This window comes from Podarcis muralis, chromosome 4 (assembly GCF_964188315.1).
Source record: "Podarcis muralis chromosome 4, rPodMur119.hap1.1, whole genome shotgun sequence".
Classification (NCBI taxonomy): Eukaryota; Metazoa; Chordata; class Lepidosauria; order Squamata; family Lacertidae; genus Podarcis; species Podarcis muralis.
The window spans coordinates 42,613,820-42,728,576 of record NC_135658.1 but is presented as its reverse complement, the minus strand read 5'-3'; the positions used below and the strand labels follow the sequence as shown (position 1 = coordinate 42,728,576).

Genomic DNA, 114,757 nt, shown 5'->3' with positions numbered 1-114,757 from the left:
GTTCACTCTCGCGGAGCAAAAGAAAGAGCTGGACCTTCTTTCTGCTTCCCTGCTTCCAGCCACTTACTGAAGACTGGATAAGGAACCCACATAATAATATTACTGCGGAGAGAGCATAGCATGGCTTTGTTTTTTATGGAGAATGAAGATTAAGGGCCACCTTAAACCTTCTTAAATCTTTTATTAGGAGCAACTTGGAGTTGGCTGTTTGGTTTGTGGGCTGAATTGGGGATCCTGCCCATGGATTTTCCTATGCTCCTAATGTGGAATGCCACCCCACTCTGAACTATTGTAGCACTGATTCTAAAGCTGTCTGATGATCAGCTGTTGAGACCCAAATGCCATTGCTGAGCCTGAGCTATGCAAGTACGGAATTCAGAATTAAGCCAAGAACTTCAAAGAGAAACAGAAATGATTTGAGAGAGAGGAGGGGGATGCACACTCATCATAAACCCCTGAAATCAATGGTAACTACACAGGCGCAGGGTCTCAGGCAGGTTCTGGCAAACAGCAATGTTGCTCCCGCAATGTTGTTCTGAAAAAAAGAAGTCAAAATGAGAAGAAAGAAAAATTTTTGGAAAAAATAAAAGAAGGGGAAAGGAAACTAAGATCGAAACCGAAATCGCAAGAGATTCTAAAAGAAATTAAATTATATCAAACACAGTTTATGGAAATGATGAATCAAGAAGTAGAATGGAAAATTAAACAAATGAGACAAAAGATTTTTGAATCTGCAGACAAATGTGGTAAGTTATTGGCTTGGCAAATAAAGAAAAGACAAAAACTCAACACGGTTACAAGTTTAGAAGTGAATGGAAAGAATATTTGTAACCCAGTGGAAATTAGAAACTGTTTTCAGAGCTACTTTAGACAACTTTATTCACAAGGGCCGCAGAAAGAAACTGAAATAGAGCAATTCCTTGAGAAAAATGGACTGAAAAAGATCTCTCAGGAAAGTAAGAGAATGTTGAATCAGGATATATCGGAACAAGAAATAGAAGATGCCATTCAAAATATGACGCTGGGCAAATCTCCAGGACTGGACGGATTGACTTCCAAGTATTATAAAGTTTTGAAGGAATGCTTAATAAAACCTTTGAAGGAAGTTTGTAATGAAATCATGGAAGGGAAAAAGGCACCTGATACGTGGAGAGAGGCTTATATCACACTTATACCAAAGACAGAGACTGAAAAGACCCAACTTAAGAACTACCGTCCCATCTCATTATTGAATGTGGATTACAAAATTTTTGCGGACATTTTAGCAAAGAGATTGAAAAGAGTGTTGATGGAGGAGATTCATGGGGACCAAGCAGGCTTTCTCCCAAAAAGACATTTGTCGAATAATGTAAGGAATATAATTGACATTTTAGAAAAGTTGGAGGTGAATATAAACACCAAAGCAGTGTTGATATTTGTAGACGCTGAGAAAGCCTTCGACAACATTTCTTGGAGTTTTATGATGAAGAACCTCCGGGGGATGGGGGTAGGCCAAGGGTTTGAAAATGGTATAGGTGCCATATACTCGGAGCAGAAAGCGAAAATATTGTAAATAACGTTGTTACAGAAGAGTTCAAGATAGAAAAAGGGACACGTCAGGGGTGCCCAATCTCTCCATTACTTTTTATTTCAGTCCTGGAGGTTCTGCTAAATATGATCAGAGGAGACCTGTTGGTTAAAGGGATTCAGGTCGGAGCAAAACAATATAAATTGAGAGCATTTGCAGATGACTTGGTACTTACACTGCAGGAGCCAGAAGCTAGTACGAAAAGGGTTTTGGAATTAATTCAAGAGTTTGGTCAACTGGCGGGATTTAAATTGAATAATTTTTACTAAGTTTTTACTAAGGTATTGGGGGAAAATATGACATTGTTTGAAAAAGAAAGGTTTCAGAATGTGACAGGGTTAACTGTGGTTAAGAAAGTGAAGTATTTGGGGATAAATATGACAACGAAGAATGTGAACATATTTAAGGACAATTATGAAAAAATTTGGACAGAAGTAAAAAGAGATCTAGAGACTTGGTCAAATTTGAAGCTTTCCTTGTTGGGTCGAATTGCAGTTATAAAAATGAATGTATTGCCAAGAATGTTGTTTTTGTTCCAAGCATTGCAAATACTAGACAAGATGGACTGTTTTAAGAAGTGGCAGAAAGATATATCTAAATTTGTCTGGCAGGGCAAGAAGCCCAGAATAAAATTTAAGATCTTAACAGATACAAAGGAAAGGGGGGGACTTGCCCTGCCAGACTTTAAACTTTACTATGAAGCGGCAGCGTTTTGCTGGCTAAGGGATTGGCTACTTCTTGAGAATACAGATGTCTTGGATTTGGAAGGTTTCAATAATACGTTTGGGTGGCATGCATATTTATGGTACGACAAGGTCAAAGCGCATAAAGGATTTAAAAACCATATTGTCAGAAAAGCACTATTTAATGTATGGACCAGATATAAAGATTTGTTGGAAAATAAAACAATAAAATAAAACCCCAAGGTGGTTGTCACCAATGGAAGCTAAGGCAGTTAAAAAGTTAAACATGGAGCCTAAGTGGCCAAAATATTGGGAAATCTTGGAGAAGGAAGGGGATAAACTGAAATTGCAGAGTTTTTAGAAATTAAAAGAGAAAGTGAGAGATTGGCTTCATTATCATCAAATAAACGAGGCCTTTAAGATGGATAGTAAGATTGGCTTCCAGGTGGAAAAATCAAAATTAGAAACTGAATTGTTAGAACCCAGTAAGAAAAATCTGTCAAAAATGTACATCTTGCTGTTGAAATGGAATACACAGGATGAAACGGTCAAATCAAGTATGATTAAATGGGCTCAGGACATAGGGCATAACATTATGTTTGCTGACTGGGAAAAGTTGTGGACCACCGGGATGAAGTTCACGGCGTGTAACGCCCTAAGAGAAAATATTATGAAAATGATCTATAGGTGGTACATGACCCCAGTCAAGCTTGCAAAGATTTACCATTTGCCTGACAATAAATGTTGGAAATGTAAAGAAAATGAAGGTACGTTCTTTCATCTCTGGTGGACGTGCCCGAAGATTAAGGCATTCTGGGAAATGATATATAACGAACTGAAAAAGGTATTTAAATATACCTTCCCAAAGAAACCAGAGGCCTTTCTCTTGGGCATAGTCGGCCAGGGGGTGTTAAAGAAGGATATGACTTTTTTTATGTACGCTACAACAGCAGCAAGAATACTCATCGCTAAGTACTGGAAGACACAAGATCTACCCACCTTGGAAGAATGGCAGATGAAGGTGATAGACTACATGGTCCTAGCAGAGATGACGAGCAGAATCCGAAACCAGGGAAGAGAAGCAGCGGAGGAGGAGTGGAGAAAATTTAAGGACTATTTAAAGAAATATTGCAAAATTTATGAAGTTTAGAAGGATGATGGATTAGTGAAATAAATGGTTGATAGCGGTAATGGTTAAGACAAGGAGAAAAATGAGTAAATTAAGTTAAAATACGAGAAGATTTGCTGAGTAATTGATTAGAAATTGGAACACAGAAAGGGGAAGCATGAGGAAGTCAGGGAAGTAAGGTTTAAGAAAATAAGATTTGAAAGTATACTTGTTATTATTTGTTTGTTATGTTTTAATGTATTGTCATGTTTTGTTTTATCTTTGTAACCATAAGAAAAATCTCTAATAAAAAATTATAAAAAAAAAAAATTGTTGCTCCCGCAACCTGGGGCGGGGTCCAACAGCCTTTTATCTTTGACGGGGTAACGGCTGGTCCTGATCCCCCAGTGACTCACCTCCCTGTCTCTCCCAAAGGCGAGCACTCCTCCTGCAAGTACTCAGGTCTCTCCTTCTCTCAGACCTTAGTCTCTGCAGCTCGGGAGATGTTGGTTGGTTACTAGACCCAGAGGCCACCTCAGCCTCTCCTGACCCAACTGGTAGTGGAGCAGCTGTAAGTGATGGCCCAGCTGAAGGGAAATAGGTAATTCCCGCATCTGGAGCCAGGGCAGGCTCAGGGCCCTGACTTGGCCCTGCTGGTGCTTGTTGCAGGGGAACCTGTGCAGACTGGGTCTCTTCAGAATCAGGCCCCAGACTTGGTCCAGATGCCGCCTGAGGCAAAGGATCTGGTGCGGACTGAGACTCCTCTGGTTCTAAGTCTGAGTCCAAGTCCCAGGCCATTACACCAGCATCCTGTTCTCACAGTAGTCAATGAGATGCCCAAGGGACACCTGCCATCAGAACCTGAGCACCACAACACTTTCCCCACCACCAGTTCTCAGCAAGTGGTATTCAGAAGCACACTTCCTCTGACAGTAAGACATAAGCAGTCATGTCTAGTAGCTGTGGATAGCCTCATGAATTTGTCTAATCCTCTTCTAAAGCCATCCTATCTGGTGGTTATCACTGCCTCTTGTGCAAATGAGCTCCATAGTTCAACTGTATGATTTAGTTCAAATTTGTATAGGTACCTGGAAAGTACTAAATAGAGGGGAGGGAAGAAATTGATTAGAACTGAAGAAGGTGGGTTGGACTGGGGAGAGAAAGGGGGGGAAGGGGACTTTCTGGAACTCAGAAACTGGACATTTAAAGGTCTCCTTCCTGTGGAGGGGGGGCATTGGGGGCACCCCCTTCTTTGTGCCACTTCCTCCTGAAGAAGGAAGACGTCTGTCTCTCTGAGGCAGAGACACCTTCAGGAAAATGAAGCTCATAATACCTTCTACTGCTAGTTCTGGGGTGCTTGCCTAACCAAGCCTTTACCTGCCTCCTGACCAGGGTGCTTTCAGGGTTACCTAAGAACAGGGTCATTTGGGCGCATTTCGTTTCATCATTTGGGACTTCTGCCACCTGAGGCATGGGCTTCACCGCACCTAATGGCTGGGGAGACCAACCTGCTGCCAATTGCAGTCTGCTTGGCAGAAAAGCACACTTGACATTGTCTGGTGGCCATGTATTGTAAAGGTGGCGACATCTAAACAATTCCTGATAACTTCAGAAAACCCTATTTCAAGCCTAACTGATAACCATCAGTGGGCAGGAACGCAGCAAGAGAAAGAGAGAGGGAAAGAAGTTAAGAGGGTATTTGTGAGCTACAAATAGAACGAGAAGTTATAAACCTTTCAAAAAAAGGAGATTTATAATGGAAACTTTGACAAACATAACTATTCTGGCTGTCTTGGCCAGGCACCGTTATAATCTGCAGCATCTTTCAAATCAGCCGGAGCCATATCTGCTAAAAATATGTTCAGAAGTAGGGAAATAGATATTGTTAAGAGAGAGACAGGTGCTGTTGGGAAACAAAACTCAAAATGGGTCACACCCTTGGTTTAATTTAAGGCATTCTCATGGCCATTCATAAATCCAGTGTATTCCTACAGCCCTTTGGAAGGAACCTACGCATTCCAGTGGTGATTTGCACTGTCTATATTCAGAAGTCTCACTGAGTTGAATGGGACATTCTCCCAGGAAAGTATTATAGGATTGCAACCTCTTTTTTCTTCTTCATCATCTTGCCTTCAAAAAGTCATGCCTACTCTTACCCAATCTTTTGCTCTTTTCTTCAAGATTCTGCTAGGCTGCAAATTGATATCATCTCTTTGAAATGCTCTTGCCTTAGGGACTCCCAGAGCCTCTGCACCTCAGCTACCCGGCATATTCACACAATTCCACCCATGACCCCCCCAGGGATTACTGAGCTTCTGAAAATAACACACATGCAACAGCTGGGAAGACCAGCAATGTCTTGAATGTGCATACCATGATCCCTAAGACAAGGCTAAAGCCCTCTCTATCCATTGCTGGATCCCCACTCATGTCCAGTAGTTGGATGGCAATGGAAACAGAAAGCAGTTCAGAAGGGGATGAGAAACATGGTCCACATAGGAGTACCAAACTTTATTTACATCAATTGCTTATCGGGTGTAGCAGCAGCGGGAGTCTACTACCTTTCAAACCTTTAAAATGGCTGAAGGCTTTTCAACCCCATTACACATTAGAACAAACTTATGACAGCAAATAAATGCTTAAGATTGAACATACAGGCATGGGGTTACGTTCTTGGGTACCAGGCATATATGTGAAATCGCATATAGTGGGGAACACCACAGAAAAAGCCTGTAAAACCTTTTAAAAAACCAGCAGCATTCGCCAGACTATCAAGAATGGTGGCTCTGTCTTCCTCGTCACTGAAGGACAATGTGTAAGCAACAACAAACGGGGTAGATCGCTACCTCAAAGTGCCTGGCTGTGATTCAGAAGTAGACAAGTAGACTGGTACCCCAAAATGTTTTGGATTACTAGATGTTTCCCCACTCTTTTCAGGCCATTTTTTTTCTTCAGTTTTCTCACTCTTTTCAAGCCATTTCCCCACAGTCCTCACCTTTTTGCAGTTTAAATTGATTTATTTAATTATTTCCCGGTGCCACATGTATACGGCGCCATGCGCAAGTCACACGAGTGTAAGTGGGGAGACACCTATATTGTTATGTAATCTTCCCCAGCTACCTGAGAAATGGATGAGAAACAATGGAATTTTGAGGTGTCTTTGTAATAGTTCATTCACTTACAAATTTCCCAGGTCTGAAGGTACATGAGGCCAACACTCTTGCTGAAGAAGGCCTGGCTCTGGTCAGTGCCTGGATGGGTAACCATTGAAGAAGTACCAAGGACCCCTTCTGGGCACCCTTGTTATTGGACATTCATGATGATTTGTGATCCCACTTTCAATACTGTCTGAATCTGCCAAAGTTTCGGGATGGTCACATTGCTACGTTTCTGATCAGTCCATATTCATTTAACTTGCTGCTGAAATCTGTAAGTTTTTATATCACAACTACCCCATTTCATTTTTGTCTCACTTTTGTTGCACTATATCCCCTCCAGGTAGAAATAATGTAGCAGCACTGGGGAAGCATTGCAGAACAACCTAAAGAAGACTAAATCCACCACTAATACAGTATTATTGTGTCAAGAACATGTTGCAGAAACATCCGCGATAAAAGAACGGTCTGGAGGGCTCCCCAGTTACTTTCCTTTTGGCATAATACCTTTGGCAGGCACCTGAAGGCAACTGCCTATAGAACAGCTTCTTAATGGAGCCGAGCAGGTGGAAATGCTCAGCCTTTACTGAAGTCACAATAAAACGGTTCACAATTAAAGTGCCATAGGGCTTATAAATGTTTTTTTACCAATTATACTGACCCATTCAAGGCAATATTTGTGAAACTGTGCGCCTCTTCCGATTAAATGCTGGATCTTCTCCACATACACACACTATCTGAGAAACATGCCTTGTTCAGAATGTGTGCACACACTCTCTGCACTGTTTTCCCATCATCAACTAGATCAATTTCTCTCTCTCTCTCTCTCTCTCTCTCTCTCTCTCTCTCACACACACACACACACACACACACACACACACACTTTTCATACTTGGTCCCCATATGCACCTCTGACTGCTTATAGGTCTATTGCCACTACAATGTGCCAAATTATTAGCACCCTCCCACTGCCTGCTAGCTATCTAAAGGTAAAGGTAAAGGTACCCCTGCCCGTACGGGCCAGTCTTGCCAGACTCTAGGGTTGTGCGCCCATCTCACTCAAGTGCTGTCCGCAGACACTTCCGGGTCACGTGGCCAGCCTGACATTGCTGCTCTGGCGAGCCAGAGCCGCACACGGAAACACTGTTTACCTTCCCGCCAGTAAGCGGTCCCTATTTATCTACTTGCACATTTATCTACTGGGTGCTTTCGAACTGCTAGGTTGGCAGGCGCTGGGACCGAACAACGGGAGCGCACCCCACCGCGGGGATTCGAACCACCGACCTTTCGATCGGCAAGCCCTAGGCGCTGAGGCTTTTACCCACAGCGCCACCCGTGTCCCGGTAGCTATCTACCATCACTCATTTCCCCTCATTCTCATGTACAGGTTTTGAAGGGAACCCGGGAGTGGAACTGCTTTGCATTGATAAAATATTATTTACAAGGAACTGTGAGCTGTTAAATATTTTTTATGATTGCCTGTTGTCAAGAAGGAAGATTACTTTCCTTATCTACTTCTTTCCCAATGACACCCTCTTCCCCCACCCCTCTCTCTGGGGCATTCGGTTTAAACCCAGGAACATTTTGTTACAGTGCAGAGTTTGCCTACTGCTTAAATGAAGAGACCTTGAAATACCCAGCTTGGTTGGATGGGAAATCTTGCTTTGTTTTCTACCACTTAAAAGGAGAAGGAACTGCTTTCCACTCTTGGTTTCTACCCAACAGAAGGGTTTTTATTGAGCAGTACAATCCATTTCCAAATCCCACTATTGCTCTCTAGTGGACAAAAAGATTTTGAACACTTTATGCAAACCCACATTATAATTTCATATTAGATACTACTGCTTCTCTTACCTCCTCCTTTCCTCGACACCAGCAGCAGGGCTTTGGGGGGAAGGCGAGAGAATGGATAAAGGCACAGAATGCATAAAGTGAAAATACATCCCAAAAGCCTCTGGTTTGCGGGGAATGTCCTCTGCACAGTGACAGGACCAGCTAAGTTAAAAGCTTTCTGCAGTGTGGTTTAGTGGTTAGAGTGTTGGATTTGGATCTGGAATATCAGAGTTCAAATCCCCGCTTGGCCATGGAGTTCACTGGATGACCTTGGGCCAACCACTCACTCTCAACCAAATCCACTGCACAGGAATTTTGTGAGGGTAAAATGGGGAAGAGAACTATGAACATATCCTTGAGCTCCTTGGAGGAAAACTGAGATATATAAATGCAATAAATAAATAAAGCCAGGCAGCAGCTTTCAACTTGGGTTAGTGTGCTGGGCCTGGGGGTAACCCGAGCAACATGGTCCAGGTCCGGTCCCGTATCCAAGGGTTCTGCAAGGAGTCAGTCCGACAGGCCCAAGGCAGGAAACCAGGCAAGGTCAGGCAAAGGGTTTAAGGCAGGTTCTGGCAAACAGCTATGTTGCTCCTGCAACCTGGGGCGGGGTCCAACAGCCTTTTATCTTTGTCAGGGTAACGGCCGGTCCTGATCCCCCAGTGACTCACCTCCCTGTCTCGCCTGAAGGCGAGCACTCCTCCTGCAAGTACTCAGGTCTCTCCTTCTCTCAGACCTTAGTCTCTGCAGCTCGGGAGATGTTGGTGGGTTACTAGACCCAGAGGCCGCCTCAGCCTCTCTTGACCCAACTGGTAGTGAAGCAGCTGTAAGTGATTGCCCGGCTGAAGGCAATGAGGTAATCTGGAGCCAGGGCAGGCTCAGGCCCCTGACTCGGCCCAGCTGATGTTTGTTGCGGGGGAACCTGTGCAGACTGGGGCTCTTCAGAATCAGGCCCCAGACTTGGTTCAGATGCTGCCTGAGGCAAAGGATCCAGTGCGGACTGAGACTCCTCTGGTTCCAAGTCCGAGCCCAAGTCCCCCTGCCATCACAGTTAGTTCCTATCCTCTGTCCCTTCCAAAAAGGACTGAGAGGAGAGCAGTAGTCTGGTTTGGTAAGTCCCCACTCAGAGCCTTGCCCGCCCCATGAGGCAGCTGCCTCAGGCAGCATCCCTCAAAGCATGACACCCCAGTTCCGTGACCCAGATTTACCACTGGTCTCCCTGGCCTCTAAGAAGAGAGAGGGACTGGCAGCAAAGCTCTGCGGAACACTTCCGCTCCTGCCAAGATTACTTTCTTCTTGACAATCCTTACTGAGTTTGCTGACTGCAGCGCAGGGGAGTGGAGCATTTTTGCCCTAGGTGGCAAAATGCCTTGGGCCACCCTGCCCACACCCATGCCATGCCACTCACCCAGTGATTCGTGAAAAGCCCCTGGCAAGTCAGAGTGTCATGGAGCAATATATATGGTGTGTGAGTATGAATGGTTGTACCGACACATTCCTCTGACTTGACAAGAGCTTAGATCATGCTGAATGCATGCAGAAGAACAGAAGAAGAGGCCTTCTGGATCAGGCCAACCAGATGCCTATGGGAAGCCCACAAGCAGGATCTGAGCACAGCAGCACTCTCATCTCCTGTGGTTTCCAGCAACTGGTATTCAGAAGTATACTGTATCCGCCAGGTGTGTGTGCCTATGCCAGTATAATCAAATGAGAAGCCAGCATTGTTCCTTTATGGGTGAAATGCTCATATTATGATGGGCAGGCATGTATATTGCAGAAACTCTTGCCTCTGGTGATTCCAGCATCTGGAATAGGTCCTACGACTCACCACCCTCTCAGTGGCATCCCATACAGGTTGACCCATACATCTCAGTTGGAGCCACTGAGAACAAGTCAGTTTGGATCTGCACAATAACCTTAAGAATGGAAAACAGGGACTTTGGAAGTTGCTCATCAACAGTTAGCACCTGCACAGCTGGTTGATCATAGTCTTCCACACTGTGGTGAAATGTCCTGTTTTCCTATTTAAAGAAATTCTTTATAAATCTATATTTATGAAAAGCACGTACAAATGTTTTGCATTTCCTCACCCTCCCCATCATTGGGAAAAGGTTTATGCAAGTAAATTCCACTGAAGAAATTTGGACTTACATACGTGGGATTCGGCTGAAAGTGTTCAGAACTTCCCAGAGACAAGGAATGGCAGCTAACTGGACAAAGCAGAATAAAGTGCCCTACGCATTCACTAATAATTTGAAAACTGGACACACTGCAAAACCCAGCAAGATGGGAGGGCATAAATAAGACGAGTACAGCAAGATCTTCCATATGGGTTCATTGAATGGTCCTGGGGAGAGAAGCGAGACATCTCTCAGATCCCACTGCCTCTCCTGTTTGCTGCAGAGACCAACCAGAGGGCGGATTAAGCCCGCAGGCAAAGCTGTCCTCCCACTTCGCCGGCTGAAACATGCTCACAAGCCCGGCCGTGGGAACTCCCACGCCATACACGTGACCGGCTGGGAAAGAGCGCCCCGACGCCCGCTGGGAGATGTAGTCTTCTGGTGGCTCCTGGTCGGGGCAGGCGCCCGGCTGAAGAAACCGCATTTCCCAGGGTCCTCCTGGGGGTGGCGCCGAATCTCCTGCCGGCGAGCAGCTGCACCCGGGCGGCGTTGCTGAAAAGGGGGAGGAGGGAGGAGGTCTCTGTTCCGCGAGCCTCGGCGTTTCCTCGCGCCAGCGCTGGAAGAGGAAGGCGGGTTTCCCGTGAGGCAACAGCAGCAGCAGCAACTTTTGCTTTCGCAACTCTGCCGGCAGCTGCGCAAGCGGCGAGCTGCTCCGCTCTCGGACTCGCTGCGAGGGTCCCGCGCCACCTGCCTCGCCCCGTCAGCATGAGTTTGTGGGCTCGCGTGGGCATCTTGGGCACCCTGGCGTACTGCGTAGCGAGCAAGAGGAGAGCCCTGGCCGAGCCCAGGAGGAGCAAAGCGCCGCGCGGAAGCGACGACGGCGACGACCACCCGCTGGAGCTCAAGCTGGTGCAGGTTCTTTTCCGGCACGGCGCCCGCACTCCGCTGAGACCCATCCCCGATGTGGAGCAGGTGAGGGGGCGCGCCGCCCGGGGTGGAAGGAGAGGGACGGAGCTGGCAGAGCAGGGCTCGCCGTCCCGCTCGGCCACCAGCGGGTCACCTTGGGCCAGGCAGTGTCTGCCGTCCAGCCGAACCTGCCTCCCAGTGTCCTCGTCGGGATGAAATGGGGAGAGGGGAAACCATCTATGCCGCCTTGAACCCCAGGCAGAAACGATGCAGTCAATGCATACATGCCTCTTCCCTTTCCCTCTGGCCATTCCCAAAAACAAGGGCCATGGGGGAAGCATCAGCTTGTGGGGGGGGGGCGACATTCAGCAATATACCCCTCCCTGGGTTGGTTCGACCCCTCTTGGCTTCTTGCCCCCCACCATAGGTGCCAACTCCTAGGTAAGTAAAATATTATTTGACCCCCCCAATAAAATATTTGAGGTGGCTGCCCCCCAAGTTGATGGGCATTGTGATTCAAATAGTATGTGTGCCTGCAGTGCCTTGTGATCAATTATATGGGGTTGGGGGTCACCTGCCCCCCATATTTTATTCAAGACAGCAGCCCAGCACACACACACACATCCACACAACCACCCAAGTGGGAAGCACAAGGTGAGGGTCCCTTTTGCTCTCCTCGCTGTTTGCTGGCTAGGAAGATCAACAGAGTCAGACCGCTGATCCGTTGTCCACACTGGCTATGCTTCAGGCAGGAGCTTTCCCCAGTCCTACCTGGAAACGCCCAGGGTTGAACTTGGGACTTCCTGCATGCACAGCTGATGCTTTGCAACTTTCCTGTTCCTAAGAGGGCAGGTGGGCAATGACAAAAGGAGGTCCAGCAGGGCCAGGAGGCTCAGCAAGTGGGGGCTTTGAGTGGAGCCCCCTGGTACCGCCCCCTCTGATGCTGCCCCTGGATCTGGGCAACACAGGCAAGCCTCAGCCAAGATCAAACTGGGGGGAAACAGCTAGTTAGGGGTGCCTGGTTGTGATAGTGGTAAAAAAAGGGGGGGTTAAAAGAACATGTTAATATTGTGTCCTTAAGTGTTAAAAGTATCTCTGCTACATTGTCTCACTAATCTTTGTAACAACCCTACCAGGTATTATGCACCCGTGATTTTAAAAAATGTATTTATAACCCAGTGCTGTAAATTGGCATGAAAAGCAGCAGCTTGCCAAATAATTATCAGGCATGTTCATGCAGAAATACTAGTGGAGCCGATGATGCCCTGGGCTTGGAAATTCCTGGTGCTAACAGCAATCAATTCCTAAAGAAGGTGCTGCATTTTTTTCCCAGCTGACCTAAAAAGCCATTTGGCACATCAGGAGCAGGTTGCAGGAAGCGGAAGTGGTCCGAGGAGCAGCAGAGGTTGCTGAGCTTACTAGTTCAGGGCTGTCAGTGTGGGCATTTTCACGAGGCAGCAGGTGAAGGAAGCATAGGTGGAAAATTTGGCTTTGCTCAGTGCCAGTAGCCACCAAGCAGAACGCAGGCCAAAGTACAGAAGGTACAGCAATAAGACACCTTTATACCGCCAACCCACAATCTGATAAAGTGGATATTTGTCCCAGAGTGCCTTGGCATAGAGAACATGGAAACAAACGTGGGAATTATGTTAAAATGTGGGCTGCCGCAGAGCTAAGGGAGTGAGCTCCATGTGAGGTCAACTCTATTGTGGTCACTTGCTTAATGCCTGCCATTCATACTGGTGGGGTGTGCTAGCTTGGGCTGCTCTGCTGCCTGTCAACAATGAGATGCTTCCTTCATTACCAGCTGGGTGCTGCAGCCCCAAATTGTGAGCGCTGCAAGGTGTAAATGCAACTGTATGCCAGAGATGGGGAGTGTGCAGTCCTGCAGAAATTGCTGGACAACAATTCCCATCATCATCCCTGACCACTGGCCATGTATGTTATGTGCCTATTGATGAGTAAGAATAGTGACTCATTTATAGTGCTAATTCTCTAGCCTTGTTTTGTGCATCTCCTCCTATCTTGAATGTTACTAACCCATAGGCTAACTAACCAAGTACTATAAATAATTTGATTGGGGTGCTTGCCTCTTGCCCTTTTAACTTCAGGAGATGCATGCATAAACATGCATTTGCATTAGTGCAGGATAGCAGTGAACATCAATCAGCCTGTAATAATAATAATAGTAATAATAATAATAATTTATATCCCGCCCGCCCTCCCCAGCCAAAGCCAGGCTCAGAGCGGCTGTATAGTCAGATTTGGAAATTTTTCACTCTGCTTCAACCAGATCAAAGTTTGTGTCACTGTCTTTCATAAACAGGTGATGAGAGAAGGCATTGCAACTTCTACTTACCCAGTTTATGAACTACTTACCCAACACCTGCATTTCCTCTTGATTTTGTAGCAGGAATAGAATTAATGGTTGTGTTTATTTTTCCTTATGCATCATGTTCCTCTCTTGGCTCTACCTAGCAACTTGTGATAACTTCTGGTGATGAACAGATTTGGCAGATTTACCACCTAGATCAGTAGGAAGTGCAGTTGTGAAGAAATTGAGATTGCTCTTTTTAAAGTTCCTAAACTCATACACTTCAAAGTGGAATTTCTGGGGAAGTGGCCAAGAACTATGGATGGCAAGATATGCTTCTTAGGATGAATACAGAGAAACCCTGATATTTTAAACATTCCAGATATGTGCAAGCCTCATATGTATTTTCTGTGTTGCAGTGTTTCCAAAGGCAAGTGTTTGGAATAGGGCAAGGATTGGGAGCCTCCCACCCAGCCTACCAGCTTTTCCTCTAAGGACCAGCTGTTTAATAACTTAAGAGCCCTGCTGGATGAAGCCCATCTAGTCTAGCACTCTGTTCTCACAGTGGCCAGCCAGATGTGCATGGGAGTACCATAAGCAGAACCTGAGTACAACAGTGCTCTCATCACACATAACTGGTCTTCAGAGGTATTTTGTTTCGGACAGTGGAGGTAGAACATAGCCTCCATAGCTGGTGGCCATTGATAGCCTTGTCCTCCACAAATCAGCTGAGCAGGGTGGGAACACCTGCCATAGGTGATGCTATAATTGAGGCACTGAGCAAAGGACCATGGCTTGGTTCTCTGTATTTGTAACCCTGACTAAAAGAGTTGCAAGCAATCCTCTGTTGACTTTTTAACCAGCAAAAGAGTTGAATATAGTATTTTAGCCTGGCAGTTCTGCAGAGATCCATTTTCGCAAGACTTCCTGATGTTGGTGTCCATAAGGCATGTGCAGCACATTTCATTAAGGGTGTGCTTACCCAGTAAATTAAATTGAAACACAGTTCTTATGAAGCCGAACAAAGGGAGAGCGAAGTGGGAGGGGGTAAAAAGAAGGGATGGAGACACAGGTGAGCACACAGACTCCAGTCCATAAGCCCATCTGTGCCCCTCCCCGTCCCATAGTCACTACTTTGCATTATGGCTTCTGAGTCATCCCCAAAGCAAACCCAAAACTCCTCCCAGGCTGACCCCACTCCTGCTCCTCCATGAAGTCTAAGAATGACACACAGGAACAAGCTTTCGCTGCTGCTGCTCCTCCTCCTCCTCTTGTTACACACACGAAGCAGAGCCAGCCAAGAAGGCCTTGCCATGCTCTGACTGCTTCTCCAAACACGGGAGTAGGAATGCTGCCTGCTGCCATTGTAAAACATTGCTGAGGCTGCAGCCACTTTTTCTTTTTCAAGACATTAGAGTATGCATGGGCACACCCAGAAAGTATGCCTACATTGATGTTTTTGTATATTTCAAAATTCTGGAGTAAGAAGATTGTGAAATGTGTCACTGCCTGCTCCTCTTGCAGCAGCACAGCCTGAGCGTTGAATGAGATGTTTTAGCACCAAGCTTGCAGAGTTTGCAATCCCTCTAAGCCCACTGAAATAAATTTGATTTTCCACAGTAGTGGGTTGTCAACCTCTTCTAGCTACTTGAAGGTCCAAGTTGCCTACTCAAATGCCTTTTCTTTTCCTTCATCCTTGTTTTTGGAACAGGTGGCATGGGACCCTGCTCTTTTGGAGACCCCTGCCGAAACAAAGTTTGACTACACAGTAACGAACCTGGCTGGTGGGCCAAGACCTTATTCTCCTTTCGAAGAAAGCTACAAAAAAACAGTGCTGAAGGTGACCCAACATGTATTCCTTTGGAAATGTTGCATCTCCATTTATTTTTTTCAGCCATTCAACAGAGCTTTTCTCTTCCCAGGGCGGAGTGAATGCAGGCCAGCTGACGAAAGTAGGAATGCAGCAGACGTTTGCACTGGGGAAACGGCTAAGGAGACGTTACATTGAGGAGACCCATTTCCTCTCGCCAGCATTCAAACCTTCTGAGGTCTTGTGAGTCTCTGAACACTCCAGTTTCCTTCCTAACAGCTTTCTTGCTCTTCCTGCTGACTGTTCCGCTCCCTCCCAGCCCACATGGCATCATAAGCCTTAGCAAAGTTTCATCCAAAGTCCTCGCTTGCTTTCTCCCTCACACCACTGTGTTCAGTTTGATGTTAAGAATCTCCAGCTAGAACAGATAGCAGCGCTTGGTACTGCCATATTGGTGGCTCAGAGTGCTGAAACCCCTCAAGTCCCACCCCGTGTCAGTTTGTACAGGGAGCAGCCCACTGTGCTCCCATTTCATTGGCTGCCTTCTGTCTTTCAGTGTCCGTTCCACTAACATTGTTCGGAATCTGGAGTCCACGCGGTGTTTGCTAGCTGGGCTGTTCCAACAGCAGAAAGAAGGTCAGCAATGAAGGGGAGCTCCTTGCTCCTCTGTTCGCAGTCCTGCCTTGGAGTTTCTCTCCTAACAGAGATCATTGCCCTTTACACCACTGTTCTCTTTCTGGCTCTTCTGTTTATCACTGTCTATTATGCCATACCCTAGTGCAGTGTTTCTCAGGCTTGGGTCCACAGCTGTTGTTGGACTACAACTCCCATCATCCCTATCTAGCAGGACCAATGGCCAGGAATGATGGGAGTTGTAGTCTAACAACAGCTGGGGACCTGAGCTTGAGAAACACAGCCCTAGTGGATTCTGATAGGCTACACTTGCACTCTAAATGAGGAATTTCACGTTTAGAAGGAACTGGTGACTACTCAGAAAAGGAGTGCTATGTTGGCTCCCTTGCTGCAACTCCTAGGGTAGAGGATGTAGTTTGCAAGGTTCGTGGTGTTGGTGTGCTTTTATTTGTATAGTCATGCAATTGGGTGCAGCTCATGCACTGCATCATTTTGGGAACGTTTTCAGTAGGTGAGCTCACCGTGGCAACTGCATCTGGCCCAGGAGCTAGTAGCATGTTGCAGAGCTGGCCTCAGAAGGCCCCAGACCCCTGCTGCTCCCACAAGTATACTTCTTGCTGCATGCCTGCTTCACAGACCTTTGTGAATGCATGCAGGTATCCTCTACATGCCTCCCTTTATCCAGGCAGGGCAAACATCAGTCATGAGTTTCTGATACAGCAGAGAGCTTGACCCCTGTAGTCAGCACACCTTGCATCATGCCCATTGCACCATTGACACCCTACTACCCTTGAGAACTGAAGGAGATGGAAAATTCAGCGGCCAGGTTGCTCACTAGAGCAAGACCGTCTGAGCATATTACACCAATCTTGGTCTGACTGCACTGGCTACCAATTAGTTTCCGGGCCTAATACAAAGTGCCTTAAAACGGCTCAGGACCACAATACCTCAAGGACCGCCTCTTTCCATATGAACCCACCTAGTCTCATTCTATGCCCTTTTAAAATGTGTTGTTGTTTTTTTTGAGGGGAGGGGGTATTGGGTTGTTCTTTATTTTGATTATGTATTTTTTGGTTATATATTTTGACTTTATTCTGTGAACCACCCTGAGACCTCTGGGTATAGGGCGGTATACTACTACTACTACTACTACTACTACTACTATTAAAATAAATAAATAAATAAATTAAATAAAATAAATGCAAAATTTACACAACAAAAAAAGAGGCAAAGCAGACAGAAAGAATGAGAAGGAAAAGGGGGGCAGAAAGGGAAATTGGCTAGTTCCATCTTCCTCCCAACTCCCATGATCAGAGTTGTGGTTCAAAACATGAGGGGGGGGGACCACATTGGGGAAGGCTGACCCAGCTATTAGTCCCATTTGCTTGGAATCGCAGGTGGTCAGAGCACTGTTGCACTCAGGTCCTGCCTGAGGGTTTCCCATAGGCAACTGGTCAGCCGTTGTGGACTAGGTGGGCCCTTAGCTAATCCAGCAGGCTCTTCTTATGTTCCTAATCAGAAGGTTCGAAATGATGCTACTAACTGGCAGCCAGAACAAAACTTAAATGGGAAGGCAATGGCCATACTGCTTGTGCCATGCACCTTGAGGGTTGGGAATGAGCCTCTATTCAGAACCTTTAGTTGCCCAGCTTTAGAGAAAGATGGGTAACTTGGGTCCTCTTGATGTTGCTGGACTAAAACTCCCACTGTCCCTGGCCATTGCCCATGCTGGCTGGAGCGGATGCATGCTAGAGTTCCCAACCACATCCAGAGGGCCACAGATAACCGACCCGGCTCTCAAAGATTCCATATGCTTCTCTGAGCAGGCACCAAACTCTGTGTGGAGCTGCACAGAGACCAGGAAGAAGAATGGAACAAAGAAGTTAAATCTCAAAAGTTTTGATACTAGGATTAAGTCAACTGCAAAGTTCTGCTACCAAAACATTTGTGCATAAACCACTATTTCTTGCAGAAACTCTTATTGTGTTAAACCTGATTGTGTTAAACCGGAAATGATTAGGAAGGGAAGAACGCTGCGCTTACTTCTGGTTTTGTAAACCCCAATGTTTACAACGGTGGCTGTTACAAACTGCTTTGATTAAGATAATGGCATGCTGTGGTGTAAATTAATTTACAAGTAAGAGAATCATGTGGTGTAAGTCGTTCTGTGTAAGAGCAGAATATATCACCAACAAGTATCTGAAGGCATGTGTTAATAAGTGTGCTTTGCTGAGCATTTAGCACAGTGGGCTCTTGCCTTATTAGTTTGCAGGCATGATTTAATGTTTGCTTGAAGCACAAATGTAATTGGGAGCATAGACTTGTATGCTCCCAAGTGCAGGGGAAGTTCCCTAATGAGCTTTGCACAAATGAGGGTCGAGATGGGTAAGAGATTGTCCTAGGATTATAAACTATTTTAAATCAGTACAAGATGTGTTTGAATTAATTCTCAACAGCCCAAAACTTTAAACCATGAATTGCAAGTGCATTCAATGTTTTTTTGTCTTGTACAGGGCCCATTACCATAGTTACAGATGAAGCAGACTCTGAAATCCTTTATCCCAACCCAGTGAACTGCCATGGACTGAAAGTCATGAACAGGTATCTTGCCACAAACATTCTGTCTGGTGCCACTGTGCAGACAGAAGGTACAATAGTTATTGCAGCAAGGCCTTTCAGAAGAACTTGACCTAAATTATATGCATGACATCAGTTGATTGCCAAAAGCAATGTGCTCCCCTAAACCCTGTGAACAGTTCCGGACCTGTTCAAGCATTTAAAAGAACATGTGAGAAGTGTTCAAACTGGGCAGAGGGGCATAGCCTAGCCACCCCTGCTCCTCCTTTTGCAAGGAGGATTGAGCTGCATTCAGAATCATCTTTATCAGGAACTTGTGCAGTCAACATGCAAAGGTTTGCTGGGCTGGGGAGCTGCACATTTTCACATGCTCCAGTTTGAGCCTTCATACACGCTTGAACCTGAAAGACACCTTCTGACTTCCTGGGGGCGGTTGGCTTGTTGCATCCCTCACAGAACAGTTCCAGTGTTCATCTGTGAAGCAAGTCCAGGCTTGCCATTCTTACCTTGCCTCTTTCCCTGCACCTTTTATGCCATTGCAAAAGTCTCCTTAGGGAATGACTGCATCAGATCTTGCCATAGCCTAAAAGCTGCTGACGTGTAAGTCTGTGAGACAAGGACAAAATAGCCAAAGTAAATCATGCTCTTATTGTATGTTAGAGCAGTTGTCCAACTATGTTGTGAATAAACTATTTTCAAACATTTTTTTTTAAAAAAAAGCAGTTGGAATGAAAACTTAGGAAGTAGCCTACCATACTTCTGTGTCTCACAGCTTGACTATTTAAACGGCTCAGATGATAGCATTTGTTTCCCCAAACTTATACTGTAGCGACCGGTTGCATTTTGTGGAGCGGCTAATGTGCTTGCTGTGGGCTCCTCTGGGATTGTGATGGGAAAGGGCTCTCTAATATGCTGCTTGACAATTCTAGTGATTCGGTGAACTGCATAACTGGTGCCCAGTCAGCTCAAATAAAAGCAAGTATGATCACGCTTGTGTCAAAAGCCCATGGGACAGAGAGTGAACGCCAATTTCCTAACTCCTAGCAGAGCCAATACGATGCTATTATAATCACTATATTCTAAGACAACCCCATATGCAATTCTGCTTCTCTTTTAAGAACTGCATCGGTAACAGTTCCCTTTTCAGGGAAGCTGTGGCAAAATTAGGAATTTTCAAAGGTGGCTGTAGGCAAGCATGTCACCTTGTCCCTGCAATTGAAGGGGCCTGGGGCCATGCAACATCAGTGTGGCATGCACACATGATGTAAGCATGCCCCGTGGCCCTGCCCCCCCCTACTTGGTGCCCCTGGCCATAGGCTACTCTTGCACAATGTTGCAGCTAACCTGTGGTCCCTTCCAGATATTGCTGGGCTCTCAAATTCCATCACTCTTGGCCATGCTGGCTGATGGGAGGTGGGATCCAGCAACATCTGGGGCGCCATTGGTCATTAAGATCTGCCCTAGTGAGGCAAGAGCTATTTAGTTATTTGCCCTGAAGATCTGAGTCAACTAAGGAAAAATTACTTTCACATGGTTAAGACCAGTTGCTTTTTTGTAACAAATTCTGATGCATTTAGTTGTCTATTGCTCAAGCAATCATTTTAAGCCAAACAGCCCTGCACTCCTTTCTCCCTTCTAACAAGCAGGGGGATCCAAGCACAGTAGCTTGTGCAGATTACCATTTATGCATTATTCTGAAGCTTTCGTTTTCCTTGACAGAGAGAGGCTGGCCAATGTGCTGCTTCTGCAGCCAGGAATTGCGGAGGATCTGAAGACCATTAAAGAGAAGATGGGCCTTGACAGCAAGAATGGGGCGGACTTCTTTCTCCTTTTTGACAACATTTTTGCGGAACAGGTATGCTGTGCCTTTGTAGGAACAAGCCTGTTTTCTTTAGCCATCCAAGTTGATTCATGCAGGTCTGTGGGAGAAGCTGTGCTGAAGTAGAGCAGTGTGGCCCCCCAGGTGCTGACGGGCTCCAGCTCCCATTAGCCCAAGCCAGAATACCCCATGCCCAGGGATGATGGGAGTTGTAGTCAAGCAATGTATGGAAGGCCACGTGTTCACCATTTCTGTGCTAGCAACTATTCAGCAGAGTAGCTCTTGTTGCAAATCGGAAAATAGCCAAGACAGTTCTGGCAAGAGAGGAAACTATGTGTCTTTCTTCAACTCCCTCCTCAAACGTCACATTTTTTGTCTTTCGGCTTAATTGTTTAACATTTCCTTTTTATCTTTCTCTCCATCCAAAAAAAATTTGTTGCCTTTTACACCGGCAAAATAGATAAGCTCTTTCTTGCTGTTGTTGCTTATGAAAATCTCCAAAGTAGATTGTGTAATTATTTAATCGACTGAATTTCTGTTAATAGATCTTACCTAGGACCTATTGACACAGAAGTAGGTTACATGAAGCAGTTAGCATATCAGGGGTTGGGCCCAATTCTGTAATTCCCTCCTTAGGGTGTATCTGTGCTCCCAATATTAGATTGATCCTCAGTTCATCATATGAACAGATAACACATCCCTGGTTGGACCTAGCCAGACTCTAAGTAGTCCAAGGTGGGATATTGGCAAAGGCCTGCTACTCCACTTTATCTCAGGTTTGGCACTAAAGATTAAACTGGATGTGGGAAAAGTTTGCATGCCGAGACATTTTAAGGGGTTACATCAGTGGGAATACTGAATACTGTATGCTGAACGTGACTATTACGGATGCTTAGGCTTTTAAGTGACCAAGGATTGTTTTGTTGTTAAAGCTTATCCTGAGATCAATAGATATAGAGTAGGCTAGAAATGTTGTAATAGGAAAAATAATGCTCTAGCTGGGTAAACCAGTATAATTACCAATCAGTAAAAGCAAAGCATTTAACAGGAATAAAAATGTGTGCTTTCAACGTTCAGGGCTCCCTTTCTTTATGGATTTGTCTAAAAAAGCCGTGCACAGTCGTTATGGAACTTCTTTCTCCAAGATGCTTCTAACCACCCCAGGGCTTCCTGCAGCAGAGTTTGAAAGCCATTTTTGTACAATACGCCTCACTGAACTGAATACTTAAAACTTGTAGGAAATGGAACGATATGAAACCCAGGTTCCTCATTGTAAACTTTCCCCTCTCCTGCTGTTGTCCTTCTGATCCAGTCTCATAGAATTCTATGGTTGGAATGGGTCCTGGGGGGTCATCAGGTCCAACCCCTGCAACGCAGGAACCCCGCCCACCAACCTTCTGGTTCACAGCCAGATGCACTGACCCATTATGCAATTGTTTTAAAATTACTGGTTTTATATTTTAATTTTTTAATGTACCATATGTACTCAAGTATAAGCCCACCCAAATATAAGCCGAGGCACCTAATTTTACCACAAAAAAACTGGGAAAACTTATTGGCTCCAGTATAAGCCAGTTCACCACACCACAAACCTCCTGGTGGGCCAGAGTGCGTGTGCATGTAGATGGCGACTAACAGGCAAACAAGCAGAAAACCGACAGTGGCAAAGACGGAGGAGGGAGGAGCAGCCAGAAAGGGCTGCTTTCAGGCTGCTCATTCCTCCGCCGCCGCCGTCTCTGCCAGTGGCAAAGGGGACCCTCACTCGAGTATAAGCCAAGGAGAGCTTTTTCAGCATAAAAAATGTGCTGCAAAGGTCGGCTTATACACGAGTATATATAGTAACTTGCTGTTTGGTTTTTATATTGCTTTTGAAAACTGCTTGGGTGTTTCTTTTTGAAGTAAGCAGTATATAAATTTGTTAAATAAACAAACAAAATGAATATTGTGCCACTTCAGGTAATTACGTTGCCTGACTGTGGCAGCCAGCATTGTAGTAGGTAACATAAGACATGGGAGGAAATGGTAATCAAGACATATGAATGGGACCATTCATATCTCTTGAACTGAAATCTGTCCACTACATGAAGATGTTTTCAGGTTGTCCAAGTTAAAACTAAAGGCTTGTTGTTGTTTTTAAAGGGAATCACTCACTTGCTTATTGTAACAGTAATATAACTATTCATATATCTATCTGTTCACATTGTTCTTCGTCTTTAGACTTAGAGGAATGGCCAACTTGTTCAAGTGCATGTCCATGTTATGATATCTAACGATAAGCACATGTGTGTCCATGCCTGATCTAAAGTAGTGGTGCCATTTGTCACTGCAGCCTTAGAGTTGTTATTTTAATTCACACTATGCTGTCTTTTAGGCACACGATCTGCCTAGTTGCCCTATTCTGAAGAGTTTCATGGAACTGATCGAGCAGAGGGCTATAGACTCACTCCTTTATGTCACAAAATTGAACTTAAGGTGAGCAGTCCCAGGGATGGTATGGGTGGTAAGCCTGGGGATATCTGCAAGACAAAACACAGGAGCACTCTTCTGTTTTAAAACATGGACTTCTTGTACAGACAAGTCATGTGTGTCCCTGCTAGCCAGGAACCTTTACTTTTAAACCTGCTCCTGTTCCAATTAAGTTCTGCCAGTTATCTAGAACTGTTAAAAGATGTTGCAACTCTTGTTAGAAACATTTTTTTAAAAATTGATCTGTTTTGTTATATTTCTGACTAGAGAGACTCTCAAGATGTCAGTTGGTCCTCTACTCAATATAATAGAGAAGAACATTAAGGCGGCAATGAACCCTTCCTCTCCTGAAATCAAGGCCAGGTATGTAGATTATTGGTATTTACGGTCTTGGCAGAACATCCCATTGAGCAGCATCTACAAGCTAAAAACATTAAAAGGGGAAATTGGACAAATCAAGGGCAGCAGGAGTTGATGGAACAGTGACAATTGCACCATTTAAGATTTGTGTATATATTTTTAACTGGGTAAAGGTGACTTGTAAATATCCTAACTTTAAACGGGAGTTATGTAGAACTTGGCTCACAAAAGTTTCATATAAACAAATACAAACTAGGTGCTCGCATGTGGAAGACAGAACAAAAAGCAGAGGAAGGAATGCTATTACCCTGATAATTCTCAATTTAGCTTATTACATCTACCAACTGACTTGCGATTCAGTGTAAATGGAAAATGCAGCTGCAATGGCTGCTATACACAATGTATGTCATCAGCAAGACTGAATTATTGGTCACTACTTCTTTTATTTTAGAAAGCTTGCTCTGTATGCTATTCATGATGTTACCCTCTTCCCACTGCTACTGGCTCTGGGGGTCTTTGATTCCAAGTGGCCTCCATACGCAGCAGACATGACAATAGAACTTTACCAGCGTTCCAAGGACTGGTTTATACGGCTGCTCTACAATGGAGAGGTAGGAGACTCCATGGTGATGTATGTTACACATATAAATGGGACCTCAAGTGAGATTTGGGCAGGAGGCAAATTCCATACTCTGGCTTGCACAACATCTAAATACAAAGGCTGTTAACAGATAAATCACTGAATCTGGAATGCGGGGATCGTATACCTGTTTCAAGCTAACTTTTGGTAACTTTTAAAGCAACTCTCTTCTCTCTGCAAGGCAGGCAGTAGTGGTGCTGTATGTCAGGATATCAGGACTCTGGCCCTCTTGTTGTTACTTGACTACAAATCCCATCATCTCTGACCACTGACTGGTACTATTAGGAGTCTAATAGAATCTGGAGGACCACAAAGTGCACAAGATATTTTTGTTTGCCCAAGGGCCTCTTGTAATGGCAGCTTTTTTGTGACGTAAATGTTGATTTGTCTTGTCTTTCTGCAGGAGCTGGTTCCAAGAGGATGCAGAGCTGGTCTCTGTCCGCTGGAGGATTTTCTAAATGCCCTTTCAACTTACAGTGCTAATCCAGAGGAATATAAAATGCTTTGCTCTCAGTGAGAAGAGGTGTAGAACAGATAAATGATTAGTAATACTAAAACATTATTCACAACATTTGTCTTTTCAAACGCCATAAAGAAAAGTGTCATTCACTTGTGGTTTAACTCTGGTAACAGGACAGTTCAAGTAATGTAAAGTATAACAGGGATGAATGCTGCTGCTACATTTTGGAAATTGGGTCCCTGGCTGCGGTAAGAGTTGGTGGTGGCTTAATATCCAAAAAGTTGTTACTGTAACCCAGTTTTTCAAATTAATGGAATCTTGCAGATGGCAGCCAAGTGATGGCCCTCTGCTGACAGAAGGCATACACCAGTGAAAAGGGGAGGCAAGGCAATTTTAAATAATCCCTGCCCCTAGCCAAAGCTGCTCCAAAAGATCCCAACCCGGAAACGGGGGGTTGCTGAAAATTGCCTTTCAGTAAGAGAACATTAATTGGACACCAACCACTCTGCACCTACTGCTACATTTGCTTTTGAGCTCCACTAAGACATTCAATGTGCTAAAGCTAGTGCTACTCTTTGTTTTAAGTTCCCTGTGGTCCTTTAGCAGCTAAACTGAACCACTAAACTAGTCTTTCAAAATTCTCAATTAAGGCGTTTTACTGGAGCTTAACTTTCATTCCAGGACACCTATATATAGCCTTGCTGCTGTCAGAAGCTACAGCCATTAGCAGGGCAAAGTCTCTTTCCTTGGAACCTTCAACCAACCACTTTATTATAATTATTGCCATATTCACTTTATAACCGAAGTGTTGCTTGATACGGCTAGGTAGGCCAGAGGTGAACTGTTGTGGAAATGCTAGAGTTGGCTAAAATGCAAAAACATGGAAGTGGGCCGATAGAAGCCTGGAAAGATGTAATTGGATACAAGCACTTTGTCAGACTGAATGCTAAAAGCAGGCAGCAATGTTAATATAACCAACCCAAAGACAAGACAGGTGGATAGTCACTGGGTATTCAAAATGGCTGTTACTTGTTGTAACAGAAGCATGTTGAATCAGATTGGTGTTGTGCCCTGTGGGTTATAGGGAATACAAATTGACGACCCGAAGCAGTGCGAATGCTACAGCAACCTCTGTACCTGAAACATAGGGTTAGTAATAGTTTGCTCCCTGTAGTAAAAGGGAAATGAAACCTGGAAGAACCTGTTTTGTGTAGCTGGAGAAAACTTGACACATCACAAATATGGATCTTCCAAAGGAATACTGGGGTGGGTGAGGTTAGTTGTTGAAACAGACTTGAAAATAAAGAGGTAAGAAGTCTCAAGGTTTTTATATACAAAGGTGCTAGCTCACTGGCCCTTTCCTAATGAATGTAAACAGATACCAAACTCATGGCTGTTCAAATATTCAGTTGATACTATGATTGTATTACAACTGATTCCAAGGAAATGGGAGTTACTACCTACAGCTTGATCAGTACTCAGGCTTTGGAGTTGGAGATCTTCATCTGAAACTTATTTTGGATTACTGAAGGTAAACATTTTACAACTTAATTCATTTTCTGGTTGCCTGACTAGAGTGGATATCTCTGTTCCTGAGCAGCTGCTCACTGCTAGGGGATCTTCACCTGTGTGCCCATGTTAAGGCTAACCTGCCCCCATGACAAAGGTGAGACCGGTAGCACAGCCATGCCCTTCTACACCAAGATAGAGGGTGAAAGGGGTTTAAGAAGCGGCCTACCTGGTGTGCAACATAAAAACCTTATCAGGAGGATGCGATCTGAAACGCACATATACGCAGGCACTTTAAACCCGATACAAACAGGCATATTTAGAAGCAAGCTAGACTGTAGCAAAGGAGGAAAGAATAGCTTTTGTAAGAAACAATATATTTTATTTTTCTGACACCACAGCCCTGGCAAGTGGTTTTGTACCAAATTTAATGGAGGTTACACAGAGAACGTTTTACGCTGGGGAACAAAAAAAAAGATAGCCACAAAAAAGGTCAGGATAACTTTTAGTGTCTGTTCCACTCCCACATTAATAAAGTCACCGGGGGGGGGGGGGGTTCCTAAGAAAAGGAGAACGAACAGTAAGACTACTGTAGAATGTAACAGTGTCAAAGTCCAGCCTCCTCCTGAAAGTAGCAACACTCTCAGAATGAGAAGGGGCTCTCCTACATTTACTCCCCAAAAATAATACAATGTATTGCAGCTGCCAGAGGAGGAGACAGTAAAGGGAGGGGGGGCAAGATGCCTTTTTTTTTTTTAAGAGTGGGAGGGAGAGACAAAGGTGCTCGACAGCACTCCATAATTTGAAAAATATGTCCTTAACTTATTTTTTTTTTAAGATTCCCCCTCACTGAACTTAAGTTCCTTTTGTGCTTTTCATTAATACTCTGCTCTGAGGTCGTAGTTTGGTTTTTCTATACATTGGAGTTGAAGGAAAATAGTCCAAAGTTCTGAAGATGGATTTTCCACCTAAAAGTAAACAGCCTCTCACCCCAAAGACTAAAGTCTCTGCTAAAATCCCTTTTACAATATAGTACAGTACACAAAAATAACCCCCCCAAAATAACCAAGAGTCCTGGGAGAAGCCAGTCCAAAGGACGTAAACATACAGAGAGAATGGTGCAACTTGTGACAAATGGCAATTCTCAAAATACAGCTACAGATTCTCAAAGCAGGTGCCATCACAGGATATCCAAGTACACAAAAATAATTTTTAAAAAATAAATTTTAAAAAAACAACCTGTTAAAATGAATTCATTTGTTTTCAGGTAATTCCATACATTCGAGATTTCCCAAAGCATCCTCTGGTCTGTTTTTTTACCTATTGCATGGCCAAACTGTGCTCCTGGAGCTCTCAGGCAGCCCTCAGGACCTGGAATCTCATCTCAACAAGGATCGAACCATCCAGTCTTATGTAGCAGCTTAAAACATCATGTTCCCTGGATTTCCAGGGCCTTGGCTAAATCCTCCCATTCCTACATCAGCAGCCATTCCCCGGGGTCTCATCTGTGGAGGAATCATGATGTTCTGTTGGGGTCCTATCATGCCCTGCATTGACATCATCATACCAGGTGAACCCACAGGTCCCGGATGGCTGTAGAGCCCAGTAGGAGCGCGGTCCTTGCCTGGAATCATGCCTACTGGGTTGCTCATTAGAGTGGGCTGGCCAGGCATGGTTGGTTGTGCTGGTGACATCATCCGATGGTGAGGTCCCATCATGCCTTGTTGCAGGAAGGCAGGAGGTCTCATTGGGTTGTGACCTGGCATGGATGACGCTCCTCCAAGAGAAATATCAGGTGCCCCCATGCCAGCTAACGCCAGCCCCATTCTCGGATTCTGTTCTGCCATCATTCCCTGCATGTGAGAAAACCCAGGCCCAACACCCTGTGGCTGCTTGCGGCCTGGTACTTCCCCACGAGGGAAATACTGTAGTGTCTGGCTAGGCTTCTCTGATGGAATAATCCTGGACAGGTCGAATTCTGGTATTCCAGTAGCTCCAGGGCGAATCACTTCCTGCAGCTCCGGATCGGTAAAAACTGAAGGCATGTTGTTTCCTAGGACAGTGAAAGAATCGGGTCCTCCGGGACCTCCAGACTTGCAAAGTGCGGGATCCGTTGAACTTTGGGGCATGCTGGTGGGACGTCCCAGAGGTCCCTCACCGTGGAAGCTCATTCCAGCTGGGAAGTTGCCTTGTCCTCCACTCGGTCCATTATGTGGAAATGGCACCTGCTGGGGAGGGGACTGTACTGGAGGAAAGCCCTGTGGGAAGCCCAGGCGTCCTTGAGGTACCATTGGGGGATCCTGGGAACCATGACCCATCATTGGATTGTGTGACATCAGGCCAGGGACCCCATGAGGAGGTATACTGGGTCCCATAGCATTTGGAGAGGGCATCTGGTTACTGTGAGTTAGAGGCTGCGTCATTCCCATTGGGCTAAGAGTTGGCATCGGGCCCACCTGGTTGGGACCTGAACTGCGAGGATTCTGGGGGTTAATGCCCATTCCTAGAGAGAATGGGAGGGGGAAAAGGTTAAGATTAGAGCAAGTAGGTGATAATACAAAAAGCTTTCAGGAATGGCAAGTACTGCATACGTGACTTCTAATGTGGAAATGAGTAATCTATGGATAGCTAAATATCTCCTTGCTATACTACAGCCTCGCATAAAATAAGGACCACGTCAAAAGCACACCAGCACAAAGAGGTTGTCCCAAATGCTGACATATTTTCGATCAGAGACCGTTGCACATACTGGAATCTCTCAATACAAAGACAAATGTCAAAGGGGAGGTTTCATGCTGGTGAAGGTAACAACAATTGCTGAAATGAGGGAACCCTTTCCATTGTTGACTTCTCTGCCAAGGCAACCCGGTCACACTGTAATAAGGCATGATTAAGGGTTCACAGAGGACAAGGGAAGCCCCAAGTATGCCCTAGAAAACATCCACCATTTTCACCAGGGTGAATCAGAAGTATTACGCAAGCTTAAAAAGAATGGGGGTGGTAACAATTTGGTCTTTTCCTTGAGGTATTCCATAGGTGACTGATACAACAGCAGAACAATGGAATTTAACCCTTCTCTAGAAGGGAAAATGATGCAAGTTTACTCCAAATCCTTCTTCAAGAAGCCACTAAAGGAGAAGGCAGTTATAGGAAAGGTCTCCAGGAATAACATTGCCTACAAAAAGAGGGGGTCCAGAACAGAGGCAGAGTGTGTCATTCTGGAGTTGCTTGGCACAGCTAAGCTCCAAATCTTCCACAACCATCTCACTACATTTTACTGTTGTAGGATTCTATTCACTTGAACCGATTTATCTCACTATTTCCATCAGGTTGGTTAAAAGAGCAAAGGTGTGCCTTTTCAAAATAGAAGTACTACCACCTAAAGTCTAACCATCCTGGAACCTGAATCAAGAACCTGGACACACTTAATCTAAGACTCAGCGCCTTTCTGTGACGAAGAGAAGTTGTCACTCTTCTAAGTCAGCTTGACATAAACTCAACAGCTTTTAAAACTCCTCTTAATCCAATTGGAGTCAAACAAAATCTGACATCATTTCTCACTTCCTTGGGTAGAACTTGTTTCTGGGTTCTAAGAAAGACCCAACTGAAACAGCCACAAGCAAATCACAGAACACACTACATCAATATCAGAATGATTCTTAGACTGGTAAGTAGCTCTCATGTAAGCTATGATAAAACGTGATCACTTGAGACACACAGAGACATAATCCCTAGTCTTTTTTCACAAATTACACTTGGTGTAATAGTTTGTGCTATACTTGCAAGTCAAAATGCTCCATTTTCAATGTGGATAACTACTGTTGGAAAGTTAAAACTGAAAAAAGAGAGAAGGGTGTGATAATTTATGTAACCGCCTACATCAGCAGCCTCCTGCCAAACACTTCGGTTAAGTTACACAGGCTGTTTGCTGCCCCCACCTTAAGCTGTCCATCCTAGGTGAGTAGTTCCTGACAACTCAATTTCAGTGAGGCTATTTCAGTGTGTCACTGTTTTGCCACATGCAAGTTGCAATTTCATTAGCTTCTCCCTATGATATTCTCCAAACCACATGCTACCAGCCACAGCACACCTATACAGCATTTGTTTCTTACCCGAAAGATTGTTCATAGGTGGCAGGTTTGGGGAACGTGCTGGAGGAGAGTCATCATCTGAGGAAGCTACAGTCTTGATAGCATCATGGTAGAGTGGAGTAGAACTGGGCATTGCAAACTTGGACATCCGGGACATCATGATGGAGAGAGGATTTTGAGACAGAGTAGGCTCTGGGGGCATTGTGTATGGACTGCTAGAAGGAAGATTTCCAGGAAGAGTCACAGGAGCAGCCTGGCTAACCGTTGGAGGGGGTGCACCACCTAAATAAATAAATACAAGTTAGCCTTTAACAATTCGTTACCTTGCCTAGAATACTTTTGAAGTTTCACTCAACAGCTTCCTGTTGGGTCTGGGTTAAATGCCAATTTGACCATATGAAACTTATTTATATCAAATAATACCACTGGTTAATCTGGCCCTGTACTACTGTCTACTCTGATTGGCAGCAGCTGTCCTCAGGCAGAGTGCTTTCCCCCAGCCCTGAAAAAGGGAACTGTGCCCCTCCTTCGCTCCCTCACCCCTCTCTCATGCATACCACAGTACATCAATATACCACAAGGCAACTGCTCCATAATCAGGCTGTCTGCAGTTTATTTAGTGTTTCATTCTCTATGACACAAACGTTACCCTACACTATATGCAACAGGAAGTTCATTTTCAGCCACACACAAGGACAACACTTGTGTACCACAAAGTCCAGGTATCTGAGGACAACCAAGCCTTCAAGATGCTGTGACACTCTTACATTGGACCAAGAGGGTTCTGACTTAAGAGGCATCAATCATAATCCCACAAGTTCACCCCGACTCGCTTCTCTGCCAATATACCAAATGCTCAGAGAAAAGCACACATCCCTAGAAGGAGTGGACTCTGGTTCCCTCTTGAATCCACTAAAACAACTGTATTGCAATGAAGTTGTTGTCAGCTGTCCCGTGTGGTAGGCACTAAAAGTGTAGGATATAAAATTTTAAATAAATAAATCTTTGGGACAATAGCAAGCCATAACAGCAATAGCAACTACACAGCCCTATCCATCAATGGTCTTTCTGCATAAATGAAGCTTGAGTGTGTGTACATCAGGGACTAGATCTACTTTCACCTGCTAACACTAGTCCCATAAGTACTTACAAGGATGGTACTATAATCTGCAGTTATGCACGAAATACACACTGTATTACCATAAACTGAATTTCAGACCTTGTTACAAAATAATTATATGAATCAGGGTATTCAGACAAATCAACCAAGAGGAAGAACTAATGAAATAACTGCAGGAAAGGGAAGAGGAGAGGCTATTTTCATACTGGATCCTTCAAGCCATTTGCTTTTTGAGAGCCCAGGTGTCAGAATCTCAACAAAATGCTACTTTCCCTCCTAAATCCCAGTTTCTCAGCAATCTGGACAGTTCATTATCATCACAACTGCTAGAAAAAACTATTTTACACCCAGCAAATGCAACTACTATGCCTGGTTTTTTGTGTGCAGCACACCAGAATCTCTCAAGACTAGAATGACAGGCACTAACTGGATAATGCCCCTTGACATCCCTACCAGCCATAGTAGCTCCAAACATCCATGCATGCTTCATGCCATTCAGCAATGCCTGCTGCTGAGACAAAGGAGGGAGGACCTGGCTCACAGAGAGACCAGGAAGAGAGCAAGTGCCTTTAAAAAAAAGGGGGGGGCTCAATTTCATAAATACAACTAATAGTGGAGAGAACAAACTTGCCTGTGCAAAAATGTACACCCTCCAGCTACCTAATGGTTGGAATCCCAACAAACAGAACAGTTACCCTGTGATGCATATATGAAGCAAAGCTGAACAGCTTGGGTGAGTTCAGAAGTTTAAACGCTATTATTAAATGTGCTGTTTCACATAAGAGCACTAACCAGCTTACTAAAAGTTCCATTTCTTATTCAACAATGCACCATGAGCTATCACTGCGTATTTTTAACACATGTCAGACAAGGTCAACGTTTTCCACTGTCAACCCAAGTCTCTCAAGCAAGATTTCATTCCAACTGTGATGGAATGAAATCAGGAGTGTCTGGATTTGTCTGCAGACAGAAGAAATGGCAGTGACTACGCATTGGCTGCAAATCCAGCTACCATCAACCAAAGCATCAAGTTGACAGAGGGGAGACGGAGAGAAACTTGTTCCAAATCTAGTGTTTTTCAATGCGGTCTCAAATGCTATTCTATAGTTTCGGAGTTATTTCTAACTCTTACTGAGTTTTATCAAAATGTAACTTAGATAATGTGTACTATTTGTCTAGAATAAAGTGTATATAGGTCCTAATAAACCTAAAAATGTTTTATCACAGTAAAATCCATTGGAGAGCTGGGCCTCAGAGCTACAGGAGAACTCCAAAAAAGGGGTGGGGGAAAGCATGGCATTGCAGTGATTACTCTGAAACAGTAGAGGGCAATGCAGTCAAAGTGTTGTCTTGGTTGCCTTCCTAATTCCTGGAATAATGTGATTTCACAGACTGAAGAGCTCCCAAGGCTGGCTCCATCAAACAACTGCATGCAAACATTGCGCACCTGGGGACTTCCTTTATTAGAACCTTGCAGGATGAGAACAGCCAGTTGACTTTAAGCTATAAATCTGAAAGATTCAACGAGACTTGCAATTCTGTAGGGCAAACAGGACCATGTGAAGCAAGAGAGGGGCTTATATTTTGTGTAAAGGCAAAAACCACTGCAGAAATCAGCTGGCATCTGCCTAAAAACCATTCACAGCCAAATCTGTGATCTAATGTTAAACCAACTTCCTCCCAGGAGGGATCTGTGAAGCCAAGCAAGACACAAAGTTTACCAAATGCTGTTTACCATCTGAATTGTTCGGTGAGGACAACCCTTCACAAAATGTCATTGTTTCAGGAATTTATATGCAATAATCCTTACAATACAAAAATACTACAGGAACCAGCTTGTGATATGCAAGGGAGCTGGTTCTAAGTTTCCATGGGAGGAACTCTCAAATCTGCAACAAATTTGCTTCAGAACAAGGCAAAGGAGTTTATTTTCCCCGCTTCTCACATCTATCCCACTTTGGCATACGAGGTTGGATCCAGACATGCATGCCTTTCTGAGAAACATCTCAGATCCAGCAGAGGTTCCTGCTGGAGGAAAGGAGAGCAATTTTTGAAGTTACCCCCCCCCCCTGAGGCCTCCAACAACACTTCCCATGGTGTTCCAGAAGGTCCCTCAACTCCCTAGTAGCTACAGAAGGAACTGCCTCTAGCAGAGTGCTCTGCAAATAGAACTCAATTTACCCAACACACAATACACTAGTAATCGCTCCAAGTCTACCCTGTTTCAACCTAGCCTGTATACAAAAGACTATGTTTCTAAGCTAGTGAGAGTAATCAGTTTGTGCATCCATCTCTTCACAGTTCAATTATGTCCATACATCAACTAGTACTATGACAATATCTTTACGGACCCTGATCTTGTGCCCAACACAAAGCAGTTTAGGAGCAGAAAGGTAACAAGCTAGCCTGCCAAGTCTGGTGCATCAGGTTGTAATTAAAAGGAATCAGAGCAGAGTTTGTTTAAAAGGAATCAGAGCAGAATTTGTTTAAAAGAAAGGTAGCACCTTAGTGATTATATAGTGAAGAAAAAGTATGGTAGGGAAAGTGAGCACAACTGACCTGATTCAACATTTCCCATCATGGCTGGTGAAGACATGGCAAGAGACGCTTTGTGGTTGGGGGGTATTCCAGGACTCTGCAGTGGGGGCTTTGGAGATGAAGTCCATCCAGGAGAAGGTGCAGGGAGGGACGGAGACTTGAGATGGACAGGAGAAGCGGCAGCAGAGCCCATAACAGGAGGAGATTTGATTGAAGCAGCAGCTGCTGCAGTCGGCCCTGCGAGTATCCCTGCCAGCTGGGATGGAGTCTGGGGGGACTTGAGGTTCCCGGAGGGCGAACCCAGCATGGGAGACTGGACCTGGCGCATGGTGGGGGACTTCAGTGGATTTATGCCTGGAGAATGAACCTGGCTGGCACCAACGGAAACATCCAAGGGCTTGCGTCCGAGGTTGCGTTGAACAGGAGGAGCTGTGTTGAGGCTGTTTGGGTTGCTGGAGGGATTCAGAGGTAGTGGTGGCATGTGGCTAAGCCGGTTGTTAGTCCTTTGGTCAGGCCCCATTTGTTCTCTGTGATTCCGGAGACCAACACCTGGGCCCTGAGACATAGGATGGAAAGGTCTCGGGCCCATTCCATAGTCCTGCTGGGGATGCTCACCAAATGGCATGGGCACCATTTTCTGCTGCGAGGGGAGTATCTCCGAGACACCTGGGCGCATTTTCATCATTTCCTCCGGGCCCACTCCAGCTTCCCTCATCTTCTGAGGTATCATTGGTGGATTGGAACTCATGTTGACATTCAGATTCACATCCCCCTTCATGCTACCAGGGCCCATCCCAAATTCCAAGTCCCTACCAGCTGCCATCTGAGGTGGCATCCCTTTGGGGAAATCTCCCCTGGAGGGGCTCATGGACCCTTCAACCGGCATACGTGGGAAGATGGGGTTATTGCCGGGCTCCATGTGTCTTTGAGAGGGAATCATCCGGTTCATTTCCATGCCAGGCCTGATGCCTTCAATACTCATGCCAGGGGGAAGTCCGAGCTGTTTTTCTGCCAGCTGCTGTTGAAAGATCTCCTCAGGCAGGCCCTGAGGATTGGGGAACCTCTCCCCTCGCCCAGGCCCACTGAACACACCTTGCCCAGGAGGGAAGTTTCGGCCATCTGGCATTTTTGGCACATCTTCCGGCCAAGGGACACCTGAAAGCCCGGGTCTAGAAGTGGCGTTTGGGACATTGGGACCCTCTATGTCAGGGTTTATCATTCCAGCAAACCCAGGCAGCCGCATCTGACCACCAGGCACATTGGGATGGGGGGCCATGCCCCTTGGGGGCAGTGAATGGGACATAGTCATACTTTCAGGAAAGGGCTCTGGGCCCCCAGGACCCCAGCCCTCACCTGGGGTCATCTGGTATGGAGGTGGGGGGCCTCTGACCAATCCTCGAGGCCCATGCTGGTGAACCATCATGTCTTGTAAAGAACACTGCTGTACAACCTGCTCCTGCTTCCTCCTCTTTTCTTCGTAGAACTCCTGTTGCAACTTCAGCCAGGCCACCTGCTCGGGGGTCATGTGATCCAGGTGCTCTGGTCCTATAGGACCAGACTGAGAGTTTAAGGATGGTGGCCCAACTTCATCTGGTGAGAAGGGCATGTCTCGGTGCCCTGGAGGGCCAAAGGGAGCCCCTCCTTCTGTCCGGGGTCCTGGCCCTTTACCTAAACTTTGGGATTGAGCCATCAAGGCCTGTATTGGCCCTTCAGGCTTCTTTTGGGGACCATCCAGCACTCCAGAATTGGGCGGGGGAGGCCCAGCTTGGCCTCCAGTGAACTCCTTCTCATCTGGGAAAAGCATACGCTGAATATCTCGCAGAGTCTGCAGGGAACGTTCTCTATGCTCCAGCTGCTCCTGGGACAGTCCATCTGGATTTTCACCCATATTTGGTGGGTCCCCACCAGATACCTGCTGGTTGGGACCTTTAGGGTCCGCAGTGGAACTGTTACTTCCTTGGGAAACTGGACTAACGGCTCTATTACTGGGGGTTGAAGTTTGCCCAAATCCTTCAGTTTGTAGAGGGGTGGAGTTTGCAGGACTTCCTGCTGACATCACTTTACTTTCTAATCCAGGATTGTCCTGCTCAATAGGACACGGAGGGCCAGTAGGTTTGGGTGCTGGTGCCGGCACTGGAATGGGTGGAGTCTGCTGCATTTTGGCATTCTGGGGAGGAGTCTGCTCTTGAGAAGCAGGCAGCTGCGATGGAGCTTGGGGCTTTGTATCATTTCGAAGTGGTGGAATCTGAGTGTTCTGAAGAAAAAGGAAGACAAGTAAGTAATTTCACATGGCTCAAATGAAGCCTACTTCTAGGGCAATGAGGAAGTCCAAGCTCTGAGTTCACCTTTTGCCAATCATGCTTTAACCATTCTGTCAAGCCACTGGCAGCCTCACCCCTCCTGCCCACACAGTCTCCTCCATCTGTTAAGTTACTTACCAAAGGTGCAGTGTTTCGTTCCACCTTGTTAGAGATGTTCTGAATGTGAAAAGATACAATGGTTTCCACTTGTCCTTTCAGCACAGCTTCTGCAGCCCTGAAGACAAACACAAGCAGCTGAAACATCACAGGGCATGTCAGTCCCTGTCAACAAAAGTCTGCACCTCTTTCTGTAATTGATAACATGCTAGCTGTCGTTTTTCTTAATCACTCTTCATAGAAAGATTCCAGGACAGTGTACAAAACTAAGTAAAATTCGCACAATCAAACAAGATACAAAACAATATAAAATCTTAAGAACTAACACCAGGATAAAGTACAATTAAAAAGAAAATAATCTAAAATCTATAAAACCTTGGCAAATGGAAAGGTCTTCCCCTGGTGCAAAAAGCTTGCTGGTGCCAGGCACACCCCATTAAAAATGGCATTCCAAAGTCCGTTGGTTACCATTCAGTAGGCCCTATTCCTGTAAACGTAATATACCTCTACTAAAGAGGGTAACATCTAACGAACATCTAATTGGTTTCTATACCACCCTCTATCTGAAGTCCTCAGGGTGCTTTACAAATGCACAATTAAGTGCCAACTTGTCCACAAGGCAAAACACAGTTTTTCATTTTCCTAGAAGGATTCTCTTTCAACGTATAACATACATTCATGCCCTTCCTCGTGTGATGTTGTGATGGAGATACAGGTAGATATGGTTGCAAGTGGAAGCCATGAATGGATATAACTTGTCATCGTGTATAAGCAGCAAACAAAACTAAACCAGAGGCTGTGGCTACTACATTCAGTGTAAACTAAAGTGTCACTTACTTATTAGCCATCTCTGTTGAAAAGACATAGACCACTTTGGATGGAGTCTTCTGCATACTACCTGGCTCTGAAGGGGCCGCCTGACCATGAGAAGGCGTGGAAGATCTTGGGGCTGAGGCATTTGAAGGAGCCAAGGAGTGTGCAGTATGCTGGGACTCTTGCGATTTTGCATGGTCAGCAGAGCCAAGATCTGAAACGGAAGTAGTGGAGAGGTCTCAGTCTCAAAAAAGATATCAAAATTCCATTCCCATCTTTCAGTAGCTCCCTTAGTAGCACTTTCATTTTAGATACAGTACAATCACCCAACATAAGATTTATTTGTTCTGGCATTTATATAAGACATTTCTTATGAATGCCCATCCTAATATTGATAGCTGGCATTTACAACTTCAAACTTTTTCTCCCATTTGCACCACAGCTTCTACTATTACACTTCGTGTGATTTAAAATCCAGTCATTCATAGTATACTCTTGTACATTTGTCAATTTCGACACATCCACAAGGAAAACTCTTAAAGAGTATTTTGGCCTGAGGGCCACATTCATCTTTGGCCAATCCTCCAGGGTCTGCATGCCAGCAGCGGGTATAGCAAACCTATACACTTTTAATGAAAACTTCCATATGTGTGCGCACACAAAGGACGTGGTTTCACCCCTCCTCAGCTGATCCATGAAGATTCCCCCCCCCCCCCCCCGAAACAGGAAAGGAGTGATTCTCCATCCTCATCAGGGTACCCTGCTTCACCCACCAAAATATTGTGCATGGTCCCCCCCCCCATCACCATTGATGCCAAAAGTCATTGGGATCGCGGGGGCAGAGCAAGGATCAGTCACAGATGTTGTAAAAAAATGTGACTGGTTTCAAATGAGGAGTGTGTGTGGAATCCTCCACTGGCAAAGCTACTGAACCTTCCACATTGTTCAGCTAGATAACACTTTCCCACAGTTTGCCTCAAACTGAGATGGCCTGCCCATAGTTGTTTAGATGTTTTAGTTTAAGACATACTGTAAATTCTACCAAGGTAAGGCTAACCTAGGACAATTGCTCCCACCTTGACACACCAACAATGACAACAGCACACAGGAGATTGTTCTTAGAAGCTTTACACCACTTCATTGCCTTTCCCAAAAAATACACAAGAGTCAAATCCTAGAGTCTATTCAAAATCAGTACAAAGCTGATGTGTAAGCAATGTGCCAGCTGATGTATGCATAGGCCAGAGCATTTTGGCTGCATAGATTTTCTCAGTATATTTAGTGTAATATTTTCACATTTAAATTGCTCTTACCCAACACATGAGACATGGGGGTTGGTTCAGAGGCTAAGTGAGATTCAAATGGTTTCCGAAACTTTAAGAAGTCCACACCACACAGTAATCAAGTAATAAAGTTTCAAGATCCACATATGGCGATACAAAACATTTTTATTTTATTTTCTTTGCAAAACATCATAAGCCAAGTAAAATGAGAAACAAGTCATGTGTTGAAAAATGTGCCGATGGGACAAAAAATGCCCTAATCCTCAGCTATGAACCCGTAATGATCAAAGCGCCCCAAACTCGAAGGTGCTGCGCAAAAATTAAATACACAACATAATTTCACCTGTAGGCTTGCAATCAAATAACAGAAGGGAAAGCAAAAAGTAAAATAAAAGAGAAGAAGAGGAATTGGGGGGGGGCAGATATAATTGCATGCTTCAGCTCACTTGAATTCAGCTAGTGGCCCCTGTGAATATCTTGAGCCCAGCAGCCTCAGGACTGAGTAGAATTCAAGCAAAGCTTGACACATTTGGGCTTATGTGGAGAACACTGGCCACTATCACACGAATTATGTTAGCCACTGAAGACAGTCCCAAGCACATGTGATTTACATAAACAGCATTTCCACAAGTGCAACAACACTCGTAAGACTAACATGAACAGTCCCTATGATATTCCAAGCAGAACAGGACTTCTGAGATTGACAGATTAGAGCTGCATTCCTGTAGTCTAAGATACCATACAGCAACAACAGAAAGACTTTCCCTACCCCAATCAAAGCTATATTTCAAGTGGGTGGAAATGATGGTCATCAATTATAAGCTGTGAAAATATCTGACTGCTCAGAGACCAGCCTTACTGAGCTGGGATATACAGGAACAAGCGCTACTCTAGAGCAAAAGTTCCTCTCTGGGGGCTAAGCTCCTCTTACTACTTCCATCATATCCTGAAGAGGGCAAGGATGCACAGCATTAATCTAGTTCTTTCCAACCTGTGAAACACAGACTATTTATCATCTGTCCTACTCCAAATTTTGTTTCACAAGCTATTGCTTTCCTTATAGGCCTTCTCCAAGGGGACTAATGTTCCTCTATTGAGGTTTTTAACCCTCTCTATCCCAAGAGGGTCTCAGTGGATTAACATATCTATGAACTGAACATGTCAACACAATGAAAAAACAAAAATACCCACTTAAATATCCTGCACACAAACAACAGATTGTGTCATTTTTGAGAAGCAAAGCAAAACCCATTCTTTTAACACTTACAGAAATACAGGCTCAGATTTTGATGGCTGCTCCTTATGCGACATTACATAATTCACTAGAGATACCCAAGCACAGAATACACTCAGATCATGTCAATTACGAATGGCACTCGGGCCTTTTTATAGTGTGGTGTTTGCATTTAAACCTATGGAAAAGACACCCTCTTCCTGAGAAAATGAGACCTTTGCCTGCAGCGGAAGAAAGGTCCACCGCTAGGCACATATCAAAACTGACCACAGCTTGCTGTGGGGTTCGTGGGACCTGCCTTCTTATCAAGCAAATCAAACGAAACACTCTTGAAAAGACAAATTGTTTGCCTCTTTTTACACTTGAGGAACTATTAGTTTAAAAGGGGGTCACTGTGACAAGTTTCAGAACATGTGCTTTGGCAGGAAGCTGCTTTTTCCAAGTCTTCCAATCCAATTGTCAAAAATCTTCCTTCATGCCGATATACAGAACTGACTCATTTTGGCTGGTACAATATCTAGGGTTCAGAGCAAGTTAAAAAAAATCACAGAGGCTCTCAGTAAAAGCTGACACCCACTCATTTTTCTGCCCCTTCACATGTAGACATACCTTTGATTTCAGATTCATCACTGGGAGTCCCAGCATCTCTTTGTTCAAATGAGTCCGCTGAAATGCTCCTCTCTCTCTTCCCTTTCCCTTTTGAACCATTGCCAGCCCCGTTCTTCAACCCCATGCTTCCTCCTTGTCCTGGGAGCACTTTTGGTGTGTGGCCCCCACTCTTGGGGTCGCAGGGAGAGGGCTGGGATTGGCCAGTTGAGCCCCCCTGTTTACCCTGGTTGGAGAATTTAGAGTCCAGCTGGGGGTTGCCAGATGGGGACATCACTGTAGGGGGACGGACCATCACCTCCTGCTTTGATTTGGGACTACTGGAAAATAAAGGTGGGGAAGAAGAGTAATTTGTAATAAAAGATATAAGAATGCCAATTTACACAGCAGTAGCCACCAGCTCAGCTTATTTTACAGAGTGTGGCCAGCACCAGTAAGTTAAATTCATCCACATGCATATTGTCCAGCAGCTATCTAAAAAAATGCCTTATTATCCAGCTTGAGGTATTACTACTTAAGCAAACAGAGAAAGGCAGCAACTACCCAGATCCTAGGAACCAGTCAGTCACATGGGGATGTACCTCTGTCACTTCTGTCAATAAAGACAATGGTTTCTATGTACAAAGACATGCCTCACACTAAGACCAGCACAAAGCAAATAAGCAGGGCACCATAAAGTTCACAATGCCACCCATCTGGATTCAAACAACACAGCTCAACTGTTGGGGGGGGGATGTTTTTCCATGAAAGTTCAACTGAATTTATACACAACTCTGAATTTCTATCCATTACCTGCCAGCGGAATGTAAGTTTTAAAAATGCTCGTTTCAGTTACTTTCAACTGTTAGAGGCAAAAATTGCATCTTTCTGAAAACAAGTGCAAAAGAATATTGTAAAATAGCACTGAACTAGATTTCATCAGCACAGTAGATGTGGGGAAAATATATCGAATAAAAAGAGCTGAGCCTCAGAACTGATCCATAATTATAGTCAGCAGCCACAATGTATATGTAGCCAACTTGCATGAAGAGGAACACACCAGATCAGGGGTAGACCTCCCTGATAATGGAAGCTGGTCTGTAAGATCACTCAATTTCTTTGAGTCGTAGATTACTTGAAAGAGCTGTAAGATGCACATGAGTGGCAGAAGATATGAATCAGCTCTCAGATACAATGTAATAAAAAAAACCAGCAATAAAGATGAGAAGGAACCCACCTACCCCTTCCCCAATCCAATAATATACACAGGGTACAAATGTGCTTCTGGGCACAATTATTTTGAAACGGATTAGGTCCAGGATACTTCAAGGATCCCCTCCACTCATACCATTCCTAAGATCATAAGGAGAGACCCTTCTCTGTGTCCCATCAAAGGTAGAAGTATGGCTGGATGAGATATGAGAGAGGACTTGCTCCATGTCAACAACCAGACTACCATATTCATTTGGCCCATGGTTGGTCACTTCCTACACAGCTTTTCCCCCCAGTTACTGAATAACTGTTTTTTCCCCAGAAGGCTTTTATAATATGAGGCAGATAATGCTTTTTTATGATTTTTTAAACTGCTAACTCTGCCTCTTTTGCAATTGTTTTCAACCATTTTCATGTAACTGGTTTTTCTATATTGTAAGTTATCCTAAGTGGCATGAAGTTTGGGGTATTAATGCTCTGATAAACTAATAATAATAATAATAATAATTAAGAGATCTGGTTACCTCAGGCAAAATAGCTACAATTTCCATTCAATTTTGTGTTCTAAGGATGTTTCTTTCCACTTCTACTTATTTGGGGAGGGGGAATGTTTTTGTTCCATCTATACGAAGAATATGCTTCCCCCCTGAACACCAAGACAGAAGTGACATGGGAACACTTCCTCTATGTGCCAATATTTACCTTCCCCGTAAAATGGAAGTGGAAGCACTGTGTGCTATCAAGTGGAATGGTCAAAACTGTCACCCTCTCAAAGGCTGTTTTGTCAAATTAGAGGATTGTGCCAGAGATACTCAATGGGGGCAAAAAACAACAAGAAAACACAAGCGACTACAAAATCAAGAACCTCAAAAGAGATTGCAAAAAACTTGTAATTTCTTATGAAATATCATATAAAGGCAGAGAGAACCAGCACATGAAGAGAATTCTCCATATCTGAATAAACTTGAATAGCACTCAGCAGATGAAACTCACATGACAGGGGGTTCCAATTAAAGTACAGAAGGCAAATAGCGATTCATGTCATAATGCCACCAGAGAGACACAGAGAGAGGGGAAGAATATATATATATAAATGTATGCTATTTACCTCTGGGCATTTCCTGATGGGGAATTTCTCACTTTGGGGTTACTGGAATGCATTGACAGAAATCCTAAGCACACAGCCACACGCACTGAGGGGGGCTTCTTGTCAAGTTCCTCTGTTGCTGCTGGCAGTTCTGAAGCACTTTCTGTCCCTTGCTTTCCTCAGTGCTGTCGGTCTGCTTGTCTTTTTCCTTTTTGCTTCTCTCTGTTGTTGCACTGGGCCTTTCCCTCTCGCAGCTCCAGCATTCTCCAAATGTGTGACTCCTGCTGTTGTGAGGAAGTCTCGCATCTCCAGGGCAAACTGAACCAAACCCAGTCAAAGAACAAAAAAAGACTATTAAAAAGGGGAGGAAACTAGAACTAAATGAGATCAGTATATGGCCTTTTTTCTCCACCTTTTTAACTGGAAGGGCAAGATGAGAAAGCTCAACCAGATGGAAGCTGAATGTACATTCCGATTATAAAATAAATGCTTTTCCGGTATTAGCTACGTAAGCAACAACCAGGTGTGCTAGATCTAACAGATGAGAGGGAGGAAGTTTCTCTGTACTCCAATCCAAGATCATGTACAAACACATTTATGTGTAGAGAAGCAAGTTGCTCGTATCAATCAGTTCAAGCTTTCTAAAAGTACTATGCAGGCCACATCACTGCAAAAAGATATAGCAACATTTTTAGAAGATCGCACAATTATTAGCACATCTTAAAAACAGGTAACAATTACCCTAGTGAAACACAAGATGGTAATGGGAGGAGGGATCATTTCATGACTTCTGAATAATCAATATCCACCATCAAAATTACTGCATCGAAGTGCTAAGTATCCTATGTCAAAGTTGCTAGGCCCAATTTTCTAGACTACTGTCCATAAATACTATGTCTCAATCTACATTTAAATGAAAAGTTAGAAACATTGAACATTATGGTGTTTGAGCAGATTTTAACACAGGGCTTATTCATCACTACTATTACTAAAGGAATCTAAAATGTTTTTCTTCTTCATGCTGAAGAGTTTTGGAACAATTTTCTATCAGATTCAATTTATTATCACAGTTTTTATATGAGAACAATTTTTGTATCTGAATGAAAACTAGATTACCAACCTCTAACACTGGATGATAATATTCAAATTAAGTATTTTTTCATAATTCCTAAGTTTATAAGCTATGAAGAAAGTAAAAGTATAAGAAAGTAGTATTTACTGGTCAGATTTCTTTGAAACACAGCAGTATATTTTGAAAGCAAAAAAAAAAAAAACCTTTTGTGCTGCTGAAACATACTGCAAGCTTTTTCATATGACAATGTCATAATACTGAATTTTGTCATTCTATGACACAGCATCAACATATCTTAATATCAGAAGATAGCAACGGGACATTTAAGTTCTTTTCCTCCTTCTACCATTCCTTTCTCAAATGCTTCCAAGTCTGAAGGAAGGAAGTCCTACAAATTTGGCAAAGGATCCCCATACTCGAAGTATGTAAGGCAACAGAGATTTTAAAAAGATTTATTATTTTTGGTCATTGCAAGGAGAGGAATGTGCCAATTAAATTTCAGATAAGGTCACAGGGCAGCTATTACTAATGTTGATGCTTAAGAACCTACAAGAAATATCCAATCTGCATTACCGGACTGTATTTTACATAAGCCATATACAGAGTTATTGTGAGATCTTGTTCTCACAAGCACAGGACTCATTCTGCCTGAGAGCATATGCTAATGCCCACAAATTAGACTTGGTGGTTTTGAGAAACTGAGACTTCCAGAAGCATTTTTAGTAGAAGTGGACAGGCATGCTTATTTAAACATTTTGGATGTGCTACATCTGAATCTGCTGTAAGCCAGGCTGTATTTCTACCCCTTCACCCGTAAAACACTCAAACACAAGATGGTAGGCATGCTTTCAGTGAGGACAAAAGACCATAGCAGACTACACAGAATATGAAGCAGGAGATGAATTCAAACGCTCCTGTCTACTACAAATCATCCCAATATAATGGGCACTAATTTCACTTATCAATCCCAAAAGGCAAATTTTATTATTATTTTCTAGGTTAATGAAGCTAAAATGCGAGTCATCTTTTGGGACATGTTGGACAGGGCACATGTCTTATAGAAAACCAAGCTTTGCCAGCCTCGTTTCTGTTAATGCCACTGTCTCGGAAGAAACAATCCACAAAAGTTACTTTCAACCCAAAGTGCAGAGTTCACTGCAATCAGGACTTCAATGGTCCATTCGTTCTTTTTGTAATATGTTTATTATAAGCAGCCATTTGACTTCATCCCTGGAGGCACACTCCATTGTCTCTCGAGACAGACGGATGCCAACAATATTATGCTGTCAAATGTTACAGCCAAGCAGACCATTATTAAAACCAATTTCAGTAGCTCATTCTTCAATATAATGTAGGGAACCCTGTATTTCTGCAAGCCTTTTGGCCTGTTCCCTTTGCTTCTAAAGGCAGCTTACCAGAACTCCAGTGTCACGACATTGTACTGATCATCCTGAAAATGGGTTCAGAAGCCCTTTGTAGACAAAAAGATCACCTGAAATAAGACAAAGCTTCATCAAGCAAAATCCACAGCAAAATGAGTTTTGCCCAAAGCAAAAGAAGATACACCCACCCAGTTTTGGAAATACAGGGCCAAATTAAACTAACCAGTTCCACTACAGGAAGCCTGAACAAAGTCTCCTGTAGCGCAACAGGCCCCCCCCCACCCCTCAATGGCATTAGGTGTGTGTGTTGGGAGACCCCCCTCCCACAACAGAGCACAAGGGGAAGAAAGGGGAGATTGTTCCATCATGCAAGCAGAAAGCCTGCGCTGACAAAACATTGTTAACAGCATGACATTGTGTTCCTCCCACCGCATCTGGAAGCATACAGTACTTGACAGCTTATCTGCCCTGATGTTTAAGGATTGGTAGACAAGGTGTATTACAAAAGACCTGCTAAGGAGGCAATTGCTCAACAAGTTGCACTGAAACAGAAGAACTGTCTCATCCAAATGATGGAGAGATGGATGGAAAGAGGGACACAATCCTCATCCCAAAATTAAAGATGTAGTGGTACGTAAAGAATGCTTGAGGGGCACAGAAGTCTACTGCCTTGAACAGAATACTTGTTCCAGCAGTTACAATCCTCTTTTAGCCATTTAATATCTATTCTGCCCAACAGTTAATGGGAACAACATTCAACTCTGAATTGTTATGTTCTTTTCATAGATCCGTTGAAATACAAACTAGATACTCTGAGCTGTGTCTGAGGTACAAAACATACAGAGAAAAACAGGATAGATCCTTCATGCTGCTGCTATTGAAAGGGTGATCACAAATGTGTCATCCCTGGATCTGTAGCTGATTAAGCAAAAATATTACAGCCTACTGCACGAGCCAAGTTTCAGTGACTGATATGTAATTTCTGAAGAGATCTAAAACTTGATTATGTCCTAGACCTCCTGCTGTGGCATTTTCCAACTGGGGTACAATTCTAGAGAAAGCTTGGCTCAATATTATTTTTAAATATTGGATGTATTTTCAGCATTTTTGTATTATGTTCCAATTCCATCACTGTCTTCTCCACCTACTATAAGATACAGAGAGTTGCTGTTATCTGTAAGATATGCTATGGAAATGATTCTACAGTGCTAGAAGGCAACTCATAGCCAAGCTATTGAACAATAGCTGGAATACCCTTTGAAACCAAGAGGCGAAGAAAAATAGAGCTCAACTGATGCAAAAACCCAAAGTCTTTCACAAAGTATTGTTAGCTTCCTTGAGTCATGAAAACTGATGGCTCTGCTGCCTATCTTCCTTTTTGTCCTTCCTCTCTCATTTTTTTCCCTTTGTCTTGTTCTCTTTTGTGCGGTGACTGTGTGCATTGTGTGTCTGTCTACAAAACAAAACTTTATCAAAACAGATCCTAGACAGAGGAGGAGTCTAGAGATGGCACACTGATGAATCTAAGATGGAAATGCACAGAGTTCACACCTTAGAAGAGGCACTTCCACATTCCAAATAGGAATGCAGTGCATCTGCACAAATATGACAACCCACTTCTATTTCAGCAGCGATACCCCAACAGATGGTAGCGCAGCTCATGCTGAAGCTGGAAACCTTACTGGAATCAAAGCAGAATGCAACCCAACAGTATATTCAATCCCAGCAATAAACCATCACACACAATTCAAGTGAGCAAGATCTACATGGCAAAGTGCAATATCTACTGAGGGCTCCTAGAAAAGACCATTAGTAGCAGTAGTGGTAGTAGTAGTTAGAGGATTCTGATTTAGAAAATACAAATTGGAGACCCGTGAGCAGTTGTGGATAGAGTAGTAAGCTGAAAAGCACAAAATGGTTAAACTGCCTGTTCAACTAGACCTGAACCTCGGCAAATTAGAAATTGCTAGATTGGGATTAGGCTCATCTAGCCCTGAACCTAAACAAGATGTGTACTTACCTCTCCCACCCTGCTCTGTACAGGAGTGTTTGGGTGGAGAATTGGAGTCAGGGTAAATGTGCGGACACACATGTAGTCCAGATCCAGCACAGCAAACTGCAGAAGTTGCCCACCAACTCCTTTGACCTTAGCACTGGAGTAATGAGTGGCTAGTGAAACCCAGCCAGATGGACGGGGTATGAATAATAAATTATTATATTATTATGAGAGCAGAAGTAGTCAGATAAAGGACTCTGCTTGCTATTTAAGAGACTGATCTCTGAAGCACTTTATCTCCCCCTCTCAGTGCTGTGGAGCTCTGCCTTGGAAATAGGGGAAAGGGCTGTGTGCATGCTAGCATGTCTAAGAGTGTGCTCGGTGCCTGTATGTTGGGTGAGTGCGCACACATGCACATTTAGTATGCAGAGGGCATTACCACGGCTGGCATGTGGCCCTCAAGATGGGTGGCTAACCAACAATGCAGCCCTCAGGTGAAAAATATATTGGCCACTGGATGTGCTATTTTCATTCAAAATCTTGGAGAAGATGCAGCTATATTAAGCCACTCTCTCTTACGAATCAAAATCCCTGGTTCGCGACAGGTTAAAATTACATCATGCAAACTTTGGAAGTTGCAGGTTTCCTTTATGGCAGACAAAGAATAAAGGTTCCACAGCACACAAAGAGAGGAAATATTCTCTCCCACTCAGTGTAACTCTTTTCTCAGATGATTAATAGAGTTTGAGTTGGGCAGAAGCAACTGTTAAGAATACTGGATGGTGAATGGCCAAGGGTTGATATCTCTGACATACAATGTCCTATGATAAAGATCTATAAGAAGAGACTTCTGTCAATAGTTCAATAGAAAATACATTATGACAGACAGACACACACACACACACACCCTGGTCTGCAAATGCTCAAAGCCCATGTTACACAGTTCCCATACAGTTCTTTAGCATCCACAAAATATACCAATGAGGTACGTAGACTTGGAAGTGTAGTCTATATGATCTGTGTTTTCCAAGTATGTGGCAGTTTAATTGCTTCTGCAACACAGTCTCCTTCAGAGGACATTAATACACATCTCCAATGGAGACCTTCCATGCCATGTCTACCTAATACTGACTTTTCAAGAATAAAGGGCTTTTAGAAGACCTATAAAAGAAAAATGATAGCAGAGGAGTGTTTTAATCTCACTTCAGCATGTAAAGGTGGCAGCACACAGGGAAGAATGCAACAGGTTTCTCTCCATCTCACTCAGCTCACTAAGTTTCAAAGCAAAAGGTGTACACAACAGGTACTTTAAATCTAAAGCTGTAATTTTGTCTGCTCCCACAAGATAGATAATACTACATGCCAGGAAAAGGGTATTCCATTTTAAAAAAAAGAATATGCAAGTTTTCAAGTTACAGAATTTGTCGCACCATGTGATCATAGCTTGTATGCAGTAGAGATGTTAGCTTGGTGAAAAATGCAAGTAATGTAGGAATCTGTGTGTTTCTTAACCGTGCAACTGTGTGCTCCAGTTTGCCTGGTTGGCAGGAGGGTGCAGAGAAGAGAAAGCTGGAACCTTAAGATCCTAATGGCACAATGAAACCAAGTCTACACAAAAATCTGACTGAATCCAGTGGGGCTTATTCCCAGTTAAGTAGGACTAGGATTACAGCCTAAATCCCCTATGTTGAGAGATATTGAAGAAATGTGCATATCAGGAATGCTTTGATTTCATTTCCTTACAGTTCCCCCACCAAAAACCAGTCTCTCCCAAGGTTCAGGAATTGTGGGTGGGGGTCCTGAGGAGGAAGGAAAATCCCTGAAAATCAAGAGGAGGCACCTTCTCCAAAGTAGAAAGATACCTTCACTCTTATTATGGGGCATGCCTTCCTCCTCAGCCTCCTCATCCCACAGCTTATTGCATTCAGCAGGGTAGGAAAGCCTGTTTCCTCTAAACCTGTTCCACAGGCTTTTCTCTGGATTCATCCCACCACCCCTTTTCAATTTCTGTGCATTAACCTCAATGCTCCCCTTTAACTGGGAAACTGGAATGAACATCAGATGTGATGTAAGCAATGGCCATTACAGAATCAAGACTACTGGCTTGCACTGCTGTAGCTAGCATGTGATCCAATGCCCGAGAGTTAGAGCAGAGATAAATGAAGACCATGGTCAGGATTAAAATCATGGAGAAGATTCATTCATTTGTTTTAAAAATATCTATCTTGTGCCAATTACCATAACTTAAGGCTTTTGTTAACACTTGGCAACGATCTCAACATTGCTCCGATACTTTGCACATATTTTCTTTATGATTTAAAATTTATAGAATTGATTTCTGAAGCACAATTGTCTGTATGTTGATGCAATGTAACTTCAAAAATTGAACAGTAAACAATATGCACAGACAATTCCATCATTCACATTTAAAAATCACTAAAAATAATTAAAGAGTACCTTGAGCTTAAAAAAATAATTCAAGCGAAGATGTTTTTGCCTGTTGAAGGATAAATGCAAACAGGTTTTCAAAGCTAGTGGTTAGAACACCAATATAAGTAAGATCAGTTGTCTGAACAGGTGGATAACCTTGACAGTTTCAGCCATGGTCTGCTTCAAACTGCCTGCCCTAGAGATAGATAAAATTTTGATTCTTTGACATACTTGAGGCACTAGCCAACACTTACTGTCCAATAGACTGAGAATAGATGGGTAGATTCAACACCACCTACAAAAGGAAGTCCTTGGACATTCAACTAATGCCTGTGACTACAGTATTTAAAACAATTGCAATATCAAAAGAGGTAAATTATCTAATTAACAGATGTAGTCCCTTGCCCTAGCTTTAAACATTGAAGTTTCAAGTTGATGGTGAACAGGCTCCCTCCCCCCCCCCCCCAGTTTTCACAGTTGTTTCTGCTGCTTGGATAGCCAGTCACTTATCTTACTGTAATGTACAGATGCTATGGTTGTGTTCAACAGCTTCCCACAACTGCTGCTGATTTAGTGCTAAAGATAAACAAAGGATACATATTTTCAAGCTGGCTTCTGCAAGCATCCTGGGGGACTCTGTGGTTTGGACTTTACTATCTCTGCCAACCCCACCAATTTCCCAGTCTGCCATTTGAACTGATAGGGACCTGCAATTCCTTCTGTGATTTGTGGGATCTGGGTGCGATGAACCAGCATATCCAACACCCAAAAAACCCCCAACTGGAAGGGAGCCAACTTTTAGCCTGAGGGGTGTGTGATACTACACACCAGTTGTGCCTTGTATCATTGTTCTGCTTGTACACAGTTTAGAGCACTGATGAAAGATGGGGAAAACAAAAGAGCCACACAAATCTTATTGTGCACATTGTAGGACTGTCAGTCTGAATTCTCATCTACTTCCATATTCAGATGTTACATTCAATGACCAGGCTAAGATAATTCTTTTAGTCCAGATGGATAATTTGCTATAAGGCACTTTAACATGGATATTTAAGCAAATAAATTTGTGTGATAAAGGTTCAGAGGCCCCAAACTTCAAAATAACCAAGGAGTTCCTTATGCAAGGATATTTGACTTTCCTAAGAAGATATGGATATGAGACCCATACCAAAGATTAAGCCATATGGTAGGGACATGTACCCTCAAGGTAAATATTAACTAGCCTAACATCTGCTAAAGAAAATACTGTCTTGAGAGCTACTGCTGAAGTTCTTCATCAAATCTTAAAACTCAATTATAAAACATTTTCAAATAACTAGCAGAATAAGCTATGTTAAGACAACATTTGCACTGTTCCCTTTGTCAAAGGGTTCCAGTTTCTTCAGTAAGGAAACCTAACAGCAGAATGTTATCTTTGCAACCAGTAAGTGGACTACAGCTTCTTTAAATGCCATCCTACCCTCAAATACATTTACAATATATTTGGGGGAAAGAGGACTCAATATCCATCCCTTGTTTATTAGTGCTTTAAATGTTGAGAATAGCAGGATCAATTTCATATGGGGGTGGGGGAGAAAGGAGAATGATCCCCCCCAAGCTTAGAGTGGCTCATTAAAAGATCCTACAAAGTATTTTGAATAAACACCCTGAATTATACATTAATGAAGAGGTACAAAAATTAGCTGAAGTTCAGTGAAATCACATTCTCCAGAGACTGAAAATTTGTCCATCAACAGTCAACCTCCTAAAATTCTGTATCAAAAGTGTGCTGTGATAACTATTACTCATTATGTTGAAATCTCCTCACTGCTATAGCTGGAAGATGTTACACTCAAATTCTTGGCCAAGAATAAGAAATTGCAATCCATACAAAACAGACGTGACAATAGCTCCAACTTGGTAACAAGACATATAAATACCTTGTGGTCTAGTGTGCCTGTTTAAATTACAGGTGAACAGCAGTAAAAGGGCAGTGTAAGAATGTATGAAAATCTGTAAGTAGAATTTGAAATCAGAAAGTTCACAATATGCTTCCTTCATACCTATAGCTGATATGTTAATTATAAGAAGTACCATAAATATCCTCTTTTGGATTATGTGAGAACTGACTTCTTAAACTGGCCTAATAGTGGGCTTTCCTGTAACCGTAAGAACAAGCTATATTCTAAAACTGGGATGGGGAACCTATTGCTCTTCAGATGCTGCTGGCATGGCCAATGGTCATGGCTGTCCAACAAGAGTTTTGGAGGGCCACAGGTTGCCCATCCCTGATTAAAATTAAAAGAGCAAGTATGTAACACTGGACGGGTTTGCATGCCACTGTAATCTGAAATATGGCTTAGCAGGGGCCATGCAAACATGCAGACTCCCAGATGGGATCTTGCAGGCACTTTACTGCTCCCCAGTCTCATGGCATGTTGAGCTAAGCCAAAGTTTGGCTTAGTGTGTCACCTGAACCCAGGCTCATGGTTATGTTTTCTCCTCATTATCAAAGGATTTCTGCTTAACTCAGTGTGGCACAGGAGCAAAAAGGACCAGGGAACAGCAAATTGGCTGTGAGCTCCTATACGTTCACACAGTTCCAGTACACCATAGTTTGGCTTACCAGATTGTTGTGCAAACCAGGCCACTGTCTCACATAAGAACATCCAAAGCTGCTTTATATCAATTCAGACTACTGGTTCACTGGGCAGTGCCATCTATTACAACTGACAGACACACTAGATCCTCAAGGAGAAGGTCTTTCCCTGGTTATTTTAAATCTGGATATGCTACAGACAGAACCTGGGGTCTTCTACATGTACCACCGGGTACAATGCAAGCTTTGGTAACAGAAAAACCAGCCAAATGTGCACCCCCCATTTGTAGTACTAACTCCACAGACACTAGTGAGCGACACATTAGAGCACACCATGTTTCTCAGCAAATATCAATGTTATCCTAAAACATAACAACTGAAGACAAAACACAGTGCATTTCTAACAGATTAGCATGCAAATGAAGGTTCTTTGGAAACAGGGAACTACAAGTCAAGATATAAAATTCTATAAGGAAGAAAAGTGTGATCTTACCATGATCGGAATTTTAAACAAAGTACAGCATCAGTTCTGGGTATCTTTGAGCAGTTCGTCTCACGAACACATCCAGCATTTAGTTGTCTAGGAGAAAAAGATACAGGAATGTAGTAGGTATCTCTACTGAACGTAAAAGCCATGGATCACTACAGATGTTTAGAGCTGTATAAACAGTGGACTCAAAGTTTCTTTTCAAAGCAGCTGAATCCTGAAGTATCAATATTCTGCTTATGGTTCTGTGATCAAGAAAACTGATTTCTTAACTGGGACTAACTTGTGCACATTAACCAACAAAGCCTAGGTTAACTTTGTCATACTCATGTAGGAAAGATCAAGAATATGGACGTTTACTTTTATTTTTTGGTAAGGAATTTAAGGGAAGTGGTGATTTCAGATTCCTAGACAACAGCACTAAGTTTCAGCTGCCAAGCCCTGGGCTACACTGTATAAAAAGCCCCACCTTCAGCTACTAGATGTTCTGCCATTATCATCTCCCATTTCTAAGCTTTTTGTACATAAGTTTTATTCACAACCACAGGAAAACTTGCTTTGGCTAAAATAAAATGCAAGCACTCTCACCGTAAAGGGAAGCAATGTAATCTAAGCAATATTTCATGCTGTAATCTTGGCCACACGGGTATCTAAGCCTCACATATGGCCTGGTTCTGATAGTATGGCTAAACCATGGTTTGGCTCTTAGGGCTCTGCCCTGGGTTCACAGACTCTCCTCTCTCTGGGGCTCCAATTATCTCCTCCACTTTCCAGTTTATGGAAACCACAAAAGAAGAATATTGCTTAAGGTGGGGAGAGGAGAAAACATCCATGTGCAACCCGAAGTCTAGAAATCTTAGCTGGTCTTGCTAGCCAACTTGGTCACAAAGACTTTTCTCCTCTTCTCTATGCAAGGTCAAGAAAAATCCCCTGCTCTTCAGACCTGCAAATATAAATGAAGCTCAGGTGCGGGGCTGTTCCTGCACTTTGGCCTTCAGCCCCAGCCCAGATTTGCAGAAATCAGAGATGATTCCTACAGATGAAGAAGCCCAAGGTGCACACAGCACCATCAGTAGTCCGGCCTAACTTCTAGAATGATCCCGCTTCCCCCCGATAGCCACTGTGGAGAAGTTGTTTGATTCAGAGTAGGATTGCGACTCTGTTCAACAACCCACCTCAATCAGCCAATAACTGTTTCTCCACTTAACTATATCTGTGAAACCATGTAGGGTTAGGGAAATAAAGTGGGATATAAATACAAAATAGATATCTAGAGCTTGTTCGTGCACTAAGAGCACTTTGGAAGCCAAGGAACAAAGAGACAAACCCAAATAATCCTTTCTAGATATAGAGAAGGGTGCAATAATGTTCCCTTTGCCTTACTCTGCTCCATGTAATTCTAAAGTCCAGCATAACTGTGGAGACATATCCATGTTTCACCAGTAGGGCCAAGAGATTTATCATCCTCCGCAGAGGATGATGGACCATTCAACATGAGCAGTGATGTTATGGCTCCCTATAGGCAGTTTCTTTGAAGAGATCTCAAGATACGGTAGTTTCAATCAGGACCCCCCCCCCCCAAAAAAATAAACCCATAAAAGACTAGTAACTTCTGCTAGGAAAAAATAATTCAGCTCCTGGAAAGAAGCTTTCTCAAAACATTTTCACAAAAGGAACATGCCTTCAAAGGGAGTGATCCTGGAGCTATCATAGAATAGGTCCTCCCCAGCAGTCTCTTAAAAGAGGGCCTGTTCAACAGGTCAACTATCATCCAGAAAACCTTAAACTACCACAAAATAATTATGAAGGAGGCTTCAACTGTACTTCCCTCACCCAAGCAAGCCAACACTCCTCTACATCTTTCAATCATCTTCACTGAAAGGAATATTTATTTTATTTAACTTTATAGTCCACTTAATAAAAAAAATACCTAAGAGGTCCACACAGCAGAAATTCAACTCCTCTCATGAGGGACACACAAGTAAATGAAAGGGAAACTGGCCTCTCACTGACCATCCCTTTAAAATAGATAAAATAATATAAAATAATACCCTCTACTTTTCAAAATCCTGACAGCTTCAAACAAGCCCATATCAAAAAATCATGGGTAGACCCACTCTGAGCACCATCACCTCCAGCAGGCAAACATCAGCTTTCACCAAAAGGTCTCTTACACAGACCAGAAAACAAACCCCTTCTCTTCAAACACATAGGTAAGATTGGCACATTACTTAACTAGTCAACAGTCAATTGACTATGTATTATTTGACCATGGTCAAATATTTTCAATATTCCACAAAACGATGATGCTTGAAAATTTGGCCAGCTGCTTATTTAGCACAGCTGTCTTTTTTTTAAAAAAAAAAGTTTTTTGTTTAATAGTTGCTACTATATAGTTTTATTTCTGTCTTCATTTTTTTTTGAAGTACTGCAACTGCAGGTTGGCTGTTCCAGGATAAAAGCCCAAGAGAACTTTTCCGTGAATTGCACGCAATTGTAAAAGCGTTGCCTAATACCACTGAGTTATACTTTACATGAACAGGTCGTTACTAAAGCTGGCATAAAAAGTGGCAGCCAAGATCCATTTCACACAGCACACCAGAATGACACCTATTCCCACACCAACCTGCCAGTGCCTTGAGAATTCTGCTGAAGCCCTTCTCCCAGTGGTGAAGGCATGTTAGGGGTCAGTGGGAAAGGGATTGAAAAGAAAGCTGCCAATACTGTGGTGCCTTTCCAGAAATCTATGGTGTGACCACATTTGGCAAACTCTGTACAACTCTTGTCGCTGCATCTCAAGGAAGATATTGTAGAGTTGGGCAAGGTGAAGAAAAGAGCCACAAAAATTACCAGAGCACTACAGCAAGACACCTGTAAGGAACAGCTACAACATTTGAATCCAATTGGTAGTGGAGTGGTGGAAGAGTAAGGCAGGCATGATAAAAGTGTAATAAAATTAAGCACCAAGTAGAGGAAGTGAAAGGGACGCAGGTGGCGCTGTGGGTAAAAGCCTCAGCGCCTAGGGCTTGCCGATCGAAAGGTCGGCGGTTCGAATCCCTGCGGCGGGGTGCGCTCCCATCGTTTGGTCCCAGCGCCTGCCAACCTAGCAGTTCGAAAGCACCCCCGGGTGCAAGTAGATAAATAGGGACCGCTTACAAGCGGGAAGGTAAACGGCGTTTCCGTGTGCGGCTCTGGCTCGCCAGAGCAGCTTCGTCATGCTGGTCACGTGACCCGGAAGTGTCTGCGGACAGCGCTGGCCCCCGGCCTCTTGAGTGAGATGGGCACACAACCCTAGAGTCTGTCAAGACTGGCCCGTACGGGCAGGGGTACCTTTACCTTTTAGAGGAAGTGAATAGAGAGAAGTTTTTCCTTCTTCTCTCATAATACTAAAAGCAAGGGTCATCCAATGAAGCTGAGAGCTGGGAGATTCAGGACAAACAAAAAAAAAGACTTCTTCACAAAGCAGAGTTAAACTTTGGAATTCACTGCAACAAGATGTATTAATAACTACCAATTTAGAGTTTTAATTAGTTTTATCTGCCATGAATTTGTCTCCCAAGGGTTACTAATCACGACGGCTACTTATGAGCTCCAGGATCAGAGGCAGCAAGCCAATGAATACCAGTATCAGAAGAGCAGAGAGTGCTTTTCTGTTCATATCCTACTTTTGGGACTCTGGGAGGCATTTAGTTGACCACTGTGAGAAATCAGATGCTGGATTAGACAGGCCTTTGAACTGATGCTAAAGGGCTCTTCTTCTTTTCTTACACAATCACAAAGGAGTTTGCTTTTTCAGCATTGGCACCCCATTTATGGAATGTCGTCCCTAAAGTGGTTTGGCATGGCACCTATGCTGCACTCTTTTCAGCACCAGGCAAAAGTTTTACTCATCCAGGCATTTAAATTGGCTTTCTTTGTAGTTCTGCTTTTAGGGGTTCTATTTGATATCATCTTCTAGTTGTTTCTCATACTACAATATAATTTGATTATACACTGCCTTAATATACAACCAGGATAAAGGATGGTATTTAAATGTGTGCATGCGTACGTATGTATACTTCTCTTAAATAGATTAATATTCAGTTATGTATTATCCACATGCTTGTCCTATAGTTCAGACTGCAATACTATGGTCTCTTGGAGGGCATCTGAGGGGCTTTAGGAAAGATCAGATCTACCTCTCCAACATGAGAGTGAGAGATCCAATGTTGAGGCCTTCTTATTTAACTGCAATGAGTCTTCCAGCACCCTGGCCCAACCAACATCCAACACTGGATGGTCCAAGAAGGAATACGGAAGGAAGGAGCTGGGATCCTGAGTCCTCCCAGTCTCCTGTCACACACCCAAACCAGGTTTGTTTATTTATTTAAGTAACACTTCTGAACATGTTTAAATCTCTTCTTCCACTCCCTCTAGTAAAAATGGAAAGGGAAATGTCAAAACAGAAAAACACAGCAGGAAATGGACGGAAGAACCCAAAGGCCTTCCACCACTCTCACTTTCATCCTGCTAGCTCAACTCGCAGGATTTTCAATTAAGGCAGTTGAATCTCCTTTGGATTTTGCTCCTCCCCTAACATTAGGATTGCAGTCTTAATCACTAAAGCAAATCAATGTATCTTCCAGATACAGCAAGTTAAAGGATTCTTCTCTATGTAAATGAAGAAATGATTTGCTCCTTTATCAGATATGAATACTTGCACAAAACACAAGCTTATGTTCACCTGGTGAAAATAAGTTTCCCTTGTCTGTCCAGTTACTATCAAATCTTGTATTTTTTTGTTTTTAGGAGGGTGGAGCTAGCCCAAGGCAGAATGAAACAGAAAGGAGCAATACTGGGAAAAAGAAGAAAAGAAAAAAATGCCCAGTGTGCAGATTCCCACACTTAGGCTGCAATCCTAGACTCAGCTGCTGGGGAGTAAATGCCTTTGAATGCAATGGTATTTACTTCTGAGTAAATATTACAAGACTGCACTGTCTTGTGCAAGACTCAAACTGTTATAGGAGTTGGTTGTAAGACACAACCTATATTGAATGGTCTCTGTATAGATGAAAAACAAACTAAAGCATGCAAAATTTACACAATGTGACAAAGTCAATGAAAGGAGGCCTGGTTGTAATAATGAACCACTGTAGATAATATTCTTGTTGTAAATCAACAAGGTATACTCATCAGATTTAGGAAATATATGAAGTTGTATAGGCCTTGTTCCTTACTAATTTAACTCAATTCACTCTGTTACTATGTCAGGAAATTAACTGGAAGCTATTGTGGCTCACATGGCTTCCAATTAGTAACCTGGCACAATTTAAGGTTGTTAGTAACCTGGCACAATTACCTATGAAGCTCAAAATAGTTTGCAGCCAGGTTATTTAATGGAACACATCCACCCACACAAGTCTTCCCAACATTTAGGATAATCATCAGATCCCCTGCTCCATGTCCTTTCCATTCAGAGCCATGGATGGTGGGATGATTGGTGGGGATAGGACAGGGCCTTTTCAGAAGTGGCGTCAAGGCTACCTTCCCCAGGAAAACTAGTTGGCTCACACTCTCATAATCTTTAGATAGATGATCAATATCTTATTTTAACCTGGTTTTTGGAATCTTTTAACTTTGCATCCTGCTGCTACAAATGATTTATTGCTGGGTTTTAATACTATTTTATTACAATACTTTATGTTTTTAATATATTGTAAGCTCTTCGGGGGGCTCTTTTAACCCAAAACATGAGATATAAATATTCAAAAATAAACAACTTGCACACAAAAATCAAATGCAAAGAACACAAATCCAATTCTCAAGCTTGGAGCTTATGAAGAAGTGGGAGATTTGTCTCAGCAGCTGCAGAGTGCTTTGGAGATGTTCTCAGGCCGCTTCCACGAATCCTTAAGGCCTCTCCTTAGCTCTAAGCAAGGGACCCCATCACTTGAAGCAAGGGCATGGTGATAATGTTTGGAAGCCACAACTTTTTGGGTGGCCACACAAAATTCGTATGCCCTTGACAAACTGAACTCCTTTGTTTTTGAAATTAGAAGCCTCAAACTTGTTGATTACTGAAGTATCTTTTTTGTTCTAAAAAGATTAATGCTTACACATACTTGTAAACTATTTAACCAATCGCTTTTTAAAGGTCAAGGGCACAACTATAATAATTAGATAGCCTATATAGAATGCTGTCAGATGAAAGCACAGTAGGCTGTGGTAAAGGTAAAGAGACCACTGACCATTAGGTCCAGTCGTGGACGACTCTGGGGTTGTGGCGCTCATCTCGCTTTACTGGCCAAGGGAGCCAGCATACAGCTTCCGGGTCATGTGGCCAGCATGACTAAGCCGCTTCTGGCGAACCAGAGCAGCGCACGGAAACGCCATTTACCTTCCCGCCGGAGCGGTACCTATTTATCTACTTGCCATTTGTGCTTTCGAACTGCTAGGCTGTGGAGCACCCATTAAGGGTAACACCATGCCTCAATTCAGCTGCTCACTGTTACCTGGAGGGATTGGAAAGTGCAGAAACAAAGAAGTTTTTACTTCCTCTAGTCAAAATGAGATGCTACTGCTCAGCTAAGAAAGCAACATGACTAGTATTAGTCTGGCAACTCCCTCTTATCAGCAACCATTTCACTTCACACACACACACACACACACACACACACACAGAGAGAGAGAGAGAGAGAGAGAGAGAGAAGAGGTCCCAGGTCACTCTTATTTGGCTTAAAACTATAAGTGAGAACAACAAAAATCCTGAGCATCATTATTTAAAAGTGCAACATCTTCCAAGTTCAATAAAGATAGTTCATGTTCACCATATTTTAATGTACATGACTCATAAATGCACCATCTAACTTGATACCAAAAGAATATGTCAAGTAACACGCTTTAGATAAATGTAAATCAGTGTAAACTAGCTGCAGCTCTTCTGCTGGATCCCCCCCCCCCAGCACACATTGACCAGGTTGCTGAGCACTACCTCAAGCTAAGCAAAATCAAGTAGATAAAGAGGAAATAAATGTACAGTATGTTGAATTAGTTTTACATTCCAAATTTGGTTTATGGACCAGAAATTTACCAGGTAGTTTTGAGCAAAACTAGTTCACATTCATCACACTATTCCAACCAACTGGCTAAATTTCATTTCATCTGTAAGCTGAATGGAAGAGCCATAATAATGAGAACATACATGCCATTTAAAAGCATTACTTAACACACCACACAACAGAATTCAACGTGATATATAAATGAAGTTCTTAGCTTCAAGTGGAAGTGCCCTCAGTTCCCCTCAGATAGAAAGTACTGAGGAACTACCCCTCCAGGAATCGCTGCAATGACTACAGACTGTGTACACTTGAATATATGAATTAAAAATAAAGCTGAATGGAAGCAAGTGATATTTGTGGATGATATGATGTGCCCACGCTGCTATACTCCAATGTGCTTTTCTTTTAACTACTTTTACACAAATGTTTTCTACCTCGCCACCATTTTACAACACATTAAAATAACTCAAGTTTCAGTGCGAACCAAAATAGACATTTTTCCTCTCCTCTTAACACAAGTTGATGGACTGCATTTTAGTCAGCCTACTCTGTTGTTTATTTAAATGGAGCATTAGTTTAGTAAGAAAAAAGTAGCAAACAGGGAGGTAGAATAAACTGAACGCAAAGACTGACAATCTGAAGTTAAGATAGCACACCAGCGTATTTAGCATTTCAGAAAAAACCCAAGTTCTCTTTGTATACTACCCCTTCAATGCTACATCAACATTCAAGTGACCTAAAGACCAGACTCAAGAAAGGCTAGGAGAAAAAGGCCCTACTGAATTGTGTGGCCTCTCCTACCCAATTCAGCTTTGAAACTCTGTACTAATTCTACATATCACAGGTCAAAACTTAGGAGCATGTCTGTCTCCCCATTTACAAAAATGGTTTTGGAATGTAAGAGCAATTAGTCTATTACTTTAAGACCAATGCATAGTATGATCTAATCTGTATGTGGTTCTAACTACAGAACTAAAAAATGACTGAATGTGTAAATTTCCAGGGTGGAGATAACCTCAACAGATTTGCACCATCTACCTACGCAAGCAATTAAGCAAACAGGGACTGACCAATATTCACAGCACTTCAGGAGAAATTATCAAGCCCCTGATTTTTATCCCCCCCCCCCAAAGATCTACAGCTCCCTTTAACTAGCAATGTGGAATAGTACTCCTTGCAGACTGGGCATCTAGTTCACAATCCCTCTGACCAGCATTGTTGGGAGGGGGAGACTATGCTCTCTGGTCATGTACAGAAAGACCTCTTAAACAGCTCTGCACACCTTACTTTCTTAACAGCCTTGCGGAGGGTCGCCTACGGCCACCCCATTTCCATGCACTGGATCCACAAACCGTTTTCTTACCCCCTTGCACTTTTATTCTTCTGAACTGCCCCCTAAGGCCCATGGCGACTGCCTAGGCAGCCCAGAAGACACAAACACACACTCCGTCCCTCTTACCCCCCCCCCCCACCTCAAAGCCTAAAGCAGCTCCTCACCTCCAGAAGCATCTGCAAAATCCTCCCCCTTTCAGCGGCGACCCACAATAGCAAATCCCCTTATTTAACTGGAACGGGGAGAAGGAAAACGGGGGAGTGTGAAGCGTTCCTTACCCCCAAATTCCCAGGCTCACTCCGTTCCTTCCACCCTGTTTTCCTAACCCAGGCTGCCTTCCTCCGTTACCCACAGAGACGCACGAGCCCCCCCCCCCCGCCCCAAAAGGGCTGGCATCTCCTGCCCAGACACCCGCCTTGCCACAACACGCACACCATCCACACACACACCCAAGCGCATCCACATACTACTCCGTGTACACAGATAGCCCACCCGCCCCCCTTTTCCCAGACTCAAGGTTTCTCTCCCCCCCCCCCCAGGCCGTTTGTTCTTCCCCTCATGCGATGGACACGCCTCCTCCCTCCGGCCTCCTCCACGGCTCTCCTTCCAACCCGCCCCCCCCCCGCCCGCCTCGGGCGACTAATCGGAGCCGCCCCCACCCCCGCCTTGCTTTGCCAAGCGCCGACCCCTCCCGCCTCTTTCCCTCCCGCCCGCGCCCCCACCTCACGCTCCCCGCGCCCGCCCGCGCCAGGTTTTTCGACCAGCCCCCAAACTCCGAAACTTTCCCCCGAACAGGCAGGCGGGAGGGCGGTTACCCGGCGGCCCCTCGTCCTCTCGCCGCGTCGCCCCCCCCCACCAGCACCACCTCAACACACGCGCGCGCACAGCCCGCCTCCCCACGGCCCGCAGTTTCCACGGGTGCCGCTGGCACCATGCGGAGGATCCTCCTGCCCGCCTCCCTCTGCACGCTCACCGCTCTTGCCCACCAAGGGCGGAGGGGCCTGGCCCGGCCGGGGGGCACCTCTCAGCCCCGGGCAGGAGGCGGCGGCGGCGCAGCGTCTCCCCCCGGCGACGGCGAACTCGCTCCTTTCCCGCAAACACACACAGGCTCCATTGTCCGCCAGCCAGCCAGCCTCCCCCCTCCTCCTTCTTCTCCTCCTCCCCCTCTCCCACATGGTACCGCCCATCGCCCCTCGGCCTCCCTCCTTCTCTTGCGCGCGCCCCCCCGTCCGCTCCCCGCGAATGAAGCAGCCTATCGCGCGCGCGCTTCCCCCAACCCCCCCGGCCCACCCAATCAATGGAACGTCCCCTCCTCACTCACGGGCAGACTTTGACTTCTCCAAGCCGCCTCGCCTCCCCAGCAACGGGAATGGTAGTGTCCCGATGGAGAGGAGAGGGGGGGCTAGCTCCCCCCCTTTCCTCTCTCACGGAATGGTATCAACTGATTCCTTAAAGAGACAGGCCTTGAATGCATGGGTCCTTCCTCCCCTGTAAAGCAGCACCGCCCTCACCTCCCTCCATTCATCCTGGCACCGCCCCCGCAATTAGCATAGGCCAGCCCCATACCTCAAGGTAGTTTTCTTTCCGCCGCCTCTTCCCTCTTAAAGACGCAGCCACCCAATGGCACTTCTTAAAGCGACATGCTGCCCTTTAAAAAAAATATTCTTTCCCCCCACCACACACACACACACCCCGCAAAGCCATCTCCACCAGGAACTCCTCGGAGCCAGCCTGGAATCTCGGCACGTTTATTTCAAGGCATCAGAAGGCATAGAAGTGTCTCTGTGGCAATGCGAGGGGGAGGCACACGTCCCAAGCCTAAGCCACACCCAGGCAGGGCGCGCACACACAAAACACACACACGGACGCTCTGCACACTTCCCACACCTCGGGGCCCCTCGTCTCCCAGGTACGGCAGCCGCGCCGCACGCTGCAAAAGCACACACGACACCTCGCCGCGCTGAGATGCGTAAGCCTGAAGCAGGCTCTTACCAAAATCGAGAGACAGGGCGAGTGAGGCAGGGAGTCGGGCTGCGGCGCAGCACAGGGCGAACACACGTTCTCCTCCCGCCTCCACTTGCCTCCCCCCCCCCCCCGCCACAAAATAGCAGACACTGATTTAAAGAGCATGTCTGCACCATCCATCTCAATTGCAAGCGCACAAATTGGATTTTGCAGAATTAAAAGCCGAGCTCTCTGGCCGGGAGGTCGGGGTCGTCGTATTAATTCAGGAGATGCATTCCATCTCGGCGATCGGGCGGTCCCCGAATCTGATCGGCTCCCAGATTTATTCTCTCCTTCCAACCTCACACGCCCGCTCCTCCGTCTTGTGTGCCCTATTACATAAACCCTGCGGGCTATCAACAAAACCAAGCGCATCTCACGCTTTAATTTTGCTAGGTATACTCCAGATCCATTAAAATCTATGGAATTGTAGTCATTGGTTTCGATAGGTATGTGGATTGCACCCGTATGACACTTCGCTGGCAAAACAGACATAAAAAAGCCAAAAGGCGGCGGGGGAACCATGTTCATATTGATTTAATACAGCCCCTCTTGGCCTGTGGATTGTGGCTAGCTACAGATATCCACAAACCACAGTGGTTATAATGAATTTGCAGGGATTAGCTTCCAGCATTTTTAATTTCCACACGTCTTTACAATTAAACGGCAATGAGATGAAATGAAAATTTGTGCCTCCTTTTCTTGTCTCTAGGAGGCAGGAGACTTAACCCTCTCCACCATATACTCTTACTAAAGTTCAATTCTCAAGTCTAACCCCAACATATTTCCTCCTGTTTCCTTTCCTCACCCTCACCTTCAAGTGGGAATTTTGCACCTTACATTTGCCCATCCCCTCTCAAACCCACCCCCACAACAAAGAGATGGAAAACAGAATTGGCACTAACTTTTGTGAATATAGCTGTCTTTCAGAAGGCTGTCTTTCAGAAAGCACAGGTTAAAAATCTGTTGCAATAATGTTAATATTTAGTACTTGTGTTGCACTTTATAGTGTTCCAAGCACTCCATGTACATTGTGATTCTTGTTACACTCCTCGAAAGTAGGTCAGTATTATTACACCCATATTGCAGATACAATTTCCATATCAGTTGCCTGTATCCACCCACTAAGTTTGCAGCTGGGGCAACCTCTTTGCACAGCTCACACTCAAAGACACTATTGGATAGCAGATCTCCTAAAATAATTTTATTATTATTAATTTTTATTTTTATTTAGTTTGCTAGTTGCCTGTTTTTTTAAAAAAACAGACAGACACACATAAAGAATTAAGATTATAATGTTTAAAAGCATATCGACTTCATTTATTTAAAATGGGATTAGATATTTTCATAGGAGGCAAGTCCTTGAACAGGCACTAGCCACAATTACTAAACCAAGCTTCCCAATTCAGAGACGACATTCCTTTGAATATCAGTTCTTGGAGGGTAGGCAAACAACAATAGAACTTTTGCCTGAATGCCCAGAACTGTCTGGTTGACTACAGTTGGAAAAAGAATGCTGTACTAGAAAGACCCTTGCGTCTTTCCAGCAGGGCTCCTGCATTCATAAAACCAGCGCAACAAGCAAGGTTTATATGCTAGTTTTTAAAGAAGCACTTTTTAAAAATGGTGTTCTCTATCCTCAGGCTAAAGAGGTGGAGTGCTTTCTGTCACCTCACCATTCCCCCACCTAGTTCCCAATTCATTTTGATGCATGTGTAGGGCTTTTTCAGTGCTGGCACCCCATCTCTGGAGTTCACATGATCTCACAGAGGTTTGCCAGATTCAAGCACTGCACTTTTTAGTGCCAGATGAAGGCCTTTTTATCTGCCCAGGCTTTTTAGAAGTTTATAATTGCTGTTTGATCTAACAGTTTTAAATCCTTTTTGCCTCTGGCTAATTTTGGTTTTATTGTTCTGCCCTTTACAGTTATTTGGTGGCTTTATGCTATTATTATATTTCCATCTGGTGGCAATGCAATCACTAATTTACCATTAGATAGTCGGCCAAACTTATACTGTACAGTTATTACACCAGGAGGACACACATGACCATAATGCCACAAACCAGTTCCTTGTTAGTTCACAACTGTCTTTTCGTTTTCAAAAGCAATTTCAGTGTGGTACTGTTCAATTAGCTGATTTGTCTTTATAAACAATAACAGTGAGAGGTTTTTGTTATTGCAGTTTTGGCACATGTTCAGGTTTCTGATGATGCAAAAGCTAACTTCACAAGAGAGTTCACTCTATGCAGAGTAGTTTGCTGACATTGGCAACAAAGTTGTTTTTGAAGTCTTAAGTGTTCACTGAAGCTACTATTTATCTCTGGCTTCATGGCAGCATCTTTAAATGCCCAAGGACGTATCCTTCCAGTTCAACCCCAAATTGAAGCTGGATTGGACCTCCGATTCAGAAACTGTTAGGACTTTTGTGGCATTCTGCAGAGGCCACATATAGCGCCGCAGTGCAGAAATGGACAAAATAACCCACCAAATAACTTGCTCTCATAGAAAGGTCTTTCTACCTGTCATTGTAACCTGAGCTCTTCTTAATCGTGTCTAACAGAGCCCTCAAATTATGCCAGGGCCAGAAATACACCTCTGCTGCATGGCCAGGAGAAAAAGGGAACATACATACAAAAAAATATTTAAAATGCATTAGAATGATAGATGCTCCCACAGTGTCCCAGGAAACACCACCACAGCCTAACAACAATTTATTATTTATACCCCACTCATCTGGCTGGGTTTCCCCAGCCACTCTGAGCCACAATTGGGGACTGTACTGCCACCAGTGCCCACATGACCCGCCCCCCAATACTAGGAGCTAATGGCAATGTAGAAATCCCACCCCCGGCACACACTCTTACATCACCACGTGAACAAGACACACAAAAAGCCCACAGCTTGTAACCCTGTTACAGGCAGTCCCAAGGCAACCTCACGGTCAGGGGTTCAAATCCCCTTATACCATTCACACACACCGTTTTAGCTACAAAGCACAGAGAAAGGGAAGGAGAAAACACCCCCACATAACTCCCTGGGCAGAATGACTGCAGAGAAAATACACAAACACACACACACACACAGAGAGAGAGAGAGAGAGAGAGAGAGAGAGCTCCTGAATCAAAGATTTTGAGACCTACCCAGAGAAAGGAAAAACTTTTTTTGCCAAGTAGCTAAGGGGAGGAACCAGGACAGGCAACCAAGGCAGCGAAAGACACACACACAGATTGCAGCAGCCTCCACTGGCTCACTGCACAGCACTGAACATAGGGCCATCTAGTCCAACACCCTGCAATGCAGGAATCTTTTGCCCATTGTGGGGCTTGACCCTGAGATCAACATTCTACAGGGCGGGCAGGAATATAGCCCCCTTCACCATTTATATGACAGCAAGGTGGGCAGACAGTCGTCTCAGGAGTAAAAGAGAGGGAGCTGCAAACTCTGCAGGGCAGCTCCCTAACCAGTTGGTTACAGCAGAGCTCAGTCACTGCATGAGGTCTTTGTCCCGTCCCCTGCCTCCACCACCCCCCACAAGCACAGGGGATGCACAAGGAACTATCTGCACAGAATGGCTCGTGTTTTGCATGGTGAAGGACCATGTTTCAAATTAAGACACACACACACCCCACCCTCATGCTGGAAAATAGGAGGGATGTTGGGTCTCCATACAGCCAGGAGCAGCACTGCATGAACCAATAGCCTTGTCCTCGGATAGAGCAATTGCCTTTTGGCCCACTCTTTCCCCTGATGTGGCCATCCCCCACCCAGTGCTGCCTCATATGCCAACCCTGTCAGGTAGAATCCTGGAAGGCTTCAATGCCCTTCCTGATCTCTTCTGCATTATAGACATCCTTCGCTTTCCTAACCCATAACTGCAAAATACACCCCAGCACCAATCCCACTTGTGCGATCTGACAGACCCCAGGTAAATGGGGTGATCGGGGCGGGGGGGACCCATATCCACCACCTTCAGCAAAGAAGCAACACATGTGGCAAAACTGAAATCCTTTATGGAACAGTCTCCAGGAGGCAGGAGATTCTGAAAGGGAAGTCAAATGTGTGGAATGCCAGCCAGGCACTCTAGTAAGGCTCTTGTGCCTTGGACAGTGGCAGGACAGGAAGTTATGGCACCAGCTCCACGGTAGAAACAACTCCACCTGTTGCATAACTGTCTGTTGTGCAGTTTTCCAGGATACAGGAGCCTGCCTAGCACACATATGTTAACATGAAAGAACAGTCAACAATATGTGGGTCATTGCTGCTGATCACCAGGATGGGCTTTGTCGAGGTGTGGGGTGGACCTCTCTACCTTTGGGACAGTGGCCTGCAGAGAGCCCGGGAAGACAAAGAGAGGACAATGAGCAATGGTCAGCAGCTGGAGCATGTAGTCCTTGAATCTAGTTGCACAGCAGGTGATTATGATGCCGAGAGAATGAGTGGTGCTATCTGAGAAAAACAATACAGGCATATAGCTCCCCCTTGCAGATTGTAGTGAAACTGTGTGCACAAGGGTGGTTTGTTCTGCTCCGTGCATCTGGGCTGTGATCTTGCAAGGCAAAAGAACTCATGAGCCTCTGCCCAGTGATGATAATGGTGTTTGCCAACAGAGAGCTTACCTGCATGTGGGAGTGAATCTTTCTCCTTTGTGGAGATTACTGCTCCCCACGGTTAAGGGAGAAGAGTGCTAGAGCAAAGACAGTTTGTGCAAGACACAGTATTCACTCATGGCAAAGTGGCTGGGAGAGACAAGGGAAACAGCTGTAGCAGTTACACATGATGACAGGTGTTCCCCTTTCTCTTGCTTACTTGTGTGATGCTCTGTTTTGGCACCCCCAGTTTCGGGAATGGAGTCTGTTTGTGTCTGGAGTCCTATGCTGAGGGTCCTATGCTGTAAAGGTTCTATGCAGAGAAGTGCTATCAATGAGCTCAAGTTCATTCACGAAAATCTGCCTTGTGGAGACAGGCTGCTTTGCACAAGGTACTATCTTTGTGTGCAAAGCACCCTTTCCCCATAGTTAGTCATCACCAGAGATCTTTCTTGTGAGCCATTAGCAGGCAGGCAGCTGTAGCTATTTGCCCTCTCATCTGAGGGCTTGGATACACTTCCGCCTAGAAAGCAGAGGTCCAAGCAGTTTTGCCTTTGCCCCACAACTTCCCCCTAGAAAACTCACTCTTTAGTGATAAACTGGAACAAACTGCAATCTGTGGAAAACCCAACTGCCATTTGCTCCTTCAGTGCTAAACAACGGGTTTCCCCAGAGGAAAGCGGTGGGCTAAATCGAAGTCTGGATAAGCCCTCAGTTGTGGTCTCCCTCTGTGACAGTGGTTGCTAACCAGTGGGCTATAGTTGTGCCCACCTCCATAAGTTTTCTGTGGCTTCCTAATAATGTATCTTTAAATATATATATATATTAGTTTTAAAAACAAAACAAAAACAAACTATAAGTCCCTCACTATGATGCCAAAAGGTTTTGTTGTCGCTGCACAAGGAGTCTCCAATTTTTGTCCATTTAAATTTTTTTAAGACATTTTAATTATTACTTTTAAAAGAAATCTCCCAGCTTTCATAGGTGCCCTGATGTGATTCCCCAATTTGTCATAATTTTCATTTTTAAAAAAATATTACACTGCACTCCCCTCTGCTGTGATTCCCTGAAGCCAAAAGGTATTTTTCACCCCTATTTCTACTTAGAAAAGAAATAGTCACACCCCTTTTAAAAACTTTGGCCATGTCCACTTCGTACTTTCATCACTCCCGCTCCGGCGTGTGAACCCGTCCAGAGGTTTGGCCATCAGTCAACTTAAACATATTATTTTGTCTTGGGGCATGTGCAAAAGTAGTTATCAAATATGTATCGGCATATCAGTGAGAGGGAACAATTACCCCGTCCAATCACTGAAGGAACACAAGAAGAACCTGCTTGACCAGGCCAGTGACCCATCAAGTCCAGCATCCTGTTCTCACTGTTGCCAACCACATGCCTATGGGAAGCCCATGCACAGAACCTGAGTGCAAGAGCACTCTCGTCCCCTGCAGTTCAGAACTCAGCTGGTATTCAGAAGCCTCTGAAAGTGGATGTAATAGCCCCCTGGGGTTAATAGCCAGTGGTAGCCTTATCCTCCATGGGCTGTCTAATACTCCTTTAAAGCCGTTCAAGTTGGTGGCCATCATTGCCTCTTGTGGAAGCAAATTCCATACTTTAATTATACACTGTGTGGAAAAACTACTTTTTGTCTGTCCTGAATATTTCAACATTTAGCTTCATTGGATGTCCACAGGTTCTAGTGTTATGAGGGAGAGAGAGAAAATTCTCTAACCACTTTCTCCATGCCCTCTAACCACTTTCTCCATGCCATGCATAATTTTACAAATTTCTATCATATCACCTCTTATTCGCTTTTTCTCTAAACAAAAATGTCCCCAAAAGCTGAAACCTTTCCTCATCCCCATTGATCATTTTGATTGCACTTTTCTGAACCTTTTCCAACTTTACAATATCCTTTTTCAGATGAGGTGACCAGAAGAGCACATGGTATTCCAAATGTGGTCCCGCCATAGATTTGTATACTGGCATTATGATATCAGCAGGTTTATTTTGAATACCTTTCCTAATCATCCCTAGCATGTAATTTGCCTTTTTCACAGCTGCTACACACAAGGTTGACATCTTCATTGAATTATCCGCTATAGCCCCAAGGTCTTCTTCCTGGTCAGTTGCCACCAGTTGAGACCCTCATGTGTGTTCAATAAGACTTTAAACCTCAAAGTGCATCATTCTACACTTGTTTACACTGAATTGCATCTGCCATTTTACTGCTCATTTACTCACTTTGGCTTTGTAAACCCTTTCTGTTTATTAACCACTTTTTTAAAGCAGGGGTGGGCAACCTGTGGCCCTCGAGTTGTTCTTGGTCTTCCACTCCCATCAGTCCCAGTTAAAATGGACAATGGTTGTCAAGGACTGGTTGGATGCAGAGCGGGAAGAACCAGCTGGGGAGCCAGCAAGGGAAGAAGGCTCAGAGCCCAGTGGTGGCAGGACAATGATGAGTGGTCAGAGGGAGAAGATTGGGAAGAGGTGGTGCTGGAAGCTGAAGGGGTAACAGGGCTTAGTGAGCTGGGAGTCTGTTATAGGGAGAAGTTAACAATCAGAAGCTGACAAGTGAGAGGAGGAAGGTCAAGAGGCAGAGATGAGTCAGGCTGATGAAGAGTCATGGGGGTCTCCCTTTCCTGCTGGGCAAACTCCACTACCCCCTCCCCGTGTCTTTCATAACCAGGAGAGGCATGAAAAGGGCAGAGGAGAGATTGGCTGGATGCAGGCGTAGTCTCTGATTGCTTGGTAAAAGACCTGGAGAGGAAGAGACAGATAGCTGTGGAGATGTAGGGACCTTTAGTCTTGGCAACTAATTTCATGGAGGAAGAGCCACTGGGAATGAGCTGCTGTGTTCATTAGGCCTGACACTCAGCCAAGTCTGTGGAGATCTTGTTTTTGCTAATACAACGTTAACTCCAACTTTGGACTGTGTGATTACTGACCAGCACGTTTTGTGACAGTGGTTAAGGACTGTGGAAATTGCAGCCCAGCACCAGCTGTGGAACCACAGTTTCCCTATCTCTGGATTTAGAGAATCATCAAGACTGGCTCCTGAATAAAAGAAGAAACCAGTTCTTTGCACACACACACACACCCCCAATTGATGAATCTAGTGAATGAGAAAACGAGATTGTCAAGGAATGTGGGAGTGCATAATTCTGGTCTTCATGAAACTCCACTGCTTTCAGATGCTGGATTCTCTCTGGCCCACAGTTACCAACCTGCTGAAAAACGTTTTGAGAAAGGGCATGTTCCAAGTGATGGCTCAGACATCACCCCAGACTTCCCACATCATTAATAAGGGCAAATGAACTTTCAAAGACAAGTCAGAAACCTATTCTGGACAATATGGGAAATCCATCCCTGGATGATGTCCCAGACTTAGTAATACTTGACAGATGGAACTCTGCTGATGATCCAATTGTTGATTCATTTCACAAACGAGAAGATAAAGGCAAAAAGCAGCACCAGGATTTTCAGAAGGATGACGCTGAAAATTGTGCACGTAATATCTATGATACTAACGGAAAGAACTTCCTTGCTCTTTTCAGCAGCCCACAACCCAAGGCAAAGACAAAAATACAAGTGCATGATGGTGCCATCATTATTCATTATTTGCTGGCACATGCACATTTTGATAACTATGCACATTTCACGTTATCCTCACATTAACTGGTGCCTCTTTCCTTTGGCGTGCGCACATACACACACACAAATTCAGGTTTGGCACTTAGGCCACTGAACCAAGCATGAAAGAAACTGTTGCCTGACAAGACTTTATTTACTCTTCATCATTTCTCCTTCCTCAATATGTTTTCCTTTTCTATTTTGGATGCTCCTCAGGGGGGGGGGGAGTCAGCATGCTTTCCTCATTTTTAAAGTTACGTTAGCACTCAGCCTTGTCAACTGTGGGAATCAGCTGCAGCAACTGCCTTGGGGAATGAATTCCCAAAGCAGGGATTCTCATAAGAGAAATCCCTACTGAGGCATTTCACCATGGGAGCAAACAGCAGTGCATCTCGGCTGAAGTAAATTGCTGCTTGACAGGTTGTATGCTGAGAGCCAGGCTCAGGTGGAGAGGTCCCAGGCTATTTGGGATTTAACAGTCATTGCCAACAACGTGAATTGGACTGTGAATGGAGGACTTTCCTTTACAAATAACACAACACTCCCATCTCTTTAGCCTATTATAGCAAATCTATTACTATCTAGAATCGCCATTGCCGCTGACACAGCTCCCGGTACCACAGCTGAGACTATACTTCAAACTCTGAGGGGTCAGCATCAGTTTTTTCAGACCTTTCAGGTGCTAGTCTCAAGCCTGGCTAACTAAAGTAAATGCATCCAAGCATTTAACATAACATCACAACTGTTTTGGCCATCAGTGTGCGTAGGAGTGAAGCTTTAAATTGCTACACCAAAAACAAATTCCTATGGACCAGCATTTAACTTAACAATAACAATACTTGCCATTTATATACATTTTTGAGTGTTCAAAACACTTCACATCCATTATCTCAATGCTACAGATACTTCCAGGTACTCAGGCAGCCTAGCACATGGGATTTCCCCAACCGTATTATGTATTGGTTCTGCAAATACCCACTTGGATTCTGAGCTATTTATTTCAATGTGTCTCTGGGGCAGAAAGCCGAGCTACTTAGATTTCACACTGCCAGAAGAAGACAAACTGTATGTTCATGAACTCTATGAATATATATACGAATACCAATATTTGTACCAGCTTGTGTATTGTTTGCCCGATTCAGTGCAAGTCAGAGTTCCCACGACTTTAAAAGTTGTGTAGTATTAGCAATTGCAGATTCTCCTCCCATAATGGAGTGCTAGAAGAAGCCGTATCTTGCAAAATTCTCTACTCCTATGAACTATGTTAGATACAGCTCTGCAACGTTTTCTTTTTAAGGAAAAGGAGTTGCAAGTGCCTGTAATACAGCAGAAAGTACTAGTGGAGGAAAATATGCCTGCTCCTGGCTGCCACCCAATCCTTGGGCTATTTTCTTACTCAGCTTCCCCAACTACTTCCTTCCCTTATGGGAAAAGGTATGTGGACCTAGAAGGTAAAATAAAGGGCAGGCTAGGTCACATCCACAGCATACATTTAAAGCACAGGGTTTCCCCCAAAGGGTGCTGGGAAGTGGACCTGTGAGGGTGTAAGTGACAGTTCCCAAGATTCTTTGGGGGAAGCCATGTTCTTTAAATGTATGTTGCGGACGTGACCTTAGAGGGGCACTTTGAGCAGGAAAACTGAAGAGAGGGAAAGGGTTAACTACCTTCTTCCCGCCACCTGCTTCTCCAGTCCCACTTACCCACACTGGAAGTGGCTTTTGCTATTCCACATGTCGGTTGGGATATCTAGGGCAGCAACATGTTTAATGCTGAAAAATGTTTTCTGTGCAGTTGAAACAATACAGCAGTTGCTGTAAAAGACATTATCTTTGCATGGAAAGTGCTTTGAGAATGAGTCTGGTAGCGTGGAGAGTTTCCATAGAACGGTGCTGATCCACATGTAGCCATGTGAAGACCTTCCATGTAGAAATATTTTTGGGAGGAATCATGCTGCAGCCATAACACTGATATGAAGCAGCTCTGGAGGAGGAATCGGCACATGTGCTGGTTGGAGCAAGAATAGTTGGTCCAATATCAACGTATTAGGTAAAGGTAAAGGGACCCCTGAAACGATGCCTTATGAGGAACGGCTAAGGAAGCTGGGCATGTTTAGCCTGGAGAAGAGGAGGTTAAGGGGTGAGATGATAGCCATGTTCAAATATATAAAAGGATGTCACATAGAGGAGGGAGAAAGGTTGTTTTCTGCTGCTCCAGAGAAGCGGACACGGAGCAATGGATCCAAACTACAAGAAAGATGATTCTACCTAAACATTAGGAAGAACTTCCTGACAGTAAGAGCTGTTCGACAGTGGAATTTGCTGCCAAGGAGTGTGGTGGAGTCTCTGTCTTTGGAGGTCTTTAAGCAGAGGCTTGACAACCATATGTCAGGAGTGCTCTGATGGTGTTTCCTGCTTGGCAGGGGGTTGGACTCAATGACCCTTGTGGTCTATTCCAACTCTATGATTCTATGATTCTTTAGGTCCAGTCGCGGACGACTCTGGGGTTGCAGCGCTCATCTCACTTTACTGGCCGAGGGAACTGGCGTACAGCTTCCAGGTCATGTGGCCAGCATGACTAAGCCACTTCTGGCAAAGCAGAGCAGCACACGGAAATGCGTTTACCTTCCCACCAGAGCGGTACCTATTTATCTATTTGCACTTTGACATGCTTTCAAACTGCTAGGTTGGCAGGAGCAGGGACCGAGCAACGGGAGCTCACCCTGTCGCAGGGATTTGAACCATCAACCTTCTGATCGGCAAGCCCTAGGCTCTGTGGTTTAACCCACAGCACCACCCGCGTCCCATCAACGTACAGTGGTACCTCAGGTTAAATACGCTTCAGGTTACAGACTCTGCTAACCCAGAAATATTACCTTGGGTTAAGAACTTTGCTTCAGGATAAGAACAGAAATCGTGCTCCGGCGGTGCAGCGGCAGCTGGAGGCCCCATTAGCTAAAGTGGTGCTTCAGGTTAAGAACAGCTTCAGGTTAAGAACAGACCTCCAGAACGAATTAAGTACTTAACCCGAGGTACCACTGTATTACAAAATTATAAATAAAACTACAGTACACTGGTGTGCTTAATTTGACCCTTGTGACCTATTCTGAATAAAGGGATTTAGCTTTGTGAACTGATCTACATAGAAGAAACCCAATGTTGAAATGAAGAACTCCTTCTGCAATGTATCTTGAGCTGAGTACAAAATGCACGCACCTCATTTCAGCTTTCAACGATACATGTGTTATATGCGGCCTTTCACTTTCAAAATGGTTAAAAGCTGTGCCCAGCAATGGGCCAGTGGCTGCGAATGTTTTGAAGAGTAAAGCTGCCAACGTGTTCATGTGCTATTGACTAAATGTCAGAGGACACATGCACTTTGCATGTGCTGGGTTAGAATTCGAGTGTGTGGTATTATCTAAAGGGCTACTTAAAGTCGCGTTCGTCCAAGAGCTCCATAGAAGCAAAACAATCAAATGCTGCCTCTGAATTAACAGCCAATGTCCCAGCACAACAGAAACCAGAAGACTAAAAAAGATGATGCACTGAGAGAGTTAAATTCCCTTCCAGGAATACGTAGGCGTTGTTGTCTGTTTTGCAGGGCAGAAATCAATATTCCCGCCTCTTCTCCTTCTGTTATTTCACCTTGAGATACTTGCACTCAGACAGATGAGTTTTGAATCTTATTCTCTGTTACTACAACTTATTTCCTTCTAACAATTTGCAGGGTCACAGATGTTCATGCAGCATTAACTTGCCTGTAATTTGCTTCCCAGCTCTCTAAACGGAATGCCATTAGTGCTTCAGCTACACTTACTCTTTCTGCAGATCACAAAGCTACTTCTACTTGGCTGTGTCTGTGCTGTCCCAATCACGGCCATCTACTTAGTGACCCAGTATCCAACTTTTTCCTGCCCTAGCATCTTGTCCTCCTTTTATCATCATATGTTGTCCAGCCTTTGCCTTTCAGGAGCAATTGCACAGAATGCACACTTAATTAGACCACATGCTCTTTTTTCCTACTGGATTTACTAGTTCCTCTTGTTATGCTCCAAATTCATTTTGTCCAAGAGCATACATGAATGAAAGCTCGTTAGGTATTGCTGAGTCTAATTAACTTTATCCCACTCACGACCCTTGATCTCCCAGGTCCCAGTCCAACACTCTAACCACTACACCACACTGGCTTCCTAGAGTACTTCTGCTACTCTAGGTAAGTAGGTAAATAAATATGAGGAAAGCAAAATGTCACTTAGAGAAGGATCTGAAATATTTTCCTTGAAGTTTGAATTTGTTTTATTCTGGGTTGTTTTATTAATTTGATGTTTTAATGTGTTGTAAACAGCTTTGAGATTTTTTCCTTTAAAATATAAAGCGGTACAGAAATGAAATTAACAACAACTACTTTATGACGGGCAGAAATTTAGCAGGTATATTTAACCCAGCACTGTTTCCTCGTGCTGAGAAACATGGTACTTATACCATCAATCGCTGCTGTGTATAGTGGTACCTCTAGTTACAAACTTAATTCATTCCGGAGGTCCATTCTTAACCTGAAACAGTTCTTAACTAGAAGCGTGCTTTCGCTAATGGGGCCTCTTGCTGCCGCTGTGCTGCCAGCCCACGATTTCCGTTCTCATCCTGGGGCAAAGTTCTCAACTCAAGGTAGCTCTTCCAGGTTAGCAGAGTTTGTAACCTGAAGCGTTTGTAACCTGAGGCATTTGTAACTTGAGGTACCATTGTACCTTGCAAAGAAGACTGCAAGCCTACTTCCATTGTTTGCTGTTCTACTATTGAAAACTTACCAGCTCCCCTTGGATCCTCTCTATATTACTATTATTATTTAAATTTAATACCACTCTGCATTCAAAGATTACAGGATGATTTACAGTATAAAAACACAAAAAATACATAACAAAACAACAACAAACAGTACTATTATTCAAGTTATTGTGCTATAATTCAAATTATCTGAAAATATGCACTACTCACTGCAACCATAGGGACACAATGCACCATTTTACCACATGGTAGGATGTCCACCATGTGGCTGCATAGTTGTTTATGTTACTAGCATGGTGTATTCTTCCCCCGCCACATGCTCTAAAGGTTGGTGTGACTTGAGGCTTCTTCACATTTTTCTTGTGAATGAACAGTCATCTGTATTAATAATTCATGGCTGATTATGTTGAATGGGGAAAGTAACCCCACAAGCTATAGTTTAATACCTAGATTATTGTCTTAACTTCCCTGTCCCTGCCTGCTCCCTAATTTTCGGATTACTTTCCTGTTGTTTATGTGCATAAGCTTAAATCATTTATATTTTGATGTGTTTAATCGTTAATGTTTTCCTTCCCTTACTGTGAAAAAGTCTATACTGTAGTTTCTCTGAAGTCATGTTTGCTTGTGTTTTGTATGGCATATATGCAGTTAGTCTTGATTTTTACATCCAAAGTGAAATTTTGCAGGACTCCCCCCCCCCCCCTCCATGCACGCACACCTCATTTTTTTAAATTAATGGCACAGGTTATGCATACATTACTGAAAGTCCATGAAAAATTACCAGGATATTTCTTTTTTGGGGGAAAAAGAAAATACATATTTGGAAACCAAAGCAAGGAACGCTATTATCATTCTGAGTAAACTTTTAAGGCTATGGGAAGAGATTAAAACGTCTTACTTCCACAAAGGAATAAACAGAAAGCAGTGATAAAACACTGCAGAAATGCCTGAAGAGATAGGTAGAACTAATGATTTCACTCCATAGCAACAGAACAAGTCAGTAACTAAGGGTGGTTCAACAGCAACCAAAATACTTCAAAACCAAACAAAACACTAGCTATGGTCATTTGTATTTATGTACTTAGCACACATTTAAGAAACAGCCAATTATGCCCACATTTCCTGCATGGCAGGTTGGTGGATTACATTACTTGCAAGTGGACGTGTACAGGAGCGATATACCAGTCTGTGCATCTTCTGTACAATTTTGTGCAGTCATGTGGGCGGCTGGCATTTGCCAAACTCAACTAGTAGCAGCAAAAGACAAGTGAGGTGTCACAGCGCTGTCAGGCAAGGCACGTCCAGAGTCAGGAACCATAGAATGGTAGTGTGCAGAAGGGACCACAAGGATTAACTCTTTATTGTCAAAAGTACACTTACAAGTTAGGAAGTCTGTCAGTCCTACATCCCTCAGGTACTCCTAGATGTGCACCTAATGAGGTAGTTGCCCATGGCTTCGGCTTATGCACCTCCCTTATCCAAGCTGAACAAGCAAGCGAAGACTGCATCTGCATGTAACCTGATTCTGCTCTTCCCTCTTCAGTTCTCTCCTGGTCCTGGGAGACAGTGGAGCAGGAGAAGTGGGGGAAGAAGGAGGCAGTGTCAAAGCCCTCGACTCCACACCAGCCTTCTGCACCAGTTCTTCACTCTCCAATCCTGCAGCTTCCTCCACAACACTGATCCCTTCTCCCAAGTAAGTCTCCAACGCCCCTTCTCCCGGTGCCCACTCCTCAGGATCCAGCCAGCCCCTGACATGTTGTTAGCTGGGAATCAGTACACAGCAAGATGTGGATATTTGCTTCTTTAGTTGAAGGTAGCTGGTCACCATTTGAGGTATGGATTCACAAGTTTAGGGCTTCATCTGTCTCTCACGGTCTACCAGAACAACTAGCAACAAGTGGTGTGACCACAAGCCTGAGGCAAGCTCTCTTGATTGAATTTACATTCATCAATGTCTCTGTGAACTCAAGAGTACTATAATGTAAAGGTAAAAGGACCCCTGACAATTAAGTCCAGTCGCAGACGACTCTGGGGTTGCGGCGCTCATCTCGCTTTACTGGCCGTGGGAACCAGTGTTTGTCCGCAGTTTTTCCAGGTCATGTGGCCAGCATGACTAAGCCGCTTCTGGCGCAACGGAACACCAAAACCAAAGCAGCGGACGGAAACGCCATTTACCTTCCCACCGGAGTGGTACCTATTTATCTACTTGCACTGGCATGCTTTCAAACTGCTAGGTAGGCAGGAGCTGGGACAGAGCAACGGGAGCTCACCCCATCGTGGGGATTCGGACTGCTGACCTTCTGATCGGCAAGCCCAAGAGGCTCAATGGTTTAGACCACAGCACCACCCACATAATGTACTCCACCTTAAATGAGTTGCTCTCAGATAGTTTCCTAAAAAAGCCCAGGAACAGGATTTTGCATTTGACTAGGACATTCCCACCTAAGGCCAGTAAATACCCCTCCTGAACCCCCTTTTGAAACGCATTCTCTGGTTAGCAATCAGGAAACCTACCTGGGTAGGGTTTGTATTGCACACTTGTGCGTACTCCTGATGCACCACTTAGAAATCAATGGCTCAAAATGACCCATAAAGGGGGTCAACAAATAGGTTCAACAACCCATTGTTAAACCTGCATGTCATCATGATGAACATGTGATGTGACTCATGCTCCATGTTCTGGACCCGCTGCATTACAGTCTTCCAGGCAATATGAAAAATGTTGCTTTTCAGTAACAATTTCTTAACCAATCTGGAACTAGTTTTTTTGACAGACTCTCCTTACACTGCATTGCTCAGAGGGAAATGAATGCACATTCCCTTTGATGAACCAATACTTCATTGCTCTGGAATTCAGGAAATTTCTACAGCAGGTTAATTACTCAAATTATCATACGGGTGCTAAAACACCGTATTTCCTCTCCCCACCACCCTACTCAAATGATATTTTAGTAGCTGAGACTATGGTCCTTATAGACTGAAATAAGATAGTATGAAAGTTGAGGACAAGAAGGAGTTGTGCAAGGTAAGGACACTTGGGAAGGTGCTTGAGATATGAAGGATCTTCAATTGCTTTCTTGGAATTACAATGGGGAAGGAATTGACTCAGAATCAATCTTAAATTGCATTAGAAAATTCTTAAACGTGTGTCACTGAAATCTATTTGGGATACCATTCAGTGATGATGTATTTATCTGCCAATCTTCCAGCAGAACTTCCATCTCCTTCCTTTCTTTTTGTTAGCCCTCCAGACTTTCTTATCAGACTCCCCTTCATCTCATTCACTTGCTATTATTGCCTTTCCTCCTCTCATATCTTACAGGTACCTGTTACCACCCCGGTACTTATTTGAATTTCTCTCCCCTTTGTCTTTTGTGGCAATGCAAGCTAAATGGAAGCAGAAGCAAGGAAATAATTCCAGAGACTCTGTTGCTGATAAATAGCACAAAGTACATAACAAAAGCTATTTGAGAAGTCATGCCTTATTTCTGCACATAACCAATACCAATGGTTCATTCGTCAGCTCATCTTCCAAGATAAAACTGTATATCTGCAAGCAATGCCCTTCTCCATTCTACATAGGGCACAATGCAAAAGAATCAATGGGCACATGTAAATCTGGTATAAAAGGAGGCAATACTCATAAACCAGTGGGAGAACATTGCCGTCTACCAGGCCACTCTGCCACGGAGGTTAAGGTGGCTATACCTGAACAAAGGAATTTCAGAGGGAGGCTCCAGGGTGAAACTGTTGAATTAAATGTAATCAAGAAGTCCAGCTCTATTCATTTGGGTCTGAATAAAGACAATGGGTTTGTTTCCCAATGTAGAAGTTAATTAACTCAGCATTGCCAAGTTGATTGTTTTATCACGTACTATTGTAAAGCGTCGCCATGATTATTTTGCATATAGTCTAGCTCTAATCTAGATTAGATTAAAGCCTGTGTGCTTTATACCTGCCTTAGGTACAGAATAATTCAATTTTCCTCATGAGGAGGATGGCAAGCAAAATCATGGAATTTCATCCCAGAGCTTCTTTTCTGTTTTCTAGGGAGGAAAACAATCCACCTTGAGTTCCATGATGGAAGAAAGGCAGGATATACTGTAAATGTATTCAATAAATACATATAGGTCAAGCAGACATTCAACAGGCGCAGCTTTCAATTTGCAAAGCTCTGCAAGTTGAACTTGTCTGTTGTGCAGCTGATGAAGGCATAGCACCTTCGTAAGTTTGGGGAGGGGGTACTGCAAGCCTGCTTAAAGTCACACGTAAAGAGAGATGTTTGGGTGCCTTGTCCCTCCGTTAAAAATAATTGATTCATTAGGAGGCCCTGGAAAACATATTATATGTTGCCCCTATTCAATCTGGCTTTTGGTAAGGAAATCTGTAGTTGCAATAGCCAAATGGAAAACTGTGCAGCAACCATAGCTCATTCGGTAGAGCATGAGACTCTTAATCTCAGGTTTGTGGGTTCAAGCCCCATGCTGGGCCCAAAAAAATCCTGCATTGCAGGTTGGATTAGATAAGCTTTGTGGACCCTTCCAACTCTACAATTCTATGACTCTGTGAGTCTATAATTCTACTAGAACAAAGACTTTTCTTCAATGTCTCAGAAGAGTCAGAGAATTCCCACAATGGCAGGCAAAGACAGGACAAGGAACTGTCAAACCTCAAGAAATGTAGCTGAGGCAAAATGTCCTGTACGTTAACATGTGGACATGTTATGTCACAAAGGATGTATATGAGACACCTGGTTTAAAAAAAGAATGGATATATGAATTCAAATGATGCTTCCTGTAGAGATGTTGGCAATAGGACTGTGTACTTGAGGAAACTAGAAATTCAGTGCATGGAGATCCACTGGCCTTACCCTGTATAAATTGGGCTTAACCACTGATGAATTCTGCCTTAGATTAGTTCTTTTTTTAAAAAAATTGTTACAGATTTTCATGTTTAAGAAAAGTACATATAGCATCTCCATTTTCAATTCATAAAGTCTTTTTCACAGTTCCATTACGTTCGGTGAGAGACACCTCTGTCGTAGACGTGGTGTTCCGCCTTTGATTCTGAGGCTCCATGTTTATTGGAACAGAATTCAAAATTTCAGAATCTGTGGTTCTTACAAAGGTGTATTTTCAGAATTTTGCAAGACATAAACAATAATAATAAAAAATCATTTGTTAACATTGTTTTTCAGAATCATAAAGGTGGAGATTTAAAAATAAAACCACACACGTGAAGAGGAATATGGGTTATGTTTGTTTAATGGGGGGGGACTAGTGGGTTTTTTGTTTTAAAAAAGCATAAATGGTGGGTGATTTACACCATTTAAAATTATTATTGTGAGGGCACACACACATAATCCATTACTGACATTCCAAAATCTGCTATTCCTGACGGAATCCAAATAGAGCGGAACCCAAGGGATACTGGAATGTTGGAACAGTAATGGAGTGGAACTGACAGAATCCACTTATCCCTAGTAAAAATGCAGATTGCAGGCGCTGCAGAGTGCCAATGGGCACACAGCTTGCATGTGCATAGGTCTCTACAGAAGACATGCTCAGTGCAGAAAGGTGGGGGATAGGATGTGTGGGCATAATCCTGATCCCTCCGTGTTTAATTTTTGATGTTTTCTATATTGCTTGTGCAGAGCTAACAGAGAAAGCCATAATACAGGGTGGTGATTTTTTAAAATTGTGGTTTGTGGAGTGCTTTCAAGTGATTTATTTTTCACAACGAAAATGAAAACAAGGCCTTTTAAAAGAACAGGCCCAAACTCTGCATTAAAACTCAACACTGTTTTCATACTCTGATGCAGCTGCACTGAGTGCAGAGAGTAAAAGGAAAGGTGGAAAACTGCAACTGCTTTAACTCCCCCTGCTTACCAAGGACAGTTTCTTTTTTCCTGGCACCTGCTCCTGATAAATTGGTTACAAGTCTCAGTATATTATGCCTTTGTGGGAGAGAGATGTTGGGAGTGTCTCTTTTTTTAAAAAGCTAGTTTATACTATAGCTCTTGGTGTTTCAGTTGCTTCCCATAGAGAAGTGAAATTTCTGAGCGGAGGGGCAGGATGCACACACATGGGACACAAATGCCAGCACACTTCTTCCCTTCCACACACATCCTGAACTGCCTGTTCAGCAAATGAATGTATCTTGAGTTGCAGCTATTTATAATTAGGACAACCAGATTCACTGTAAGATCACATTCCTATTTTTTAAAACAAACAAACAATTATAGTGACGTTACTAACACGCCCTGTTTTGCATGTCATTTGAAGGAGGCAGCTGTAGAGTAAATGAATACAGTGGACGCTCAGGTTGCGAACGTAATCCGTGCAGGATGCACGTTCGCAACCCACAGAGTTCGCAACCTGCGTCTGCGTACGCGCGGGTTGCGATTCAGCATTTCTGCACATGCACAAAGCACGATTTAGTGCTTTTGCGCATGTGCAACCGCCAAAACCCAGAAGTAACCTGTTCTGATACTTCCGGGTTTCGGCAGTCCGTAACCCGAAAAAAACGCAACCTGCAGCGGCTGTAACCCGAGGTATGACTGTACAGCATATACAAGAGCGAGGTGACCTGAGGCCTGCAGGTGACCCTCCGCTTAATTTAATGCACAGGGAAGGTGAGCCCAGAGGGAAGGGAAGGCGACTGGAGAAGGGAGAATTTGGCAGGGGGCAGACAAACTCATGGAGCAATGGAAGGAGGAGGTGAAGGTCAGGCCTCTTAGCATCTTAATTAGCTAAGATGTACAAATCAAAGTCTAAAATGTGCTGGAAATATAAAGAAAAAGAGGGTACTTTTTATCATATGTGGTGGTCATGTAAGATGATAAAAGACTTATGGGAAATGATATATAATGAACTGAAAAAAATGTTGAGAATAACTTTTCCTAAGAAACCAGAAGCTTTTCTTTTAGGTATTATAGGACCAGAGATCTTGAAGGACCAGATGAAATTATTTATGTACGTGATCATGGCTGCATCTTAGCCCAGAAATGGAAAGATGGTACAATTCTGACCAAAGAAGAGTAGCAGACGAAATTGATGAACTATGCCGAGATGGAAAAACTTACAGGAAGAATTAGAAATCAGGAAGAGGAAGTCTTTAATAAAGAATGGGCAAAGTTTATAATTTATTTGAAAAGCTATTGTAAACAATTACATTCACTGGCAGGATTGACAGAAAACTTGTAGTAAAAATTAGAATTATGGATTGACAAAGGATTTATAAAAATAGAGTTAAAAAAAGAGATGCAGAGGGGGAAATCACTACATTAAGATCCACAATGAGGCGGGTGGAGGAGTCAGAAGGGATTACATGTTTATGTATTTAACTCATTTGTTTATGTAAAATAGAAAATGCAAGAATAAAATGTATTTTTTTTAAAAAAAGGTAAGTTTTGGTCTCTGGTCAGAGAAATCCCTCTTTCCCCTCCTGCCTGCTGGGGGTGGGGGGAAGAAGAGAGAAAGGATGGGGTGTCTGAAAGAGACACACCGCCAATATTTGCCTACAGGAGATACATGGTGCAATGTCACTGCACTCAGTGTTTTCTCATGTGCAGGCACACACAAGCAGTAGGTCACTATGATGTGGACCAATGGAAGGGAAACACTGACTCTGATGATGTCACATCTTGCATCGTTAACCGAACATCATCAGGGAAACGCAGCAACACGTTCATCATAAGTTGTGGTTGCACTCAGCATGTTGCAACTGCAGAAATGTCTCCACTTTTCATCGCAGAAATGCAGGGGGTTGTCGGCAAAGTAGATGGCAGAAGACTCACGCTGTGGAGCTTCCATTCCAGGTCTTAAGCTGGAGGTTGAGGCTATACCTTTCAAAGCTCTGAAGCCATGAGGAGAAAGGGCTCTGTTTCTCCCACTCATCTCTTCACGCACCATCCTCTCCCATGCCGCCCACTGTGAGGCAGAACGAGAGTCCTGTTTGCTACAGCAGGCAAGAGAGTTATGGAAGAAGGGAACTGGTAGGGCAGTGGGTCCCAGTGCCTTGGAATATTAAAAAGAACAGGCACCATCTCCAAGTTAGAAACTGGAAACCCAGAATGGGACCAGGGATAACAAAACACATCCATGGCATGTTGTTGTTGTTTAGTTGTGTCTGACTCTTCGTGACCCCATGGACCAGAGCACACCAGGCACTCCTGTCTTCCACTGCCTCCCGCAGTTTGGTCAAACCCATGCTGGTAGCTTCGAGAACACTGTCCAACCATCTCGTCCTCTGTCGTCCCCTTCTCCTTGTGCCCTTCATCTTTCCCAACATCAGGGTCTTTTCCAGGGAGTCTTCTCTTCTCATGAGGTGGCCAAAGTATTGGAGCCTCAGCTTCAGGATCTGTCCTTCCAGTGAGCACTCAGGGCTGATTTCCTTAAGAATGGAGAGGTTTGATCCCCTTCATGGATCACTGCCTTGCTGTGGCGAAGGGGCTTGAATAACTCAGAGAAGCTGTGAGCTATGTCGTGCAGGGCCACCCAAGATGGACAGGTCATAGTGGAGAGTTTTGACCAAACGTGATCCACCTGGAGCAGGAACCGGCAAGCCACTCCAGTATCCCTGCCAAGAAAACTCCATGGACAAAGGCAACAGGCATCCATGGCACAGACTTCCCCTTATTCAGCCAGTGTCACAATGAAACAGAGCAGTACAGAACCGGCAACACTTTCCCTTCACATTCATTTATTTGGTTGCAATAGAAGTCTAGCTTCTAGAATAAAGTGGCAGCCACAATGTGGGGTAAAGGGGTGAAGAAAACCAAGGCAGTGGTCCTTTCATACAATGAAGTTAAGAATAATTTAAGCAGTATTCTGCCAAATGCTACAGTCACTTTCCCAAACTTAAGTATTTACATGTCACCTTTTCTTCATTTTTACACATCATTCTCTAGACAAGTCAGGAATTGGGCAAAATGTGATTCATCTGGAGGAAATGATGGGGTATCAGCCCCAACATCCCTAAGCCCTGTTTTGCATGGCACACAGCCAATTAAAGCACTAGTCACTAACCTGATGAGTCAATCTCTTCCTGTTCAATGTCTGCTCGGTGATTTTGTGTGGGCCATAGGACATGCTCAGGTAAAGAAGCAAGATGTGGACACAAAAGGCTAGCAGGCACATGCAGTTATCCTATACGCACAAAGAAGAAAAAGTTAGACTTGAGTGCTAAACTAGGCATGACATATCTGTTTGTCTCCCTCAGTGCAAACAATCAGGGAGGGGGTTTAAACCATTACGGTATCTGTATGTGTCCACAAGAGATGAAAATGATAATTGAAGAGGGTCAGTGTTTTTGGGAAGTGGGTGAATCAATTCCTTCTCCCCTCATACAGTGAACTTCATCCAAATCAAGAAAAAAGAGGCCTTGCAGTTGCATTTACCTTTTCACACAACTGCACAGGATCCAGTCATAGATCTTCTGGTGCCACGCCTATTTTTGGACCTAAGTTGGTAAATTCTATATACAGTGGTACCTCGGTTTAAGAACAGCCCTGTTTACTATTCGGTTTACGAACTCCTCATCACCAGAAGTAGTGTCCCGGTTTGCGAACTTTACCTCAGTCTACGAACAGAAGCTGACCAGTGGAAGGGTACCGGCAGTGGGAGGACACATTAGGGAAAGCATGCCTCGGTTTAAGAACAGTTTTGGTTTAAGAATGGACTTCCGGAAAGGAATAAGTTCGTAAACCGAGGTACCAATGTACTGCCATTTTAAACTGCACTTGTTTTTTTGTTTTTTTTAATGCTACTCCAATACACACAAAAATCTTACATATAATAAGCCTGCATATCAGAGAGAAAAGTTAGTGTAGCTCTCTCCCTGATGTGCCAATTTGCTACTGCAGCCAGAACATAATAATTTAGATTTTTACTCCAAGGCTACGCCCAGACTGTTGTTTTTAATTTGTTGTTTTTAATTGTACTTAAATGTGAAACTAATCGCTGTATCTGTTGAATCCTGGCACCCAATATTCCTCTCGGTATCAGCAATGCTGCTCTCTCAAGCAGATGTTTGATGCACTTCTGTGCAACGATACTTTCAGATCTTCTGCCTTGTGAAGACTTTAATCTCTTCCAAATGGCTGGTGCAGTCATGGATAACGTATCTGATACAAAACATATATTGATAGAAAAGCAAACACCCTCTCAACTTTATCTTCATTTTGTCCTCAGCCCTTTCAAATTGGCACTATTTAAACAGCTCTCTTTCAACTGTTAACTGCGTATATGGTCAGAGATTCTGGAGCAGTCCTGGAGGGAACTGAAAATGGAGTGCATAATGACAATTATACACACACACAAACGATAGATAGATAGATGATAGATGATAGATAGATAGAGTGTGTGTGTATAATGTATATGTATATAATAATAATAATTTATTATTTATACCCCGCCCTTCTGGCTGGGTCTCCCCAGACACTTTGGGCAGCTCCCAACTGAATATTAAAAACACAATGCAGCATTAAACATTAACAACTTCCCTAAAAAGGGCTGCCTTCAGATGTCTTTCAAAAGTCAGATAGTTGCTTATTTTCTTGACATCTGCTGGGAGGGTGTTCCACAGGGCAGGCGCCACTACCGAGAAGGCCATCTGCCTGGTTCCCTGTAACCTCACTTCTCGCAGTGAGGGAACCGCCAGAAGGCCCTCAGTGCTGGATATCAGTGTCCGGGCTGAACGGTGGGGGTCCACAAATATATATATATATATATATATATATATATATATAGTCCACAAATGATTATCAATACACCATTAAGCCCTCTCCAAAGTTGGTTCAGGAAATCCTCTGGAACAAAATGGGATCTGGCATGGTCAGCTGCAGGAGGTAGAGGAACGCAGAAGCAGGGGGCTGATTGCATCATGCCTCAGCTAAGGCAAAGCCACCACTGGATGCAAACTATACAAAGTATGCTTCTTTCTTCACATGCAACCTTATGCATATTTAATTAAGTAACTATTACACAGTGCAATCATAAGCACGTTTACTCTGAAGTGCGCTCGTTGAGTTCCCTAACACTTACTCCCTGAGTAAGTGTGCTTACGTTAGCTTCCTAAAACTCACATGATTAACTGATGAAGACAGAGACAAGTGTCAAGAGCCAACATCTCTGGATCAGCTGCCAAGGTCCACAAGCCTACAGGAGGCCCGCAACCGACCCTGGAGCTTTCTGGATCTGATCCTCCTCCTTGCTGTCACTGCCTGGTGAACGGCCTCTGCAAGCTTGCAAGAGGTAACAAGAGGGAAGGGATGGAGTTACAGTCCCCGCTTACCTGGTGATCTCTTTCTCTGGGCAATCGTTCAGATCAGGTACAGAGGAAAGGGGCAAACAAGGAAGAAGTGGGTCCAGTCAGAAGAGGAGACCCACTGAGGACATCGTGTCCAAGGACCCCCTAAACCTGGAGCTAGCATTGGACCAAGATATCTTTAGCAGGGTGGCAAGCCCTAGATCTCTTATAGTCAGTTACACTACCTGCATTATTGAACATGCACTGTATAGTGCCATTCAGTTTCTGTAAGGTTTCTCCTCTAGACAAATGAATATCTGCTGTAACTGTATAATAACCTCGGGTCTATTTCCATATTATTTCAAGCCCTGAGGATATAACATCACAGCCATATTCATTTATTCTGTTATTTTGGAGACAAGTATTCAATATATTATATTATAAAAGTATTACTCTGAAAGCAATACAATTTAACAATTGATTAGCTCAAATGTTAATATTCTTCAATCCCCATCCCCCCCACCCCCAATTTTATTAGGGAAAGCTATCCTCCCCGCCTCCAGTGAAATTAAACATCACAGGTCTGGTAAAATCTGTGACACCTAGGTGGCTGCAGCCTAGAGACAATGTGCTGCAGCCTAGACATTGTAATTGTTTTCCTAGCCATGAACAGAATCTTACTTGCTTTTCCAAATTTGAATTATTTTCTCATCCCTGATCACAGCTACTTGCATCTCAAGCTTAAGAATATTTTTATATTGTAAACCACCTTGTGATCCTCAGATGAAAGGCAGTATAGTAATAACAGTAATAGTAATAGTAATAGTAATAGTAATAGTAATAGTAATAGTAATAGTAATAGTAATAGTAATACCTTCTGTGGCAACATGTAGTTGATTTGAATGGGTTCCACACAGTGTTAAAAAAGCAGGACATTGTGATAGCGATGATGTGTTGGAATCACAGACAGATGTATCAGTGGAAATGTTTTTGACAGTGTAGCTATCAGAGATGTAATGTGCAGCGTATTTTCCTGTCCTAACTAGACACCATTAATAATATTGCAGTGGAGCAGCCATGTCAGTGTCTTGCAGAAGCTTTTATGGACTAATGTCAACATCACCAGATGCATGAAGTTTTACCCTCAGTTGAAAGGTATCCCTATGGGTGAGGTCAAAAATCAATGAGATGCAAAAAGTAAAATCTGAGACAATTCAATTAAGTGACCTTTCACAGCAGCAATCATTGGTGATAGCACCAGCATTCTAGCATCGTTAACTTAATTAACTCTTGTAGTTGGAAAGGAACCCATTGTCTGCTCTTGATTAGTATTGCAAGGTTATGGATCAGGGCCAGCTCCAGAGGGCAGAAGTGAGGCTGAGCTTTTGCCAAGGGCCCAAGACTGACACAGGGCCCAGACCCAGCTTCCCAACACCACTTCCAACCTCACTATTCAAAGCAGTATTCTTGATTTGCATGCCCTGCCTCTTCGAGGTGAAGGAGGAGAGGGTATCTTGCCTGAATGCCATGAAATCCTGAAGCTGAACTCTATATCGTAGCAAAGAGAAAATGTCCTGCTGGAAACGTATATAAAGGAAGTCTTTCAAAAGGAACAGGTTGCCCAAACAAATGCACTCACCGTACATAAATCCTTAATGATATCTTATACAGGAAAGCCTCACCCTCTACCCCTCACACTTCCTTTAAGGGGGGGGGGGATAAGCAACAACAGATAATGCAATACACCTGATAGAGCAATAATCCTCACCTAGCAAAATCTGATTTCCACGCCTAAGAAATGAAATAACTGCTGTGACCCATGGTCAAGGTCAGAGGCTGAGGTGAGTTTTTAATGGAAGGGTTCAGGACTTCACATCACATAATGGCTCTTCAGGGAACACCTTTCTTATTTAGTGTTCTTTTCATGTGCAGTCCTCGCGTGGGAAGCCTGACCTGAAAACACAGTTTGCACATACTGAAGTCACTGTCACACTACCAGGGCTTGTGATCATGCAGAAATCTTCTGATCGTTTGGGTTGAACTGGTTTGCATTCCAGCGGACTGAAAGCGGGGAATGCTCATTGTTTGTTCTCTCACAGGAGCTACCCCACATTCCTCTGCTAGGCTCCTAGCATGACTCCGGCAGCGCACTGGTGTCAATCTTCCGCATGGTTTTTTCTCACAGGCAGAGAAACTGACCATAAGGGACAGGGGAGGCAAAGGTACAGAAAATCCAAGTGATCTCCCAATTATGAAGCAAGCAATTCAGGCGCATGCAGAGAAAGCCTCCTCCAGTTCATTTTAAATAGTGTAAATGAGGAGAAAGCATCAACAAATCAGTGCGCTGGTAGCCATTGCATCAAATTCTGCTCTTAAATCAACAAACAAGGCGCAGGCTCTGCCAGATGCAAAATGTGTCAATCACCTGCAAACAACTGGGGATCTGAAATCCATGCAGAATCTGCAATGAGGAGGAAGATCTTAATATAGGACTGAAACCCAGAATCAAAATACAGTACAAACAGAACCCCAACAGAACTTGGCTCGCAAGCAAATCATCACTGAACCCAAAGCAAGACATGAGTTTGTAAAAGCTGGGGGGAAGTGGGGATGCACTGAATAACCGAATAGGGAGTAGGGGGGAGGGAAGCTGGGATAGGATTAAATATCAGGAAACAGTACACTTCCTAGTTGTTTCCACATTTGTTCCAAATTATTCATCAGTAACTGATCTCAAAGAAAAACATTCTCTAGGACTTTAAAATACAGACTATTTTGCTCATCATGGAATCACAGAACCACAGAGCTGGAAGGTTAAAAAAAATAAAGCATCAGCTCAAGTACATAGCAGGGCAGAATCATTCACACACCAGGTCCCACTAATAAAGCCACAGCATCTACTCCACAGTGTGCCACACAAAAACAGAGGATGTGTACTGCAAGAGAGTTGCCAACTCAGTTAACTAACAAACAACAACAACAACAAATCTTTCAAAGGAAATGCTTTGCAGCTAAGAACTGGTGCCTAAGTTTGCTTTTTTTCCTTCTCCCTCACAATCTCCTTTCCTTTTGTGTCATGAATTGAGGGCAGGGACTGTATTACTACTGACGATTACTAGTGGTATGAGGAATTGATATATGCTGTCTGGGAAGGGTGTGTTATCCTTTGCCTAATTGTCAATTGTGTTATTTTAGTTTATTGGCATGCATATTTTACTTCTTGGTGTTTGGAGGATATTTTGTTTAGTTGTTTATTTAACATGATTTTTTTATAGCTGATTTCTATGTGTAGTGTTTATTTTGTGGGAGGCTGCAATCATGCATGACTGTTGCTTAGTGTGTGAAGTCGTTTAATATAGATAGATATACTCAATCACATCATGCCCCCTGCTCCTCCAGAGCAGAAGTAAAGCTTCTTTCCTCTCTTTCTGTCTACGTTATGTAATAGCAAAGAATAATGTGTGTGACCTTGCTCTCAAGCTTACAACATATGTTTGGAACTATATTCTGTACTTTCCACCCAATATTTTGCCTGTGTTTCTCTTTGCAGCTGCACGGAACAGTACATGAATCAGACCTATCAATATGTAAGTAAAGCATGTTTAACTTACTTAGCAGTGTGTGTTCTGTTCCTTGCAAAAGGGGTAGAAAGAGGGGAGTATTGTAACCGGGATAAGAAAAGTCTAGCAACCTATATTCCTAATGCTTCGCTGTGCTGCTTATTTTTTGTCTGTTTAATACTCTGCTACTGGGGCTCTCTGTGTGCAAGCCCCACGTTTTGAATCCAGGCACCCAGCTATTTCTTTTGTTGTTCATCTACGCCTGCAGGTCCACAGTGTGTATTTAATTTCCCACTTATTTTGAAACTAAGGAGAATGCTCTATTTAGTTCTTAATTCTGTTTCATTGAACACAGAAATCCTGAAATTCTCTAGTTGCTTTATTATTTAAGTTGTTTTAACCTTTGTTGTAAACTTCTCAGAATTTTCTTCAAATTGATTATTAAGTCACAGCTACACAACTTGTGACTCAGCAAGCCAAAAGTAGCATGCCTCCCATTCTGCAGTTTCATTTAGGAAGCAAAAACAGAAGATTTCTCAAAATCCTGGTGGGCCGCCAATAAATGGCTGGTGGGCTGCTCTCGGCTTTACAGGTAGGGGAGTTATGCTGATCTGTATCAGGGGGACATGTCCGTCACACCCAACAATTTCTGACTATAGGAGTATCCAGTGCCTCAGGCAGATGAGATTCCTAATCCTAGAGGAGACAGGATTCTTAATTCTTAATTTGCTCCACAATAATGAAATAGTAATTCTCCATAAAATCCCTTAAAAAAAAATCTCACAATGAGTAATTTTTTTGCAACCAGCTGTCTTAGGATACACACACCCCATTATGCCCCACCCCATCCCCTTTACAACCCTGTTATGCCATCTTTCGGAGAACCATACATCAGCGATCCTGCGTCAATTGGACGCACCTAAAATGGTCACCCCGTTTATTGGTTCTTGATATATTGGAATACTGAATATGTCATTTTAGTACTGGTGTTTCTATATTGTATTTATGTGTTTTTACCGTAAGTCACTTTAAGTATTGTTTAAACTGTAAGATGGACCATAAATGTTAAATAAACTAAACTATATTATACTTCCGGCTGTTTATCAGGGATTAAAACAAAATCTTTCACATACACACACACACACAAACATTTTAACATCTGGTTGCTCATATGCCAGCCTATCCACCAAGATCTATTTTTCTATTTGTTTTCTGTCCTGATTTTGTATACATGCATACAGACGCCTACACACCTCAATTTATTTTATTTAGCTCCCTTTGTAGTTCTCTGCTAGTGGTTTTGCACACCCACACAAATTCAGCAGGTGATAGGTGTTATATCTAGTTGCATCCAAATTTGGTATCATTTTTAAAAGGAAAAAAGAAAAGTACAGAAAAGTAACTGCAAGGCAAGGTACAATGCTGTGAAGACCACAACAGGGCTTCTTCACTGCAGTTCACAACGCTAGTGCTGACAATGGATTTCTGCCATGGCAACTGTTATATTTTGTTTTTGTCCTTATCATACTTTTATGATGCCCCTAGTACTCATGTTAGACCCTCATTCCATGTTGATCCCACCATGTGGTGTCTACAACTTAGCAGGAAAACTGCCACGAAGATCTGAATGTATACTGTTAAAGGCTGAAAGGCGATCTTTCACAAAATATACTGGAGAGGGAGAGACTGTGCAGATGATACCACAGCTGGCTAATCCCTAATGTCTGTAAGTAACGTAAAGTCTGCAGCAGGGACATACAGGGAAGACTGCAGTGACGATTTTGTGAATATAAACACTGCAATATGCATTTTTTTCTACTCACAGAAATAGCCGCTGCAGTCTTTCATGTGTCCCAAAGCATTTTACATGGAGGAGCATTCAGAATTCAGCCCACCCACATTTGCTGTCTGAAGTAGTACAGCTCAGACGTCAAGTACCTTCTACAGCAATCCCATAGCCGGCTACTCAAATGTTACATCCTGCTGACGCCCCAGTTAAGTGTCTACCGGGTTATAGCCTCATTATGTCTGACATGGCTGTAAAATTACGGCTCTTCAATGCATAATTACTTTTTCCCAACAACAACGTTTTGAATTATTAGTGCTATAACCAGGCCTGTACAACTTGGCTTCCGTGTCTATTTGTGGGGAAATACCTAATACGACCTCTGTCTCATTTTTTGGAATATCTAAAGCCCACCTACAGTAAGCCCATCAGAAGTGAGTCTAGGGATGGGGAGATGTTGTTTGCATTGCTCCACCTGCGTTGCTCATTCACTCCCTGGATTCAGAGGCCCACAGATTTGAGTTTGTACCACTTCTGAAGCATGTTGCCCCCAGTCAATCATACTACACTGGTCATCTGTGCCTTGGGACCATATTAGCACCAATGATGTCCACCTCCTACAGAAGCCCGCCATCTGGTTTGAGACAGCAGCAAGGGCAAAGAGTTATAAATCCCCTCCCCCTCCTCAAGGTTGCATAGCCCTCCCCCCAAAGCAGTTGCTATTATTATTTTTTAATGCCAACTATGCAAGGGCCAATCATGTGCTCACCATCATATTGTCTACTTTGCCCTTAGATTCCTGAACTGCTATACAGTGGTACCTCGGGTTACATACACTTCAGGTTACGTATGCTTCAGGTTACAGACTCCGCTAACCCAGAAATAGTACCTCGGGTTAAGAACTTTGCTTCAGGATGAGAACAGAAGTCGTGCTCTGGCAGCACGGCAGCAGCAGGAGGCCCCAATAGCTAAAGTGGTGCTTCAGGTTAAGAACAGTTTCAGGTTAAGAACGGACCTCGGGAAGGAATTAAGTACTTAACCTGAGGTACCACTGTAAATTGTCGGGACACTGAGATCCCTTATGTGCTGCTGCTATTCAACTCACAAGTAGCAGAGCTATGGCAAGGGTGGGGAATGGGGAATAGATCATACAGAATGAAATCAGGGAGGGAGGGAGACTTAGGGGTGAGTGGGCAGAGAGACTTGTGAGGCAAGGAAATAAATAAAAGGGTACATAAGGAAGGAGGGTGCAACGATACCTGTGGAGTGAGGGAAAATGTGAGCTTAAGGGCTGTAGTGAGAGGTGGATGCAGGAGAGATCTGTAACTGGAGAAACAGAAAAAGAAAGCAACCAGGATGGAGGAGCAGAGAATCCCATGGTGGTGTAGACAGAAGAGAGTAAGATAGGGTACAGGGAGAGAAAGATATGGTGGGTGAGAAATGAAGCTTCAGGGGCGCCCTGTGGGTGGGGAAGCAGAAAAAGAGAACAGATGAAAGATGAAGCTACAGAGCGTTCAGGGTAGTAGGCAAACAGATATTGGGAGCAGCACAAATAGAGAGAGAGAGAGAGAGAGAGAGAGAGAGAGAGAGAGAGAGAGAGAGAGAGACAGAGAGAAAACCACACCTGTGCTCTTGCAAAGTGAGTGCTTTCACTTGCACAGTGAAAGGGAGGGGGTGACTTAGAGACAGACTGCCTGCTGAAGTCTTTCAGAAGGGTGAGGAGAGGAGAGAGATGGATTAAGAAGAAGCAGGAGCTCACAAAGAAACAGGAGCTGCAATCTTAGCCCCACTTACCTGGGAGAAACTCCCATTGAATTCAACAGGACTTACTTCTGAGTAGACATAGTCAAGACTGAGCTATTAGGAAAAAAGCACACTGAGGAAACAAAAATACTTAGCATTGAATGTAGTGGGGTGGCTGTCTTGAGTCTGCAAGAATATATAAAATGTGGCCCCATCAGTATGTTGGGGACCCCTGCTATAAACAGAGCCACACATCTCAATCTAGGAGCATGAGGTTGTAGAGGCAAGAAACCCTATCTGCTACTTTCAGATGAGTGTATGATATTCCTTGAGGAGGAAGCTGCAGAGCAGCTTTCAGATGAGCAAATGTCAAATCTTCTGGCCACAAAAAGGAAAGTGGTAACCTCTTCATTTCCTTTGTGGCTTTTCACCTAAACCACAGCTTCTGCCTTTGGCTTACAAGAGTTTTCTATGCATTCAGATAACTGTGAGTACATTTCAGCATGTATGCTGTTATCTCACTGCCCTTTGGAAACTTCCTCTCTTTCCACCCAACAAGTTCTCCTCTTCTCATAAAGAGCAGTGGCTTTCAGCAGATGACCCTCACATGTCCATTCCTCCACAAATGTGACTGTTAACAGGTACATTTTTGGAAAGCAGGCCACATCTTCACCATTCCAGGGCCAGAAATCACATTTCTGAAGCTATTTGGACTTCCAAGGAATGCCTCCTCTGAAATGTGAAAAGCAGCTTCAGAGATACTATTTTTGTCTGGGAGAGGAAGAGTTAAACTAATTCTCCACCCCACCACCCTTAACTGGTCCTGGGGTTGCCCTTGGGTTTCCCCAGGACTTCTACTTATGTAACAAAAACCATGAACAGTAGTTTCATTTAGTAGTTAGCTAGGTCTAGGTAAAGGTAAATGTACCCCTGCCCGTACGGGCCAGTCGTGTCCGACGCCGTTTACCTTCCCACTATAAAGCGGTCCCTATTTATTTACTTACACTTAGGGGTGCTTTCGAACTGCTAGGTGGGCAGGAGCTGGGACCGAAAGACGGGAGCTCACCCCACCGCGGGGATTCGAACCGCCGACCATGCGATCGGCAAGCCCTAGGCGCTGATGTTTTACCCACAGCGCCACCCGCGTCCAACTAGGTCTAGTTTGACAAAATTATAGCCATACTGAAATGGTTATAATATAGGCAGAAATACTTAAGTTAGGCTAGAATCCCCTTGGGTTGGAGGGATTAGTAATTTACTACTGACCAGCATGCTCTATCACAATTATTTCACAAGTCTATCACCTAATGAAGCAAGACTAAGTAAGGAGAAAGGCTTTTCTATGGTGGCACCTCATTTGTGGAATACCCTTCCCAGAAAGGCTCCTCTGCTGCCTACACCAGCCTTTGCCAACCTGGTGCCCTCTATGCTGGCTGGGACTCATGAGGGATTTGGTCCAAAATATCTGGATACCAGCTTGGTGAAAATTAGCCTAAAGAATGGCCCTTTATACACCAGGTAAATACCTTTATATTTTCCCAGCACTTTTTGACATACAACTGTCACATATTTTGGGTGGTTTTTAAAAAGTTGTTCCACTAGTTTATTTTCTCCTTCCTAGATTTTATGCTGGTTTTAGTTCACTGCATGCTGCTTGTGTTTATTGTGACCTTTTTTGGGTGAGGTGGGGAGTATTCTGCTGATCTGTATTGTATATAGTTCATTGATGCTGCTTTTACATTTTTCAATTGCATTTTGCATTTTGTAAACTGCCCAGAGGACTTAATGAATGGTATAGAGACGTAATAAATAAACAAATAAGCCTCTTTGCTGATTTTTTAATTAATTTTTTTAAAAAAATGTGTAAATAAATTATTAATTTTAAAAGTGGGATAAAATATTAACTAAATAAACTATATTCTTATATACGCTCAGCTAATATTCCCACACCCATCAGATACAAAGTGATTGTTACCTGATTGATAGGTCACTCAACTGCAGGAGCTGGGCCCAACCAACTATGGATTTCCTATCTGTAGATATGTTTGGCCTTCATCATATCACATTGATAGGGTTCACCTGCCCAATTTGGGAGCCTACATTCAGAATAGGATATGTACTGTGCTGAGTATACCCGATTGGAGGGAGAACAAGCTAGTTGTTGCTGGTATTCTCTAGACAAGGATAATTGAGCAATTCTTAGAATCAATGCTATTTTTCTAGAAAAAGAGGTCTTGGAACTCATCCTGAACACCTCCTTTGTTCTCTTATGGAGCCCACCTGAGAGGTGCCGGAACTGAGTTCTGACAAGTTCCAGCTGAAAAAAAGTCCTGCTTAGAATTAAGGGCTTTTTTGGTAGGAAGCCTTTGAAACAAAGTTCACAGCCCACTTTTAGGCAATGGCTGATGCCATCATTCCTGATTTACTCCTCTTACATCAGAGTCTGGAATCTTAAGCCCTTTAGTAAAAGGATTTGAACTGCTAGGTTCAGCCAGTCATCAGGAGATGGGGGTATCTTTTCAGACCTTCAGTTTCAGGTTAGGAGATGGGAAATAAGATTCTACATTTTCTAGCTTCCTGTCCAAATAATGCAATCTCCGTTTTTCCTCCTTGTACTCAGTTTTGCTGGTTGAGTGAGGATCTAGGAACTGTTCCAAACTTGCCAGAGACCTGCAATGTCAGTTTGATCAAGTATCTAACTGGTGCAAGTCTTGCTTCCTTCATCCTAATTCTAAAACACTTCCAGTAGGGCAGTAAATTTTGCTCTCGATTTATCAATACATTCATTTGCAGTTCTTGACTGAAGGCTGGTGTAGCAATCTAGCTGCGGAGTTTTTTTGTTTTCTCCCCCCCCCCCCCTTCAAGTGTGAAGCAGCACAGCTGCCACAAAACCATTAAGTCTGACGGCTAAGTTGCAGGCTGCAATATGACAAGGCAATGGAATGCAGTGGGGCTGTATCATCTGAGAACCACCAGGGCAAGCTGTACTCCACATAGGGCTATTAGAACAAAACAATGTGATGCTTTCTATAACTCACCCTGAAAGGCAGGGCAAGTTGCAATCTGAATATTACATGAACCGAGTCGCTGCCCTCGTCTTGGTTTAACACAAAGGTTACATCTGAAATTGTGCATTCAAAGATTTCTCAAATTGACTTTAAATGTTTTTATCTTGTTTTGCAAAAGAGGGTACTGTACAAATGCTTTTTTAAACCAAAAAATAAAATCCTTTTTTAAATGGAAACAACATCAGCCAGAATATTCCAAAATTTAATTCATTTCAAAAACTGCATGGAAATATCTCATTCAAAAAGTTGCCTTTGAAAATGAGAGGTCAGAATTAACAAATGAGCAAAGAAAACAATTCTGAATAGACAATGGCTTTTGGTATGTTTATTAATTGCTTTCAAATGAAGTCACACTATGCATTATTTAGATTCTCTCCCCCCCCCCCGCCCCAGCTCCAAGAATCTCTGCACGTTAACTGATTCACGACAGTCCATAATTCAACAGGTGATGTTTTCTTTGGAGTTCTAGAACATGGAAAGCATTTCAAGATGAGCAGCTGTTTTGGTCTCTTGTGGCAAAAACAGTAACATTTATTATAGCCTAAGCTTTTGTGGACTCAAATCCACTTCACCAAATACAGGAAGTGAAATTTTAATTTGCAGGTACATAAAGGCGGAAATCGTAAGGTGCAAATTGAATGGCAATGAAATGCAAATATTACAGCCAGTGATAATTAGATCTTAACCAGTAGGTTAGATAAACACACCTTTAATCCTTTTACAGGAGCAGACTGGAGATGAGCATTGTGTTAACAGTTGCAGTGGGGCAGGAAAGAATGAGAAAGAAACAGTCACAGATTGCACAGATATACTGGTATTGGTAAGCAAAATAACACGGAATGAAAAAAACCCTTTGTGCCACTTTAGCCTGCAAGTGATGCCATTAAACTGTTTTCATACTACATTCTTTCTTTTTTTTAAGTCTTTTGAATAGCCAACTCAAGGTCAATTACAGAGTTTCCTGGGAGGTTTCAACGTTTTCCCACTGATTATGAATACTGCCTAAAACCTGAGCTTATCACATTTGCTTAAACTTAAAAGACAGACAGACAGACAGACAGACAGAGATGTCAATCAGGACTCAATAGATGCAGTTGCCAGGTCGCCACATTCAACCTGGAATCTCTTTTTGGTGATGCATATTTGTAGGTGAACATCGCATATGAGGTCCCTCCTCTCACCTTTTGTGTCCAGTGAAGAAAACAAACTCTGGAAGAGTCATAGCTCAGTATTAGAACATCTGCTTTGCATTTTGAAGGTTCAAACAGCAGCTTCTCCACATAGGGCTGAGACAAGACTCCCTGTCTGAAACTCTGGAAAGCCACTTATAGTAAGGTTAGCAGATGTCCCCGTTTCCTGGGAACAGTCCCCGGATTTACAAATCAGCCCACATACAAAATCCATCTATATAGTAGGAAGTCGAAAAGTGTCCCCGGATTCATTGAAATTTTTTTGGTAACCTTAACTTATAGACAATACTGAGCTAGGTGGACATGTAGCTTCCTATGTTCACACTGGGCAAAGAAATGCTCGACAAATAAATATTTTCTTTGCCCACAACGCCTATGGAACTTGGGAAAGGGCATTCACTCATGTTGTGTTGTGTTTTGGTACACTCGGAAGACAAATTCTTTCTGCTCTGATTGTCTCTCAGCTTGGTGCAAAGTTGGAGGCAGAACCCTTTCCTTTCCCACAAGTTTTTAATGGATGCCCATGGACAGGGCAAAGGCGGTTTGGAGAGATTACAGATAATGGCTGGAAACCAAAACAAGTCAAATTTACTGTATGTACCCCACCACCACCACCCAGTAACCAGTTTAGGGAAGCTTTTAATGTTTGAGAGACTATTGTATTTTAATATTTTGTTGGAAGCCGCCCAGAGTGGCTAGGGAAACCCAGCCAGGTGGGCGGGGTATAAATTATTATTATTATTATTATTATTATTATTATTATTATTATGCCTAGGATTAACTATACTCAGGAGTTCACCCAAATGAAAACAAAACTGTGTCACAAGTTCACAACAGGTAACTACACTTCCAAATCTATTTGTTAGGAGAACTTGAATAGCGGGGTGCATGGATACCTTTGCGGGGGGGGGGGATCATAAATGGGAAGAAACAAACGCCAGATCACATGGCAGTCAACTACACTTGGTCCTCCGTCTGCTGATCACAGATGCAGATGTTAACCTGCAGTCAGCTGAGTATGTAATTGCCAAAGTACACGTTCAAATGCGTGCACACTTTTAATGTGCATTATATAGAGGTCATACACTCTAGGCGGAATTGGCCCCTACTGCAACTTCATTAATTCTAGAGGAGTTGCAGAACATATTAATTTGGCTTGGACCACTTCTACAGATAGATTTCATCATACACACACATACAACAAGGGATAGCAATCTTCTGAATCAGTTGCTCAATGGTCTCCTTGAGGCTGCTGGACTCCCTGTTTAATCAGACATAAAACAAATCGCTTGCGGAGGCAGAGGCGTATAAGCTGGCTTTAATTACAATATTGTAACACCAATTAGAGATCTATCTAATCGAGGACTCAGTACTTCCTACTTGGGTATTACTCCCATGTTGGGATAATTGCTGCTAATTAAGCTTGGAACTAATTAGGCCAAATGATCTCATTTATACCCACAAATATGACTTCCAGGAGTCCACAAGAAAAACAAGGGTGATTCTTTGACTTTTCAACCTTTTGCTTTTTATATGGGACATTGCTTCCGAAAAGCAGTTATTTCCCTCCATAATTCCCTTCACTTGGTCCCAAAAGAACCTGATTTATTCTTCAGAAGAAATTGTGCTTCCACGTGCTAGAAACTCAACCACCAATTTTAGGTGGGCAGAAATTTCAATGCTTGCACATATTAAAAAGCGCAATGATTTAATTTTAAACTGCTCTGCAACCCATCATAAAACCAAAATGGCTTTAATTTGCAGAGCACTTAAAAGCCAAGGTTTGGCTTAGTGTGTCATCTAAACTCAGACTTTGCGGTCAAGCTCCTGCCTTGCTAACCACAAGCTGTAGTCAAGACTTGCTTTTAATCCCTATTTCAGTTGCGGAGAGCCTTCGGCCACCAGATGCTGCTAAACTACAACTCCCATGAGCTCAAGCAAGCACAGATGATGGGAGTTGTAGTTCAGCAACATCAGGAGGGCCAAAGGCTCCAGACACTTGCTCCAGTGATTCCACACTACATTAGCTTTTGAGGCCTCCCCAATACTCTAGCTAACTCTTGCATAGGGCATTATTCCTTGCTCAGATGGCTCCATCAGTACAGCATGAGACTCAATCTGTTGTGAGTTTGAGCCCCACATTGGGCAAAAGATACCTGAATTGCAGGGGGTTGGATTAGATAATCCCTCATGGTCCCTTCCAACTCTACAAGTCTATTATTCTATTATTTGCTTTGTTTACCAGCCGGTTTTTAAGCACTGTGATGAGACAAGTAAAAGCCTGGGAGAACCTAGAAGACACCATCCAGGAACTGTACCAGAGGAAAACAAGGCACCAGGGTATTTGGTTCTGAAATTCGCTTACAGTAGTAGCTTTTCTCGCATGACATACTTTTTGAAAGGTATCTCCCAACTCTTAACATTGGCTCATTCTGAACGAGTTAATAGGGACCCAACTGCAGAAAGGAAGTCATTCATCTTTTACATAAATCTCTCTTAGAGTCTGTGGAATGTTCTGCATCATAGATGATTTTGTGTAATCTTGTCCTGACCAATGTTGCCCAAAATGGAGTTCTCAGTAGCATTCCAGTGATGTCAACACATAAAAAACATGGTGATTGGCAATTCCCCCCATTCACATCTCAAGGCCACAGACAATAGATTTCACCAAGGTCTGTGGATAAGGACTTCCTTTCGTCAGCAAATCATTTTACATTTCTCCTAAATTTTAAAATGCTGTATTCAACAGCTAAAGCTTCTTGCCCATAAATAAACTTTTCCGGAAGCCTGCATAAAACTCATTCTGCTACCGGGAGGCTTTTGGCCATGTGTATGATCAGTAGAAATCAAACCAGAAACGAAATGTTTTTAGTTTTACTAGACTCAGCCAACTACAGACCTCCTTATCTTAAAACCACAAACTTGTATCCCTGCCTGTGTTTATACAGCAAGATTGTGTGCTTGTCCTCCTGTTTTGGTGCTTCTGGGCTGCCACTCTTTTAAGGTGGGATTCAATCACATACCAGCAAATTCAAGTTGTGCTAGGAAAGTTGATTTAGAACACTTCTGGAACAAACCCACTTTTCCCACAAAATCAGATTTTTGGCAATAAGGTAAGTGGCATGAAAATGCACTGGAAAAACCAAATGTTTGTTTGATGAAGCATCATCTAAGCTCCCTGAAAACAAATCAGAATTCTCAATGAATAACTAGCATTGTCTAATCTCACCACCAATAAATCAGGATGAATGTCTGATCAACAGATCGTCTGGAAGCAATCTTGTTCTAGGCTGAGGCCAAACTTTGCTTTATATTAATGGCCATTTCTTGGAAATATATGATGCTCAACAACAATTCTTACTGTTTAGGAGAAAGGCTTACAACTTCTCAAGTCCCCAACCCTTGAAGAACACTTCATGTCCAAATACTGTGATACCTGCCAGGGTGGATTTGATTTAAATCAAATTGATTTAAATTACAATTTAAATCACTAGTCAGTAACACCTGATTTAAATCTCCCCCCCCCCCCCGAAAGACTCATTCTGGCAGGCATAATCTTAATATTTACAACCAGAGGAAGGTTTCATTTTTGGAATAATAAATTTTTGAGAGTAGTTTTTACAGTTATATCAAAAATTACTGAGTTGGTTATACTATTAGAAATACATAGACAGTTAATTATGAAATTATTGTAAGGTTTAATAAGTTAACTATTTATATTTGGACAACTTTTCTGCTGTACTTTATTGGAAGGAGAAAAATAAGCATTTCCTTAGTAACAATTTAAACAAATTATTTAACTAAAGCAATAACATTATAGCATATGCATCCATGTTTGTTAACTGATGTGGTTAAACGTGTTGTTGGTTTTTTAAAAAAAAAAACTTAGACTGAGTTTTAGCACACATGCAAAACTTACAACAAATCCTTATTTCCTGATGAATAGCCTTTGGACTATAATGTAACTTAAATAGAAAACTATCTTTAGAAAAAAAATTCCTCCAAAAGCATTTTATTTTAAAAATCTGATTTAAATAAAAAAAATCTGATTTAAATAAAAAAATCCGATTTTAAAAATTATTTTTTAAAAATCATTGATTTTTATCCACCCTGATACCTGCACATCAAAGACATTTCTAGCTGGCAGCACGAAAGCTTCCTTCATTCTCTTGTGGTCCTACGTGTTCAAGAAAGATCCAACGAAAGCAAGCACTCTTAACAATAGTTTAGATTCACTTCCTTTCCGAATTCATCGCTACTCACTTAGTGCTACTTATTTTTCTTAAAATGATTCCTTTGTCCATCAGCACAGCACAAGGGGTCGTTAGGAAAAGGAGCATAGGCTCCTCTGATTTCACAACCAAGGGTAAGATGGTAGCCTGTGGATTGTCCCTCTTAGACACTCTTTGTCAGGAGATTTCTCTCAAGCAAGAATTAGGAGAAGGACCTCTGAAGACATATCCTAATTCTTTCTGGAGAAATGACTCATTATGGTTCTGTCGAAAAGTCAAGCTCTGGTGATCTTTCAAGAGCTGACCTAGAGCTGTGAATCAAGCTTGCACTGGCAAGAATCACGAAGACTGCAGTCACTTCTCTGAGTTCAAACTTGATTGAGGCAACCACTGCTTGTTGTGTATATATCTCAAACTGCCCTTCCGTGAACACAAGTCAGGGCTCAGGCTGGAACATACCAACTTCCTCTTTCTTCCTTTCTGAGTCTGATTCATGTCTGATAGCAATGGTATAAGGCAGCTTTGTACACAGAGCATCTTCTGAAACTCCACCAATTATCTGCTTTGTCTTCAGTTATATTACAGAGAGCAAGCATGATGAAGAGGGAGCGTAGCAATCGTGATCAGCCTGAGCTTCAAGCATGCTTTGTACAATGGCGAAAGCATTGCACTGGGCACAATTCACAGGGATGTTCTTGTAGTGCTACTATTTCATCCAATGTGGGAGAAATTCTGGTGGTCTGAGACTACTGATTCTCCAAGGTACACAGTCACTCTTGGCCTTGGACCATCTTAAGCAGGTTGCTTGCAGAGCTGAATTACAGTAGTACCTTGGGTTAAGAACTTAATTTGTTCTGGAGGTCCATTCTTAACCTGAAACTGTTCTTAACCTGAGGCACCACTTTAGCTAATGGGGCCTCCCGCTGCACCGCCACTGCGCAATTTCTGTTCTCATCCTGAAGCAAAGTTCTTAACCCAAGGTACTATTTCTGGGTTAGCGGAGTCTGTAACCTGAAGCGTCTGTAACCCGAGGTACCACTGTATTTGACATCTTCTATTTGGTACAAGAAGAGAAGGGTTGGAAGGGGTGGGGCATAACAAGCATGAGAAAGAAAGAAGAAAAGGAAAAGTAGCAGAAGGGGAAAGATGGAAATGATGGCAAGCTTGCCGTGTGGGGAGAGGGAGTGAAAAGGGATGCCAGAGGGAGGACAGATGAGAAAACTGTCACACACAGAAGAATGGAGACATGCAAAGAGAGAAAATGGAAAATGACACGAACAGAAGGGAGGGAGGTACACGAGGAAGGGAAACACACAAAAGGCAGAAACAAAGATAAGGATCTCAACAGCAAGAAAAAGAGGCGGAGGAAAAACAAAGTTCTCTTCCAGGAAGAGAGCCACAATGTACACAACCGTTCCATTACACCAGGAATTGCAACCTGTCATCCTTATGAAAAGATGTATTATTACGTCCCCTAGGCTGGCCTGATTTCACAAACAGTACTTCAGGGAAGCAATATTTTTAAGGGTGCTGATGGGGAGTGATGTGCAATTTGAGGAGTACACTTCAGGAATTCATGCAGTGTCACAGAAGATGCTGGGATGCAACTCTGGGATCATATGATCATTCTGCAATTTGATCCCCAGCATCCTCTGCGACACTTCAAGGAACCCTGACATGCATGTCTTGGATTGCTGATCCCATAGCCTCTTGGGGAATCAGGTAAATCTATTGGGACAAATCCCAGGCTAACCCCCTGCCCCATCCAACAGAGGGAGGAAAAAGAGAGCTTGCACAACTTGCTCAGTGTGACAGTTTGAGAGAAATCAAATCTTCTCATTTCTATTATTAATGACTTGTAATTGCTCTTACAGCTGTAATATAAGTGCATTCTCTGTGTGTCATTTCCCTTCACAACAACCCCCAACACCCCAAAATAAATGGAAATTCTTATTCCCACTTTCAAGATAAGGAATTGAGTCAAAGATCGTGATTTGCCCGGGGTCTTTCAGAGAGTTTTTCATAGCTGATGTAGAACTTGAGTTGAAGTCTTCTAGGGCAAAGTCTTAATGGAAAAGCTGTTTTTCATCCGAACTCCACAGGTTACTCCAAGTTTCAAGGCAAGAATTTATTCATTTTTAAAATAAGGATAATGAAATTATTGCAAGGGCCACTTCACCCATGGTGTTTGTTTTTAATTTTATCTATTTAACAAAAATTATATACTGCCTTTTTGTAAAGAGAACCTCTAAAAAACAATGATAAAACAGGTTGGGTTTAAAAAAAAAAAATCAAAACGTAATTAAAATCAAACCAAAAAGCTAAAAACAGATTAAAATGCATGTTAGCTTCTACGCGCCCAAACAGTCTTACCAGAACAGAAACATTTTTAGCAGGCACTTAAAAGAATACTTTCGTACCTTGGATCCTGAACGCCCTGGAACTTGGACATTTCGGCTCCCGAACATCACAAACCCAGAAGTGATTGTTCCAGTTTGCGAATGTTCTTTTGGAACCCAAACATCTGACAGGGCTTCTGCGGCTTCTGATTGGCTGCAGGAGCTTCCAGCAGCCATTCAGAAGCCACGATTTGGTTTTCGAAGGTTTTGGAAATAGAACAGACTTCCAGAATGGATTCTGTTCAACTTCCAAGGTACAGCAAAGGCACTTCCTTGTTATCAGCAGGCAAGAAGTTCTAAAGTGTTGGTGCTCCTGAGCTAAAATTATCAATCGGAAGAGATATAATATTTGTTTGCTTATTTAACTAAATTTATAAAACATTTTACATGTACACATAACATATAATGGATTAATAGGACCATGTATATTATACATGAACACCTACCAGGAAACGGTGGGAAGCCACAGATCATCAACAACTGAATCACCACTTAATGTGTAAAGTGATCCCAAGAGCTCCAGAAACAATTCTGCATCTTTAGAAATACCTCTAAGGCTGTAATCATTTGCACACTTAACTGGGAGGAAGCCCCACTGAACACGATAGAGCTTACTTCTGATCACCAGGCATAGACATTTACAGGAGAAATATGCTCTTGTTCCTCTCTGCAAGTTTATAACCTATTCTCCAAGAAGTTTGCTATGTAAGTGTCTTAAGTCACAAACCTGAGGCCTGCTGTGGCTATGTTCTGGTAGAATCTTGGGAGACTTAATTTTAAAATGGTGTTTTGGGGTTGGGGAGGGTACTGGATTGTTTTTGAATTGATTTTTATTATTTATTTTGTGCTTTTATATTGTGATTTTAATTTTGTAACTGCCCTGAGACCTGCAGGTATAGGGCAGTATACAAATTTAAACAACAACAACACATGGGAAATGGAGGAGGGGCTAGATAAGATCCTAATTCAGGCACAGGAAAACACCGGCCCTCCAGATGTTTGGGACTACAATTCCCATCATCCCAAGCTAACAGGACCAGTGGTCAGGGATGATGATAATAATAATAATAATAATAATAATAATAATAATAATAATAATAATTTATACCCCGCCCATCTGGCTGGGCTTCCCCAGCCACTCTGGGCGGCTTCCAAAAGAATATTAAAATACTATAATACATCAAACATTAAAAGCTTCCCAAAACAGGATGTAGTCCCAAACACCTGGAGGGCTGGAGTTTGCCTATGCCTGTCCTAATTCTTTTGCAATCAGTGGTGGGAGGAGGGTTGGGGGAGAATGGCTCATTTAAGTCAAAGCCAGGGAAGACGTTTGCCCATTAAAAGCAGTGGGCTTTCATAGCCAATGTACGCATATCTGGTGCCATTTACAGAACATATTTATATAATTTAAAAGTGGTGGATCTTTCTTTGTCTCCTGTTAAAATGTGTACATTATAGAAGATCATAATGACAATTATAAGCCACTAAGCCATATATATAGGTAAAGGTAAAGGGACCCCTGACCATTAGGTCCAGTTGCGGATGACTCTAGGGTTGTGGCACTCATCTCGCTTTATTGGCCGAGGGAGCCAGCGTACAGCTTCCGGGTCATGTGGCCAGCATGACAGACCCCCCCAAAAAGGAGGTTTGACTTTTCTCCCTCCTTTAATTGCCCCACTGAGAACAAACTGAGAGCCATTGCTGTGGTCTAGTCAGCTTCAGGACTGATACTCCAGGGTTTGTGCTCAATGCTACATTCATCTATAAGTACATTTGCATTCCATTCAGGATTTTCAAAAGCATCATAATCTCTGGAAGTCAGGGGCTTTCAGAATCTTCCTTCTGCTCATTGCATTTAATGTCATTTAATTGCATTTAATGTCAGAGTAGCACTGAGTCCCCGTATCTTTCATTTCTGAAATAATCGCCAATCCACACTCCCCCTCCCCTCCCCAATCAAAATGCACCAGGACAAAGAGCACAAATCCTTAAGAAATATTTAGCGGATTTCTCCCTTCAAAATCTGACTGACCGTAGGCAACACATCTGAATAAATTTTCCTTTGAAAGAGACAGATTGGCAACACGCGCACAGCTCCCCCAGTAATCGCTCAGTGCATCAAACCACAGGAATTAGGTGAAATCTTACGTCGGCTTCACCTACACCAACGGTGTTTCACCTCACAAGCAAAGGATAGCCTAGATGTTCCCTGCACATGAGTGACGAAGGTCTGGCTGCCATAAACTGCTGTCGATAGCAAGGTGTGTGTGTTTTGTTTGTTTATTCCCAAGGAGGCATGTTTATCATGGCTGTCAGGGATTATAAAAATATTTCCATGCCTTGAGACAGCTTGATATTGTAGCATGCAACTAAACGTGTGGGTAAATGTGCAGGTGGAACACTGAAATAAACAAGAAATCTTCCATAAGAAGCTTAAGTTATGATCCCCATGGATGGCAGCAGAATAAAGCTAAGGGTAGGGAGGGGAACACAAAGCGTTGGGAGGGGAAGCGGCATCAGGCAAAACACAAGGGAAGCTTGTTGTGTACATAGTCTCCCATCCAATGTGCTCAGGAATGCACGCAATGCCATGTGATCATGCAATAGGAGTGAGCAACAGACCCTTTGGTGCAATCAGAAGACTGAACCAAAATCCTGAATAGATATAGGTGATATAGATACAGATGTATATAAAGATACCTTTCTAGCCCTCAAGATTGCAGCTGAAATCATAATACCAAAAATAGTGAAGGACCCAGAGATATATATAGCTGCTTTAAAAGGCACCCACATAAATTTGCTTTTTCTTCCAGCTGCTTGGGTTTTCCCCCAGTAGTCACGATTTCTACATTTACATAGCAAGATTTTACAGGTTCTGACTCAGATTATTCTCTTTTTAAAAAAACCAAAAAAAACCCCCATACATTTCAAATGGAGGATATTGTATCTTACTAGGCCTTATGTTAATTGGAAGAAACAATGGCTGCTGTTACGAGAGACAATGTGGGCGGACAGATATAATTAGACTGTGAACTGGATCAAGCCATCCTACCTTTGCAACAAACTCATTGTGTGTTCTTAGGTCTTTCAGCATCCTCCCATGTGTAAACTGGAGACAATGGTGAATGAGAAGTTGTGAGCACAGTGGGAATTATAAGGCACTTTGCAAATTAGAGGGTCTGTTCTTATGGCAATTTTACCTGGGAGTTATGTGATGAGGTTATCATGGGTTGATTTACCACCACCACCCCAGGGGGTTCTGTAGAACTTCCCAACCTTAGGAATGTCAAAAATGCATTCCCAAGAGTGTTGTTCACAACACCTTGGAAAACTTTAATGAAGCGGATTGATACACATAAGGCCAGCCTGAGAACAGTGGTCTCAGAAATATTTTGAGGGGTGTCCACAATGCAGAATGCAAGCTGGGAGATGAGCCCAAAGATTCTCTGTAACCTTGTGGCGATTCTGGGGTGCCCTTGGTGGACTTTGGGACGGACCCACCCAAGGCAGCAAAATGTCTTGAGCAGGAACTCACCGAGGTGTCAAAAGACCTGTGGCTTAAGTTCCCAATGATACAGCAGAGAAAAAGATGTCAGCTTAAGGCAATGGTGGTCAATTTATGTTACTGAATGAAAAAAGGATCAATAAGAAACAGTGATAACTGGATCTGAAGGTGAAGTCAAGACACTTTGCTGTCCTCTTAGGGAACTTAATTTGTGGCAGGGTTGCCAGAGTTTAGCCCTATAACCTGTTTTCAGCAGTCTGGAAGAATATGAGTTACTATTGCAGAAGTAGTAGCTCTGAATGTGTACAGAATGTATTTCCATCAAGACTAAGTGAACCCACATACAGGATTTAAAAACAGCACTTTCCAAGGCTTCTCTTTTTAGATATGATAGTGGCTCCAATGAGGTTGCATTCACACAGGGTTTTGTTCTGTTTCCCCAGCATTTCCCTAATTTCCGTATTATATTTGAGCTTTCACACAACATAAACGCCGCTTCTGGAAACCTAGTGGAATACAGTGGAAGTTTAGTGCTCATTTCCATGTTAATTGGTTCCAGAAATAATCTGCTTGCAACACCATTAAACCAGAAAATCGTGGGAGTAAAGTGATGAAATTTGGGGTGGGATACTGGCATACAGTTGTTTCCTGCTGTTTTTATGGTTGACTCACGAGGGAACGACATTCATTGTGCCACACTCTGTGAATGAACTTTAATGCAACATGCCAGTATATCAGGAAAAAAAGCCACCGTTCCATAATGCAACAGGTACTGCAGTGTGAAAGGAATGCTAGAAAACAGGACAGAAGCACTAGCATTATCATCAGGAAAAGTAACAGAATATATCCCGTGTCGGAATGCACCCAAAATGAGGTTAAATAATAATTGTCTCTCTGAGACAGAAATATTTTTTAGTGACAAATACTACTGAAAATAAATAATCATTAGGGATAATTTATGGTGTTACATTTATATCCCACCTTTCTGCCATCGTGGACCCCAAGGCGGCCTACAAGTGCCTCCCAAGTGGTGTCTCATCCAGACACTCATAGCTGCTTAGGCTTCAATTCAGCAAGGCAGCGGCTTCATGTGTCTTCAGGCCATACACTGGGACCACAGGTAGTTTCAACAGCTGGAAGAGGCTTCCCACTGTCAGGTCACCAAGTGCAAATCCACACCATACATTCAGTGCACATTTTAAAGCACATGGCTTCCTTCCAAGAACCCTGAGAAATGTAGTTTGTGCTGGGAATTGTAGCTCAATGGAAGGGAAACTACATTTCACAGGATACTTTGGGGGAAGCTAGCTGCATTGGATGCTCTTTATATGCATGGTATGGATCTGCCCCCTCAAAAGCTGGAATGGAGGCTTTTAAAGTCTCTGAAGCTGTGGGTCTTCCCTGCTAGCACTGGCTAAAACTGCTACTTCTTTGTTTTTCCCCCATAGGGGCTGAAAGGTATGTATGTATGTACAGTACAGTGGTACCTCGCAAGACGAATGCCTCGCAAGACGGAAAACTCGCAAGACGAAAGGGTTTTTTGTTTTTTGAGCTGCTTCGCAAGACGATTTTCCCTATGGGCTTGCTTCGCAAGACGGAAACGTCTTGCAAGTTTGTTTCCTTTTTCTTAACACCGTTAATACAGTTGCGACTTGACTTCGAGGAGCAACTCATAGCACGCGGTGTGGTAGCCTTTTTTGAGGTTTTTAAAGACTTTGGTGATTTTTGAAGCTTTCCCAAAACTTTCCCGACACCGTGCTTCGCAAGACGAAAAAAATCGCAAGATGACAAAACTCGCGGAACGAATTAATTTCGTCTTGCGAGGCACCACTGTATGTATGTATCTCTGTGTGTGAGTGTGTGTGAGTGTGTGTGAGTGTGCGAGTGTGTGTGTGTGTGTGTGTGTGTGTGTTTAATTGCTTTTTGACTGAAGCTTTCCGTGGCTGTTTAGCCTGACTGTTGGATTTTGTTAGGCTTGTTTTTATTTGTATTTCTTCTTACTTGTTTGTAAACTACTTTGAACAACTGGAAAAGTAGTATACAAGTATTTTAATAAAATGAGGCAATAAATACAAGTTTGAAAAGGAGGAGGAACTAAACAAGGAGGCAAGATGTGTCGCCCTTGAGACGCTCTTCTGGAAAAAAAATAGTAACCACAGAACAGGTGGGGTTTGGGGGATTTTTTTTTGCTAAATATCGTTCTTTACTTCTCAGCATTTAGCACAAGAGAAGCCAATTTTTAACAAGATGGTTACACAGGGGAATAATGTGTCTTCAAGGGTGTGATGTTAACATGTTTCCCGAAACACATTATCTAACATGCATTTGAATGTTTGGAGACAGTCTACTGCACGTTAGCAAATACACTGCAAAAACAATAACACTCTTTGCTATGTGTCAACCCCTTGTGTAGATGTGCCCTTAGAGACTAAATGTTGCTACCACCTGAGTGTTGCTAAGAGGCATATACAAAATGAGATCAGCAGCCTTCAGCCAGACAGCAGAAATCTATGGTGCAACTGGCCCTAGTAGCAATGTTGTGTTAGCAGCAGCAGCAAAAAAGAAAAGAAAAGAAAAGAAAGGGGTGGCGTATCCAGGAATGAACAACGAAAGAGGCACACACTCTGAGAGAGAGCTACAGCAAACACGTATCTGTGAACAAGTGTTCTCCGATATAGCCTATAAATCTGCCCGTAGATTGGTTCCATTAGAAAAAGCTTAAGGTCCACTGCAGCCTCCGTTCTGCCTTTCACAGTTTAGTGACAATCTATGATTAATACAAGGTTCATATTCGCCCCCCCCCAAAAAAAACCCCATCACCATATTTATTTAAATTTTCACGAGATATAATCTGTGAAAATCAGGAGCCTGAACTTTCCACCGTTCTCTTTAATTTGTGGCAGAATGATAACTCATCAGGGATAGGTCTTCCTATCTGTCAATTTCAAGACTTCTAAAATAATCTTCAGCTGTTTATACTCCAAACATGGAACCTGATTCTATGCATGTTTACCCGGATGTGAAATTCTCTTGTTCAGCAGGGTCTGCTTCCAAGTATGAATAGGATTTCATCCTTAATATCACAAAGAATAAGGCACACAAATTACCCACTTGGTAGTGAGGGAAAATACCTACCGGTAATCCTCTTCCATCTTTTCACACGGAATGTTGTGTCACTAACTCAGTGGAACTTGTGTGTAAAGCCAAAGCAAGTAATTTGGCTGTAACCAGAACCCAGTTGTGTGATTTAAAGGCTAACCTGCTGCGCCACAGTTTACATCATTTCTATCTTATAGCTCCCACTACAGCATATTTGCATTTTGACCATCTGCTTCTTCCTGCACTCCACTATTAAACACGCTTTCTGTGCCTGTGCAGGTTGAGTCCTTTGGGAGCTAATGGATTGTCCTCAGGGATGCACAGGTGCGATTTAGTTGTTACTTATCCTCTGAGGTCCTGGCTTCCCTCCTTAAAAAAACAATTAAAAACTGCCAAACTTTGCTTCTGTGCACTGCAATTGTGGCTGCTTTTTTACTAAGCCTCTTTCACATCTCCCTCGTTTGTTTAAGTCGCTTTTGTAAAACACCTACTGTATTCATCTTTCAGATGCTAACAATTAAGACTTCACTTGGAAAACTGTGCAGAAAATTAACATTTAACAAGCCAACATGTATCAACAAACAAGGGTGTGGGATCAATCACTATTGAACTGCTCCCCTTCCAAATATCCCACGTTAGACTATTAAAGAAAGGGTAGTCAATATTAGGAATCAATCTGCCCTTCTTCTTTTTTTAGCTGAATTAAAAGTCAGTGTGCTACAATGTCCGGAATGTTGGACTTAGACTAGGGAAATGCAAGTTCAGGCACTAACTGACCTTTGGCACAGTCACTCTCTATCTTACTCTGCCTACCTGCCCTGCAGGGTTGTTGTGAGGGTAAAATGAGAAAACCCCATGCATAAGTTCATTGAAGAACAGTCAGTGTAAAAATGCAATAGATAAGTACCAGAGAGACACAACTGCCACGCTGCCTGAAGCAAAACTGGTCTCCACTGAGTTCTGTACCCATGTAAAATTGTGCATAAGACCTTTATGAATATAATTTTTAAACAGTCTCGTAACTGAGGGCTTTTAGCTAGTTAAAACTCTTACTGAGGCTTCAGTTCATTCATTTAATGCGTGCATACTTCTGAGCCCATAACACCAGAACTGGTTGCCTAAGCAATTATTATTATTATTATTATTATTATTATTATTATTATTATTATTATTATTTTAGTGAACAGGGCCATTGGTTCCCTACCAAACCCTAGGACTCTGGTGCTCCTTAAAAGTTGCATGGCTAACAGACTCTGAAGGAGCATTTCTGCGTACATGTGCTCAAGGGGCCACTTCCATATGATGCCATGAGCCCCAAACTTTGCATCACATAATTATTCTTCAAATGATTAATCAAGGTCTGAACTAATACCAAAAATTGAGTAGGCAACCTCAGCATGAACATATTGGAACTCCAGAATTTGCCCATGAAAGTGAGCAAGGAACTCTCATTAACTTAATTATTCATTAATTTATTATTTGTTAAATTTGTATACCACCCTTCATCCATAGATCTCAGGGCGCCACTCTCTTCTGACACCATGCTGGGGAACTGGTTCTGTAGTGATACAAGGAAGAGGAATGGCAAACCCACCCGAAACCATTTCCTACAGTCCTCTGGCTTTACACTGGGTTGACCAGATCCTGATCAAACATTAGTTCAGTTGGTTTTGTTTGTATCAGAGACGCTTAATAACTGCTACAGATGTTTTAGCATACATTGAGAGTATGTATAATGGGTGGGTTTATTTACTTGTGAGGGGTTTTTGGTTTATTCATTTCACAAATTTGTTTCGCCAAAAAGGGGAAGCCCTCGTCCGCTTACATGCATGATACTTTGTGCTACTCTATGCCTTTCATAGTGCTAAAACTATTGTGAAATTTAGGCACATTTAATTAAAAGGTCAATCAACTAATCAACTTCTATCAATTTAAACTATTCCTTAAAATTGGGTTGAAGCCCTAATAAAAAATGCATACCAGTTCCATCAGCTATCTGAGTTTCTTCTCTTGTCCATTGGCCTGCAGACAAATCCCTTGCCACAGAAGCTATTCATCCACAACTCTCTTTTCCTTCTAAGGCTGACAACTACATGGCAGCACCAGTGAGATTGGGGCCAGGGGTAGGTTTTGTCCAGTGTTAACTGCTTACACATAGTACACAGGCTTAGTAAAGTGGTGTTGTTGTTAATTTTAAACAAAGCAGACCAGACTGCTTGAGAACTATGCAATTTCCATACTTAATTTTTTGTTTGTCATTTTCCCTGGTCTGTTAATGATTTCTCATTTCCCCAGTAAATACCAGGAAGAAAGAACAATAAGAGCCCTGGTGGATCAGGCTAAACAGACATCTAGTCCTGGTCTCACAGTGCCCAACCTGTGGGAAGCCACAAGAAACTGGTAAAAGCTTATAGTTATGAGTCACCTGTTCAAAACCAGTTCCCACTCACCGCAGGAAATTGCCAATTCTGGTGGTGAATGAATGAGCTCATGAACATGTAGTGTTCTAAAAGGGGGGGGGGAGGCAAGTGTCCCACCTGAAGCACGGGGGAGAAGCAAAAATATCAACTGAACCAGCATTCAATTTGCCAGTTTGCACACTTGGCATTTCAGTTGTGAAGTCAGGAAGAAACCAAGCTCATCCCACACCTGAAGGATGCATTGCAAGTTCTGTTTTTATAATACATTGTCTTCAACCTTACATCTATGTTAACACACTGAGAAAACATATTTGCAGTGTCTACGCACAACATGTGTGGTGGTCTGTGCAAATGTTTGCTGTCCAGCATCCTTGCCCCCATAACTCTGGAGGGACTGCCTTGTAGAGGAAGATGCCTCTGCCTTGCATGATGTGCAAATACTGTGGATGTACATGAGGCAATAGCTGCTGACCACAAACTTAAGAGCCCTGCAACATTAGACAACTGAGTAATGCTTCATAAACAAACAACACACATGACAAATATATTTATCACTCGGATAACAGGATTTGTCTAGGTCTTGAAGTAATAGAAGCCGAACAAAAAGAAGGAAAGAGTTAATCCTGGTTTGATGACAGATTTGCCTCAGGCTACACCTCAAATAGTGGCTTCCAGGACCTCTCTGCTCAGTCCACTAGAACATACTGTCTCTCTAGCATGCCCGGTGAAGCAGAAAACAAGAACACTTGTGTTAGCTGAGATGCATATGTATATCTGGCCACACTGTGTGCAGCAAAAGAATTATAATAAAAAAATGAACACCTTCCCTGTTCAGGGTGTATGTTTATGCG

The 114,757-nt window shown here is 43.3% G+C and overlaps 2 protein-coding genes and 2 long non-coding RNA genes across 4 annotated transcripts; 1 reads left to right on the top strand and 3 right to left on the bottom strand.

Annotated features, from left to right (window-relative positions):
* Positions 1-10,985: 10,985 nt before the first annotated feature.
* Positions 10,986-24,597, top strand: ACP6 (acid phosphatase 6, lysophosphatidic). The gene is made up of 10 exons (XM_028726888.2): positions 10,986-11,435; positions 15,395-15,523; positions 15,606-15,736; positions 16,050-16,129; positions 18,640-18,727; positions 20,423-20,558; positions 22,894-22,994; positions 23,256-23,351; positions 23,800-23,959; positions 24,392-24,597. Exons 1-10 carry the CDS (start codon positions 11,229-11,231, stop codon positions 24,503-24,505), a joined length of 1,242 nt encoding a protein of 413 aa, XP_028582721.2. The 5' UTR covers positions 10,986-11,228; the 3' UTR covers positions 24,506-24,597.
* A 1,720-nt stretch (positions 24,598-26,317) lies between these two features.
* Positions 26,318-42,563, bottom strand: BCL9 (BCL9 transcription coactivator). The gene is made up of 7 exons (XM_028726887.2): positions 42,359-42,563; positions 40,063-40,379; positions 36,961-37,150; positions 36,145-36,241; positions 33,728-35,960; positions 30,070-30,330; positions 26,318-28,460 (listed from the first exon to the last, which is right to left on the bottom strand). Exons 1-7 carry the CDS (start codon positions 42,409-42,411, stop codon positions 27,379-27,381), a joined length of 4,233 nt encoding a protein of 1,410 aa, XP_028582720.2. The 5' UTR covers positions 42,412-42,563; the 3' UTR covers positions 26,318-27,378.
* A 2,256-nt stretch (positions 42,564-44,819) lies between these two features.
* On the bottom strand, positions 44,820-61,809 carry LOC144327496 (uncharacterized). Its single transcript, XR_013392564.1, has 3 exons — positions 61,626-61,809; positions 52,289-52,375; positions 44,820-44,901 (listed from the first exon to the last, which is right to left on the bottom strand). It is a non-coding gene; the product is annotated as an uncharacterized LOC144327496 (long non-coding RNA).
* A 14,544-nt stretch (positions 61,810-76,353) lies between these two features.
* Positions 76,354-89,398, bottom strand: LOC144327497 (uncharacterized). Its single transcript, XR_013392565.1, has 3 exons — positions 88,673-89,398; positions 84,684-84,803; positions 76,354-79,700 (listed from the first exon to the last, which is right to left on the bottom strand). It is a non-coding gene; the product is annotated as an uncharacterized LOC144327497 (long non-coding RNA).
* Between the last annotated feature and the right edge of the window lie 25,359 nt (positions 89,399-114,757).

Excerpts from the sequence above, each read along its gene's own strand:
- ACP6 (XM_028726888.2), top strand. The coding sequence starts at position 11,229 with ATGAGTTTGTGGGCTCGCGTGGGCATCTTGGGCACCCTGGCGTACTGC. Across the intron at positions 20,559-22,893 it reads ACAACATTTTTGCGGAACAG|GCACACGATCTGCCTAGTTG; the intron begins GTATGCTGTGCC and ends GCTGTCTTTTAG. Across the intron at positions 23,352-23,799 it reads TCTCCTGAAATCAAGGCCAG|AAAGCTTGCTCTGTATGCTA; the intron begins GTATGTAGATTA and ends CTTTTATTTTAG.
- BCL9 (XM_028726887.2), bottom strand. The coding sequence starts at position 42,411 with ATGCATTCCAGTAACCCCAAAGTGAGAAATTCCCCATCAGGAAATGCC. Across the intron at positions 36,242-36,960 it reads TCAACAGAGATGGCTAATAA|GGCTGCAGAAGCTGTGCTGA; the intron begins GTAAGTGACACT and ends GTTTGTCTTCAG. Across the intron at positions 28,461-30,069 it reads ACCTATGAACAATCTTTCGG|GAATGGGCATTAACCCCCAG; the intron begins GTAAGAAACAAA and ends CATTCTCTCTAG.